This window comes from Microtus oregoni, unplaced genomic scaffold (genome assembly GCF_018167655.1).
Source record: "Microtus oregoni isolate MIOR12 unplaced genomic scaffold, Mior012 000037F_ref0000500, whole genome shotgun sequence".
Lineage (NCBI taxonomy): Eukaryota > Metazoa > Chordata > Mammalia > Rodentia > Cricetidae > Microtus > Microtus oregoni.
Window position 1 is genome coordinate 23,654,846 of NW_024543096.1, and position 144,179 is coordinate 23,799,024.

Consider the following 144,179-nt stretch of genomic DNA (forward strand, 5'->3'; position numbering starts at 1 on the left):
TCAGAACACTGAAGCTTAGTGTATGGGGGGGGGGGTGGTCAAATAACATGGAAGCTTAAAGTGAAACTAGAAAGACCTGACACGGTACTTTTAGAATAAAGCTATACTGAGTACATGCACATGCATACATACAGACACGTTTGCTCACGCATGCACCACACACACGTGCAACAGCAATGTAACTAAATCGTTAAACTATTAACATAAATGTACATTTCCACCAAAGCATATCTGGTAGCATAATAGTAATCAACAGTGTATTTAATAGGTCAAGACAAACATCGAAGCGGGACAATACAGTGATGTCTTGTTGAGATCCCACCGTTTTGGCTTCCTGTAATGAGGTATTTGCGCAAACATTTGTTCACATTTAAACTCAAGTTCTTTTGTAGGGAAACAGGGCACAGCCAGAAGGAAAAACAAGCACACGTCTCTCACCAACATACATGTCAGCATGGTAGCTTCTGTACTTACTTCCTCTCAACGTCCACATGTTTATTAAAGCTAATGTACTTACTGTTATTATTTTGGCTGGGGACATGAGCTAAGGACAGCACTCTACCAGTGAGCCACACCCCAACCTGCACAGCTACTTCCAAGGGTGAGAACCGCACATTTTACCTCCAGTCAGCGCTGACTCCAGAAGACAAAACAATCAATGCTTCAGGACACAGGAGCTGAAGCTGCCAGAGCAACATAGAAATTATTTAGCAACAAGCACCAGTTTCTTGTGAAAATGATACTGGTTCATGTGCCCCAAATACTGGTAGGCTATTTAAATCCACGTTTGGAAAAGCTTTAGAAGACATGGATAAATTGATTCATTTGATACACTCTTATTTTAATTTTTATCAACATTCGCTGTGTGTGTGTGTGCGCGCACGTGCGCACCTGTGAGGGAGCAGCAAACTATAGTGTTCTGTTGTGCATTCTCTCCTCCCAGCACTCAGGTCTTTAGGCTGGTGGTCCACCACCCACCTCAATACACACACTCTTGATTCTGAGATAACCCACTTCGACTCAACTCAAGAAAGCAATTTCATTTTATGGCTTCTTTTCCTCCTTTCTCCCTGGCCTGTGTTTGTGAGATGTGTCCTTGTCCTTTTCCAGAGCCAGGCTGGCCAAACTCATCATCCCCCTGCCTTAGCCTCTAAGAAGCTGACCCTTGCAGTTGTTCTCATTCATTCACAAATGTGGGGCAATCAGTGACCCATTGGCACAGCTTGGCCAAGTTCACCACTCCAAAATGTTAAACAAAGCTGGGCATTTTCACTCAGATCATGAATTTCCGTGTGGGCAGAGACTGTAAACAATCACTGAGTGCCAGCATGCGGTGACCACATCAATGTCCTCAGGGTTCTATCCTAATCTAAATAGGAGTTGGTGCTGCCCTGAAAGCTCTCCCGATGACCTGAGGAGCTCACAGGATTAGCCCTGAGGAAGGCTATTAGGCCTAACATTAACAGCTTGAAACACTTCACACTTGTCTGGAGTATGCTTAAGGAATTTAGCCATCTGCTTTTTAAGTAAAGATCTGTTAGGAACCTCCATCTAGAAAGCTCTTTGAATGTAATCTTCACAGTCTTTACATTTTAACTGTCACTGTTTATTACTGTTTGGCTACATTCTCTGTAATTCCAGCAGCATCGTAAACAGACAAAGTGTCTATGTACAATGAAAAAAAAAAACACAAACAAACAAAATGGCTTGCAACATCAGGTAAGAGCCACAGTTTAACTGTACATGTTAAGGGGTGTCTGGCAGGGAGAGCCTGTTTTCTGCACCATGGACAACTTACGGTAAGTCTCAGCATTATGACTGTGACAATAAAGAAAAAAGAATCCGTACAAGAATGAAATACAACATCCCCCAAAATATTGGTTTCTACCACACAAGGCAGTCAGAAAATGTTCACATTTTAACAAATCTGTACAAACCACAAGAAACATTCTATGGGACCATCATCCCACCTTGATGCTAAGAACTTTCTAGAATGTAGAATAACCATGAACAATTTATAAATCTAGTATCTATGTGCTCCACAGCCCTAGAACCTAAAAAACTGATGTAAAGAACTCAATGTGCCCAACATGGATCATTTTACATGCCTTGATTGTTAATGAATGCCTGCTTTTAATATCTCTCCATGATGTACAGTCAACTTGTGCCTTCAAGGAGGTCATTCAATTTTTTTTTAGCAAAAAAGCAATATCATTTAGCAGCAATTAAAGCGCCTTCAAGAAGACTTAAAAAAAATACAATATCCAATTAGAAAAGCCGTATTTTTAAACATTTGTACAAGAATAAGCTGCTGAAACTCAGTAATTGTAATAGGACATCTGTACAGTAATTTACAATAGAGCCAGAAGGGAATTTATCATTATCCTGCATAGAACTGGCCTGCTTTTGGTTACACACTGTCTCTTGTTTTAATGAACGAGGCCTGGAAACAAAAGAAAAATGCCTGTTAGTTCTAAAACACTGAAAGCCCTGGGAATGCTATCATTTAGTGACTGCAACTGACTGAAAATAGGCAGCTCTTTGTGTCAAAGGTGTGAAGTGTCCAGAAACGACAGCTCCCTTGTAACACAAGCGGTGGGGGAACGGACATGTGATTTGAGGTACAACTTGGTAAAAGTCAGAATAGGCAAACGACAAAGTCTACGACTGTCCAAAGACCCTAACTCTCACATTCTACTATAAAACACCACGGCCGCTGTCGCTCAGTTCTTGCTTTGGTTTCTGCAGATCAGCTGCCGAGTGCTGATGCTGTACCAGGCACTGTAGCTCCCATGTTAGAAATGTCTCATAATTTTCCATGTGTTCTTAAATAATGAAAAACTACCCTTCATATTAGAACTCTCTGGTAACAATCAAATATATTTAGGTATTATAAACGTTATTTACAGTGTCCCCTCTTCTTCCGCTGTAACATGGTATTCCTGTTTCGTGCTGCTCCGGGGCAGAGGGAGGAGTGTGACTGAGTCACTGTCCATGATCCACCCTCGCACGGACTCCAGGGAGAGCTTTAGCTCACAGAAACTCTTACCCATGTTCTGTGTAAAAAAACCACAACACTCAAATTCAAGTATGCATCTGGAAGCCAATCAGAGATCATGCCAATCTTGAAGGAGGGTCAGTACGTGATTACACTTGAAGAAGGAGGTGCAGGAGTTGCTGTCAGCCCAGACATGTGCAGGTTTCCTGAAGAATTGGATCTTCTCATGTGTGGGAGAAGGTAGGGATCATTTGCCAGCTGGTGCACATCAAATCGATCTTCTTTTCGGTAAGCCAAACAGCGTCTTATAAAGGCCTTCAAAAAGAAAGATGGCAATACAAATGATGTTCTACCTTTCAGATCCCAACCCACTAGATCCTCTGGAAGGGTGGACACATTAAAAACTATAAACAGAACACACTTTATAGGTAGTTCAAAACCTTAAGAACTTTTGGGAGTCCAGTGACATTTTTACTCTAATCTGAAACTTCCACTGTGCCCTGGGTGCTACATGGAGCCTTGATTATTGCTTTCTTAGGATGCGTTGTTGGAAAGCTCCATTTCTGCTTACAAAGTGCTTTTTACATTACTTTTATTTCATGTGCATTGATGTTTAGCCTGCATTTATGTCTGTATGCGGGTGTCAGATCCCCTGGGACTGGAGTTACAAGTGGTGGTCAAGTGTGTAGATGCTGGAAATTGATTCTGGTTCCTCTGGAAAAGCAAGCAGCCAGTGCCCTTAACTACTGAGCCACCTCTTCCGCCCCTCTTTTTATACACTTAAGTATCTCAGCATTAGAATGGGCAGACAGAATAAGACCAAAAAGTAATGAAGGGTCCAGATCTTGTGGTTTCTCTTCCAATTTCAAAGAAAAGCAAGTTGCTGTGCACATAGAATGAGGAAGCATATTTAATGCTTAATGATGAAGACAGCATATCCCAAGGCCCAAGCGGTCTCTGCTTCCAGAGCAAGTCAGCACCCTTTGCAGCAGCAGCTATTCTAGTCACTGTGGCTACTGAGGCACTAACCACACCAGAGCCACAACTCAGACACTTGATAAACGTATATGAGGTCAATACCTTGGCTTCACTGCTTACAACTGGTTTTACAGGGAACTGGACTTCTGTGGCTTTTAGTATTGTGTTTTCCTGGAGAATGTCTTGTTGAGATTGATTGTGACCAAATGGCTTAAAAAAAAAAAAAGAATAAAATATTGAAACAAAACATTTAAAACAAAGAATCACCACAAAAATGATTTGTATCTTAACATCTTGTCCTTAGTTACCTAAAACTTGGGATGTGGTCTCACTGGAACAAGATTATAGCTAAGAACAGTCTGGAAACGTCCATTCAATCAGAACCCAGCAGATAAACCCCATGTGATGGAGAAGCAAATCAGGCTGTCTGTCATTCAAGTAATTAGGAGGAAACAGCCCTAGACTGGGAGCCAGGAAACCCAGGTTTGGTCTCTATGCTAGTCAGTTTTTAATAATTTAACATTAGCTAGAGTTGACTGGGAACTTCAACTGAGTGCTGCCTCACTAAACTGGCCTATGGGCATGTCTATGGGGTATTTTACTGCTTGGTAACTAAACTGATGTGGGAGGGCCATCCCAGAAAGGTGGTCCTTGAGTGAACAGAAAGCAAGCTGCGCAGGCTGAGCCAAGCCAGCAGGAAGTGCTCATCTGTGAGGTCCTGCTTCGTTCCTGCCTCCAGTTACTGCCTTTGCTTCCCTAACCTATAACCCAACCTGCAATTTTCTTCCCTGCATAGTTGCTTTTGGTCATGATGTTAATATTAAGGGCTTCATATACTGCACACTTTTAGACAGGTTCCTCCACCTCTTCTTGTAGTGGTGGAGACTGGATAGGAAGCAAACTAGACATTATCCATGGCAACTTGCATTTCTGATTTTACTATTAACAGGTTCGGGGAAAACTAAGTTTGATGGCATTTCTCTGAGGAATTACTGGAGGAACTGGAATCCAGACCAAATGTCTGCAGGGGCAGTGGGAGTTAAGAGAAAGTGTAAGGAACAAAGGACATTGCAAAGTGCATAACTCCAGAGTTCCCAACAGAATATGTTTGGGCAAGGAAGAAGGAGAGACCAACCAAATCAACTGTTAAAATAACTGTGTCTTCTGATACAAAGATACAATCAAGAAGTGTGCCATTCCTTGGAAGGATCTAAACTGATTCTAAGTTACTGAAATTTTGCACATAAAAGACAAAACAAACATGAATTTATTTCTACAGGGATGAACTGATGTGCACAACTTACTTTTCTACCATAGAGACACTGAAAGAAGATGACTCCAACCGACCACACATCAACCTTGTTGGAAATCTTGGGTGGCTCTTTTCCAACTACAAAGCACTCAGGAGGTAAATACCTTTAAGTAATGGGAGAGGGGAAAGAGATGTAATGTTTAGCTCAAAATTTTTAAATCTTAGAATGCTTACTTTATTTACACATAATCGCAGTTTTCAGCAATGAAAACCAAAGTTTTAATTCATTTGACTTCAGAACCAAAATATAACTTTGTGAGAAAGTATATTTAAGTCCAAAGAAAGCATCGTCATTACTGTGATAGTATAATCTGAGTAAATTTCTAATAACAGAAGAAACACTCTCCTACCCTACTCAAACAGTTTAAGCTGCAGCCAGTTCTTCCTACAATAAACAGACCACAGACTATCTACTCTAAGCCACCCAAAGTCTTCATTTATTCCAACGAGACAGGATCTCATATTCCTTATTGTAACATAAGACCTATCCTAATTGACAATATAAATTTCAAAATCTGCAATCATATTATCCCCTTTCTCCCTCCAAACTGGCAAGTCAAGGCCAATTCACTCACCTCTGGACATGAGCTTTCTCTGTTGCCTTCCACAGGCATGTAACATGGCTTCCTTGCCCATGTTTGGAAAGAATGACGTGGTACATCTACAAAAGCATTCAGCTTTCCTTGCACTAGACTTCAAGAAGTGCAAGGAGCTTTGATTTTGCATGCAGCTTCAAGAACTACCAGTGTGTGAAATATACCAAGTATTAAACACTAACTTAAAATTTAAAACTGCTATTCATAAATTCATATTTTGATATATGAAAGGTAGAAATAAATTCATTATCTTGTTATAAGTAAAAGAATCCACCAGGTATGGTGGTGCACGACTTTAGTCCTAACACTTGGGAGGTGGAGGCAGGTGGATCTCTTTGAGTTTGAGGCCAGCCTGGTCTATGGAGTAAGTTCCAGGAGAGCTAAGGTTACACAGAGAAACCCTGTCTCAAAACAGCCCCCCAAAGTAAAACAACCCATCAGAGATGCAAGCATCATACAACTCAAAACTCTGATAAATTAAAAAAAAGTAAAGACGAGTAATGTAGTTAAACCACGGTCCACCTAAAAATCATTTGATGCTAGACTGAAGGTGTTTAAGTGTGGCTGAGAGGAGCACAGCTCTTGAACATGCAGGCGTCTCGCCACACACAGGATATGTAAGCAAAAGAGCAACAATAGCAACAATTTTGTAGGTGACAAATTTGACTGTTCTGGACAACAGTTCGGTTAAGAAACAAAACTGAATTTTCCTTAGTGATATTGACAACAATTTTAAATTTCTGTAGATGAGAAGTTTTATAAAAGCAATATGTATGTTCCAAAAGGGTCACCCCAGTCCCCAAATACACATCTAAATAACTCAACATTGAAAACCAATCATTTGTTTGGACTACCATTTCTATGGGAAATATATTCTTTTTGTTGTCGATTCTGAAACAGGGTCTCACTATGTAGCCTTGGTTGGCCTAGACCTCACTCTGTAGACCATGCAGGCTGTCAACTTACAGAGATCCTTCTGGCTCTGTCTCCAAGTGCTGGGATTATCAGTGGACACTAACACACCAAGCCTGGAAATAAGTCCTATGTCTCTACATAAGAACATCATGACTATTGTCCTGCAAGTCCCTAACCCAAGATTTCCTGACTGAGGTCCACCTCTAAGAGGGGAATTTCCTCCCACTGTTCAACATTAGTGAAGTTAAGGTGACAGAGAAATCAATGTTGAGAGTTCTAAAGAGAAGAAACGTTTTTTTTTGTTTGTTTGTTTTTTGGTTTTTCGAGACAGGGTTTCTCTGTGGTTTTGGAGCCTGTCCTGGAACTAGCTCTTGTAGACCAGGCTGCTCTCGAACTCACAGAGATCCGCCTGCCTCTGCCTCCCAAGTGCTGGGATTAAAGGCGTGCGCCACCACCACCCGGCGAGAAGAAACGTTTTTTTACTTACTATATAGGTCTCTAGGGTTTTGCTGTAAAACAGCCTGTTCAAAAATGGCTAAAAGACTTCTAGTTAAGACTATTAACTTTATTCATTTCATTATTTGCAGATGATATGTAAGTATATATAAGTGACGCCAAAAACTCTACCAGAGAACTCCTACAGCTGATAAATACCTTTAGTGATATGGCAGGATACAATATCAATTCAAAAAAAAAAATCAGTAGCCCTCCTATACAAAAGTGATAAAGAAGCTGATAGGGAAATCAGAGAAACATTACCTTCCACAATAGCCACAAATAAATAAAATATCTTGGTGTAACACTAACCAAAGAAATGAAAGACCTATTTGACAAGAACTTTAAGTCTTTGAAGAAAGAAATCGAAGATACCAGAAAATGGAAAGATCTCCCATGTTCTTGGATAGGTAGGATCAACATAGTAAATATGGCAATCCTACGAAAAACAATCTATAGATTCAATGCAATCTCCATCAAAATCCCGACACAATTCTTAACAGATCTTGAAAGAACAATAACTTCATATAGTAAAACAAAAAACTCAGGATAGCCAAAACAATCCTGTACAATAAAGGAACTTCCAGAGGCATCACCATCCCTGACATCAAGCTCTATTATAGAGCTACAATAATGAAAACAGCTTGGTATTGGCATAAAAACAGAGAGACTGACCAATGGAATCAAATCGAAGACCCGGATATTAACCCACATACATATGAACACCTTATTTTTTTTACAAAGAAGCTAAAATTATACAATGGAAAAAAGAAAGTATCTTCAACAAATGGTGCTGGCATAACTGGATGTCACATATAGAAGAATGAAAATAAATCCATATCTATCGCCATGTACAAAACTCAAGTCCAAACGGATTAAAGACTTCAACATAAACCACACTGAACCTGAGAGAAGAGAAAGTGGGAAATAAGTCTTCAATGCATGTGAACAGGAGACCACTTCCTAAATATAACCGTAGTAGCACAGACACTGAGAGCAACAATAAATAAATGGGACTCCTGAAACTGAGAAGTATCTATCTGCAAAGCAAAGAACACAGTCACTAAGACAAAAAAGGCAGCCTACTGAATGGGAAAAGCTCTTTGCCAACCCCACATCAGAAAAAGGACTGATCTCCAAAATATATAAAGAACATTAAAATTCTAAATAACCCAATTAAAAAAATGGAGTACTGAACTAAACAGAGAATTCTCAACAGAATAATCTCAAATGGCCAAAAGATACTTAAGGAAATGCTCAATATTCTTAGTCATCAAGGAAATGCAAATCAAAACAACTCTGAGATACCATCTTACACCTGTCAGAATGGCTAAGATCAAAAATACCAATGACATAGCTTATGCTGGAGAGGATGTAGAGTAAGGGGAACACTCCTCCATTGCTGGTGGGAATACAAACTTGTACAACCACTTTGGAAACCAGTATGGCAGTTTCTCAGAAAATTGGGAGTCAATCTACCTCAGGATGCAGCAATACCACTCTTGGGCATATACCCAAAAAATGCTCAATCATACTACAAAAGCATGTGTTCAATTATGTTCATAGCAGCATTATTTGTAATAGTCAGAAATTGGAAACAACCTAGATGCCCCTCAACCAAAAAATGGATAAAGAAAATGTGGTACTACTCAGCAGTAAAAAAAAAAAAAAAACAATGACATCTTGAATTTTGCATGCAAATGGATGGAATTAGAAAACACTATGCTGAGTGAGATAATCCAGACCCAAAAAGATAAATATGGTATGTACTCACTCATAAGTGGATACCAGTTATAAACAAAGGACATTGAGCCTATACTTCATGATCCTAGAGAAGCTAAATAATAAGGTGAACCCAAAGAAAAACATATATAGATCCACCTGGAAATTGAAAACAAGCAAGATTGCCTGATAAAACTGGAAGCATGGGGGTGGAAAGAGAAGGGACAGTAGAAGGGGAAGAAGAAGGGAGAAGGGGAGGGGTGAGGAGAACTTGAGGAAATGGGATAGTCGAGAAGAAGGAAGGACAGAGATGAGAACAAAAAAAAGACAATCTTGATTGAGGGAACCATTATAGTGTTAGCAGAAACCTGGCTCTAGAGAAATTCTCAGGAATCCACAATGATCATCCCAGCTAAGATCCTAAGCAATAGAGGAGAGGGGGCCCAATCTTGACTTGCTCTGTACTCAGACTGATGAATATCTTAAATACCACCATAGAACTTTCATCCAGCAACTGATGAAAACAGAGACAGAGACATGCATCCGAGTACTGGACTGAGCTCCCGAAGTCCAGAGGAAGAGTGGAAGAAATGAGAATATGAGCAAAGAGGTCAACATCATGATGAGTACACCCAGTGAAACAGTTTACCTGAGCTAATGGGAGTTCACCAACTCCAACCAGACTGGGAAGGAACAAGCATAGGACCAAATTAGTCCCTCTGAATGTGGTTGACAGCTGAGTTGCTGAGGCAGACTGAGGGGCCACTGGCAGTGGCACCAGGATTTATATCTATTGCATGTACTGGCTTTTTAGGATCCTATTCTCTCTGGATGAATACCTTGCTCAGCCTAGACATAGTATGGAGGGCCTTGGACCTTCCACAAAGCACAGTGTGCCTTACCCTCTCTGAGGAATGGATGGGGGTGGGGTGGGAGGGTGTGTGGAGGGAATGGGAGAAGGGGAGGGAGTGGGAACTTAGATTGGTATGTTTAAAAAAATCTAATAAATTAAAAAAAAAACTATTAACTTTCAGGTGATTATAAGTTTGAGTGACAGTTTTCTTCAACAGGAAAGCAGTAGCTTCACTTCTATGAGTATCACATTTTTAGGCAGTACCACAGACAGATGATGATTTCCACGTGGTATAAAGTTGACCACACACATGACTAATTCCCCTTGAGGAAAGTAAACTCAGCATGAATCTGAGTAATGCAGGGAAATGGGCAGTATGGGCCCAGCAAACTGTAAAGGTCCTCAACAGCCACTGTGCAGCTTTTATTCAGCTCTCTTTCCAGTAAAATCCAACTAACTTCTTGCTACTCTCATTTAGTCTGAGAATTAGGATACTCTGTATTTTCTACTTTGGTGACCTTGGCAGTAAATGTGAGAAGCACCCAGGGTCCTGGCTAGTGGCACATAACTCGGCAAAAACTAGAGTCATCAGAGAGGGAGTCCCTGTCCTGTCTTCAAAGATGGACAAAGACGAGGAAGTGTAAGCCAAACAAACCATTTCCTCCCAACTTGCTTTTGGCACCGGTGTTTCACAGAGGAAACAGTAACGGTACCTAAGTCAGCTATGTACTGATAACATTCAGGATGACTTCTACAGTCAGGAATTGATTCCAGCTAGATTTGTATCTACAGAAAGAGATTTTGAGAGTCAAATCTAATGACTAAAGTATGAGTTTATCTACAGTCTACAATTAATAAACCCTGTTATCTACTAAAACAAAACAAAACAACTAAAAATCACAAAACTTCTGTAGAGAAGGCCTAAGGTTCACAGCTCTGACCAATGCAAGCTGGGACACTACATCCGTAAAAATACTTATTCAGATCATAATATCACTCAACATCATAGAAAAAAAAACTCACGAATTCTGACTGACCCTAGAAGTTTCTGGCTGCTATCTACTAAAGTTATGTGTATGCTGAACCATTCTTTTTGCACCTTTCAGCCTCTGCAGTTTAGAATGCAGAGAAGAAAACACTAGCATAGGACTCTCCTCAATTCAGAGGCTCAGAATCAATGCCTTCAGCACAGTAACCTCAAAGAATATTTGAAAATAAAACTAAATTTTCATAAAGCACTGAACTAATTAAGTAGTCTTGATGTATTTACTAAATCATTTACCAGTAAGTGCCTGCCCCCTGGGAAGTCAGATCCATTCCGTCCACACCATAGCTATCATCATCCATAATCTTAGACAGACCAAAATCAGTGATTTTGATTTCTCCACATGCCGTTCCATCTACCAGAAGGATATTTCCTAAAAACCAAAATAGAATATTTTTAGTTGCACACACACATACACACCCATCTATATGAACAAAAGGATAATTTTTACAATTAAGAGCAATGTTTGGTAAATAAACATGTATCTGGGGTCTCATTATGTTGGTGCACACCTTCAATCCCAGCACTTAGGAAGCATCAGAAGGTGGATCTCTATGAGTTAGTCCAGCTCAGGCTACATAGGGAAACCCTGTTACAAAATGCAAGCAAAAAAGCAGACATAACCCCCAACTCCACCCCTGGAAAAAACAAAAACAAAAACCTAACCCTGTAAGACAGGTTTCCTGAAATACCTGGCTTAAGGTCATAATGTATAATAGGAGGCTTGATCTCATTGAGATATCGTAGGGCATTCACTATCTGCATCACAATAGACCGAGCTTCTTTCTCAGACATCAATTTGTGCTGCTTCAGGTAGAAGTCCAAGTCATTGCCTTCACAGTACTCCAGCACGGTACAAAACCTACACCAGAAAGGGAACAATCAGCAGAAATCTAGCCCCATACAAAATCCACACTGGGAAAGTGAAGAATCATTATCCAGTAACTGAGAACCCTAACAGAGAGATGAGAATATCTGCACTGCAGGGTCGGAAACAAAACCAGTATTCTAACAAGTTGAATCTTTGTTTACTTACGTATCTGTATCCAAGGAGAAGTAATCATAGAGTTTAACTATTCTGGGGTGATCCAGTTCCTTGTGTATTCGATACTCTCTGCAGGCATGTTTGTGGTAGTTTTCTTTTTTTTCGTCTCTCCAGCTTTTATTAAGCTGGTGGATTTTCACAGCAGCGTATCTTTGCTCATACAAGTCAAAAGCCTACAATTCAAGGTAGAACACAACCACACCGCACATCAATCTGCTGTAAAGATTTGTCAGTTGTATTGCTTTAATAAAATGTAGATTGGCCAGTAGCCAGGCAGGAAGTGGAGGCAGGACGAGGACAGAAGAGTTCTAGGAAGAGGAAAGGCTCAGTTGTCAGTTGTCACCCAGACACAGAGGAAGCAAGATGAGAATGCCTGGCTTATAAGAGGCACCAAGCCACATGACTGAAACAGACAAGAATTATGTAGGATGTAAGAGTTAGTCAGAAGCCTGAGCTAATAGGCCTACCAATTTATGATTTAAGCCTCTATGTGGTTTTTTTGGGGACCGGGCAGGAAAGAAACCTCTGCCAACATCAATCAAACAACTCAGCAAAATTTAGTTTTGGTAATATTTTTGCAACAACTACCAATCACCTAAGATGATATACAGTTCAGTGATATACTTAAATAAGACAGAAATGCTATGGTGATAAAGCAAAACAGTAAAAATAATGTCAATTTTCACATTCAAGTTCTTTAAATGTGAATATTTTGAATCATGATAAAACAAGCCAGTTTTCTTTTAAATGCAGGCCTGCTCCATTACATGGGAAAGCTTATAGAGAGCAACCAGCAACATAAACACCTATGACACTTTCCTGTGTGTTGTAGGGAAGAAAGTATTTTTAGCTGTCTTTCTTAGCAACTAAACTAATAAATTCTTTTCAACTTTAAAGTTATTTTTATTTTATTGTATGGGTGTTATGCTATCTGCGCAGCTCTGCATGTAGTGCCTGAAGAGGCCAAAAGATGGCACTGAGTCCTCTGAAATAAGAGTTACAGATGTGAACTGCCCATGTGGATGTTGGGAATCTGAGACAAGTCCTCTGGAAGATCCCTCAGTGCTCCTGACTACTGATCCATTTCTACAGCCCCAGTTAATAGGTTCTTTTTCTGTAAAAAAAAAAAAAAAAGATATATTTATTTATGTATGTATGTATGTATGTATGTATTCAGTCAGTCTGTCAGTCTGTCAGTCAGTCAGTCAGTCAGTCAGTCAGTCAGTATCCTGCCTGTAGGCCAGAAGAGGGCACCAGATCTCATTATAGGTGGTTGTGAGCCACCATGTGGTTGCTGGGAATTGAACTCTCTTCCAGAGAAGAGCAGTCAGTGCTCTTAACCGCTGAGCCATCTCTCCAGCCCTAATAGGTTCTTAATAATTCCAGAGGCATTAGACCACCCTGAGTTGGAGTTACAGGCAGATGTGCGCCTTCTAACAAGGGTGCCTGAAACTGAACTCGGGTCCTTTGGGAGAGCAGTGTGTGCCCTTACTGTAGAGCATTCTCTCCAGCCCTATATGTTTCACACTCTAAATGCTGTTGAAAGAAAGCTTAACAGTTTAAGCTTCATTGTGACTTATATGCAAAGATGCCTCTTTAAAAAGCACTTAGTAACTTCCATGTTTGTTAAAAGGTCTCCAGGAATCCCTACTTTACTAGCTTAAGCAGAGGGAAACACTTCCTAGTTAGCTTCAGTTGTTAATTCCATACAGCCCAAAGTTATCTGAAGGACTCTGCACTGGGAGATTGACTTGATTAAACTGACCGTGGGCAGTGCCACTCCGGAGTGTGTGGTCCTGGACTGTGTACAAAAGGGCAAGCACAAGCCGGAGTAACCAAGCCTGTGAGCAGCACCCTCCGTGACTCTTGCTTCCAGCTCTGGTCTTGAGTTCATGTTTGGCTTTCCTCAGTGTATGACTGTAACCTATAAGATGAAGTAACTGTTCCCTCCCCAACTTGTCCTGGTCATAGTATTTGTCACAGTAAGAGAGGGGCAATGAGAACAAGAGTAAAGTGACTTGATGACAGAATTATAAACCTGTGAGATCACAGCAGAGGAACAGGGCCCTGGGAACATTGAGACAGAGTGCTAGTAAGTACCAGCACCCTACAGAGGCTCGGGCTTATTTAGAGTTAAAATGGCTGAGAGGATAAAAGAGGACTATACAGGTAAGAACAGATCTTAGACCCAGGAGAAAAGACAACAAACCCCACCATAAGCCCTTTTGTTGTAATGAGACTGAGGATAAAAGTCAGTCTAAAACCAGTATACAGAAGCCATATGTTTTTTAATCTCACCCCTCCATTAGCATAAAGAAGAGTGACCATTACCTTATACACCTCACTGAAACCACCTCTTCCAAGAAGATGAAGCAATAAATATCTTTCATTTAACGTTGGATGATCTTTGAACCTTAAAAAGGCAGGGAGGAAAAACAGCTATTTAGGCACATTAAAAGAATACAAGAAGTTCTGTGTGCATTAAAGACCATTCCTGACTCTACTCCCAGCTGTCTGCTTCAGTCACTTTGTTGTTAATTTTGCACACTGGACAACTGGGCAGCAGTGTGCTCTTCTCTCTCCATCTTTCTACATAGTATCACCTGTGATAGCATCAGCACTTACAAAGTGTAACTGTAACAGCTAGCCACTAACAGCACCCTCTTAAAGACCATCAACTGTGCCCTATAGAAAAGCCCTTTCTTGAAAAAATATACTTTTATATTGAGTAATGAGTGACCAAGATTTTATACTACTGACTTACATTTAAAAATAATTTATCAACTGATTTTTGTTCATGGTTTTATTTTAGTGTCTTTGAACTGTTCATCAATTTTAAAAGTAAGAAATTTTTAAAAACTTGTTAAAAAAAAACACAAGTAACACTTACCTAACATTACTAGTTTAGTGTAACTGCTATATATTAAGTAATACATACTATCATTAATAGCTAACGTTTATCATACTGCTATCTATTAAGCAACTTACATAAGTCCATTTGTTCATTTCTCAACCAATTCTGAGACAAAGCCTGCTGTGTCTGTTTGCAGACGAGGGTCAGACAGGGTAGCTGTCTGTACAAGGTAAGCAGTAATACTCAAAGTGCTTGGCAGAAACACGGTCTCCAAAATTTACACTCTGACAGCAACAGCTTTAAAAAGCCAAGTGTAAAGACATTGCATTTGTACAATTTACTAAAAATTAGCTGAATATAAGTAAGTTTTCCTGAAAACTGTAGAATAGAGATTTCTGCTGGGACTGAGGCACATTATAAAACTAACAATTTACTTTATCTTAAATTCCCAAACCACAGCCACAAATACTGAATTTGATTTTCAAAGTCAGTTAATTTTAAATTATTTTATCCCATTTGTTTTAAGAATTTAATGTGATAGAATGCAGGGTATTTTCTATTATGCTAAATTAGCAACCTGTGTTCATGGACTGCACATCCACACATGATCACAAGGCCCCTCTCTAAGCAAAGCATTCTCACTTCCCAAGGGAATACATACATATATATACATGCATACATATGAAGTCACGCAGCTTTAAATGACATCGCTAGACTTCTAGATCAAGTGACAACACACAAAGTTTTCACCTACATGCTAATAAACGAAGATCCAGTAAACCCAGGTTATTTTAATGTGCCACAAAAGACACTCATTCTAATAACTGGATTTAAGCCAGAGACTACAACTTGCAGTTCTTTCCCATGTCTTCCTACATTGTATGATACGTAACTTTTATAATAATTCCTCCTTCATTCCTGTAAAATTAATTTTGACATTCAGTCAAGATATAACTATAAGGTGACTACTATGTCCCAGGTACTCTCTTAGGTTTGATGATACAAAGAGATCAAAACAATAATCTTTTTTTTTTTTTTTTTTTTTTATTTTCGAGACAGAGTTTCTCCGTAGCTTTTTTGGTGCCTGTCCTGGAACGAGCTCTTGTAGACCAGGCTGGCCTCGAACTCACAGAGATCCGCCTGCCTCTGCTTCCCGAGTGCTGGGATTAAAGGCGTGCGCCACCACTGCCCGACTAACAATAATCTTGTTAAAGAAGTTTACAGGTTAAGGGGAGGAAACATAATAAATCAACAACAACAACAAACAGACAGTGGCAATCACCACGAAAAATTAAGAAAAGGATATGAAAGAAATGAGGCGGAGCTGAGACAGGTATTCTGTCTAGGGTGCACTTGATGGGAAATAAAAAGCAAGTCACCCATATATTCAGAAGGGGAGTAAGAGTGATGGCATGAGGAGGTAGCTGGGGAGCAGATCACACAGACATCCAAGTTAGCAACCCTTTGGAATTTTTCCATGTGTACAGAGATGGCTGACTGAGAAAGCGTTTATGTTTTCCATGGGAGAGGAAAGGGGGCTGCTGTCACGTACAACATGGCACTTACTGTGAATTATCCTCATTGTTTATTCTCTTGAGCTCTCGTATGTGAAGATTCCTGACTCTTTCCAAGCGCTCCAGTTCTGCCTGGATTTCAGCTTCTTCCTGAAGATGAAGAGAGGAAACTGTAACAACCTCCGTTTATTTGTGATATAAAAGGACATTTTACCCATGCATCCATTTTCACGGTGAGCGAGAATACTGGAGTCTAAAGTTCCACTGAGTTAGAAGACCAGAGTGTTCTTAGAAGAGCATGGCCGATTGCAGGGCTCATCCTTTACCTAGAAGCTGTACCTAGTGAAAGCCCACATTTATCCTGTACTCTGAAGAATCTATTTTGATAACAAACTAATAAAATAAGAGAATCTAGTCAACCACTATGTTTCCCTGGACATTATGGCACACACCTTTAGTCTCAGCAGAAACAGGCAGACCTCTGAGTTCAAGACCAGCCTGAACTACAGAGCAAGCTCCTGGCCAGCTAATGCTGCACAGTAAGACCCTATCTCAAAAATAAAGTTCTAATTCTGGATTTAACCACTAGCTAGCCAGATATTGAAAGCAGAGAGATTCTCTGTAGGCAGTTACAGAATAGAAGGAACATCAGTAAGAACAGACTACATTAAAGAGCAGTGGGCTTGGTGATCAAACACAAAATAAAAGAATATAGTTCTTCTCTATTCGAACCAAAAAAAAAAAGCAACTGGTAATTTAATAATACACACTGTAATGGTTGACAACATCTTAAAACAATGCTTATGTTCTGATATGCATCACAAAAATCAAGTCATAGAAACAACAGATCTCAAATATTGGCTCATTAGATGACCTGCAAAAATACTACTTTCCAATATATATTGGTTTCTTGAGACAGGGTTTCTCTGTGCAGCCCTGTTTGTCCTGGAACTTGCTCTGTAGACCAGGCTATCCTCAAACTATGAGATCCACCTGTCTCTGCCTCCCGAGTGCTGGGATTAAAGGTGTGTGTCACTACCATCTGGCACTTTCCAATATTTTTAATGAAAAATAAGACCCATGACCACTTCAACAGAACAATTTGTCTCTTAACAAACCTTAAGCACAAAAATGTATCTTATTCATAATTAGTCTCTTTCGGCAACACAATATTCCTTGGTTTATGAGTTACACCATGCCCACTCCACTCTCTTGCCCTCCAACTCGTGTCTCCTATTTCCTCTTGAATTCATGACCTCTTCTTTAATTACGAGAGAGCGCTATTAATTTATTTCAAATTTATCCTTATTTTGTAGATATAGGAAATACAAACCAATAGAAATATGAACCAACAGCAAAACAAGTATTGCCAACACAGAACAGGTCTGACTTTATCTCACCTGTCACACCTGAGTATGACTGTGTAGATGGGAGGGGAGGAAGAAGATACAAAAGCTCTGGAATTCATAGCTACAATCTTTTCTGGCTATACACAACATCGTTCTAGTTTCATTTCCAATCAGGACACCTGCCATCACTGACGGGAACAGTCCGTCTTTTCTGAATATATTTAGCTAGCTCAGATACCTCCCGTCCAACCTGTTGTTAATGTCTACTGATACCTTCCTCTTCCTGACTTCATTTCTTCATCCCTCTTAAGAGAGAAGGGTGTGTGGTAAGTGTTTGGTTTACTCTCTCTTCAAATGCACAAATATATAGACTGAAACTTTTAACTGGGCACGAATGCTAAACAAGACAGGTTTGTTCCTCTGCAAGCCTCTCTCTATTTTATATAAACAAAGCAAAACCCTTTCTAAGCAGCTGCAAATAAATGCATGAATCCCAATGACTGGCAAATATAGTATTTAGTATTATTATTCTATACTGTTGTATTATAGGGAAGAATCCCTTAAATATTAACCAGGGTGCTGACATTGTCTAGCAGGCAGTGTACAGAACATGGTACGGTACAGTGCAGTGCTTTCTTCTAATTTTCCGTTTTCTAGGAGCCCTTTTCAGGATACTAGTGTGTAGGGTTAAGCCAGCCCCTTTAGGGGGCAAGTTTGCCTCGGGTGAATGCATACTGATAAATCGGGCACGAGGGAGGCGGCTAGGCCTTTTTCCTGCCTCCTGTGCTACGCAGGAACCTCGATTCTGTGAGTTTATTTAATCATTAAAGTTGTATATATTCTTTAAAAAAAAAGGGGGGGGTTAACTGGTTTGATGGGATGATTGGTATTTGTGACTTACTGTTTTTAAAAAATTATACTGGTACTGTTTCTTGTATATTGATATATTAAATATTAAATGTGAGTGTTCCTACCTCTATTTTTGTATAAGAGTATGCTTATATTGTATGGATACATCTATCATATCACAATGTACATTTCTACCTCTGATACTATTTATGTAATAACATTGTTTACATTTGATATGTAATGACATTGTTTACAGGTGAAGATCATTGTCTTCATATATTGCACAATTGTTTATTCTCTTAGTTTTCAAATTAGATAGGTATTGAGAATTATATGTTTGTCATATTTATTTTTAGGTTAATCAGGTCTTTTAGATACATAGAGATTATATTTAGTATAGATAGTATAATCTTCAGCCTCTTTAAAGAACTGTAGAAAATGGTCTTTAATCTAACCTAGAATTCTATGCCAACGAGACACAATTACTCCTGGCAACACCACTCTACTCCTGAGAGAACGTTGAGCACCAAAGACACTCCACTGGGAGCTTGTCTTCTTGGCAGAACTGGCCTTTGGGTTAAGAAAAGCCCATACCTCAACTACTGAGTAAGATATGAAACAGGATTGTCTTATCTTGCCAAGACAGGGTAGGATAATTCTAAGAAAGTTCCTTACATTTGATAATGGTATGTCAGTTATGTTAGGCCTTAGCCAAAGTTGGTTGACTCAACATTGCAAACGAGATTTTGGTGATTGCCCAGGTAGTCAGTTGTCTCTGTCATTTGTTGCACATTTTGGATATCTCTCATTTGTTAAGTAATATTTATTCCCTTCTCAGATCGTTGATGGAGTTAAAGATTATTTAATTGTAGTTACTCTCTACATTATTTAGACTCCTTGAGATAAAATGTCTAGCAAAACTTTTGTTCTCAATATTGTTTGTTATATTTATCATTTGTTATTATTGTTTATAGTTATATTTGGTTTAATTCTGTCTTATTTAGACAAAAGGGGGAGATGTAGGGTTAAGCCAGCCCCTTTAGGGAGCGGGTTTGCCTCAGGCGAATGCATACTGATAAATCGGGCACGAGGGAGGCGGCTAGGCCTTTATCCTGCCTCCTGTGCTATGCTGGAACCTCGGTTCTATAAGTTTATTTAATCATTAAAGTTGTATATATTCTTTAATATCTGCCTACATTTATTCACGCCGCTACACTAGTGAATACCCCCACACACACCCTGGCTTTTAAACAGCATGAAAAGAGTTAACTTTCTACTCAACAATAGGAAGGTCAGTCCTAACACACTCGGTGTGTGCACAGACTTATAGTTCTGACTGGAAATGGCTAGTGGTCAAGAAAGTGCTTTCCACCATGAAACAGTGATTTCTAGCTTAAACAATTCTGCTCTAAGTGAGGGAAACTCGATTTGCAATATTAAAACAGCAGCAACAACAAAAAATAATGTGTGTGCATGCATGTTTGTGTATGTAACATGGCCTAAGCTGGCTTGAAAAATCACTGTGTGGTCAAGGATGATCTTGAGCTCCTGATTCTCCTTGGAGTAGTTAGGATGTACTGCTCTACCACCTGCAGATGCTAGGGTTATACCCTGGATTCATGTATGCCAGGCCAACACTCTACCAAGTGAGTACATCCCCAGTTCCACAAAAATGTTTAAATCCTACTGCTTAAACTAGCTAATTAATACAAACACCAAAGGAAGAAAACTTTACCTCTAAATTTCCCTTTTGGTAAGTGGCTATCATCTACTGCCAAGTCAAGGGTCTGATTACAAGAACCAGACTGTTCAAAGTTTCTGGTGTGGAGGAGGTGGACTATAAACAAAGGAGAGCTTCCATCTACAGCTAGTTCCATGCTCGCAGCCAGAACTTCAAAATCTACTCATTTCTAAGTAGAAAGAAATAGTAAGGACAAAATGTCAACGAAGAACCCCAGAGTGCTTCTCAGCACCTCTCTTGCCCATACACAGCCAGAAGCCTCCTAACAGTCTTTCTGGGTTTCACTGTGATCTTCTCAAACAGTGCATTTTCCACCAAAGGTCCCCTGAAAACTACTGCTCTTGCAAGAGCAGAACCCTGTATTACAGCGTACAGACACATAATGTGCCTGTGGTTGGCCTTAAGTGAGAGAATCTTTAGATTTCTTTTGGTAATGGCTACAAATAGAAGTGAACACAGAGATCTAAAGATAAAGCTGTCCAATATTATACTGCTCATTATTTTCACTCAACACTAAAATGACAAGAAATGTCACATATGGAACTTTTTTGATAACTTGGATGACATGAATATTCTAAAAAGGCCGAGAGAGACAGCAAAGCTGGTTAGGAGTGTGTGGAGACAATTCACCTAAAACCAGCGCCCTGCATTCTCCACTGCGCAAAAGGCTCGCAGGCAATCCAGTCTTGTCCGTTTCAACTGGCTGCATGTTCCACTGTCAGGAGTGAGAAAAGAGCTGTGAGCTTGTTCTCAGCCTGTAAAGAGTTCACCATGGAGGTTAGTACTGATGCTGCTGCTGCCTGTCACTGCTTGTTTCTCTTTGCAGGTGCCAATATCCTCAGAGAACAGGATGTCAGTGGCAGAGTTGTTGCTACACTGTTATCTCTTCAGAACGAGGCACAAGGAGAGATGAATGCCACATCGCAAGGAGCAGAGGAGAAAGAGAGAAAGAAATGGTGTCAGGTGGCATGTTGGATGTGATTCTGTTTCAGTAGAGACTGAGGTGACTGTCAATTGCTTAGCTGATTGCTTCAGGCTGATATCCTGCGTCTGCTAATAATTCCTGCCTAGCACTATTTCAGTTACGAACTGGTTATGTCTCCCCAATAAAACTTCTGACACTTAAACCAGGTCAATCTCAATCTCTCTCTCTCTCTTTCCCCAATCATTCCTTTACTATTTACTATCTGATACCAAGACATCAAACTTCCTAGCATTGTCTTCAAATAATCACATATTTAAAACATATATCTGAAAAGAGAACAGTACACATCTTTAGTCCCAGCACCTGGGAGGCAGAGGCAGGCAATTTTCCAAGAGTTTCAGGCCAGTCAAGGTATATAGTGAGATCCTGCTCAAAACACCCAGCAACAGAACAAAGAGCAACTATATCCACAAATGTTCACACTATAACTTATGGGATTAGCCACTGAGAAGGAGGCAGTGAGAACCTAACTGGCTTGTTGCCCATGGACTGTGTTACTCCATGTAAAGCACGTGCTATTCAGAAAGCTAAAGCTGATGTTCACTTGAAAGAGTTATTATAAGCCGGGCAACTCCCAGCACATGGGAGGCAGAGGTGGGCAGATCTGAGTTCGAGGTCAGCCCAGTCTACAAAGCAAGTTCAGGATAGCAAGGACAATAAAGAGGTATCCTGCCTACATGAACGATCATATTGTGTAGTTCTGTTGACATGGGACCGAGAATCATGCCTTCACAGACAGGGTAAAAAGATGAACACTTACAAATGTATGAGCAATGGCCGTGTAAACTCCTACACCTTACAAACAGAAAAGCACTTTCTGTGCAGAGTACTGAGGCTGGAACCCAGGCCTCATAAAGAGCCGGAGTCTTCTGTATTTGGGGATTTTTTGATGTGTTTTTTTTGGAGGGGGTACAGTGGGGAGGCATAGGTTTCACTGTGTAGAGGGTGTTTGGTGAGTGCCCCCACCCCTTCAGCTACATATGTTCTGGGAATACAGGAGTCTGCCACCATACCTGGCTTAAGAATTCTTGATATTCTGAGAGACACTACAGTGACTTCTCCAAGCCCAGAAGACAAACCAAATACTAAGCACTTACAGAAACTACATTTTTGGAGGCAAATTTGATTTAGTTTAAGGTTTAATTAAGGTTCCTACTTGACTTTTATCACACTTTAAAACTTTATTTTCTAATACTACAGAGTAGCATAGATACAAATAAACATTATGATTCATTCAACAGTAAATAAGCTTCTCTATACTGTTTACCTCTCCAATTAACATCAGAATATAAAATGCATATGAATAGATCATGAACTACATAACAACACAAATTATCCATTTTAATCAGCAAATGGATCTTCTACCCTAAATTCTCATGGTGTCAGATTTCTTAACAAGGAATATACTTTTAATTTAGGGCTAATGAACCTAATATAATCCTACTTTATGTTAAGAGGAAGGCGGAGTCATGTACACCATGTAGCTGCCAGAGGGGGAAAGATGCCAGTGGAACCTTGCCGGTAGGCCACAAACCTCATGGTAAAAAATAAAATAATGAAAATGGGTTAATTCTATATGTAAGAGCTAGCTAGTAATATGCTTAAGCTATTAGCCAAACAGTATTACAAATAATACAGTTTCTGTGTGATTATTTCGGGAGTCTAGGCGGCCAGAAATGAACAAGTGGCCTTCCTACAACAACGGGGGGGGGGGGGGGGGGGGGAGCAGAGAGAGAAGCCCTTATCTGACCTGTTATTTACTCAGCAGGTTCCACAAACATCAAGTGCTCACAGATCAGAATAGACCCAGCCTATGGGAGATGCTATGCACTCACAGCTAAGGTGCGCTCTGCCAGCTAGCAAACCCAGGAGCTTAGTTACCAATAACAAAGAATTTTCTCATGAACCAAGCCTAGTATTTGTGTGTTAACTCTCTCTCATTCTCTCTCTCTTCCCCTCCCCCTTCCCTCTTTTCAACATAACAGAATGACCTACTTTCTAGCTGTGCTTTAGAAACATTTTTTTTTTTGGTTTTTCGAGTTACTGCTTATTACTTTCTAACTGAACAACTAAAACATAAATACCCAGTTGTAAGCAGCAGCTCCTATTTAGTCAGTCTCTAAGGTGACATTACTTGCTCAGTTTTATTATCTCTATGCACTGCCAGCAACTGCCTTTATAAACACATTCATTCTTCTCATCCAAACCCGTCTCCGAGAAGACAACTGTAAGCACGTAAGACTGTCTGCACTGCGAACTGATACTTTTCCCAGGATATTTCATGGTGGATGGATAGATAGATAGATAGATAGATAGATGATAGATAGATAGACAGATAAACAAACAAACAAATAAATAAATAAAGGAGAGTCAGGGATAGAAGATGTTAGAAACCATAGACTCATAACAAATTTTATATATAAATGGGGAAAAAGCAAAGAAAATGATTATAAAGAGGACAGTTATTAGAAAAGAATAAGTAAATACGAAAAATGTAGTATCTCAAACATAGGGAAAGAGGGCAAAGGGGGTGTCAAATGCTGAGGTAGTCTGAAACAGTGTACAAATACTATCATGGAAGGAGACATGGAAGTAGATGTTACTGGAAAAAAACTAAAGCATTGTTCAGAGACCAAATATTTTCAAAGAACATAAACTCAATCATCAACAATAATCTAAAAAAAAAAAACCAAAACAAAAGAATAAACCCTTCTTTGAATGCTTTCAAAGTTGTATTTTCTTAAAAAAAAAAACAAAAAACAAAACTACTGAAGAATACTGACTTTAACTGCTATAAAGTTTGATTTTATCTAACAATAAAGAATATCATTATTAGAAAGAGTGAGCTCTAAGTACACCTTTACTAGCACAGCGACTAAGAATTCACTCAGCAGTGGTGTAGTAAGTAGCAGGCAGCCTCAGTAGCACCGTAATTAAGGATTTCCTCAGCCACAGCATAAGCAATCAAACACACAGTATCCCTTTATTATCAAAGACTGGCCAGATAACACAAACGTTTCCGTATTTAAACTAAAGCACTAAAATTACTTGTATGTTCATATGTGCACACACCACACATAACCCAGCACAAGTGTAGAGGGCAAAGGACAGCAGCCAGAACCATTGTGTTTCTTCTATCATGTAGATCCTGGGTTGTCAGGTGGCGGCAAGCACCTTTACCAGCTGAGCCATTTCACTAGCCCTTGGTGAATTTTTATATGGGGCATCGATCAATCTCCTTTCAACAAAACATCTTATTGTGGACACACAAATACTTGTGACTCTCCTGCACTACAGATGTCATTAGGAGGTGCACTACGGCGACACCTCTATCTACAATTCCATCTGCTATGGACAACAGACTGTAGCTGCACAGGCATCTTGGAGACCATGGGAAAACTCAACAATATAACAGAACAGAAGGATGTGAGGGACACAAGAGAGGGTCACAATAAATCTTTTTGATGTTCACGTAATTTAGGGTGATGGTTTCTGCGCAGTGGCATGGTGACAGTCACTAGAGTTTTCTAAAGCTCTAACCAAGTGGCATATGGGAAACATCTCAAACAGGGCTTAGTATACAGTTCAACAGCAGCTGTGTCTACCATATGGGGTCCTTGGTCCTACCCTACTCCTCAGAGATGACTTCACAGACACTGTCTTCCCTTATATGTCAATTCTGTATTTTTTTAAAAAATTAAATAACTGAAACGCAGGAAGCAGGATAAAACACTGGCAAGAAGTAAATTTTGGGTCTGTTCATAACTTCATTTTGAAAGGAAAACAATCTGTACTAGTGTTTGGAAATGAGTTTCACCAAACTCAGACCTTTGGAAACAAAGGACTGACTACAGTTTCAAAGTTTATACGCAAGTACGAAGTGACACAGTAACAAAAACTGAACAACACACAGCAAACCCATTTTCAATTGTATCAATTCATATGAGATCATTTAGGTTATAAAAATACCCCGCTCATGAATTGATAAAAAACATTTAAACAATACTGACTAAATTAAGAATTAAGCTGAATAAATTAAAAGTTCTCCACACGCTGGACAACAAACTGTAGAGACCCAGCATGGGTTGCACATACCTTTTTGAGATGTCCTAGTCTAAGCTTGAAAATTTCCTCTTGTTCATGATATTCTGCCAGAGTCAGCCTGCCAAAAGTGAGATTTTAATTCTACAATGAGATTAATGCTTAATACTTTCTTAAAATTAAAAACTAACAAAACATGGTAAAAAATATTCAACCAAATACAAATGTTAAAATACTGATAACTTGAAGCCTAAAACACGGAAATCCTTGCGCTAAAAGCTAGACTCTGTCACAAACCAAACAGCAGAAGGAACTGCTGCAATGCACATGTGGATGGAGCAAGGAAAATAATAGCAAACAGCTTCTGGATGTGCCGATATGCCATAGGTACAAGTTTACCTACTAACATGGTTTCCTAGTCTTAAAAAGTATGGCTTTAGGGCTGGCTGGAGATGGCTCAGAGGTTAAGAGCACTGGCTGCTCTTCCAGAGGTCCTGAGTTCAATTTCCAGCAACCACAGGGTGGCTCACAACCATCTATAATGAAGTCTGGCATCCTCTTCTGGCCTATAGGTACACATGCAGGCAGAACACTGTATACATAATAAATAAATGCATCTTTTAAAAAAATATGGCTTTATCACAAAATGACTCAGAATTTTGTTAACTATATAAAATTTTAAAAGCTAGTTATATAAAGGAACACACTGATTTCTTAAAAACCTGAACAGTTAAAACTTGGTATTTTGAAACCAAAGTTAAAGCATGGTTTTTGAAGCAAGATCTATCATGAAAAATTCCAAAACTCCAACGCATACAGACTGCCAGTTTTTTCAATCCATCTTTTCAAGGGATGGATATTACTATCTTAAGTTTGCAGGCTTCTAACTTCCTTAACATTTATGATTACAGCTGTTAAAAATAACAAAAGTTGTTTAAATATTCTCTTCAAGGCATTTTGCATATACACAGTTTAGGGTGTTCACAGATGCCAATTTCAGAGGACCTGAGTTCAATTTCCAACATGGTAGGCAGCTAACAACCCCTGTAGTTCCAGCACCAGGGTATTCTGATATTCTGACCTCTGCCACATGGGGTATATTCTCTCTCTCTCTCTCTCTCTCTCTCTCTCTCTCACACACACACACACACACACACACACACAATGTATCTAAAAGGAGAAGGAAATAAATGTAGATAGATCAAATAGTCTCATTCATAGTAACAGCAAGCAGACAATGTTAAAATCAACAGCTTTAAGTCACCATATTTTTTATTATGTACCTTAATATGATTTAAAAATTTACCCTCTTAAGCAAGTCAATTTGTCATGTTACTTACCAAATCTTTTACGCATACATAAATGGAAACATATAGTTCATTTCTTCCCATACAAATTGTACCCATCATTAAATTATTAACTATAGATAATAGGTAGGCAGCTTCTATTACTTATTATAGATAAACACAAGCTTATCTATTTAGGAGCTTTAAAATGCTCCTAAATAAAGCTACCAGTAGGTTTATGCTCATTTTTTTACTTTGAAAGTAAACAATTTAAACCTGGCAATAACTTTCCATAGTGAGTGAGTGAGAATCTTTGTTTTGTTTTGGCCCAGGTCTCACCATGCAGCTCTGAGAAGCTAGGCTGGCGTTAGATTCAGAGGCCCACTTGCCTCTGCCTCCTAAGTGCTGGGATTAAAAAGTATGTAACGATAACTTACCAGTATTAGAGTTAGGTAACAAAAATAACAGAAACCAGCAACTATTCATTTTAAAAGAAACTTATCATTCCATGTTTTAAGGATATTGTTCAAGCAGGAAAACCAACCAGAAGCCTCAAAGTTACACAACACAAACTACGGGGTTAGTCAGCCTGCTAAGAGGTGTGCGCACAACTCCTCTGATCATTACAATCCAGAAAAGGTTTACTGGATATTTCATCAGGCAGGAGCCATGCACTGATTAAAAAAAAAAAAAAAAAAAAAAGAGCTAGCATTTTTAAGATGACAGCATGGAAGATGGAGGAAATGAGACATAGTCTGTCTCAGAAATTCAAGTAGGAATACAGAAAACATTTTTAACACGAAAGAAACAGTTCTCCCTAAGATCAGGGACAGGACAGGAAGTCCACTTTCACTACTATACTGGAAGAATAGTCAGAACTATACTGGAAGTAAATAAGAAACAAATATATCCTAACTGTACAGAAAGAACTAAAGGTATCATCACAGATGACACAACTCTACATGGTTAAAAAAAAAAAAAAGCAAAAAACTAAAGACAAGCAAAAGAATAAAAAACCCGATTAAAAATAATATAAAATAAAAAATAAATTCTGCAATGCTCTAAGATGTGGAAGAACACATAGAAATCATCGCTTCTACATACTAGAAACAGCCATAAATGATAAACAAACAATTCCCATTTCAACAATGCATTCAACAGTATTCAAATTAAATTTAAATCAGTTAAAGAATTTTTTTTTTTTTTTCGAGACAGGGTTTCTCTGTAGCTTTGGAGCCGGTCCTGGAACTAGCTCTTATAGACCAGGCTGGCCTTGAACTCATAGAGATCCTAGTTAAAGACTTTTTTTTTTAATATTTATTTATTTATTATGCATACAATATTCTGTCTGTGTATATGTCTGCAGGCCAGAAGAGGGCACCAGACCTCATTACAGATGGTTGTGAGCCACCATGTGGTTGCCGGGAATTGAACTCAGGACCTCTGGAAGAGCAGACAATGCTCTTAACCACTGAGCCATCTCTCCAGCCCTAGTTAAAGACTTTTATATGAAGAATTATAAAATACTGCTGCAGAGTTAAAGGACCAGGAGTTTACAGAGCAGAGTTAAAAGCCAAAACTTTAAGATAGCTCCTCTGCTGCTAAATATGACTCCAAGCTGTTTTTTTAAAAATAACAGTCACTGGACTAATTACAGCTGAAAATTAGAAATGACTTGAAGAAATGCTTTTAAGATGGATTTTGAAGAAGCCGGGCACGGGTGGTCTGTACATGCAGTATCAAATTTTTGGAAACCAGGGGGAGGAGTACAGCTTGAGCCCTGAAATGCAAGACTAGCCTGGCAACAAAGGGAGATAAAGATGAAAGCAAAGGATTCAACAACAACAAAAACCAGCAGAGGTAAGAAAAAAAGAAGACAAAGATTAATGAATGAAGAACATGCAAGAAGATGGGGTAAATAGTGCAGAAGACACAAAGCAGGTCCATTTTATGTGTGGAGAGACTGGAATTACCATGTGCTTGTAATGTAATGAGGGCTTTGTCCTGCTTACTGCTTTTAGAAGTCATGGCATGGCAGGGTGAGGGTCAGGATATTATCTTTCAACAGAGGAGAACGTAGCTCTGCAAAACATCTTCACCCACACAAATTTTTGTACAACATTCTAAATTTTCTATAATATGCAACTTTTTAAAGTGTTATTATCCTTTGAATTACAAAAAGTAATCAACACAAAAAATTTAAAAAGCCAAACAGAATAGACACAACTATCTGCAACTACCTGTGAACTGAGCTCATGGGTCTGGAAAATAATTGCAAAGCACTTCAACGCTCATCAATTTTAACACTAGATTGGTACCGTCAACTGACTCAGATATGCAAAAGGAGTGGATCCCACTCTCCACTTAAAAAATTCAAACTTTCGCCGGGTAGTGGTGGTGTACGCCTTTAATCCCAGCACTCGGGAGGCAGAGGCAGGCGGATCTCTGTGAGTTCTAGGCCAGCCTGGTCTACAAGAGCTAGTGCCAGGACAGGCTCCAAAGCTACAGAGAAACCCTGTCTCGAAAAACTAAAAAAAAAAAAAATTCAAACTTGGAGCTAAAGGTCAGAGATAACTTTTCAATTAACATCTTTTCTGACTATAATTATTTTTGTTTGTACAGTATTAATTATGAATAACTGCTGTTAACAATGTTAAGAGAGAAATTTAAAACAGAGGCTTACAGTTGTGGTAAATTTGGCCTAACAAAGGGATCATTTTCTGCTCCATTGACTGCCTTGTTTTTTCTCTGTTTTGGTTCAGAATTGGTAGCAGGTGCCTGAGAATTATTAGCTGTGGGAGGTTTGCGTTTGGCGAGAAGTTTCCTTTGCCGTTCAATATCTTCCCTTTGTTGATTTACCCATTCTTGTTGTCTGTGTGAAAACAAACAGAGTCATATTAATCTCCCATTACTTTCCACAATTAAAAATTGGAAAAATACATCATAAGAAACAATCACATAATTTAAATCTGTATTCTTTTGGTTCCATTCCTTTTTAAATTTTTAAACATTTACTTAATTTATGTGTATGAGTGGTTTGCTCATTTGAATTTTAGACAGGACCTCATCGTGTAGCCTTGGCTGGCCTGGAACTTGGATGGCCTTGAACTTACCTCCCAAGTGTTGGGATTAAAGGCAAGCACCAACACAACCGAGAGTGCTCTCTGTATGTATACATGTGTGTATTACAGGTGTGCCTGGTTTGTGTCAGGTCAGATGAGGAGAACAGTTCCCCTGGAACTGGAGTTACAGAAGGTTGTGAGTCATCGCCTGCATGCAAGGAACCACACTCCAGGTCCTAGGTCCTCTGGAAGAGCAGTGCCATCTCTGCTCAACACACTCAGTGAATCAAAATAAACTACGGGTCTCACTTCACACAGTCTTCAAATGAAGTGGTGTTCCCTAAATCTTTAGACAAGTGTGTGGCCACACAGGATTTCACAGCATCTTGTCTTACTAACAAACACCATTCCCCATTCCCACAGACACTTCCTTGGAGTGAGTTTGGTTAGTTTGGTCTGTTGTATCCTTATTATAAAGCATGGTGATCAAACCATACTAGTATATACAGTAAGATTCTGTTAGATAAATGAGCTAAAAACAAAACAAAACCCAAGCCTCATCCAATGACAGTCTGGGGTAGATTTTAAACATGATTTTATCACTCAGCATTAATATTTCTAGAAAACCTTATAAAAAAGCAAGTGAAATTTTAATATGAAGTGTTACTTTCTTAAAAGAAATTATAGCAATGCAGTTGACATTCTGAAATAAAATAAAACTTGACCTTAATGGATAGGGGAACTGAAAATATAAAGAAAAACAGCAGGAAAATTACAAAATTGAAAACTTTATTTATGAAATTAATACAAATTTATTAGCACTTCCTACTAAAGAATCTAAAACAATTTTCCAGGGAGTTTAGATTCTAAAAACTGACAGATATTATGTCTAATACAGAATTATAGGCTGGCCATAGATCTGTAATCTCAGCATGTGCATAAATTATTGGGGCGAAAGGTTGTAAATTCAAAAGCAATTTAAGTCACAGAGCAAAATTTGCACCAAAAAGTTGGAAGAACACGAGTGGAGGTCAGAAGCACATATGTAGAAGTTGAGAGTCTGTTCTATTTCCACTGTGTAGGTCCCAAGGACAGAACTCAGGTCATCAGGCTTGGTGCAAGTGCCTTTACCTGATGAGTCATCTCAACAGCCAAAAGAGGAACAACTTGCTCATCCTATAACACATTAAGTTTATTCTGGCAGTAAGAGTAACTATGTTCCTTTCAGGTCTCCCACCATGTCAAGACAGAAAATGTTACAGCTCCACATGGTCATGCTACTGAGGTTTAGAGCAAGCCCAATGTTTTGCCCCATCGCACACCCTCCAGAGCTCTGACTTCGTGACTGAGCGTTGGTTTGCACACATTACTTTTCCCTTAGTGGGGAGGAGAGCTAAGACACGAGAAAAAGAATCAAGAACCAAGATAGAAATTCTGCAAGAATGATATGTGAGTTCTGTTTCCATTCAGATGTAGGAGCAATCGAACGTGGTCTTACTTAATGGAAAGTAAACTTGAAGAGGAGCAGGGAGGGATGTAGAATGGCACTTGTCCCCTATGTGGGGGCCTTTCAGTCAGATACCCAGAATCCCAAACAAAAACAATCAAAAAGTAAATCTTAAGTGTATTTCAGAACAGGTTCTAAGTATAAATAAACAGTCTAGTGGTAAGTTAAAAAAATTAATGGGACAGATACAGTGGATACCTGGTTATTCAGGATCATGTCTGGCTCAGAGATTTCTCTCTTCATTTTCTAACCACTTTGGGTTATTAATAATTAATGTGAACATCCTGTAGCAATACTCTGTAATCTGCAATCAGTGTTCATCAGTAATATGCAAAGTAATCAGCATATATGAAGAATTTTATTCTGAGAAACAACTACTGGCTGTAATAATAATATTTTGTTTCTTAAATTACTTTTCTCTTATGAGTATGGGTGTTTAGTCCACATGTATGTATGTGTGTATGTATATGTATATCACATGCATTCCTGGTGTCTGCAGACACCAAAAGATAACACAGGATGCCCTGGGACTGGAATTACAAATGATTGTAAACTGCTATGTAAGTGCCGGGAATTGGGTCCTCTGGAACAGTATCCAGTGCTCTTCCACTGAGCCATATCTTCAGTCCCTAATATGTGCATTACTGTAAGACAGTCAGGACGGAGTTCAGTAGCAGAGAGTCTAGCTCACAGAATATTAAAAAATTAAGGTTTTTCATCTCAAATCCATTTCCTGCTCTCTAGTTTTGCATTCAGTATGGTAGCTCAAGTGTCAACAATACCTGTGCATCTAGACTATCTGTCCATCTTAACTGTCAAAATTTTATCTTCCTCCCAATATTATTTCTGTATTATCATCAAGTGACTCAGTACCTCAATTCTGGTCACATATATTACATATTAACAACCTTTAACTAGCCACAGAATTAGACCCCACATAGATTAGGTTTGTAGAGATTCTTTCATTGTGATAAGCTAATACCTAGAACAGCTGTCTCCAACAAAAGTTCAATACACCATTGAGAGTCAGGGGGCAGGACAACGCTACTTGGTGAATATATGTTTGAAACAGCAATACTAATACTAATCTGACACGATGTGAAACAGGCTGCGTCCTTGAAAAGTCGGTGGAGACACTGACACCACTACACTCCAGGATTTTACATCAAAGCAAAAAACAAAAGACAGAATCATGGTCCTAGCTCCCAGACACACAAATAGCCAATGCACCCTTACCGATCAACATGTGAACTTTAAAAAAAAAAGTGGCAACAATTTCTTTGTTTTACAGTTTAGCACTGAAATGCTAGTCATGTTTGGTTCAACTAACGTGTGAGGTGCCTGTAGCTGAGGCAAGAGAAAAACTCTTCTCCTAAGGCACAGACATCAGGGAGATCTTTACCACTTAAGGAATGGGGGAATGAGACAAAAGTAAAAAGGTGGGCACAATGGTACCTATAGTTCCAGAACTCAGAAGGCTGAGGAAGGAAGGTCAGTTAAGTCTAGGAATTCAAGAGCAACTTGAGCAACACAAGGGCCATTAAAAAATAAATTCCAGGAGACAGAGCCACACATTTTTCAGTCAGCATAAAACTTCTAACCACTTTTTTCTTTTAGTAATAGTAACACACACACACACACCATCACCAATAAAGCTAGGGGGTTGTTTTTACTCTGGAAAATCAAGTTTAGAGAAAAAGAGGGCCGAACAAGATGACTCCGTGGTGAAGGGCTTGCTGGGTATAAACACTGAGTCTCAGTAAGAGACCCTATCTCAAAAGACAAGATGGAAAGACCTCTGGCCCCCACACAAAATGTTCAAAAAGTTATTTTATTTAAAAGGAAAACACATTGTACTCTTTAGATGAAAGCTAATAATGTAAGAATTCTGTTACTTACTGAGCTGAGTTATCTGTTATTCTTTTCATATGTGCTAAGTTTTATACAATCAAATAGTAAGGAGATGCTGGACAGAATTCCAAATTTGTAATTCTTTAAAGTAGTAAAAATCCAAACTACTAATTTGTAAAAATGCAACAATGGGGGCTAAAGAGGTGGCTGAAGGCTTAAGAACACATATTACTCTTTCAAAGGACAAGAGTTCAATCCCAGCATCCACATCTGGTGCTTCAAAGCTGTCTGTTACTTCAGCTCTGATGCCTCTGTCCTCCACAGGCCTCTGCACACACACGCGAGCGCACACACACACACAAATTAAAAAATGTAACCATCACTAACTTCACAAGATTTTGAAAAGCAAAACCATCTGTCCACTGCTCAGTAAAGGAAGCGCCGTGTCTGACTGTTGTAAAGTGCCCAAGGCGAAGCCGATCTTGCATACTCTTCTCTCTGCTTGACAATTTTTCTTGTGTACTCTGAAAATGAGGGAAAAACAATTACATTACAATTTTAAAATCACTTGGATTTTAAAAGCATACAAGGCAAAGGAAGGTACTGAGGGAAATGAAAATTTAGTGCTAACTCACCTTCTCAATAAGAAGTTTCTTACTCATTGATATGCACTTATTTAATCGTTCTTTGTATTTTTCAAGTAGTTTTTGTTGATCATCTATTTGCCGCCTGAGATCACAGTTGGCCTACAACATGAGCACATATAGCAACAGTGTATATGAAAATCTTAGTAATGGTTTTAGTGTTTTGAATAAATTATATAGATAAGATAAACACCAAAAGTCTATTTACTATTAAACATTAATTCAACTGCATAGTAGAAAATACAGAAAATTTATATACACTTTCTAGACATTTACATGCATATTCCAAGGTATATAATTTTGGTTACACAATGTGAATCTAAGTTCAGTCTCTCTCCCTGTCTGTCTCTGTCTCTCTCTCTCTCTTTTTTCATGACAGGGATCTCTGTAGCCCTGACTATCTTGAAGCCTATTCTGTAGACCAGGCTGGCCTCAAACTCAGAGATCTACCTGCATCTGCCTCTGAGTGCTGGGACTAAAGGTGTGTGCCACCAACACCTACCCAGTTCCCTTATTTCTAAATGGAAGTAGTATAAAGCAGCTAAAAATAAAATGTGGTAGATCATGTGCATCACACATTTAAGAGAGGATGTGACTTTCTTCTCTCATACGACCTGGTCTCTCACAACACTTTCTCTACTAAACCGGGACAAGAGTGTAATTTGTTGATCAATTAACTACTTCCAGCCTGCTGTGAATAGGATACTAATTCTGTTCGCTCTGCAGGCAGCTATAGGCTCAAAGAGGAGAGGCCTCTCTCTAATTCCAGGGAGTCTAACTAGTTTGCCATGACAGTAAGAGAATTACTCTTGTGGTCTGCCCAGATAACCCACCCCACAAATTTTCTGAAACACAAGTTCTAGAGGAGAGCCTGGGAATTTCACTTTCTCCAGCAATGCTGCCTCTGCTACTGCTAGGTACTAACTAAGATCCACAATTCTAGGCTATTCACACAAAAACCAAAAGGCTATTACTTTTGTTCTTTCCAAAAGTACATTTCTATTTCATGTAATTTATATATATTATATATAATATATACATATATAATATATATGTATATATAATGTATACAATATTCTGTCTGCATGTATGCCTGCTGGCCAGAAGAGGGCACCAGATCTCATTACAGATGGTTGTGAGCCACCATGTAGTTGCTGGGAATTGAACTCAGGACCTTTGGAAGAGCAGGCAGTGCTCTTAACGGCTGAGCCATCTCTCCAGCCCCTTCATGTAATTTATATTGTGTTACCAACAAAGACTACTACTATGCATTAAAATAGTGTCTGAGTATTGATTTAGGAATACCCAAAACAGAATAAAGGGACGGGGACAGGAGGAGGAGCACTGCATATGGAAATAAGATTTAATGGTGGAGCCTGTAGTCTAAGAATGAATTTTTAATTCAACTGGATAGCTGGTTATCAATATAGAAAGAAATTAAAATGAAACCCTATTTTCACACTATACCAATATACAAACCAATTCCAGTTCAATCAAAAAAATTGTACTGAAAGATCAATTTTTTTTTACTTTTAAAAAATTTTTGAGATTATAATTACATTCTCCCTTTCCTTCTTCCCCGTTCCTGGCTCTCTTTCACTTTCACGACCTCACTGTACACTGAAGAACAACCTTAGACTCTTAAAATTGCTTCTTTTGGTATCTTTGATAATAATTTAATACACACAAAGTATAAACTATAAACCTAAGATATTTAGTAATGTAAAAACATATATAATCATCAATGATGTACAAAAAACAACACAAAGTAATAAAAAGACGTCTCACAAAGTGGAAGAAGCCAACATACCAAAAACAAAAACACACCTCTAAAAACTACAAACTAGGAAAGGTCCTGGGTTTGATCTCTAACACCCGCACGCAGGTGCACAGGTTCGACGCACCCCTCCCCCCAAAATTGGGTGTGATGGCATTCATCTCAAATCCTAGCACTTGGGATATAAAGGCAAAGGGGATCAGTAATTCAAGGTCAGTCTCAGCTAAGCTATGAGACACTGTATCTCTATTTATTTCACAGAAAACTAGACAAATAACTGATTATTTTAAAAAGATGCTGAACACTCATCAGGTAACAGGAACGTGTAACAAAAGCACAAGACCAGGTTACAGCTGGTCATCAACGCTGTCAGGAAGAACGAATGGTGTTTTCAATCTTGCCACACCAGGACATGGCACAGACGAGCCATAGTTCTGCTACAGTAACACAATCACTTGGGGGGAAATTTTGGTATTATAATGTACAAAATGTGTATGTTCTGTGTTCTCAATTGTCTTGTTTCCTATACTTACAATAGAGGAAAATCTTGCATTTGCCCTAGGAGACATGTATTGATAATTTCTTAGCAGAATTCTTTGTATTAGAAAAATCAGAAACAAAACACCAGCCAAAATTGGGAGAATCATGCAAATTATGGTATACTCCTTAGAGTCTTAGTGTAGAAACTGGAAGGAACAAAGCAAAGCTTTAGGGTTTGAGTCTATAAAATCAGCCCCCAAAGGCTTGTGTTTTAAAGGGATGGCTGACAGCTAATGATGGATGACAGCCTTGAGGTGACTGGATCACGAGAGCTTTTACTTCATCAGAGGATTAACCAATAAACTGACTTTAATAGTGAGTCCTGTAGAAGAATTATATCCCTGGGAGAAGGGCTGAATTTAGACTTTGTCTTGTGTGTGACCCACTTGTTTCTCTGCTTCCTGGCAGCTATGAAGTAAGCAGCAATGCTCTATTACAGGTACCCCTTGCTATGTCTACGTCCTCCCACCACGATGCTCCTGTAGATGGGCCCAGGAAAACAAAGCCAAGAAACCTGACTAAAATGAGTGAAAACTGTGAACCAACATAAATCTTCCTTTAAGTTGATCTGTTCATGTATTTTGCCACAGCAATGAAAATTAACAGATTGAGTTACTTTTATGTTACTTATCAACATGGGTGCAAATGAAGACAATGCTCGAGCAAAGAACCCACACAGGATAATTTCAACAAGCAACCAAGTGTTAAAAAGAATGTATGCACAGTGGTTCAAAGATGACTCAGTCAACAAAGTGCTTGCAAGTCCAAGGAACAGAATTTGATCCCCAGAACTCAGGGTACAGGCTTGTAATTCCAGTACAGGGTAGGAGAGACAGGAGGATTCGAGGGACTCAAAGGCCAGCTACTCTAGTCTAATTGTGAGTTTCAGGTCAATTAGAGACCCTGTCTCAAAGGAGATGGATGGAGACACCACAATAATAAAGAAACACAAAGGAAGGTTGAACACAGGTATCACTGATGCCAGAAGAGTGGTTACCAGTAAGAAATGTGACACCCAAGCTACATCACATCAATTTAATCAGAACTCCACAAGGTGGAGTTGAAAATTAGTACTTTTGCCTGGTGATCCTAATGAGCAGCAAGGGATAAGAAATCCTGCTTTATGCCTTACTCACATTCTAAGTATACTTTTAGGTTATTTTTAAATTTTATTGTATGTGTGAATGATGTATGTGTGTCTGAGGTGTGAATGAACATGCCACAGTGTTTGTGTACAATTCACAACTTTGTGAAGTCAGTTCTCTCCTTCCACCTTTATGTAGATTCTGGGGATCCAACTTACATGTTGTTGGATTTAAGTTACTTACCTAACAGCTTAGATTTATTTATTTACATACCTGTAGTTTCATTTTATGTTTATGAGTGTCTTGCCTGCATGTATATCTGTGTACCACATGCATGAAGTGCCTGAGGAAGCCATAAAAGCACTTCAAATGCCCTGGAACTGAAGTTACAGAGGGTTGTGAGCCACCATGTGGGTTCTGGGAACCCAACCAAGGACTTTGTGCAAGAGTAAAAAGTGCTCTTATCCACCAGTTCCTGAATTTATTTTTGAAATTAAAGTTTCCATTGAAAATCTCACAGGACTATGGCAGTAATTCCATCCTCATTGGTATTAGATGGCAGGCAGAGAGCAATAAACCATTTAACAGTAAATGAGCATCTGACTGGTGGGTAAATAATCAAATAAAGAATGTATAAAGCTAGTTTTCCCCCTACCCGATAGGGTTTCTCTGTGTAACCCAAGCTGTCCTAGAACTCACTCTGTAGACCAGCATGGCCTGGAACTCACAGAGATCCATCTGCCTCTGCCCTCCCAAGTGCTAAAATTAAAGACACGTGCTGCCCCCCATCAAAAGTGTGCATTTTCAATTAGAAATGTGTCTCTGTATACAAGTGTGTGGGTGCTTACAGAAACTAACAATACAAATAGTACTAGAAGAAGCTTACTGTTTTAAAATACAGAACATTTTGCCACATTTAATATTTTCTCAATAGTTTCACTGTTGCCAAAATAAGTCACATAATTTCCCCTCCATGACATATTACTTACCCTGAGTAAATCATCTATTCGACCCTCCTTCTTTTCCAGGTCCTGGTTTTTATTACTTTCTAATGCTGCCAATTTCAGCATTGTAAGATCAGTCTAAATGAAAGAAAGCCACTTTATTATCTCTATCATATACACTACTACACATAAATGTGAAGGCAGATTTTACCAACTTCAAACAGCAGAGAAAAGCAGTATGTGGTATGTAAACAGATACCTTAGTATAAAGTATAAATGTGAAAACCTTGTGTATAACTGATCAAAGTTCTTATACAAATGCTTTGCACTACACAAAGATCTAGAGAATCTTTTACTCTGCTAAATCAGTTTAGACTGTTTACAACAGACAAGCAAAAACTGCTCATATTTATACGGTAGACATGTTTTGATCTGGTTGGCCTTGAACTCATAGAGATCAGTATCCCTCTGCCTTGGGAGTGTTGGGATTAAAGGCCTGAAACACTCACTATACCCAGCTCAAAGAACGGTTCAAATGTGCAAAATAATTTGTATGCGGCCCAGGAAGTTTCATGGAAATACACTGCTCAACTCACAGACCCACTCTTCAATTCCAAGTCTGAAAATGCATTAGCCAGAAACTGATATATGTGAAAAATAAATATATAAACAAATGAACAAAGAGACAGACAAGACAGTATGGGCTAGGCATTCAGCTTAGTGGTAAAGCATCTGCTTTTCACTTGCACAGGACCCCAGCACCACAAATCAAAGCAAAACAAAAAACAACCCCTACAAAAAGTGTGATCTGCGTTCAAAATTAATGAAACTGAACGTTAATAGTAGTAATGAGGGCTGGAGAGATGGCTCAGCGGTTAAGAGCATTGTCTGTTCTTCCCAAGGTCCTGAGTTCAATTCCCAGCAACCACATAGTTTGTTCGAGACCAGCCTGGTCTACAGAGCTAGTTCCAGGACAGGCTCCAAAGCCACAGAGAAACCCTGTCTCGAAAAACCAAAAAAAAAAAAAAAAAAAAAAAAAATAGTAGTAATGACACTAATATAATCCAAGGGCTTTTCTTCTAAGTGGTGTAATCATACAGACACTGAAATGGACTCTCCCATGAGCATCACACGACGGCATCATGAAGATAACTTGGATAGTAAGTGGGAAACCATTCAGTAAGCAAAAGCTGACAGGGGGCGACTGTTCTGGCTGCTTTATTGCCCGAGACATTTGCTTAAGTGCATATGAGCATTTGAACCCTTAGAACAAAGGGTTCTAAGATGATACTTCACTTCCTCTGCCCTGAAAACATTTGAGTTCAGTAAGTTAGCTCTTATGCTGAATTTTACTTTACAATTATATTCAGAACAAACTATAAACATTTTAAAAAATAAACATGGCCAAAATCTCCTAAGTGACAGTGACTTACCTGAGTGATCTTAAAGGATAACTGCTTTGGTTGTATAACAGGGTGGTCCCCAAAAGCTAATGCAGTAGGAGAAGGGCTATTAGGTCGAACCTAGAAAATACGGTTAAAATTTCTACCTTAGGTTAAAAAAATAAAAGTTTCTACTAAGCAATAACATTTCTGAAGATTTTTATCTTATAATACGTTTTAAAAACTTTTTATTATCATCTATTTAACCAGTGAGCATTCTTGAGTTACTCCTACATGAGGCCCAATGTGAAAAATGATACATTCCTAAACCAAAGGGGAGCTTACATTCAAGATCCATAAAACCTTAATGCTTTATAAACAAGGTATAGCCAAATCATTCTGAGACAAAAATATTAAACAGATTATCCTCACTAAAAAAAGAAAGCACTGAGCATGGTAGCTCATATCTTTAATCCCAGTACTTGGGAGGCAAAAGCGGGTAGCTCTCTGTGAGTCCCAGGCGAGAAATGGCTACAGTGAGGTCCTGTCTTACACAAACAGGGAGGGAGGGAGGGAGGGAGGGAGGGAGGGAGGGAGGGAGGGAGGGAGGCAGGGTAGAAAGCAAGCGAAAGAGGGGGTGGTGAAAAGAAAAGAGAGAAAGAAATCAAGCATAAAAGGTCTGAACAGACTTCTTAGTGCTAGACTAATAATGCGTGGTCATAGACCTCTGAAATCATATCTATTAATGAGTTTTACAGTTTACGTAGTCATAAGTTTAAAAAAGAAAGCAGTGGATGGCAACACTGTATCAATACTATCTCAGCTTTCAAAGCTGAATCTTCAGCCTTCCTTTGAAAATGGCAACATACAGGATCCCAGTGAACAAAATGTGTGAGCATACGAAATATGTTTACAGACAAGGAGTAGAAGAGGATATAGAAAATAACAAAAGGGTGCTTGAGTAATAAATTCTACTTTTTATAATTTATGAATTTATAACTCATTTTCAAAATACTAAAAGTCAACTTTATTTTTCTGGTTAAATAATCAACTTCCAAGTAAATGAAAAATAAAATCTAAGATGCAAAACAATGCACATAAAACTTCTGTCTTAAAATGTTAGAAACAAATTTTTAAAGTTACAAGCTAATTTTAACATCTTTCTCCTATGCTAAACGAACTTTTTATTAAGAATTCCCCTAAATGATTCATGATTGCTTTTATGTTAAGAAATTTAATCAATAACAAAGTTAAAAATCAGAAATTAACAACTGAATACAGAGAGAAATGCTACAGCACTTACTTTAGCTCCCACAAGCTCTACAGAACTTTTTTTCTTAATAGAATAACACTACTGGATACATTTAGTCAATTCAGGATAGCTTCAGTCTAAGAAACTCATTTTTTTAAAATCCAGAGACAGGGTCTCAAGTAGCCCACAACAGCCTCCAAGTCTCTCTATAGCTGATGAGGCCTAGTTCTTGTTTTTTAAAATATAATTATTTACTTATTTATTTTATGTGCATGGGTGTTTTGCCTGTATGTATGTCTGTGCACAACATTAGTGCCTGGTACTTGTGGAGATCAGATTCCCTGGAACTAGAGTTATAGATGTTTATAGGCCATCATGTGAATGTTAGGAATTGAACCTGGGTCTTGTGGAGTAACAGCCAGACTGCTCTTAAACACTGAGCCACCTCTCCAGCCCCATCTTAAACTCCTAATCCAACTTGCTTTCATCTCTTTTAAGTGCGGGCATTACAGGCATGCAACACAATGTCTGACTAAAAAAAAAAAATCACTTTCAACAATAAAAGTTCCAGAAGAATCATACCACTAAAGATAATTCAACTCATGAAGTGATTTCTCTTTTAAAACACAAATACGACTATATAAAAGTTAACAACAAAAACAACACATTATAAATTATTAACAATAAATAACCTCTAAGACAAAGACAATGCCTAGTAAAAACTTTTTTTTTTTTTTTTTTGCCTAGTAAAAACTTACAGATGAGGAAGGAGTGGAATGTGAGTGCGAGTTCTGCGGAGAACGGATTGCAGGAGGGATGCCTCTTACTGGACTTGAGCCATTTCCACCCTGGTACTGAGAAAGAGAATTGGGAAAGCATAATTGCTATTTTAGACTTCTGAGGAATTAATTTATATATACCTTATTTTATTTGTGGTACAGGGGAGTGAACCCAGGGTCTTACACAGATGGCCTGCATCCCCAGACCTAACTATATACTTTGCTTCAGATAAAATTGAAGTCATTTAAATGTGTCCAGCTATACAAAGCCTAAGACTGCATCATATAACAATGCCTACTACTTTATCTTCTGACTCTGATTTGTTATTGTGGTCCACTCAAAGACAAATCACCCCCGAAATGAACATATTTCTTTGTTTTTCCTCCAAAGCTTAGTAGTTTTCCTATAAATTTTTCTTTTAAAGAAAACCAGTAAGTCTCTAACCCCAAGAATTTAAAAAATATATATTTTTCACATGATTTTAGTGAACACAACTACCTTAGGTCATTATTCACAAGATATGTTAAGTGCTCCAAATACTCACTGCAGTACATAATATAATTGTATAGGACAAGTCCTTTCCCTCTAACAACAAAATCTTTACAAATCCCTTTCTTTCTTATGGAGTTCACACCTTTGTTGCACACAGAAGTCAACAATCTTCTCCACAGCACTTTCCTCCTAGTTCATGCCTCTGTGCCAAGACCACTGATGCTTGGTTGCTCTTAGTAGTTTATTGTCTACTTCATCTTTTATTAATATCGTTACTATTATCATTATTATTATTATTACTATTATTGTTTTGGTTTTTTGAGACAAAGTTTCTCTGTGCAATCCTGGCTTGTCCTGAAACTGACTCTGTAAACCAGGCTGACCTCAAACTCACAGAGACCATCCTGCTTCTGCCTCCTGAGTGCTGGTATTAAAGGTGTGAACCACCACTGTCCAGCCATCTTTTATTAAGTTTTAACTTAAGTTTGTTATGAATGGCAGAAATGAGAACTAGCTAGTGTGTTTACTAAACAACTTCCTACAACCCAAGAACTTTTCTTCACTCACTTCATCTAATGCTGGGGTCCAGCCTCCAATAGGATTCAGGTCCTTAGACAGGGAAGGAGTGTCGGCACAAGGAAAAAATCTGACTACCAGGTGGACTGTACTCAAGTGGCCCCAAATAGCTTGAGTCGTCTTTATATTTAAATAGAATTTTTCTTACCAGGGTTACATGAACAGCCTGATTTTTGGCTCCTATTTTTGACTTTTATACATCATAGTTTAAGAACTACATTATAAGCATTATAAAAAGTCCCATTGTTCCCCTTTATGGTTCCCCAAATACACTTTCCCAGCTCCTGAATAACCTTATTCTAGACATAGAGTTCAGCATTTTTTGCAGGCTTAACTAAATATCCAGCCAGACACATCCTGCTCTTGCAGCACTGATGTCAGCTGGCAGCTACTTGTGGTTACAAAGCTTAAAAAAAAAAAAAAAAAAACAGGCACAATGCTTTAAGGACAAGAAATTCAAATTCAAAACAATTCTTTTATGTTTGCAAGATATGCTTTTATAAATTCCCTTTCCTCCAGAGGGTCCCACGTCTCAGTCTCTCTGTAAAAGGCAGACTTGATACGGTGCTCTTTTCCCATCCCACTATTATCATACTTCTAACAATATGAGCTCCCATGTATGGTAAAGATGATCTTTCCATCCGATATTTTACACTATATTTTTCCCATTGGATCATACTAGATCCTATCATTGACTCTATACGCTTGCTGTCCAGGGAACCTACTCTCTGCAGTTGGCACCAGGCACATTCCTGAGGCTTTTCCCTATTCTGTCTGCATGCCTTACTCCCCCTTTCAGACGGTGAGACAGGGTTAATGCTCTGAGTGCTGTTTTCTCAAAATTGTCTCCACTGAGCCAGAAAAGTTCCCAGGATTGTGAGTTGTAGTTAGAAGTTCCAGATAAGAGATTTGAAAAGCATTAACCCCTTGCTGAAACTTTGGGGAAAATATTTGAGAAAGAGCAGAACTTCCAGGGAAAATTACAGCTATTACATGTATGACTGACAAAGTAAAACTAAAAACCACCCAAAGAATCACCAATAAAATGAGAAAGAAAAGAGCCTGCAAGTTGCATGAGTTTTGCGAAGTCCTATGCTGTCCCATGGAGTACTAGTCTGTTTCCATGGATGCCTTGCCCTGTAGCATGCTGATGGAGACGAGGCTACACGGCTCCCGACAATCTAGTGCTTAGCTTATCATCCAGTACATAGTAGGCACTCCAGAGACTATGATTATTTGATTATTTATCCCTACCCTCAAGCACAAGTTCTTAATGATATTCACTGTGAATGGCTCAAGCCAACTAAAGGGCAGCAGATAATTTCAGGTTAGAAACGTTTACAGTGGATTCTGTAACTCCCCCCCCCCCCAAAAAAAACCACAACCACTTTGGGGGATTTTTATTTTAATGCTGTCTGAACTTAGCTGTTGTCCTGATCAGCCAATTCTGCTCTCACTCTCAAGTGAAGAAAGACATCTTTTTCTACTGAAGAAGTAACATTTGTTGTTTTAACAAGCAAATCAATCTTTTCAAATAGAAACTGGAACCCAAAAGTGTGCAGAAGCAAGGAAATAGTCTAGATTAAGAAAAGCATAGCTATCTTTTTCAGCACATCTTCAGAGCCACATCCCTACCAATTATTTAATCTCCATCCACAGAGCTCACTGTAGCCAAGAGAGGAGAAAGCCCATGCTGATAGAAGCAGTAAACAGCGGGTCTACTCTGTCTGCAGTTACCACAGTTCAGTCTGGGGTTCCCCGGCTGAAAACAAAAAACTAGCAGCTACCTTTACCTACAAGTATGTGAAGAAGCACTCTGAAACTTTATTGTTCCTAAAAAAAGAAAAATTATACAATACCAACATTATTCTCAAAAGCTGACTTTGTGCTTCAAAGAAATGATTTTCAGCTTGTAGAAGAGCTATACTGAATTAGGAACCGGAAATAATTCCCAACAAACTTACTTCAAAATAGTCGCTAATCTTGTGGCCACGTCCCCCAATATTTTTTCCTAAAAACAAAACAAAAGGTATAGATTTAAAAGCCAGTCGTGATTATCTCCCATCAAAGAAAGAAAAATGACAAGTTAAAACACACTTATTTAATTTAAAAGTATGTGGCATTTTAGTAAGGTAATGATAAGTAATAAAAACAATAATAATCTTTACAAATTTATAAAATTTAATAAAATTACATTTTAAGATATATGCAAATTTATGAAAGTACCAATTACTGAAAGACAGATAAATAACATTAAGGGTTTCCTACTTCCTTCTCACCCAACCTTTCTCCTTTCCCTAGCTCGGCCCAGGGCTTCTGATATGTTAAGCATGTGCTACCACAGAGCCCCATGGCCACCTCCCCAACAAAGGGAACTTGGTATTTAAAACATTATTAATATTGTTTAGTATCTATTAATCTCAGAAAAGATAATCAATAAACTGAAAAGGATAGTGGCAACTTTATCTGACAAACTTAACACTTTGATGATAATGATAAAAATAATAAAATAATAATAATAATAAAAAAACTCAGCTTCAGTTGATACAAACCCAAATCTAACATTTTGGGCAAACAACAACATATTTATTGTCAATGTTATTTTGTAAAATGTTTTGATTTTTCTTTACTTCAGCTTTTCTTTTTTGATTTAGGGTCTCACTATGTTTTCCAAAATGTATTTGCTGCAGCTTATATGTTTCAAAGTCTGTATTTAAATAACTGTTCTTATGACCATATTGATAAGTACAGTCATCACAGGTCATACTGTTCCTTACATGTTCTGACCTAAAATGCATTCTCCATTAGTTTCAAAAATTTTATTATTAAGAAAGGTTGTATTTCCTTTTGTTTTAGGAAGGAGGGGTTCATTCTTGAATTTTAATTGTGGAGAATACATGACTTCTTCGAGGAGTAAACAGAAAATCTAGTAACATCAGTCAACCTTTGCATTACATAAATAGACATCAATTCAATTCTGACTTATTATTATGTGCTCATTTAGTTTCTTTAACTCTTGGTTTTATGTTATTTTTTTAATTTGTGTTTGTGCACAATATGTGTGCACACCTGCACGGTTGCCACTTGATAGCTAAAGGACAACTTGTGGGAATCAGTGTTCTCCTTCTACCATGTGAGTGCTAGGAATAAAACTCAGACATGTTTGGAGGCAAATGCCACAACGCACTGAGATCTGTCTTACTAGCGTAACAAATACATCTTAGGTGCCAGGCATTGTGAACAAACTCTATACTTAAGGTCCAACAGTCTTAAACAAAATTGAGATTTTTTTAAAATTAAATAAGGGCTTGGGAAACAGTTGCTATCCAGAAATTTTTGTAAAGATTAATTTATTTATTATGTATACAGTGTTCTGCCTGAGTGTATGCCTGCAGGCCAGAAGAGGGCACCAGATCTCACTACGGATGGTTGTGAGCCACCATGTGGTTGCTGGGAATTGAACTCAGGACTTCTGGAAGAGCAGCTAGTGTTCTAACTGCCGAGCCATTTCTCCAGTCTGCTCTCCAGAAATTTTAATAAAAGTTTCATACAATGTTGTTTTGTTGTTTTTGTTTTGTTTTGTTTTTTAGCAGTCAGCTGGATTGCAGAGACTTCATCCCATGGAATGTTCTTTCTGTCCCTGGTAACATCCCTGAAGACTCTGAGTCTTAATGAAGAAGGGATGTTTTGGGTTGCCTACCTAAAAGCTATTTCCCTAATTCTTTTCTACTAAATGAACCCATATTTTTATGTTATACCCTTTCCCATATATATGATATTGAATTTCCAGAGGAACCTGCTCCTATATAGACCCCCCTCCATGTTTTCTTTCCCTCGTTTAAGTCTAATTTTAATCAGGAACCATTCTTCCAAAGTACATTATGATTAAGGAGAAAATTACCCCACTACCAGTTTCAGAGACAGGTCTGATTTCTTAAAAGCACTAAGTATTTCTACTAATAGAACTGGCTATGGAATGGAAACATGACTTAACATAGTCAAAAGGTTTACTTCTGGGCTTGAAGGTCACTTTAAGGAGAGTTGGGAAGGAAAAACAATAAGCCAGTGTCATTCTAAAACATACGTTCAGTGAGGAAAAGATACTGAGATCTAATTAGGCAACGATCTTCACCCAGAAGACCAGGCATTTCTGTGGACTGCAGACCAGACAGAAAAAGGCCTGGATTCTTTTTTATTAAATGTATTTAGTGTTTGGGAGTGCGTGGAGTGGGAGGTGGCAAACACGGTACACATGTGGCAACATAGAAGTCCCAAGGGTGGAACTCAAGCTGTCAGGCTTAGTGGAGTGCCTTTAACCATGGCCCCTAAAACACAAACCATTAACAAGTTAACTAAACCAGTCTGGAAGCCTCATCCTATTTAGGGATTTACTTTTAAGATTTTGTCAGTCTGTTGCTGAAATAAGTTAATGTACCTTTAAAATGAAGAAGTTCCATGCCCACTAACCACAGGTTGGATGGCTACTACAAGAAAAAAGGGAGCAACTACAAAGTAAGGCTGAACACACTTTACACCTTAAAAAGGCCGTAGACGAAGCCCTTCCATTTCCCAGACAACTGCTGTAATACACCCTTTGATTTCAGTGCAACATGTAAATGGTAAAGCAGCTCATAAGCCTAGATCTTACAGCTAAAAACTAGCTCCAAAACATGCAACTCTACGTATAAAATCACGTTATACTGTACATCTTTTCAGGCCCCAAAATAGTAGTATCAGTATGCTATCTATTAGAAGAAATCGTATCGTCTGGACTGGAGTGCTGGCTCAGTGGCTAAAGTTCTTATTGTTATAATGTGAATTAATGTTCAGGCCCCAGAACTGGTGAATCCCAGCACCCACGTAACAAGGCAGACACCTTACATACACCTGTAACCTCACTCCAAGCAGGGTGAGAACATGAAGATTACTGGGGCTTGCTGGTTTCCAGCCCAAGCAAGAAAAATGAGCCCTAGGTTCAAGGAAGAGACCCTACCTCAAAGAACTAGGCAGAGAAAGAGGAACCCTGGCACTCAACACTCTCTTTTGTACACATGCACAAGCACACTCACTTGCAAATACCCACTCACATACACTACACTCACAAAGAAAAGTTTTAGAAGAGATCATGTTTAGCCTAATAAAAATAACTTAAGTTTATAACACAAAAAGCAGATATAAAAGGATGAAATGGGCATAACAAAAAACAGGTAGTGTAATTATTCTTGCAACTATTTTCTTAATAAAGAAGAGAATAGGTTGCTTGTTTTAAAGTGAGATATAAAACTTGTACTTAAAAACAAAAAGCTATTAATATTGTAATTCATAAGAAAGAGGAAAAGTAAAGAAAATAAAGAAATGCTTACCAGATTCTAGGCCCAAATGGATGACAAGGAAATGTTAAAAGTCCCTTCACAGTAACCATGAGCTAACTACCTACAGTACAAAGGCCTGCAGGTTCATGCTTTTATTATTTCTATGTGAAGTACAGTCCTTAGCTATTGAAAATGCAGAGAATATATAATAGATATAAAATTTGCAAACCACAAAGCACTTATGCAACAGTTACAGTCCTGATTAGTTAAAAATTAGAGTAACAAATTGTAAGTGTGCACAGTCTCTGAAGGAAGATGGCGTCTGCTTACCCTGACTACTTTCATTCTGACTTTCTGCTTTTCTCTTTCTTCCCCTGGATGACTCAGATTGTTTCTTCTCTGGTGTCTAAGGAAAATAAGTTAACAAAATTTTAAATTATGGTCTTAATATGCAGAATTATTACTGTCAATGTAAAAATCATCTTTACTTTTGAGGCCAAATAAAGCATTCAACAGTGCTCACAGGATGCAAATGAAATCACTGACATGCAATCTATTTAGAAGTTATGACTAGAGTTCACATTTACAGAATTTGGCTTAAGGGAAAACGAGAAATCTGAGAATTAGCCCTTAATATTCTTAAGTGAAGAAGAGGAAAATTAACTGTTTCCTGCTTTTTTACTACTAATAAATATTTTGTCTATAAAAAGTAAATTTCAATGAGGAAATAGGGACAGAACACAAACTGACATACTCAACCCAAACTAAGAGACCATTCACTTGGATGCTTGGCAATTATTATTCAAGAACAATTATAGTAAGCACATAGATTATGCTCTAAACCAAGGGTGAGCAAAGAATGGCCAATAAATCAACTCTGATCACATGTTTTTGTATAATCCGTAATCTGAGTATGGTTTATACTGTTTTTTGAGACAGATATCCACTTGCCTCTATCTCTTCAGTGCTGAGATTAAAGACTTGAACCAAAACTTCTAGCTGCAACTTTGATTTTTTTTTTTACAGATAAATATTTTATCTTCTCCCACCTCCCCTCTCACTACAGGGTCTAGCATGTAGTTATTACTAGACAGATACATGAATGACTACTTAATAACTTACTCAAGGTTTGCACTACTAGTGCTATATATCAGGAATTCAAATCACATTTAGTTTTGTGCAAGTCTAAAGTCCAAATTCTCTCCTTGACATGCTACATGCCCTGAATCAAAAACTAAATGAATTAATGGCAAGGTATTTCAAAACATAACTACACACCTACCCATCACACATTATCTCTTCAGTTTTTTACTTTACAATCCATAGATTTTTAAGGAAACCCTGTAAATCTACTTTTAGAGTACTACAACAAACAAATTTTTTGTTAACATCTTTATGAAGAATCCTAACCCTGTATTAAAATGAAAGCAAGTGTTCCAATAATAATTTATTAATATTTCGTCTAAAAATCTATGACAACAAATATATATGTGGGGAGAGGGGTCCACTATGTAACTTTGGTTGGTCTGGAACTTGCTACATAGACCAGACTGGCCTTGAACTTACAGTGATTCTCTGCCTCTGCCTCTTGAGTGCTGAGATTAAAGGTGTGGATCACCTCACCCAGCCTATAACAAATGTATCTAACACCTAAGAAAATAAGATTTTTCAGAGTAAGTTAACGTCACACTGGATGTAAAGCACATCAAGAGACTACTGAATTCTATCTTTAGATTTTTGGCTAAACAAACCAAAAAAACATTAAAATTTAATTCTGAAAGTAATAATAGAATCAGTATTTTCTGGTTTACCCCAAGGAACACTGGTTTACACAGGCTAAGACCGCTACATTTCTGAGGAGAAAGGGTAATGTATTCACAAGAGGCAAACAGATTTGTTTAGTGCAAACCATTAAAATGCTAACACTTCAGTTATCACAAGAGAGCTGGGATGGTGGTATATTATATACAAATTCTCACACATATTTGGGAAAAAATTCATTACACAGTACATTCAATAAGAATATTTAAGATAATTTTTGAAAGGCATATAAAGTAGTACTTATAAAGGCTTTCCCCCCTCTGAACGCAATTTCTCAGTAGGAGGAAATGAAATATACCTTTGAGGAAAGGGTAACTTCACTTAAAGGAGGTGGAGTAGTGAATTCACGATTACAGTAAAGAAGAAAAGCCACAAGGTTCATCTCAAATGAGATGGGAGTTTGAGGAATGACAAGGGAAGAAAAAAAGAGACAAGTCTAAAATCTTTAAACTATAATGTACAAAGGAGTGGAAACAAGCGGAAAAATTCAGCACTGTCTAAAGTGAGTGAGAGACAGAGACTGTGAGGTCATGGCACGCTTAGCTTGTAAAGTGAACATCGCTACTGAGTGCAGACCTTCTCTCCTTCTGGGATCCCCTAAAGTTTCTCCCGTGTGCAAATCTTTCACTTTGTGGATATACTTGGAGTTGTACAGAATATAATATGTTAATAGTCCAGGTACCATAAGTCCTGAATAGACTAATAAACCCTTCATCTATTATGTACATCAGAAATCTATTTCTTATCAATCTAAAATACAATACCATCAGCATCACAGGAATGTGGGGACTGGTTAAGGAATACACTTAGAACCCAGCACCTGCTGTATAACTTAGCACACAATGATTTTTTATGTCAACAATATAATTATTCATCCTATATGTCCATGCGTTTTATGTTTCAAAACTTCAATTATGTGTCATAATGCCCTAGTAAGCTTGCAAGTAATTTGTAGAGTGTGCAAAACATTTTCTATTTATGAACACATTTGTGTGTGTGTGCATGCATGTGTGTGTCACAGAACATAGTTTTAGGCCCCCAGCAACCCTAACACAAATGTGTGTGGACTAGTTTGTTGGGTTTAGAGCTAAATAATGTAAGCAATACTGATATTAAACAAAACAAAAATATACAATGAAGTCTACCACTATCAATTCTCTAAGTAATTCATTCATACACAGGCCTGTTTGAGGACTTACAATTTATGAGGAAAATGTGCAGAAACTCAGAGGCACTACAGAGGCACATCACTGACAAAGTTTAGAATCTAACTGCCATTTTCAAACTGTTAAACTTATGCCTGCAGAGAGAATAGGTTGTAGTCCAGAAATTACTAAAGGAAACATAGAAAGCTGAGCTAAGGCATTAACCTACAGAGAGACAACCTATGCTGCTGCTACCCACAACTGCAGACACAGCACCTTATTTTAATAAGATTCTCCTGTGAAGAAGCAATGGTTCCCTTAAAGCAATCTAAAGCCATCAGTGACACTACCTGTGTATTTTCATGAGGTGTAAAATTGCATACATCAAATACTCCCTATAGAACTTTTCAAACTTTTTACTGTTCTTGCTTAATACAGTCATTTTTCTTTCCTTTTCTACCTTTTCCAACTTACTAGCTGACCTCAGTAAGGATGAACAGAGAAGTCAAAGTTGGATTTGTTTTAGAGTGAGGAGAAAATAATGCATGATCATAAAAGGCCCGAGAATTCCAACACACAGTAGAAGAGTGGTCAGGAGAAAAATGAAGGCAAGGCTAGCACTCATAAAACAGTTTAGCTTTACGAACGCCAGGTTTGAAACATACTACTCTGGCATTTAATGTTCCAAGACATTTGAACTCATATGGCAGAAATTTACAAAGTGTTTCCTAGCAGTTGAAAATTTGCTCAAAAAACAAAGGCAAATTTTAAGGTACTCTAGAGGTGATATAATTAAAGTTCTACTTTCATTTAAAACTTAGGTGTTTATTTAAATAAAACTTTTATAGTTAATCATGTAGCTTCTTGGTTTATGCTAAAATGTGAAACTATCTTTCTTCAATGCAAATAAAGTTGAGACAAGGACACAGAATCCTAGTGCTGTGGCAAAACAAGGGGCATAAATCATTATGGATTATCTCTACAAGTCTCAGGTGAGATCACTAAGTTTTCCCCACAAAGGGTAACAGCACATCAACGAAAAGGGAGTAGGTACTGCCCTTCGCTCTCTTTCTATTTAGAGTTCACGAAGCCTAACAAAACATGCAACACACATCAGATAATATATTAACAAAATTACTAATAGCTAACAGGGCTATATTTAATTTCTTTCCAACTAAACCTTTAAGAAATTACAAAACTTTAAACACAAAGAAAAGTTATACTAAGTATCGTTAGTGAAATATTCATTAAGCCAATGACTGATTCCTAAAGTACAATTCATTGTCTGTCTGAATGGTTTATATCCACACACCGAATTCTAGGATGGTCACTGTAACCCAACTTTTACCTACAGCTGCTAAGAATAGTGTTCAATCTTTATTTTTTGAATTTTAGTTTATGTGTATGGGTGTTTTGCCTGTATGCATGTATGTGCACCATGTGCATGACTGGTACCTGTGGAGGTCACAAGACTGAATCAGACTCCCTGGAACTGGAATAAAAGATCATTGTATTGTAAACCTCCATACAGAGACTGGGAACTGAACTTGGGTCCTCCACCAGAACAACATGGGCTCTTAACCACTAAGCCATCCTGCACTCAGTGCTCAATTGTTAACCACATTTTTTGGCAGAATTTGTTAAACTAGATTGAGAAATGATAATGATGGAGAAATTTTTGTTACTTAATAGTACATATCAAAACCTCAATCTTTACAAAAACAGTCAATGCAAATTAATACTCCCTCCCCAAGAATGTGAAATGTGTAAAATATTCTGTTTTTGGGATTGGAAAAATTGCTCAGTTGTTAAGAGCACTGATTGCTCTTTCAGAGGACCAAGACTCAACTCCCAGCACCCACATGAAGGCTCGCAGCTGCCTGTAACTCCAGTTCCAGGGGACCTCACATCCTCCACCTTTGCAAGCACAAGTTTGAATGTGGTGTTCAGGGATACGTGCACACAAAACACCCATACAAGTTAAATAATAATTTTTAAAAGAAATTCTGTTTTCTCTAAACTTAAAGAACCAGATCAGAATATAGCAAATTCTGCTGAGAAATTGTTCTTGCTTCCTTGATGTTTTATTTAGATTTTGTAAAATTTATTATGAAATATGGACATTCTAATTCAAGGATATTTTCAACTATAATGACCTGGAATTTGAGTAGTCCATCTCTGAAAAAGAAACAAAACTTAGTAATGAACTATTATCGGGAAATCTTTGCAAAAAACATTGACCCCTCAAAGGAAATCTGTTATCCTGCTAACTCTAAATCCTACCATAAAAGTTAATATATTCAATGCTTTGGAAACATCATCAAATAAAAGTTTTTCCATGTTACTCTAAGTAGATAAAAACATTAGCTACTTCGAGTGTACTCTAGTCTATGACATATTGCTCCTATTATGTGACAGTACCATAACATTAAAGTGCGAGAGCACCAGCAAGAAGGAAGGAAGTGGGTAACCACACTCCAGTACCAACAGTTACACTTTTTCAAGTCTGCACATTTCACTGTCTTATATGACATGTCCAGCATCTAAGACCTGAGTTCTAACAACCATGTTTCTTACTATCCTACCATTCTAACCTAGCTTTCACTTGGGAAACTTAAAACAGAAACACACTATGTCTTCAACATTAGTAGACAGTAATTTGGTGATTTAGAGTGCCACCTTCTCATTATGTAGCATAACTGTTTACTGACATTTTCTTTTCTCTGGCTTTCCCTTTAAGACTTCGCTAAGTAGAATGCACCGTAAAATAGAATCAAGTTGAACTTTCTCCCTTATCCAAATTATCTTGTCAGCAGCTTTCAAGCTACAAAAGCAGAATCAAACAGCCACAGAGAACACTTGTTAGGATGAGATCAGTGGGTTTGGGAAGCAATAACTTGAGATAATTCACCATGCAGTCTTAGCATTATGAGAGTAATTACAATATGCAACATTTAAAACAGTGGTTTCAATTTCTGTCCCATTGTAATAGACAAGAAGTGGTAACTGTCTTTCATACACTTACCACAGTCAATACCTTAAACACAAGTTTCTAGTTCTACACAACACGCGCACGCACACACACACCCCTCTGTGCTGTGTTATTTCTTTAAAAAGATTAATTTCTTCTAAAACTTTATTTACTTTCTGGTTGCTTTCCTGCACTTATCATGTGTGTGCTATGCACAGAGGCCAGAAAAGGGTACTGGATCCCCAGGAAATGGACTAACTGACAGCTGTGAGCTATAATATGGACGCTGGGAACTGAACCTGGGTCCTTTGCAAAAGTATCAAGTACTCTTAACCACTGAGTAACCTCTCCAGACCTGCTGTGATATTTTTAAGTGTGAATGCTGTGTCTGAGGATATGAACTGCTGGACTGGAGAGATGGCTCAGAAGTTAAGAGCACTTGCTGCTCTTCCCCAAGGTTCTGAGTTCAATTCCCAGCAACCACATAGAGGCTCAGATCAAATGTAGCACTTGCACAATTCAAAATTTAATCTCAATGGCGATTATCAATCTATACTTAACAATATTAATATATGAGGATATTTACCAATATTTCAAGAGCTATACACAAGGAATAGGAAGGATAGTATAGTGTACCACTCAGTAGCAGACCATCTGCCTGGGACACAAGAAGCTCTAAATTCAGTTCCCATTGACACAGACACAAACATACACTATTATTTTCCCGACAACAACATTTTTCTCGGGGGTTTGTGATTAGTCTTGATTTTAACTGTTCTTCCATTTATCTATTGGCAATGATTTTCAATTTATAAAGCCTTTATTTCTAAACAGAGTCTCTATTTCAAATCCAACTATTTCTACAAAGACACCTTAAAAGATCTAGAAGTGATTTTGATGTATCATGGGTCAAATAATATGTTCTGAAAAAAAGTCAAAAAACAAAACAAACAAACAAAAAATACTACTACTTTTATGTTAAAGAGAATGGTTCAACAACTAAAAGTGCTGGCTGCTCTTTGAATTAGAGGATCCAGGATCATTTCCCAGAACTCCAGTTTCAGAGCATCCAAAGCCCTCTTCTGACCTCCCATTACCAGGTATGCCCGTGTTACACAGACATACAAACAGGCAAAGCACCCACACACAAAAAATAATAGTACTACTAATAATAGTACTACTCCTTATAATTTCCTAGTGCAATTAAAGGCCAAAATTGTGCCATTATAGCAGAAAAGTAATTAGACCATAGCAAATTCACAGGGCAGAAAGATATTTCAGAAAATGAGAAATAAGGAACATTAATAAAATATTCACTGTATTTTGTTGTCATAAAAATGTATTTTCTAGTATTTTTAAAACTCTATTAAAGAATAAAATACTAAAAACAATATTCTCAGCAATGTCAGCTTGAGCTCAAAGCTCCACTCTAAGAGTCACGTGTGTGAAATGAACACTTGTGATGTGCTCTTATTCCAGACGCTACTTGGACTGGTGTATTGGACAGCTGTTCCAAACGATCTCTCAGACCTAAAGATTCTGTACTCTAAAAGATCATTTCTTTTCCGAAGACTAATTAGGGTTGATTATTTGGTAAGACAGGCTTTTGAATTAGAATTTCTACCATTAACTTGCCATGCGTGTAACTATGGGCAAGTGACACTCTGTGGGCTTGTCTGCATGTCTGGCGATTTAAATTTTAGATAGCTCTACTCACCTCCATGGTTAACATACTTTACTTCCTCCCCTCTGTTAAGGGTAATCTTTTATCAAAAGAAATTTCTTCTCCCACTATTAGACAGCTAGAAATACCTGAAGGCATTTCTGGCTACCAAAATGCATAAGGGCTGTAGAGATTCTGCTAAACATCCTCACCAATTATATAGGACAGTAGTCTCTGCTTTCCTGTAATTATCTGGAGTAAATGCAAAGCCTCATAAATCCTGCTCTGGTAAGTGTGTAAGAATTATTTGTAGCTAGCATACTGAAATTTAACAGGGAATATTTCAGAGACTGGGAAAACACAGGATATTATGGATAGTGTACTTACATATCTTGGTCCTACAAAAAAAATTTTTACTCCTAAAATGATAAATACTCATAGTTGTAAACTACATTTAAGAAGTTTTTTTTTGGGGGGGGGGGTTGAAAAGATGATTCAGCAGTTAAGAGCACTGATCGCTCTTCCTGAGGACCTGGGTTTAATTTCCAGCACTCACATGGCAGCTCACAACTGTCTGTAACTTCAAGATCTGACACCCTCACACAGACATATATGCAGGTAAAACACCAATGCACATAAACAAAATAAAAAATAAATTTAAAAACTTTAATAAAATTTTAAAAAAAGGCCTTTGGGATTCTCACTAACATGGAGGAGTGTAGAGTTCAATCTTGATGCCTAAAAGTCTGAAAGCTGCATCTGTGGATGAACTTACTAACAAGGTATTATCGTCTTCAACACTAGGTAATGCAAGCACCTAAGGGTGGCGTGGAGGATGAAGACCTTTTGTGAAGGAGGACGGTTAACAGTGATGTTAACTTACTCTTTCAAGAAACATGTACTGATCATCTACTAGAATATATCAAGCACTATACGAGACTGAGTTCCACTTAAAACAAATCTCACTTTTCTCTTCCAGGAAGTTTTATATTAGAAAGCTTGCAAGTTTTTCCGCTTGAGAAACCAACCATATTAAACACATTTTCATAAAGGGTAATATTTAACAATGTTTTGTTTGCTTGCTAAATAAATGCCTAGAAACTATCATTTCAAAGTTTTTAGAGTGTGAAGAAATCAACATTACCTAAAAAGAGTATATCAAAATTTCCAAGTGGGTAAACTGAGTGCTGAAACTGGGCAGCGGGGGGGGGGGGGGGGGGATGATTCATCTCAGGAGACTGATGGATACGCCCTTCCTACTTTATGGAAATGAGGTTTGATATCCACAGCCCCACATCTGACTTGTCCTTCATCCCCCCTCCTCTTTTAGGAAATTAATAATGTATATATTTGGGCAACACAAAACTAGTAACAATTTTCTATCAAATATAAATTCTTATTAAGAATGTACCCTTTATTGCATGGTACTCTGACCCCCACCACCACCCCCACCTCTCAGTTTTCCAATACAGGTTTTTCTGTGTAGCTCTGGCTGTCCTGGAACTCACTCTGTAGGCCAAACTGGCAGAGCTCAGAGGTTTGTCTGCCTCTGCCTCCCATGTGCTGGGATACTTTTGTTCTTTTTAATAAGTTACAAAAAAATCCAGGCATTTTGCAAGAATTTTAAGGCCAATAGTTCATTTTAATTGTGGTCTGAATAAGAAGATATGTACTGATCACTATCACCAAACACTTCTCTTGCACTGTGTCACCTCTGACCAGTCACTGTACGCACGCTCACTGTATATAGCGAAGCTGCTTCGCTTTATGTCTTAGAACAACCGACATGATAAGAGTTCAGGTTTTTGGAAGGAAGCAAAATAAGGAACTACTACTAGCAAAAGGATAAAAACAGAAGAAACCATCAAGAACAGCATAGCCTATCTGACTCTAACATTTCAGAAGACAATGGAGGCTACAGGGTACAAAGAGCATCTCTGAAAACTGCCGAGGGCATGAAGCTACATGTGTCCATTTTAAACTGAGCACATTTATTATTTATTTAGCTTCTTTAAAATACCTATGTTTGTTTGTTTCAGTTTTTCAAAGTACGAGTGTAGTCCTGGCTGTTCTGAAACTCACTCTGTAAGCCAGACTGGGATTAAAGATGTGTGTCAACATTGCCCACACACATTAAAGTGAGCATATTTAAATCAAAGCAAAAGCAATGGATTAGGGGAATGGGAATAAAAATTAAAAAAAAAATCCAACTATTTATAATGAAAGTCATTTTTAGGCTCCTTTTTCTACTGAGTACTCAGACTAGGGCATTAAAGGGGAATAGCAAGAGAGAAGCTCTCTGTGTCTGTTGGCAGAGAGAGGAGGAAAGAGCCGAGAGTGTGTGCTAAACAAAGTAAAACTAAGGAATGCGCCAGGTGCAACTAGCACCTCAGCTCCTATGTACCTTTAGCTTAATACTCGTAATGCTAAATAACACAGCACTCTTAAACTACAGCACCAGTTCAAGACCAGTGGACAAATACCAAGAAGATAAAAAGCAAACTAGTTCTAGCAATAAAACAAATTTATAAATGTTGCTATTCAATTCTAGTTTAGCTTATGCAGTATTACAAAAGGTGAGTATTAAAGATAAATTTGAGGCAAAGTGGAATAATATGGTTGTGTGTCTGCTTTATGTAAGCACACATAAGCACAGATACACTATGTTTCTCCTATGTTAATTATTGAAAATAATATAATTCAATGATATAAGCAAGGCAGAGAAAAACATCCTAAGACAACCAAAATTAGAATAGAGTAGGAATAATGTTGATATTAATAATCATAAACTCCTTGGTTTATCTTTGTTTACTGAGCTAAGAGAGGTGGAGACAGCAAGTACACAGAATTTAGAAAAAGCTCAAGAAGGGAAAAAAACATTCTATTTACACAAGGAAGACTCCTGCTACAGAACTGCAAACAGGTAGCTCGAAGCAGGCTCTACAACGTAAGAAAACCACAGGACTACTGGTAATTAGGAAATACAGTCTCCTTGACAAAGCTGAACATCAGGTAAAGTACATCCTTTAATTCTAACCTCTGCAGGTATCATGATGACTTCTTTTGTGAAATTTTAGCCACCCCTTAAGCCCAAAATCCATTCACACTTTACTTTTAAAATAGAAAAGCAGAGCTAGAGACATGGCTCCATAGGAGAGTGCTGACATGGCTCTAGTTTACTAACCAATATTGGGGGAGTGGTGCAGAAAGAACCTGATTCCACTGGGAGTTAGGGGGAAAGGTTATTGGATATCCTGGGCTATCAACCTCCCGGATACACAAGAAAAGGAAGGCTCTTAGCCCAGCCTATGACTAAAGCCCACCTACCATCTGGACTTCATTCATTCACACCCTCTTTTGGGGTGTGGTAGCTGGCTTTCTATCTTCTCTTCAGCACGTCCCTTGATTCCCTCCCAATGCTGCTAGGATTCTTTTCTTGTATTTACATCAATACTGTGACTCTAAATACAGTTTCCCTTCTGTCACAATCCATATTCTGACAAAACAGTCACTCTCATCACTGTCCCATCGTTCTTCTCCAGCTAAACTAGCACACGGATCCTCTTCATCTATCATCTATGGAACCTGAGCCTAGGTGTCCATCTTAGGGCTTTTTACAGTTCTCCCCACTGTCTACCTATCCCAACAGGTAGCTCATCTTTGTCACCATATTCATCTTCCCTGCTAACATTTCTCAGCAATAAGCACATTATTAAGGTGAACTCCTTCACAAAAACAGCTTTCAAATCTTTAGGTCTCAGGATCCCTCTCTAACTCTTTAATATTGTTGAGGACACAGCGATGGCTAATCCTGACTGTTATACTGGAATTTAGGACCACTTAAAAGAAAATTCTGTCAATAAAGATGGCACCAAGGGCTGAGGTCTCTGACTAAAGTGGCAGAAGCAAGTGAAACACCAGCACTCATCTCTCTCGGACCACGGACAGCATGCAACCAGTGGCCCTATGCATCTTCACTGTGCCTTCAACCATGAGGAAATAAGCTCAACGAGGGTGGAGGGAGCCCTCAGTGATTGTGTGTTGCTGACGTGAGCATATACGTGTGCCAAGGCCCCCAATGGCCCTGGTCCATGTGCAAATGTTGACACTGTGAACACTTAAACATGACTCTGCTTGAGACTGCTTCACTAAGACAACCCCTACCAAGATTAGCTAAACTTGCCTCTTTGTTCAGCTGTATACAATAACTCCATCTCCTCCTTCAGCCATATACAAGAAACCTGCCTCTTCCTTTCAGATGTATAAAATAAACATGCTGAGTTTCCTCTTCATTCCAACTGTACTCTGTGTGTCTGTCATTTTCTTCATTCCTCACAACCCCTGTCATGTAACACACTAAAATGCAGGTCAAGGCAAACTTCTTTTCTTAAGTTGTTCCTTTCAGGGAGAGGCTAGAGTAACCAAACTGCTTTCTTCTGGGTGCATTACAAATACAAATATTTACCTTTCAAGATTTTGCCACACTAGGACATACAAATACATAATGCATAAATCAACAGTGTGATGTCACCAAGTGCTACATAGTATGGAACTTCTCTATAAACGCTGGAAGGAAGGGAGGGAGGGAGGGAGGAAGGAAGGTGGGTGATATCACAGTTTCAAAACCTCCCTGGAGAAGTTTCAGGAATGCCAGGAGTCATCAGACGGCACTTTAAGATGTGGTTGTCTGTACCTAAGCCCTCATTACGACCCATGCCAGAGATTACTAGATTCTTTCCTCTAGCCTTCTGCTACCTGCAGTCCCACCTCACTTGTCTATCCCAGAAAGACACAACTCACTATTTCCATTCACTTTGCTTGCTCCTCTGTCTCAAAGGCAAAATACTTTAAATCATCTATCTAGGCTCCTTCCCTTTCCTTCTTTTCCTCAATATCATCAAAGTCTATTCATTCTTCTTTTTAAATCTAGTGGGATGCAAGAGCTTTAAAAAAAATTCTGCAGAACAACTGCCCTAAGCACCTAGGGAGTTACGCACACTAATGGTTGAAAAACAGGCCCTAATTGTTAACAGTCACAGCCAACTTCTCAGTGAATTCTAAGGATTGGGGTGGGGGCAGGTTCTAAAAGCCAACATTGAAAACAATGTACTTAGAGCCTCTCTCAGGGATTGGCCTTTTATAAAGAAGGTAGTACTGTCTCAGACTCATCTCTCTAACCCAAGTCTCATCTCCCTCAAATTCTATCCTCTACCCTGAGAACTATCAGGGGAGCCTCTGATACTTTTTCAGCTTGTTTCTCCCACTTCAAGTTTCTTCAATCACCAAATTCCTCACTATGAAATTCAAGGGCCTTTAAAATGTGACCCCCATCTCACATCATTCCATACCACACGAGTTTGTTGGGTGATGTAGTAAAATGTCTTTTGTGGTCTGAAGAGCCGTAGGCCTGAGAACTACTGCCATATCTCCATAACTAAACTGGCCCATGCTTCCTTCCACACAAAAGTGTGGAATCCCTTAGCCTGCTGCCTCCTCACACTCTGCCTTATCCTCTGGGATGCTAACGCACCTCCCTCATCTCTTCCTTCCTTCCCTTACAGGAACAGAGAGCTGAAGGTTTCCTACCCTTGGCTCTCAGAGGGCCTTCCACTACACTGTCAGAAAACAATGTTTAAATGTCTGCCTGTCTCCTCCCAAAAGGTGACCTCACTTGAAGGCAGAGATGCTATCCTATTTATTTTCATATTCTATGGTTAGGCTAGATGAACAGACAACTGATACACAATAATGCTCACATTAGATTTTTGAAGACTGAATAGACTCAGAATGATGAAAAAGAAAACAAACCAGAACATTTGTATCAAACAAATAGTTGCACTATCAAGAGGAAAGTATCTGCGTGGTAAATGTGTGGGTGCATGTGAATGGAGGTGTAAGTATGCAGAGGGGCCAGAGTCAGTGTCTGTTGTCTCCCTCATTCTCTACCTTATTTTTTGAGCCAGGGTCTCTTACTGAACCTGCAGCTCATTGACTGGCTAGTCAACAAATACCAGTGATCTGTCTGTCCCCTTGAGCACAAAGGTCAAAGGTATGCTGCCATGCCCAGTATTTTGTACGTGGGTGTTAAAAATTCACACTCAGGTCCCTGGTTTTGCACAGTGCACTTTACTTTCCAACCCCACAAAAGGTTTTCATTCTGTAATCCTACAGATAAAAATAAGTCATATGCACAGATTAAATAATACACAGATGAACCGAAATAAAAGTGTAAATTTAAGCAGATTCAATTACCCTAATACTGGCTGTGAGGTATTCTTCAATGCTAATAGTAAGAAGACAAATAAATATGATTCTGGGTGTGTGAGCAGAAGACAACTGAGGAAGGAGTTAGTTAAAAGTCCTAAGTACTAAAAGAGCAAACGGATAAATGTTCAGCTGGTAAACCAAACAGGATGTTTGCACATTTCTATTCAAGTTTGTGATTAAATCTCAGAAGGAAAAGCTAAAATAACTGAGGTGAGGTATGGTCAGGTGAAAGGACAGCTAATTAAAAAACATAAACCTTTTAGTACTACTCCCATGCAGAAACAAACACTATTATTTTAAAAATATATCAAGGCCTTGGTTCTGTCCCAAAAAATAACAATCAGGAAACAGATACCAAAAAAGAATAAGTGATGTCAAGAGACAAGGGACACTATCTAAATTATACTAGTCAGTGCATATAGAACAAAAACTACTTCTAACTCATGACCATTTACTTCCAATGCCTTAAAGCATGACCTATGAACATTCATATTTAGTATGAATGAAATTTCATCAAGGAAACTCATTAAGGTTCCTACCACAGAGATAAAGCCTGCAATTCATTTTCCTTAGATAAGTAACTTCTGACATGGAAATGTAGAACAATTAATAACAGTCAATTCTTTTGATATAAGGGAACATGTACAATCTGAGAAAATGTCAAAATACTCTGGTACTAAGCTTAACTATCAATTTGTAAAAATCCCATATGCACAACACAGGACAGCAAAAGTCAAATAATTTTTCAAGATTTTCTATTGCTGCCCCAAATGTCAAAATGTCTATACAAACAAATCTATGTACAAGTAATACAGCTATTTAAAATCCAACTAAAATATAGCCACTGAATTCTTTAAAGGGAAATTTTATTGTAGATTAATTCCTCTATAAGAATCCAAATATTTGATCTATATCTTGCATTGTGAATATTGGTTAACTAAGGAACCATTAAACACTTTATCCCCTATGAAGATATTTATATAGGGAACCTAACTTTTACTATGCTTTGCTACATATATATGCAAATATATATGGTTAACAGAAAGGAAAAACACCTAAAGTTATTTTATTGCTCTTCATAATACAAGATTATGAAAGAACATATGAAATTACTGTATATACTCATCTATGAAAAAAATCAAGAATATTCCAAAGTCCAAAAGAAAGAAGAAATATTCTTGATTTGTTATTTTTTTGTTTTTTAGCTCCACTTGGACTAGAACTAACCTATTTTAAAGGTCTTAGTACACATGTGCTAATCTGACAAACTAAACTGTGATAGCTGATGCTACAGGGTGACTAACGCTTACCTCAAGGGAACCTACTGCAGATAAAGTCCGTCACTTGCACAGTCCTTTCAGCTGCCTGCCAGTTGTCTCTGTGGAAGGGAAAGCCTGATGAGTGAGAACCCTATGCCACACTCCTGTGGAGTGCAGGGTGCCTGTACAACTGGCACAGAACTGCCTACCTACAGGTTCCTAGATGCTCTCAATAACAAACAGCTAAAAAGATGCCACCCTTGAGTTTCTCTCTCCATTGAATAAGGAAGCCAAATGCAGTAAGAATTCCTGAGTGTTAACAACCTACTGACAGAAAAAGGCTACAAGAATCAAGTATAAATGATTTACATTGATAGGAAAATCACAAACGTATACATGCCACATACATACACACATAAATTGGTTTAAATAGACAGAATTCTATTCCTGAGAGAAAGGCTACACCCACAAAAAGTCATTCTATCAAAACATGAATGCTAAACCCAACCACATTCGTGTCAACCATTTTTAGAAGACGCCATCAAGTGTATCATGCACAGAAAAGGCCATACCATGGACCTACGTGTTCACTTAGAGATACCACGTCAGTAAACAGATGCTAGAAAAGGGGATTTGTCACATTTCTTAAAAATATGCAAAATGAAACCCATCGGCTTGATTCCACAAGAATTCTATGTAGATTTATTTTTATAACTAGGAAAGCACACAAACCCTTATAAAGATCAACCTAAAATGAGAAATAGTAAAAATTTAAAAACTATGAACTGCAGCATATTTCAAAACCCACCTTCACCATATAAAACCACGAATGGCTGGTTTTCCATTGACAACATCTTTGTATTATTTATGAGCAAATTAAGCTACAGAACTGAAAAACTGTATTCTTTCTAATGCCAAATACAATCTTCAATCTAAACAGCTGTGCTTCATCAAGGTCACCCCCACTCCCTACCATCACCACCCCCCAAGGGGGCGGGAAACTACATGGAAAATTGTAAAAGAAACCTTCAAAATATTAACCTTCAATACCACAGTTGTTAACGGGGAAGGAGAGGCACACATTTAAAAAACGATTCCAGCTTTTACTTTCCCAGTGCCACATTTAAAATAAAATCACTTACCTCTGATTCTTTGTCACTTAAAGATCCTAAGCTTCCAAAGCTGTGATTAGAACTTTCATTATTTGTTGAGGCCTGTGAAAGATTTTTAAAGGTGAAAATTAGGAGTTACATTAAAGAAACATATTACAAGGTATAAAACCAATCTTTCTTTATATATATGAAAATTAAGTATGATTTCTTTAAGGAAGTCATGCAAGGTAAATACAACAAATACCATATTCTCAACGCTACAAATGTTTGGAATGATTTGCCAAGCTACCAAAACTCTGTTGTTTCAGGGGCTATCTTGTATTGGTGTTTTGTTTTTTTTTTTTTACAATATCAATTCAAAAGCAAGGAATTGGGCCATGGGTGGCAAAATTTCTGACCATCTGTAAAACCTCATGAAGACACACACAAAACTAAACAGTTATTAAAAATTTGCAGACACAAACAATAAAGCCAAGTGACAGGAAATTCCACAGATTCTCCCCAAAACAGCAGGTGCGGACAAAGCACAAACAACTACAAGGGCTGTATGGAAAACAGCAAAAGGAGAAAGGCTGTCTACAGAATGAAAACAGGGACCATCAAACACCAAAAACCCATTCTTTAAGTCAGCAGACAAATTAAGGACAGAAGCTGTAGCCTGGAGACTTTTGCCCTTTGAAATAGTCTTTAAGTACAAGGAGTCCATCCATAACTAAAAAAGGTTGAGACAGTCATCTTAAATGAATCCTGGAAAGACCTGTTCATAAAAGGGAAGAAAGTAAAAGGAGTGCATATTATTCTGTGAGGAATTAAAAGGAGCACAATAGGTATAATAACAATAGAGGAAAGAAATATCTAGATAAAAGGCCAGAAAAGGGTAGGGGAAAGATGTCTCAGTTGTTAAAAGTGCTTGTTGTGCAAGCATGAGGACCTGAGATCAATCCAGAAGCAGAAGCAGCATTCACCTGTGATCTCAACCCCACTGAGGCAGAAAAAGAACATCCCTGGGGCTTGTTAGCCAACCAATCTAGCCAAAGGGAGAAACTCCAAGTTCAGTGAGAGACGGGGGGTCTCAAAAATGTGGGGGACTGGAGAGACGACTCAGCTGATAAAGCACTGGGTGCTCATCCAGAAGACCAGGTTTAATTCCTGGGACCCATACAGCAGCTCACAACCATCAGTAACTCCAGTTCTGGAGGATATGACTCATTCTTCTGGTCTTTGCAGGGACCAGGCATGCAAGTGATGAGCAGACATACTTGCAGGCAAAACACCCAAACACATAATATTAAAAATAAGTTTCTAAAAAAGATTCATTTATTTTTATGTGCATTGGTGTTTTGTCTGCATGTATGTCTGTGTGAGGATGTCAGGTGCCCAGAACTAGAGTTACAGACAGTTGTGAGCTGCCATGTGGGTGCTGGGAATCAAACCCAGGTCATCTGCAAAAGCAGCCAATGCTCTAACCCCTGAGCAATCTCTCCAGCCAATAAATATGTTTTCCCCCTGAGACAGGGTTTCTCTGTAGTTTTGGAGCCTATCTTGGAACTAGCTTTTGTAGACCAGACTGGCCTCAAACGATGAGCCTCCTGAGTGCTGGGATTAAAGACATACACCACCATCACCCGGCAAAATAAATAAAAACAAAAATTTTATAAAGTGTGTAGTGATGGAAGAAGACACCAGCATTGATCTCTGGCCTCCAAAAACATATGCACCCCAATACACGTGTTAATACATACAAATTTCTGAAGGCACAGCCTAGAAATTTCAGAAAGAAAGGAAAATGCCTCAGTTTTGAAGTGAATCCAAAACCAACAGCAGAGGGAACTCTGTGGAAAAGTCATGCTGATTCTCAGAAAGCAAACAAGATGGGTCAATCTTATGAAGTTACTACAAGAAAAACAAAAGTGTAAAAGGAGCCCAAATTTACAAAAGTGCCAGAAATACCCACAAAATAGGTGAAAACTATAACTTACTATTTCAAAATGAGGCATGGCATTACAAAGAGCTTATAATAAGAAAGACCACTACAATCAGATTTTAAACATGAAAGGTAGCAGAACTCAGGAAAGCTTCAGAAATAGCGTCAGTAAGGAACAAGCAATAAACACAACAGAGAAGGCTTAAAGGTTACAAGGACATTTTGTAATCACAAGGACTACAATAAAAGACTTTTATTTATTAGATTTATTTGGCGCGTGTGCACGTGTGTGTGTGTGTGTGTGTGTGTGTGTGTGTGTGGGTGGGTGGACTGTGTGGAGGTCAAGGACAACTTGCAAGAGTCAATTCTCTCTGCCCTTCACGTGCATTCCAGGAAATGAACTCAGGCTGTTGGGTGTGGCAAAGAGCGCCTTTACCCACTGAAGCATCTCATGGGCTAAATACAAAGAATTCGAGAGAAGGCAATTAGGGAAGCTACAAAGAATTAACAGAGAGACGAAATTAAAGACTGCTAAAAGGAGAAAATAATAAAAATTATAATTTAAGGAATATTTCCTGCAAATATTTTAATTTATGACTGGGAAATAACACATGCCTATGAATATCAACTCGGAAGAATAAAGTGAAGTTTTCCAAAGGTCTATGCAAGAAATAAACATTTAAGGAAAGCAACTGTGGGCATAACATTTTAAATCAGTAAAAGGGATTTTTAAGACAGCAACTGCTATCTGAATACAATCAGGAACCACTGCTCAGACAACCACAATGAAGAGCTAAACCTCTGAGAACTGAAAGGAAGCAACAGAGTATTGTTTGCTTAATGACAAGGACCAAATAAACAATTTGGGGATATTCTAATTATACCATTTGCATTGTCCTTCAAGAGCCACAAATCTCAGTATACTAGACAGAGATTCAAATAAAAATAATATAATTCTGAATTTGAATTGGACACAAGAACTACACCAGAGCAACTACAAATTGGGTCAAAATCTTCAGTTTCACTGGTTAGGAAAAATGGTTTCTGGATAGCACAGCAGCCATGAAGAATGAAGAAATATGTAGAAAATAAAGAACCACAAAGAAAAATTTCTAACTTTTGCACAGCAATTCTGTGCTCGTCTCTAGCTGACCTGATCTGTGTTAAGATCAACTCTAAGCAATTCAGAGAAGTCTGCAAACCCTGAGAAGCAATGTGGTGATTGGGCACCCTGTGGCAACACAGTTATGCTGTCCTGATAAGTTAAGCAGCTGCTGTAAAAACGATTTCCAAAAAAGCCAACACTCTCGAGAACACACCACCCAGTCATTTTGTCAGAGATAATGGAATCAATAAGTAAAATACCTCAAAGTAGCTACAGACATGCTCAAATGACTCGTTACATACGCTTGTAAGAAATGAACAAGCCGGAATTTTCATCAGAAGAATAAAACTAGAGAAGAGACAGACTAGACTCCAGAACTCGAAAGTTCCACTCTTCATGAGCACCTCACTCACTGCATAGGCAAAACAGCAGAGTGCAGGGGCAGAGCTATCCAAACTAGGTAACAGGCAGGCATTAAAGTAGTGTCCTCTGGGCACCAGAAAGCAAACCAACTTACATGCAATTAGTCACAAGAGAGACAAAGGAGAAAGGGCAAAAAAAAAAAAAAAAGAGAGAGAGAATGGAAATTCCCAAACTTGGTGAAGACATAAACTTACAGGCTCACAAATTCTCCCACAAGATAAGAACAAGAAAAATCACACCTAGGTACATCAAAGTAAAATATCTGAGAGCTAGAGAGGTGACTCAGTTGGTAAAGGAGCTGGTCACTGAGCCTGACAACCTGACCTTGATCCTCTGACCCGCACCCCCCCCCCGACACAAAATTAAAATTTTTCAAAAATAAGCCAGCTGATGATGGCCTTTAATCCCAGCACGTGAGAGGTGGAGGTGAACTCAGTGAGTTCAAGTTCAGCCTGGTCTACAGAGCAAGGTCCAGAACAGTCAGAGCTGTTAACAGAAAAACCCAGTCTTGAAAAACAAACAAAAAAGAATTTTTTTCAAAAACAGAATCAGTAACAGTTCGAGGCCAGCCTGGTCTACAAGAGCTAGTTCCGGGACAGGCTCCAAAGCTACAGAGAAACCCTGCCTCGAAACACCCCCCCACCCCCGCGCAAAAAAAAAAAAAACTTACTCTCCATTTTTGGCATGTAAAATATTACTAATTTTGGAATGATTATATCCAGTGACTTGACCAAGTGTATCCTCATAATCTAAGAAATATCTTTATTCCCATATCAGAGGTGGTAACATAGTAGGCGGTGCGAGCAAATATAATGAAACATTCCCTACAGACGGGGAGCGCTACTATTGAGCTCTGCTATTTATTGTAAAGGCCCCATCACTACTATATGGATGATGATGGTATAATTATAGTTACAATCTTGCCTTGACCTCTTATCTTACGCTTGGATTACATATATAAGTCACATCATCTTGTTCTAGGTATTCCTATTTAAGGTCAATTATTTCAATGTTAACAGTCTTAGTACAGATTCCTTGGATAGTAAAACCAGCAATTTCTCAATAAATACCATTTATTCTTAACTTTACCTGCTGGGTCAGAATAAAGATGTACTTTCCCATAGTGTCCTGTGTCATGAAGTGATTTACTTAATACTTTTGTTCTTTGATTTTAAAACTTAGACTGAAGCTAGATCTTAAAAATATTTTATCAAATAACCATAAAACCTGCTATTAAATAGAAGTAATCTGCAAATTCTATATACAAAATAAACAAAATAGTATGCTAACTTAAGTAAATTATTGTTTTACAATTAATCTTATAAAAATATTTTTTGTTTAACTATGTTCATAGAAGCATTGTTTGTCATAGCCAGAACCTGGAAACAACCTAAATGTCCCTCAATCAAAGAATGGATAAAGAATATGTGATGATACATTTACACAATGGAGTACTATACAGTGGAAAAAATTTGACATCTTGAAATGTGTGGGCAAATGGTTGGATCTAGAAAACATCATATTAAGTGAGGTAACCCAGATCCAGAAAGACAAATATCATATGTACTCAATCAGAAGTCCTTTTAGACATAAAGCAAAGAAAAACCAGCCTAGAATCCCACAGAATCTGGACAACAATGAGGACCCTAAGAGAGACATACATGGATCTAATCTACATGGGAAGTAGAAAAAAAAACAAGATCTCCTGAGTAAATTGGGAGCATGGGAACCATGGGAGAGTTTAGAAGGGGAGGGAAGAGGAAAGGGAGAGTGAAGAAAAATATATAGCTCAATAAAAACAAAGAAAAAATTTTAAAAAAAAGAAAGTATATTTTTGTTAAGCTGTTATTAAAAAAAGTATTTTTCCTAATCCCAATGTAACTCACTTCTGTAAGAGACTATTTAATCACTTACTTATTTAATTTTTACTTAATGCAAACACATTTACAGGCAAAACGCAGTATTTCAATACATGAGAGTCAAATCAGGGTAACTGTTACTTCCAATTCTGATCACCTGCTGCAGCTCCCTTCTCACGGTTCCATACAAAGTAAGAAACAGATGGCACAAATCAGAGTCACTCTCGCAATTCTGTAAGCTATCAGAACCTGTTCAACCCGCTCTTCCCAGTTTCCCATTATCTACTCTTCCCTCTCCCCTTCCTTACTCTTGGTAATTCTATTTTGAGATCAATTCTTAATTCCACACAGCACAAAAGACATGCAATACTTGTTCCTCTGTAGCTGGCTTATTTCACCTACCAATGTCCTCTAGAGTCTTTCCAGTTTTGGCACAAATGGCAAATATTTATCCTTTAATATGTCTATTTATTGAGCAGGGCAGTGGTGGTGCAAACCTTTAATCCCAGCACTCGGGAGGCAGAGGCAGGCGGATCTCCTTGAGTTCGAGACCAGCCTGGTCTATAAGAGCTAGTTCCAGACAGGCTCCAAAGCAACAGAGAAAGCCTGTCTCGAAAAAAAAACAAGTCTATTTTTACTTTTGTGTATATGTTTGTGCCAGCTTGTAGTAAGTGCACAAAAGTATCCAGAAAAAAGCATCAGATTCTCTATAACTAGAAATACAGGCAGTTGTGACACCATGTGAGTGCTGGGAACCCGACCCAGGTCCTCTGGAAAGTAGCCAATACTCTTAACCACTGAGCCATTAACAGTTCTGATAAAACTTAATTTTTTTGAGATTTTATTTATTCTCATTTTATGTGGATGAATTGTTTCTGAACGTATATCTGTGTACCGTGCGTGTTGTTCCCATGGAGGCCGGAAGATGGTGTCAGATCTTCTAGAACTAGAGTTACACATGGTTATGAGCTGCCATGCAGATGCTTGGAATTGAACCTGGGTCCTCTAGAAGAGAAGCTAAGGTTCTTAAACACTGAGCCATCTTTCTTGCCCTGAAATTTCATTTTTATCACTGAAAAATATCCCCCCTCTCCCTCTGTATGTGAGAGATTTTCTTTATCAATGCATATCTTAATTCCTACAGCACTGATTAGTGTTATAATAAGCATCAGCATTCAGATATCTCTTTGATATACTAATTTCATTTCCTTTGAGTATATTCTAGAAGCAAGACAGCTAGTCCACCCTATACACTTATGGTTGTTTTTAAAGGTATCTTCTATCTCCGATGGTTCTCCACAATGGCCACCCTAATTTGCATTCCCACAGGCAGTGACTCAGAATTTCTTTCTGGTGAGGGTGAGATGAAGAAACCCCATCACAGTTCTGATAAGCACTTCCATGACAGCTAAAGCTTTCACTGGTAACCTTATCAAGACTTTAAAGAACAATACTTAAACTAGCAGATACATTTTTTAAAACTGAGACTACTAAATTTAAAAAATTAACTTCCTCATTTAAATGACTTCACATTTTAAGTCTTCATGTAATAGGTGTAGAGAGAGATCAGCTTCCAAAATTGTCCTCTGGCCTCGCCACACACATGCACTGCACACATTCACACTTAAGATTTAAAAAGTAGATATTTATTAAGTCCCTATGTATGTAGTAAGCATAAATTAGGCCATAGAAATATTAAGGATCATCACCCTAGCCGGATCATCAAACTATAATCAACCACCTATTTGAACAAAGTTTCACTGGAATATAATCAATCACAAACACTGGGTGGCATTTGGGTCTATGGCTCCTTGAGTGCCATAATGACAGAGCTAAAAAAAGCATTTCTGGCAGAACTCATATGACTACATATATTCACGACTTAACCCTGTAAAGAAAGTTATCAAAATGCTTCTACATAGGCCGTATGAAAATTCAAGGTTTGTGTGTTGGGGGGGGGGGGGGGTGAGAGAATTAAATGCAATGCTGTACTTCACCAATAGATGCCCCCATCTAACCATGCTTATCTAATATAAAAAGTCCTTGCTTCCCTAAAAAGCACTGTTTCAATTTTGAATTCAAAACTAAGTCTTACACAATTAACACTTCCTGCCTCAGGTACTCAACCTCCATTCTGATTTTAGGTTAGTCAAGTATCAAAGGTTCCTTTGTTTCATGCTGTCTTATATTTCTGGTGGGACTATAAATTAACCTGCCTACATACTACAGACATTCTAAAGGAGTTCCTGACCCATGCCTATGATTAAAAATAAGAGAGAAAACACAAAAGCAACATGAAACTCAGCAACTCTTTCCCCTAGAACAGCGGTTCTCATTCTTCCTAATGCTGCAAACCTTTAAAACAGTTCCTCGTGTTGTGATGACCCCCAACCATAATAAAATAATTTTCATTGCTACTGTTGTAAATCGTAAATGTTTGAGACAGGAGCAACCCACAGTTGAGAAGGACTGCTCTAGAGCTTGGGATCTCAGAGTGGCATAAGCACAGGGAAGAGGTAAAAGGTGTTACTCATGGGCTGGGGTCCCTGACAAACACCACAATCAGAAGGGAAACAGTTCCTGCGGTTAAGATGGCCTTCTGCTATCTCCTCAGCCCCTGAATCAGCCTGTTAGCTTCTTCCCATCCTTGAGATAACTAAAAATCTGGTTTCTTTTTCTGTAAATAAAAATCAATATTGGTATAAAATGTAAACCACTTCAAAATGGTTTAGCAAAAAAAATCTGGACTGGACAAAAGAAGAAAATGAAATCATCAATTCAAACAAGATGACTTGTCCAACTTAGCATTTAACCAGGTATTTTGACTAGCACTAGCTCTAAACAAGACTGTCAAGTGGACTAGGCTTTGGTTCCAATCCAATTTCAATCAGCATTGCCATTATTCTGTTCTTAGCTCTGCTAGCTGCCAAATATCCATCTATTATTGTGCTCCTAGCTCTGTTAGTTTTCCATTAATTCTAAACAATAAATTCAGGCACTTAGATTTCAGTCTGAATCTATGAATATAAGAAAAAAAACCAGTATATGTTCCCATTTCCTTAGACATCTTCAGTTCATTGACAGATTACTTCAAAATACCCATCAATTTCTGGGCTGTAGTAATGCACACCTTTAGTCCCAACACTTGGGAGGCAGAGGCAGGCCGACCTCTGTGAGTTCAAGGCCAGCCTGCTATACAAGACTAGTTCCAAGACAGACAGAGCTACACAGAAAAAGTTGGCCTCAATGCCCCCCCCACACACACAAAAAAGAAGAAAAGATATCCATTAGGCTAATAGATTCAGTTAAAACGTCTCATATTTTAAAAGAATGTTTTGAAATATAGGTTTAATTTACAAAACATTCTAACAAGCCTTTTAACTCCTATGAACTAGGTTCAATGATAACTGTGTAAACCAATACCTACATACATGTTAATAGCTACACCTATTCTGCTCTGGCTATTATTAAATGGCTATTAAAAGACAGCTGAGACAAAGATGGGCAGTGGGGTTAAAATTCCAGCACTTGGGAGGCAGAAACAGGCAGATCTCTGTGAGTTTGAGATAAGTCTGGTCTACAGAGCTAGTTCCAGGACAGGCTCAAAGCTACAGAGAAACCCTGTCTCGAAAAAACAACAAAAACAAAACAATACAAAAGATATCTGAGACAGGTATATATAATTCTGCCTGCAAACCAAGAACATTAAATAAAACCTGACACATAATGAGAACTTTAAAATATATGCTGATATGCTAGGCAGACAGCTTAAATGTAGAGAACTTGCCTAACACACACAAGACTCTGGCTTCCTTACCATGCAAACACATATGCAAATGTAGAAAACTTGCCTACCATGTACAAGACCCTGGTTTACCTACACACAAACACATATGAAACAGATGGCTTTTGTTTTTATTCTCACCTGATATCATCAGCTTAGAGGTAAAGAATATTATTAGTAAATCAAACAGTGGCTGTATTTTTGTTTCCAGAAATCTTGCTAGCTCTGGCTACCAGTAATACAAAAGCAAGTTTAGAAGGCTTCCCTAATACTTCTTAGAATAAATGCAAGTCTCTAAACAAATCTTCAGTTGGGCATACAGCTCAGTGGCATAGTACTTGTCTAGCATGTATAGGGCCCTAGCTTTAATATTTAGTACAAGTAAAAGTAAATAAAAACACAAAACAAAACTGCCAGGCAGTGGTAGAGCACGCCTTTAATCAACCAAAACTCAGGAGGCAGAGGCAGGAGGATCTCTGTGAGTTCGAGACCAGCCTGGTCTACAAGAGCTAGTTCCAAGCACAGGTTCCAAAGTTACAGAGAAATCCTGTCTCGGACCACCCACAACCTACATTAGAATCAGGCATACCATTTTAATTTCTATTTTTTTAAGTTAAGAAAAATTACTTCTATTGTTTTCTATGCAGGTATGTTCTGCCTGCATGTATATCTGTGCATCACTTGTATGCCTGCCCATAGAAGACAGAAGAGGACGTTAGAGTCCCTAGGATCGAAGTTATAGACTGTTATGAGCTGCAACATGGGTGCTGGGAATCAAACCCAGGTCCCCTGGAGAGCAGGCTCTACTTAACCACTGAGCCATCTCTGGCCCTGCTTCGAACTCTTTAAATTATTTCATCCCACAAATTTAGATATGCAAGTGTTTTGGTCCTTGGCATATTAGCAGTCTAGTAGAAAATAAAAAACCAGATGTGATCCAATCAGGTATTTTCAGGGACCTCTAGGCTTCAGGAAGGAAACAGAAGGCCCAACTAAGTTCCACTTGGATAATCAGACAGAAACAGTCTCAAGATTCTGCTTCATCTCAAATAGTGGTGATGGCAGAAGGGATCAAGGACATGAGAAATAAGGTCAGATACACAGTCAAAAGAAAAGATAGGAGACGGGCGGTGGAGGCGCACACCTTTAATCCCAGCACTTGGGAGGCAGAGGCAGGTGGATCTCTGTGAGTTCGAGACCAGCCTGGTCTACAAGAGCTAGTTCCAGGACAGGCTCCAAAAACCACAGAGAAACCCAGTCTCGAAAAAACCAAAAAAAAAAAGATAGGAAAAAATTGCTTGTTGGAAGAAATCAGTTTGTTAGACTACAGAAAGTACAAATATGAAAAAAAATGGAGAGGAGAAGAACAGAATTGGGCTAAAAGGCAGGAATCAAACAGATTAATAATACTAAATAAACTCGAAAACTATGTGAAACCATTTAAAAATTTCTAGCCATAAATAAAGGACATTGAGCCTATAATTAGAGATCCTAGAGAAGCTAAATAAGAAGGAGAATCCAAAGAAAAACATATAGGCATCCTCCTGAATATTAACCTTCATCAGGTGATGAAAGGAGACAGAGACAGAGACCTACATTGGAGCACCAGACCAAATCAGGAGCAGAAGGAGAGAGAGCACGAGCAAGGAACTCAGGACCGCGAGGGGTGCACCCACACACTGAGAGAATGGGGATGTTCTATCGGGAACTCACCAAGGCCAGCTGGCCTGGGTCTGAAAAAGCCTGGGATAAAACCGGACTCGCTGAACATAGCGGACAATGAGGACTACTGAGAACCCAAGAACAATGGCAATGGGTTTTTGATCCTACTGCATGTACTGGCTTTGTGGGAACCTAGGCAGTTTGGATGCTCACCTTACTAGACCTGGATTGAGGTGGGTGGTCCTTGGACTTCCCACAGGGCAGGGAACCCTGATTGCTCTTTGGGCTGACGAGGGAGGAGGACTTGATTGGGGGAGGGGAAAGGAAATGGGAGGCGGTGGCGGGAAGACACAGAAATCTTAAATAAATAAATAAAAATTTCTAAGAAATACAGTTGTGCCTTCCAGAAAAATTCACCAAACTAGGAAAATGACATTTTAAGTGCATACACAATCCAAACTCTCTTTCTTTCCCTTTGGGGACAATTCAACAGTAAAATAAAATAGCATCTGTGATGATATGGTATTCAGCACTTTCTCTTTTGGTGAAGGATGTCAATCCCAGGGTCTCTTCTGACAAGTGATGTGAGTTGCTCTTCTGCCTATCCTGTACATAGAAACACTGAGTAACTGCTTTTGGCAAAACTAGCAGAGCTAATAAGTTCAATCAGATTTCAGGACACAATATTCACACACAAAATTCAAATGTACTTTTTATTTGACAACAATGAACAACTGAAAATAAAAAGTGAAGAGGAAAATTCCACTAAAAGATAAAAAAAATGAAACTCAATACCTTTATAATACTTTGAAAAAGAAGGAAAAACTAGAGAAACCCTGTCTTGAAAAACCAAAAAAACAAACAAACAAATAAACAAAAAACCACAAGAAACAAAGGAGACATGAATAGGGTACAAACATTACCCCTTATACAGATAACATGTTCCCTACTCAAGAAGTTCTAAAGATTCCGGAAAACTCTGATTTGATAGACTTTGAACAAAATATTAGGATATGTGTTCAACATACAAAACCAGTTGCTTTTCTATATATCAAAAATACTGAAAAGGAAATCAAGAACACAGTGTCATTCATGATGGTATAGCATGGTACAAAATTTAAAAATTGTGTGTTTCTATATGTGTGCATATAGTAGACATACAGATACAGATCTCTAACAAAGAAGGTGAAAGAAACCTACAATGAAAACCTTAAAGACAAATTGGAGAAACTACAAGATAAATCTCTAGAACTAGCCTAATATTGTGACAATGCTATAGTACCAAACACAATCTACAGATTAAACACTAGCCTCCATCAAAAACTAAACACATTCTTCACAAAAACAGAAAAAGAAAAGAAAATCCTACAACTCACATAGAAATATTAATGACACCAAGCAGCCAAAGATACCCTAAGCAAAAAGAACAAGGCTAGGGGTATCACATTACCCGATTTCAAATTATATTACAAACCTGTAACAGACACAGCATGCTAATGAGACTAACCCACAGAGATGAACCAAAGAGAGGACACAGAGAAATCCACATGGGGACAGCCATGTAATTTTCAACAAAGGGGCTAAAAATGTATGTTGGAGAGAAAGACAATCTATTCAGATTTGGTGAGGAAAACTATATATCCACATGCAGGAGGAAATTGGATTCCTTTCTCTCGCTCTGTGCAAAATTAATGCAAAACAGAATGAAAAATTCATTTAAACCTCACACTTAGAAACTACTATGGGAAAAGCAGGGCAACACTCCCATACAGACAGGTGTAGACAAGACCTTTTGTTCAAGAAATTAATAGAAAGAATTGCCAAACACCATTGCATTAATATAGAAATATTCTGTACATCAAATAAAATCAGATTTCTAAATATTAACTTTTCTTCTACACATTATAAAAATCATAAAAAGTAACAGTCTGACTTATATATTTAAGACTTCTGCACAAAATATTCTTTGTAGTTTCAGTGTTTTATATTTGTGTGTGTGTAAGTCTCTGTGTGTGGTATATACACACACTATGGTGGCCAATGGACAATTTGTAAGTCCTGGTTCTCTCTTCCAACATGAGAGTCCTGGGGTTTAAACTCTGGTCATCAAACTGTCTCAACAGCCCCACCAAGTAGGTTCTAGACCACTTAATATAAAGAAATGAGTAAATGAGATTAAAATTTTACTCACTTTCGCTCCAACACTGCAACTCCCAGTGCTCCCAGTGCTCCCAGTCGCAACTCCAGTAAATCTCGCTTCCAATAACTCTTGCCTTCTTGGATCCAGACTGTGAAGCTCATCCATTGCACCTATTAAAAAACAACACATGCACATGTGTGTATGCATACATATATATACATTACATATAGTGAAAGTGCAATAAAATTTACAATGAATGCTATAAACAGAAAAAAAACTTCAAAACTCTCTGATTTAAAGGTACACCCCATTTAACAAAGCATCTTACAGCCGATATATACTTTTGACTATAGCCCACAGTACACCCAATTCAGCATGCACTCACTCATGCATGCAAGCATGCACACAAACATAAAGATTTCACAAAAACACTTGGCCTACTATAAGGATGTAAACAAGGTAGGTGTTGTGGTATATACCTACAAGGCAGAAAGATCATGAGTCCAAGGTCAGCCTAGGCTACACAGAGAACTCTAGGAGGCATGGATTATATAACTCATCTCAAAAACATGAAAAAAGAAGGAGTCTTATACATTGTCAATTCGGTTCTAATACATTAAGGGGTGAGAAGAATACAACATTAGTTGTGAGTCGTAAGTGTCATAAGTCAAAAGGAAAATTCCTCTGGATACTGAAGTTCAAATCTCAGCACCTTGAAATAAGGCGGAAATTTACATTAGATATACTTTACAATTAAAACATTCAACTTTGTAAGAACTAATGGATTGGACTTCATCAAAATTTTAAAGGTTTGTTAATGCAACACCTTTTCATTTCAGATGAAAGGAGAAGCAACACTAGGAGTCATGTTTCCAAAGCAGCTAAGTGATCCATACCTCTCCTTTGGCCTGACAACTGGTTGATACTGCACCAGCACTTAGAAAGACAAAGACAGTCTGGGCAGTAGTGGTGCACACCTTTAATTCCAGCACTCGGGAGGCAGAGGCAAGGTATCTCTGAATTTACGAGGTCAGCCTGGTCTACACTGTGAGACCAGGACAGGCTGCAAAGCTACAGAGAAACCCTGTCTCAAAAAAAAAAATCAAAAATTAAAAAAAATAATAATAATAAAAAAGATAAGGATAACAGGCCCTACTTTGTCCAGGACCAGCCAGCAATAACAAGGTATTTTATTTCCCACTGTTCTTGCAAATGTATAGTTTCTTCTTCTAAGACTGAACCCTTCCATGGGTGTTCCTTGAAGTATGCACCTGGAGAGGAGGCATTTAAGACAAAAATGTTTACCCAATGCTGTCACTTCAACAGTTTCTAACACTTTCAAAAAAGAAGGAATATATGAGAGTACCCTAGCACAGGTCCTGGCACCGAAGGGGTGTTTAGAGAATGCACTGGCAGGACCTGAAAATCTACCTAGAACACTGGAGAGTTATTAGCTAACACGTAACCATATCAGCTAAGATGCTTTCAATCAATACAGATTCTTGGGGCCTTTTGTAGCCCAGCGCTGTGAGCACTCTGTATTTGAGAAGCTCTGCTGTCAAACAAAGATTTGTCAACTTTTTATTTAAAGAGACCCTAAGTATTTTGATCTGTGTAGGCCAACAGGCAAAATCATGTACACATTTACCTAACAAGAGAAAAGGCTTCTACAAACGTCATGAACAAAACTCAAGTCATAGCCATTGTGAACACTATCCCACAATACAAGTCTGCTAGCAAGAACAGATTTTGGGGAAAAGAGAATACCTCATTACTAGGGTTTCCTATTCCCAAAATTTCTTGCAAATACTTACCCATAAATGCTAATCTGAAATGAGTCTCTGTATTTATCTTCAAAAAACGCTTTTAGTCTTTTAATATAAAAATCACTTTGTTGTAACAAACTCAAAAATAAAAGTATGATGCAGCTAAATTCATATAGCCAAACACTCACTCAGTCCCTAACTATACTAGCAATGAACTTCTATAGTTGGAATGGCTGTTTTGAAGCCCAGAAGTTTCACTCAGGGTTTTACATTTTCACTATCAATTACATTCTTAGATCTTACTTATTTTTATATGTGAATGTACCTAAGTGTATGTATGTGTACCACATGGATACAGGTACCCATAGAGATCAGAAACTGGAGTTACAGATGGATGTGAGTTGTCATGTGGGTGCTGGGAACTGAACCCAGGTCCTGGACAAGAGCAGCCAGTGCTCCTGATCCTGATGTTACTTTCATTGGCATGGGTACAGCCAGGGAATATTGATCCCAAACCCAGCATGTGATTTTTGTTGAAGACATTCATTACTTGGAAGACCAGTGTAGAACTGTATTGGGAGGCTCTTTTGGCATTTGCCCTGCAGTGTCACTACAGCACAGAACCAATTTAAGGTCAGCAGAAGCTGCTTCTGTACAGTTAAGAAGGAGATTCTGAAACGTGGGAGTTTCCTTTGTGCTTGCTACACCATCTGAAAATGCCCAAGACTACATATGGGGCTGAAACTACTCCCATGCACGCCTGTGTTCCGCCTTCTCTGATGGCATTTGTGTACAAGAGGGTGCAACATACTTCACTATGTGCACCTTGTTTAGTTTCTTGTTTTGGTTTTTCATTTTTTGAGACAGGGTTTCTGCGTGTAACAACCTTGGCTGTTGTGGAACTTACTCTGCAGACCAGGCTGGCCTTAACCTCACAAAGACCTACCTGACTCTGCCTCCCGAGTACTGGGATTAAAGGCATTCATCACCATGCCCAGCATGTGTATGATGTGGGATGTCCTTCTGTTTTAATTGGTTCATGAATAAAGCTGTTTTGGCCAATGGCTTAGCAGAGTAAAGTCAGACAGAAAATCCAAACAGGGATACAGAGAGGGTAGGCAGAATCAAGAGATGCCATATAGCCAAAGGAGTAACATGCCACACTGGTAAGCCACAGTTTCGTGGCAATACACAGATTAATAGAAATAGGTTAATTTATAATTAGAGCTAGCCAGTAAGAAGCCTAAGACTTTGTCCAAACAACTGTACCTGGTAAGAACTCTCAGAGTGGTTATTTCATAAGCAGCTTCGGGAACAGGCAGGTGGAGAGAAACCAGCCCAGGGGGACCAGCAAGACAGAGAACACGTCTAGCTACATCCTATTTTATCTTCTAATTTAATGTCATATTCATTTAAAAAACTGTAAATCTGAAGAAAAAACAATTTTTAAAAGTAATAGTATTTGATAATAGTACTTGGTAACGTATCATCCTCTTTGATCATAAAAATTTCAATCTCAGCCTTTAACCAACTGTCAAAACCAAACAAAACCCTACCAAGCCAGTCAGGACACTCAGTTTTTGTTGTTAACGAGTATCTGTGGAGGCCATGCCACTTTAATGCCATGAGAGTGAATGGCATTTGTCATTCACATATTTTCTGCAAATTATCTGCTGATGAATAACATATTAATAACCACAGGCTTTGAACATCTTACTTTTTTTACTAGCTTTGTGAATCTGTATAATTTTTATCTGTTCCACACATACTTATCACTATTCACTGTAGCACATCTTAGTGAATTCCACTTGTTTGTGTTTATGTGTTTCCTCAACTTTGAAAACACTTGTATGTAAGTACTCCACAAAGAATACTCGAAGGTTAATTTTTCTGCCACTCTAAACTTGACAGTGAGTTCTCTAGTAAATGACAATAGAGTAGCATCAATAACATCTGTCAGCTGCTCAAGCGCCAGGAGAACCACTATATACCCTGTGCCTTGCTTTTTAATTAACTATCAAAAAGCCACCCCAAATGTCCTTAAGTGTTAAAAACAATTACTCTTGCTAAAAAGCTACAAGCTTTAAACAAGCCTCTGGACATAATTTTTTGACTTCTATGATCCAACAATTTAATTAACTAAACACCAGTGAATGACTCTGCTTAACTAACAAATGAGTCCTTGTTTTGATGGTAACTTAATATTTTTTATTTCTACTTTAAGGAATAAATTATGCTATAATGAGATACTTCATTTCAAATTTTCCTACTATACTCCCAAAAGCTGGGAATGCTTGATTGTGCCAACATATACTCTATCCCAGTTGTACTGTTACTGAATAATAAGAACAATATTTTGCTTTTTTGATATTTAATTCAACAAAATAATCCAAATTCCATTCAGAGGTCAAGGATGTAGTTCTGTGGTAGACCGCAGTTAATACATACAGCACTTGCTTCAGCACATATGTGCACACAGGGATTTTTGTGTGCGCATAAGTCATTCAAAGTCTATTTTCTCTTGTTTTCATGGACATAAGCTAGTAATAAAACAAGTAACAGAGACCAACAACAGCTGACAGTCAAGCCAGCCAGGCAGTGTCTTCACACCAAGCACTCATCACCATCCATCTCTCCTGCTTTCACTCCCAAAATAACAGCTCCTTATTAAACAATGAAACACAGTAAGCCCCCAAACTCTGCTGAGGGTCAGGCGCACCTACACAATCATTTAAAAATATTTTTCTTTCAACTGTCATAATTTTCTGACAAGATTTATTTCATAATGCCAATTTGTTTGCCATCTGAACAAGAGTATGCATTTTTATTTTAAAAACAAGCAATTTCACTTCACTCTGTTTGGGCCCTTAATAAATAAAGAATACAAAACTGCTAGCAATAATGAAAAATGCACATTAATTAAAGTTAAACATATCCCACCTATAAGTCCTAGCACTGAAGTGAGCATTCTGGCTTATTTTTCTATCAGAGAATCTTTTTCCCTTTTTTCCAATGATGAAGACTGTGCATTACAATAGCTCCTGATATTTGTAACCACAAAGTGCCAAAAAAAAAAGTTCATGATATGATAAATTTTGTGAATGTTAACGTACTGCTAAATGAAAGAACATGCATTAAAATGCTATCCAATTCTGTCTGGGTTTGATTTCTGTTACTAGCCATCATACATTTAGAAACTCACCAAGTTGGCAAGATCCAATGCCCCACCACCGAAAAATAGCTCATCAGTTTTGAAAAATAAAACCTCACCTCAGCAATGCTTTAGATGAGAAAATAAGAATGGCAGTTCTCACCAAAACCCACGGCACAATATATGTTCATTTGTTATCTGGATGCTCTCAGTCATATGACAAAATCTGTCTCTGCTCTTGGTGCCGAAGACACAAGGCCATGTGTTCAAATTTTAGTCACTGTTTTGGACATGAATAATACTAGGGTCAGCCAAGGCTACATAGAGAGACTCTGTTTCAAACCAAACAGCCCTACAACAAAATCATGATAGGTATCACACCTACGTGATGGGGTTCATTAGGATTTATTGTCAAATTTACCATACCCAACATAAATATGAAATTTTACAAAACAAAAAGCTGAAAACGTTCTATATTTTCTGGTGAGACTTTCACAAACTTTAGAACTGAAAAAGCGGTCTGACAGCCAGCTAGTTTATTACAATATGTTCGATATGATGGAGCATTAGGTAACTGAAAATGGCCTTCACGAAAACATGTCAAAAGGTGGGAAACCTCAGCTATCGAAATGTATATGCCTAGTCTGAGTTCCTTCAGCAAATACCTAGCTATGGCCTTAGAGACACCTGCTTATGACAACAGCAAACCAGAAGAACATCTAGGAGACAAAACAAACAACTGTCAGACTAAATTTGAAAAGAATGTTGGTAGACAGGGTTTGGAGAACTCTTCAGGATTTCTTTGTGAGTAATTCACCACTTTGAGGTGAGGGAGATAGATGTCTCACTCAATCTAGATCTGGTTGCCAGGAATCCCCATAATCCTTATGTCTCCAGCTTCCCAGTCCTGGATTACACATTTACAGGCTGCACCTCGCCTTCTATGTGAGTGTGGGAATCCGGGAATCAGAACCAAAGACTTCATGCTTGTGAGTCAGACCTTTTCAATCTGATCCATCTCCACAGTCTGGGATTTCTCTCAGTTGAAGTGTGAAGGAGAAAGGACACTGGTGAGTTTCCCTGTCAGGACTTGTCTGCTTACCCAGCAGTAAGGACAGAAGTCTGCTCTGAAGCTGACAACTGAATCTAATGATTCAACTGTCATCAGGAAAGAGCATGAGATAACAAGGAGGAAAGGCACACACAGCACAGTGCAGCATACAGAACCGAGGAGTAAGACGGGAGACTGTCTCACTGCCGTCCACATACCAAATGTATTCCACACTTGGGATCCTTTAAATGACCAATGCTACTATACACAGACCAAAAGGACAAGACATTGCTGCAACTTGCAACATGAATGAAGATTTAAAAAAGTAAAAGAGAGAAGTTGAAATGACTTTGGCTGGATGCATCATATATAACCAATATTATGAAGCATATGAGGTAAAATACTATGCAGCATTAAACACTGTAAACTTATCACTTACCTACCTTATTTGATCATATTACACAGGCAAGGACTGAATAATTCTCCATCACACAGGAAAAAATTAATTCCGGATCTATTAAAATGTACAATAGGGTGAAGATTTAGCATAATCGTATATGCATACCAAGACTACATGAGGCCCTTGGTTCATTCTCCAAGACAGCTTATACATGCATGTGTGTGCACGCGCGCGCACACACACACACACACACACACACACAAAGCTGAGAGCTGATAAAAAAAATATGGGGCCCTGGGTTCCATCTCAAAACCAGCAAACACACAAAGGAAAAACTAATAAACACTTTTATGAAAACTTTGTATTATTTTCACATCTTCTTGGATGATGAAAAAGACTCACAAGACTAGGAATGAAGACTGTAATATATCACATTCATTTTCTTTTCTTTTTTTTTAAAGATTTATTTATTTATTTATTATGTATACAATATTCTGCCTGCATGTATCCCTGTAGGCCAGAAGAGGGCACCAGATCTCATTATAGATGGTTGTGAGCCACCATGTGGTTGCTGGGAATTGAACTCAGGACCTCTGGAAGAACAGTCGGTGCTCTTAACCTCTGAGCCATCTCTCCAGCGCCCCACATTCATTTTCAAAACAATCAAGAACCCTAATGCAATGACCCAATCTATGACTAGTACAAGGTGACATGATGTGTTATATGTCCTCAATCTTACATTCGTTGCAATCAGCTTCATTATAACTAATTCATGAAAAAAGAGCTGTTCACAAATTAACACAAATTGTCTTCAAGATATTAAAGGAAAAAGTATCTCCGCCTCAAATTCAGTCTACAACTCCAGAGAGCTAAGTACTGACGAGCTGACTCTAATCAAAGTCTGCACATAACTAAAGGCAATCTAAACAAAGAAAATGGTAAGAAAAAGTTATTCAAAATTTGAAAACCAATTTGTGTATTTAAAATAAAAATAGGTAGCAGCTTCCGGCCTTTAGTGGCTAATAAACTAGACCAATCTTCTCGGCGGAAGTCAGCTTCCAGATCAGGCACTGAAGAATCATTTTATAAGTAAGGTTGTGTGTGTGTGTGTGTGTGTGTGTGTGTGTGTTTTCATATAATAAAGTTCAATTGGACTCACACTATGCAGAGGATAATGCTCCTCCCAGAAAACCACGGGTTACTAAATAAAATGCCCAGGGTAAAGTGTGAGACACCATTTCTCAAGTGTTCAGGGGACTCCCGGAGACCCCCAAAACAATACCAATTTCTGACTGGATTTAAAGCCCATTCCAGAGGAAGAAACACATCCCTGGTACTGTAAATCTGGCTAAGAATCCGTGGTTGGGGAGCTCAGAGGCCCCAGGAGTGACCCTACTATCTTACTCTGCTAAACGGACATTTTATCAAGTTGGCTTCTAAACTTTTATCTCTACACTCATTGATCAGTGCAGCTCTCAGACCTCATCAGAGAAGTTTCCTTGTGTAGTGGATGGTGGGAAATGCAGAGACTCACAACTCTGCCAAGTGCAGTGTCAGTGTAGTGCTCAGCCACCGATGGGACAATTAATACCATACATTCATACACACACAGGCACACACACAGGCGCGCGCGCGCACACACACACACACACACACACACACACACACACACACATCTGTCCCCCATGAGAGAGGAGGGACTAAGTAAGATTCTAAAAGTTGGAGGTTTCAGAGAGGCTAAGCACAACAGTATCTTCTGGACATGACAGGACCACTGCACCCATGAACTCACAGTGGCTGTGCTTGCCTGCATACGACCTGCACAAGTAGAAGTCAGTCAACATCTAGCATGGAGGGGAGAGGAGTTCACATGCCTGAGTAGCTATGGACATTTACTGGCTTTTGGAGAAGGAGTCAGTTTTTTAAAAGGGCGTGGACCCTAACAGAGGATAGATGGCCCCATACCATTATGGGCAGCACAAATTGGAACTGATGAGTTAAGAACAACCAACAAAAGATGACACAAAAAGTGGGAAAGAACTGAGGTGAGTTTGGGGATTGTCTTAGGTTTCTACTGCTAAGAATAGACACCATGACCACAACTCTTCTTAGGAAAACATTTAACTGAGGTGTTCCAGAGGTTCAATCCATCATCACCATGGTGGGAAGCACGGCAGTAAGCAGGCATGGCGCTGGCTGCATGTTGATCAGAAGGCAACAGAAGTGGACTGTGACACTGAGCAAAACTTGAGCAAAAGAAACCTCAACGCCTGCCCCACAGTGACTAATTTCCTTCAACAGGCCACACCTACTTCAACACAGTCACAACCTTAAAAGTACAAGAATTATAAGGCTGCTAGCTATCAAGTCAACATAAAAAATTATCTGTTTCTAAGTTATCAGCAATAAACCAAAATTAATGTCTAAGAAGTTATAATTTATAATTACATTAGAAAGGCATAAGACACCTAAAAGCACAATTATTTATGTGAGCATTATGGAGAAATATAAAATTACCAGAAATGGGATACTGTGTGCATATACATACATACATATATATATATGATTTGAAATAATTTTTTAATTGGTATATAAGTTTAATTTATAATTTCAAACAGGTTGATAATTATTTGTTTTTGTGATATGGGATGTCCTTCTATATGCTCTGAATGTTTTATTACCATTGGTTAATAAAAAAGTTGATCTGGCCAATAGCAAGGCAGAACAGAGCCAGGCAGGAAAGCCAAGCAAAGATAAAGGGGAAAAGAAAAGAAGGCGGAGAGAGGGAGGGAGATGCCAAAAGCTGCTGGAGGAATAAGATGCCAGAGCATTACCAGTAAGTCACAGGGCATGTGGCAATATACAGATTATTAGAATAGGTTAGTTTTATTATCGACAGTAAGAAGCCTGAGCCATTGGCCAAAGAGACTGTAATTAATATTAAGCCTCTGAGTGGTTATTTGGGAAATGGCAGGTGAAAGAGAAACATCCAGTTACAAATGGCGCCCACCATCTGGCATGGATCCACATGAGATTCTAAGCGCAAAGAAACGGAGTCACACTGGAGTTCCTAGTCTCTCATACAGATCACAGTGCAGAGACACTGCAGCATTCAGGCTTGAAAACAGCATGGAGGATTCCTGTCTTGGTACACAGAGGTATCTACAAACAGCAGAGTGCTGCATGGTGGATTTGGCTTCTACTCATACAGACAAGAAGGGCTTATGGGCAGTGTGCTACAAGCTGCTTGGTGGCAGCATGGACCCGCTGCTTCCCATAGGAGGGGCAGTGAACATGGCTCCCAGAGCTGGTAGGGAACATACCTCAGCCATGGTAGAAAGCCAAAGCTGCTGCATTGGTCCTAGCCATGCCCACTTAGCATTTTAAAAACTCTCTTGGTCAAAAATTGATTACAGATATGCAATAAAGACAGATTCAGACCAAAAAAAAACTTTAAATGGGTCACACCATGTTTTAAAAATGTACATAGGTTTGGGAGAGAAAAAAGATATAGGCAGTTATAAAAATAGTTTAAAAAATGATAATAAAATCTTCAAAGACAGTAAAAATAATAAGCCACACAAATATAAAAAGAGTCTAAATTATGTATACTATTGTGCCTTCTTTGAATTTCTTGACAATTAATGAGCTAACTGCAAAGAGATTATTTTGATTGTGAGGGCTGCTAAGCTAAACCAACATAAAAGATCTTGACTTCAAAATTGGGTCTAAGGATATGTTGCTTTGGAAAAGAAGTTCTGCTTTTGTTTTGAATATAAGAAGCTGTGGATTCTTTCCAGGGTAATATGGTTTGATCAAAGAAGACCTCTTGAGAGGTCTCCATGAGAGCAATGGTCCAGGTGATCCCATATCCAGAACAGTTTCAAGGCAACTGGCTGAGACGATGCAGCCTCACAGACTACCACAGTCAGGATTTAACCATAATTCTAAATTTTCTCAGGATCCCCAATCAGCAGGAAGTAGTATAGAAAACTATGCCCAAAATATTGTTTATAAATGCTTTTTTTAATTTAAGGGGGGTTGGTTATAAATGGTTAATGGTCATAGTCAATCCCTTTTCTTTTTTAAAAAGAAAGAGGATATAATATAGAAATTATAAAAAGGTAGATTACTAAATATACTTTGATCCAAATCCCAACCATTAACTACTAATATAATTTATAGTCAATTTAGTTATACTATATGTATATTTCTACTCTTGTTTAAGGTATTGTTTATACAGCTCATTTAAAAATGTTAAAAATACAAATTAATAGTCATCTATAATAGCCAAACTTATAGTCATGTTAGGTTTTCTAGATATCCAGAGATATATTTCAGATGAATAGGTAATCTTCAAACACTTCGAAGACCTATAGAATATGGCATTTAAAATGAACTTAAAGACTTTTCTCAAAAGTGAGAATTGAAGCACTGATTACTTCAAGAGGATAATGGGCAAAGAAACTCCTTATGGAATTTGCTTTCAAAGTGGCAAGGCTAGGCATCTGGCCAAGGAACTGCTCGCTTGCCTGGACTGTTTGACTATATGTTGCATGCAGAACCCACAGGAAAATGACTACTAAACTTTGTCAAAACAAGGTGCAATGGTTCTTCAGGGTTCCTGCTTCACAGAAGAAATTGCCAGACATTCTGCAGGACATAGAAGAAAATAACTGACAAACTGCCAATTTAGGTAGGACAGTCTTTCAAATTTCCTGCTTCACAGAAAAGTCTGCTGGACACTATGGACTGAAAGTGAATGCCCCAATGTTACAGAAGAACTTTGGGTGACTGTCCAGGCAGCCAGATGTTTCTGTCATTTCAAGAGTTTTGGAAGTTGGTTTACGATGCATTTCCTGTTTGCTTAGGTAATATCCTTTTGGGGTCTTTGTTTTTTTTTGTTTTTTTTTTTATATATTCATTTACTTATTATGCATACAATGTTCTGTCTGTGTGTATGCCTGCAGGCCAGAAGAGGGCACCAGACCTCATTACAGATGGTTGTGAGCCACCATGTGGTTGCTGGGAATTGAACTCAGGACCTTTGGAAGAGCAGGCAATGCTCTTAACCGCTGAGCCATCTCTCCAGCCCCCTTTTGGGGTCTTTGATAGAGTTGAACACTAGACAGTTATAGTTTTCCTTAGTTATGATAAAAGATAAATTAGATATAAAACTTTAGACTCACAAAGATAGGGTAAATGATAGGATATTTTCTTTAATTTTGTCAAATACAAATAGACTAAACATTGTAACTGTAATTCTTGCTTAATACCTGTTTTATGTAGTTTTACTATGTTAAAGTTAAAACCTTCCATTTAATTAGACAGAAAAGGGGAGATGATGTGTGGTGCCCCTCTGTATGCTGTGAATATAATATTACCACTGGTTAACAAAGAAGCTGCTTTGGTCTATGGCATAACAGACTATAGCTATGTGAGAAATCCAAATAAAGATACAGGGAAAATGAAGGCAGAGTCTGGGAGATGCCAGCAGCCAATGGAGTAGCAAGATGTGAGGTAACAAGCCATGAGCCTTGTGGTAAAATAGAGAATAATAGAAATGGGTTAGTTTAAGTTGTAAAAGCTAAGTAGTAATAAGCCTAAACTAATAGGCCTAACAGTTTATAAATAATATTAAGCCTCAAAGTGGTTACTCAGGAACTGGCTGGCAGGAGAGAAACTGGCCAATTACGAAAGCAATAGCAACTAGGCTATAGCCCTGTCAAGCTGCCACAAGAGACGTTACAGGGTGAATTTGAAATGTCCCCTAACACTCATATGCTCAGACTCCAGTGAAAAACTATGGAATCTTTAAGCCGACCTGGTAGGAGCAGCAGCTGCCACTCTACTACCAGCACATGCACAGACACTCTGCCATGACAGGCTACAGTCTTCTGAAGCCACCATGCACAGGTATTCTGATTACAACAGTACAAAAAGTCATGAATATAGAGGAACATTTGCTTCCACGATCATTCAGACTTTTGGCAGAATTCAGTTCACAGGACCAAGGTTTCCTTTTCCACATATTAACAGAGGGTTGGGCTCAACTTCTGTGGGTCATCTGTATTTCTAGTTCATTCAGCTAAATATTCAAGAGCCAGTTTGAGACCAGCCTCAACTATAAAGAAGGACCCCTTTTTAAAACATGGGCAAAGGAGAAAAGACTTTCTCAGGCTTCTACTGTTGCGTCTCAACTCTGCTTCCCTCTTCAGCTTCATCATGCCACTTTTTAAAAGTCTATTAATCAGTAACAACCACAAAATCCCTCTGCAGCACATCTAGATTCATATTTAACTAAATAATCAGAGAATAAAACTGGGCACAGTTTTAGAATTCTGCCTACCAAAAAGCAGGAAAGATTGTTTTAGGAGCCATCAAGTTACTGCAAGGCTACAATAAGACATAAGCTACTCACACGAGGACAAATGACACAGTCCAGGGCAATATCTGGGTACAGGCATTTCATGCATAAAGCAGGGAGCACTATGAAAAGCTGCAGAGGAAAAATGGAACTGGTACAACAGTACAGCTCCATGGAAATAAAACCTTATCACAACACACACAAACCAACCGGAACAACACAGCTGAAGACACAAGGACGTGACTTCAGAAACTCAGTAAATCATCATTCTAGAAGGTCACAGAACTGTGACAAAACCCTGTTTGATTAAGGTGAGATGAAAAAGTACCTACGACATACTTGCTACAAGCTACCTCTATTCCTACCCTCTTAACTGAGTGAAGTCCTATACGAGGAAGGTCCCCAGCTCCAGTCTAGTGACATAATTTCCCTATAGAAGGGGAAGGCTGCTAGCATTTCTTACCACCTTGTTCCTCCTGTCCAACTTCACACTGCAAAGTCCAGACAAACAAAGAATGGGGCTCCTTTCTGGAACCAACCCCTACTTGAAAGGCAGAAATTCTATTTCAGAGACAGCAGATAACAGAGCAACAATCCTAGACTCCAAACACTCACTGGCAGGGCAGAGGTTTTTTTGTTTTATTTTTCTAAACAAGGGTTACCATACCCATTAGTGCCCTGATCCTAAAGGAATGGTGGCATTTTCACTGCTTCCATTCCTGGCTTCACTAAAAGTAGGCACAGGTTTGAGGTGGTGATGCGTAAAACCAGAAGACACTGCAGTGCCACATATGGACACCCTCTATTTAAAACAAACTGAGGAAGTTCATCCCTAAGCGAACTATTAAAAACAATCTTTGGAGAGGTAAAAGAAAACTGGCAGTTCAATGACAATAACAGAAAATGCAAAACTCAAGAGCAGCTGTCAGTTTAACAAGAGAACTGTAGTAGGTCTGCAAAGAGTGGTAGGAAAAGAGTCCTCTTGGGATAAACCCAGCTATAATATAAAAGCCTGGCAGTGCTTGGCTTCTGCCAAAAGGCCTGACTTTAATTGGGTCAGACTGTGGAGCAATTTAAGCCCTAAGATGTTGATGAAAACAGAGTAATTAGTAGAAGCTGACAGCCGAGCAAGCCAGCAACAAAAGTAACCTAGCTAAAAACTAAATGAAGAGATCAAGAGGCGATCAAGCAGAGCAGGGCCAGCACAGCAACCACCTCAGTTACAAAGACTACAACATATCCAGAAGAGCATCCTCTAAGAAGCAACTTCACAGGCTGTACTGCACAGAAAACCACTCCAGCCATGCACCCCAACAGATGAGCAGGTAAACAGCAACAGTTCCAGGGCTGAGACATCAATATACAGTTTCCAAAACACAATGCTCAATAAAATCACTGTGAGGCATTCAAAAAAAAAAAAAAAGGAAAGTATAAGCTCTACTCAGTGGTAAGATGGCCTGAGTATTGCGTTAAGGTTAAACAAAGAGCTCAAAGCAGCCATGCTATTCAAAGAAAGGAAACCATGTTTAAAGACTTAAAGGAAGGTTTTATATAACTTCCTCACATGAAAAACAGCAACAAAAAGACAGAATTATTTAAAACTAGAAATCTACAGTTTAGGCACAAAATAACTGGAATTTAAAATTTCCTAGATACAATGAGCAGTCTACTGGAGCTCGCAGAGGGATGAGTCTGTTCTGGATACACAGAGGGTAACTCAAACCACCATGGAAAAGCATGAGAGTCAGGAAAGGTTAATTACACAGACCACAGTAGAAATGTATATAACTTCAGAATCATCTGGGTTAAATAGCAAATGTACACACACACAATTTTGTTAGATCCTTGACATACAAAAGTGCTAATAAGCCATGCATGGTGGCACATGCCTGTAATCCTATCACCTGGGAGATACAGAGCAGGAAAATCAGTTCAAAGTTACCTTAGCCATACCATGAGCTCAAACTAGTCTGAATCACAAAAGACTGCCTCAGAAACACTAAAACAAACAAAAGTAATATAAGGACAAACTTCACTGAAGTATGGAAACACTATGGAATAATAAATTGAATATACTCAATAAAATAATCGTAAGTAAAAAAGTTAAGTAGCAATAAACCCAGTACAATAAACTATAAATATGTGTATTCTTTTCTTGATTTCTTTAAAAAGCACTAAAACAATAGATACAAGCAAGAGACAGAGACTATCTGACAAAAAAGAACAAGACCCAACTAAAAGACTCTACAGAAGACACTTTCAACTCAGAGACACAAACAGGGTGGAAAAGGCAATGAGTTTGCAAACACTCACAAACATAGTTATCAGCTCATACAGCTCTTCATAGGATTTACATGTTAGGAGGCGAGGAATGCCTTATAGCAATTAAGGAGTCATTCTATCTGGAAGATGTAACAATGTGCATTCACCTTATACTGAAGCCCTACAACAGAAAAAAACTCACAGAATTAAAAGGAGGAATGAAAACTCCAACAGCAACAACTGCAAGACTCAATACTGGACCTTCAATAATTAACAAACAAATGTGCAGAAAAACCAGCAAAGAGGTATGAGTTAGTTATTTTCCTCCTAACTGTCAAATACTTACACCAAGCTGTTACTTAGGGACCAATGAAGCTGGGCATAGTGGTGCACGCCTTTAATCCCAGCACTAGGGAGGCAGAGGCAGGCAGATCTCTGTGAGTTCAAGGCCAGCATGGTCTACACAGTGAGTTGTGGGACAACCAGAGCTACTGAGACCCTGGGGCGTGGAGGTGAGGGGCACAGCAATGCTTTATTAGCAATGCTGTACTGTGACTAACGGTTTGAGGGCAGTCCATCATGACAGACAAGACATGGTGGAGTACACAGAGGTGGTAGTTTGTGACTGGGACTCCTCACAACCTTTCTTATACACCCCAGGACGACCTGCCAAGGAACAACAGTGCCCACAGTGAGCTGGGCCTTTCTACAGCAATCAAGACAATACTCTTGTCTTGTCTATAGGCAATCTTAAGGAGGCATTTTCTCAACTCAAGTTTCCTTTTCTCAAATGACCCTAGCTCTTATCAAGCTGACAACACAACCAGGACAAACACTCTCAAAAGACCATATATTCTATAAACAAACACCAACAAGCTGCAAGTATACAAAAAATGTTCCACAACCACAGTAGAATTAAATTAGAAATCAGTTACAAAAAGCACTCTGGGGAATTCACAGTCCGCTGGAAATTAACATACTCTTAAACAACCAATGAGGCAAAAGAAATCAGAGAAAACAGATGAATAAAAACAAAGAGACATATCAGAATGTGTTACATGAATCAAATCACTGAAGAATTTTACAGCTACAAATGGCTATATTAAAATGATAGGAAACGTTTTTATAAATTTAGAAAAAATGTCTTCTTGGGCAGGCCTGTGACGGCGAACTCCACAGGAGCAGAAGCGGATCCAGAAGGTGGACATTTGTGGAAGCAGGCCTGGGCCAGCAACCTGGGCCAGAGCAGACCTGAGACAAGAGCAAGGTACAGGGGAGCAACCACTAAGTGGGTGGGCCAGAGGCAGAGACCACGGAGGGTCCAGCCGTGAATTTGGGATCTTCAAGGGAGTAGACCTGAGCCAGGACCCCTGTGGGTCTGGGCATGAGTCTGGGACTTCTGAGGGAGTAGGCCTGAGCCAGGTCCTCTAAGGGTACAGGCATCAGTCTGGGATCACCAAGGTAGTAGGCAGGAACCAGAAACCTCTGCGGGTCCGGGCACACCCGAGCCTGGGACCTCTGCGGGAATAGATTGGAGCCAGAGACCTTTGCAGGACCAACCCCAAGCCAGGGACCTCCGCAGGAGTGGATCCAGACCAGGGACATTTACAGAAACAGGACTGAGCTGGAAACCTAGGTCAGAGCAGGCCTGAGGCAGTAGGCCTGAAGCGGAAAAGCATCTGTAAAGCAAAGGACAGGGTCAATAAGACAAAAATGGCAGCCTACAGAATGGAAAAAGATCTTCACCAACCCCCCATTGGCCAAGATCAAAAGCACTGATGACAACTTATGCTGGAGAGGCTGTAGGGTAAAAGGAACACTCCTGCATTGCTGGTGGGAGTGCAAGCTGGTTTAGCCCCTTTGGATCAGTGTGGCAATTTCTCAGAAAATTAGGAAGCAACCTTCCTTAAAGCCCAGCAATACCACTTTTGGGTATATATCCAAAGGATGTTCAATTGTGCCACAAAGACATGTGCTCATCTATGTTCATAGCAGCTTTGTTTGTCATAGCTAGAACCTGGAAACAACCTAAATGCCCCTTGACTGAAAAATGGAAAAGGAAAATGTGGTACATTTACACAATGGAGTACTACACAGCAGAAAAAAAAATAACGTCTTGAAATTTGCAGACAAATGGATGGAGCTAGAAAATATCATTTTGAGTAAGGTAACCCAGACCCAGAAAGACAATTATCACATGTACTCACTCATAAGTGGTTTTTAAACATAAAGCAAAGAAAACCAGCCTACAATTCACAATCCCAAAGAACCTATACAACAATGAGGACCCTAAGAGAGATATACATGAATCTAATCTACATGGGAAGCACCCCTTTAAGGCAGGTGGATCTCTGTGAGTTCGAGGCCAGCCTAGTCTACAAGAGCTAGTTCCAGGACAGCTAAGATTGTTACACAAAGAAACCCTATCTTGAAATATCAAAAAACAAACAAGTCAAAAACAAAGCAAAGGCACAAATTGGGGGGAAAAATATTTCATGGTTCAGCAGGTTAAGGTGCTTTGCCACCAAGCCTGATAACCTGAATTTAACCATGGGAACCCACATGAGTAGAAGTAGAGAACCTGTCTATTCCTACAAGCTATCCTTTGACGTTCACAGGTATGCTGGTTCGAGCGTGCACCCACATAAATATTTAAATATATAAAATAAATTTTAAAAAGCAAAAATTTAAATGACTTTTTAGATGGAGAGAAAAAGAATAAGAGAGGATTGGGAGGATATACTCCAAATACAAAACTATCAAATATGAAACTGTCAAAGAATAAATATTTTAGAATTCTCCAAAATATAAGAATTCCCACACACATGTGCATGCACGTAAACACACACATATTTACATATGTACACTCAAAATCAAATCCAAGGCCTCCAAAATACTGGATGAGTGACCTAGCACGGAAGCTGCATCCTCTGTTCCACACAAATATCTTCTGAAAGGAACACCACCAATAGTTAAGGTGCTGAAGGAGATCAGCATGCAAACATGAGGACTGTGGGAGGTGGTCACCATGCAAGCATGAGGACTGGAATCAGATCCTCAGTGGCTAACCTGTAATTGCACTCTTGGAAGACTTCTAGAGACAGGGGATTCCCAGAGCAAGCTGGCTATTATTATCAGCTATGTAGGTTTGTTTGAGAGATTTCTAATACGTAAGGTGGAAGAGAATGATTCCCATCAACTTCGGCCTCCCCATGTACTCCCACATACATGCAAGAATACATATACATTCATACACACAACACACAATGAAAATGGAAAAAGAAACCAGAACAAAAAAATGACAATTAGTCTTTAATCCCAACACTCAGGAGGCAGAGGGAGGTGGATCTCTCTGAGTTGAGACCAGTATGATCTACAGAGTGAGTTCTATAATAGCCAGGGCTACACAGAGAAATCTGTTATGGAAAATTATTTTAAGGTGTGTTACTTTTGTTTATGCTGCATTTGATTAACATTTGTGAAGCTGTGATTCTTTGCCTGTCTAAAACTCCTGAAGGTCCTAATAAAGGACAGAATGGCCAGTAGTGAGGCAGGAGCAAGGATAGGGCTGGCAGGCAGAGAGAATAAACAACAAACTAACTAACTAAAAACAAAACAAAGGCACAGATTGGGAACAAAATGTTTAAAAGGGAAAAAAACGAGGAAGACAAGGAGCAACAAGAGAACAAGGGGAGAGGACAGCAGGGACCAGCCACCCAGTCACCCAGCATTAAGAGTGAAAGTAAGATACATAGGAGTAAGGAAAGGGAAAAGCCCAGAGGCAAAAGGTAATCAGACTAATTTAAGAAAAGCTGGTAAGAAACAAGCCAAGATAAGGCCAAGTATTAATAAGTAAGAATAGAGTCTCCATGTATTGTTTATTTAGGAGCTGGGTGGTAGGCCCCTCAAAAAGTCAAAAACGGCCAAAAGAGTAAAAGAGCAAAAACAACCAACAACAGAAACCTTGTCTTGAAAAACCAAAACAAAACAAACAAAAAGTTTGATACCTAAGAAGTCAAGCCAATAAGGTTCATAAAAATGTAGCACCCTTCCACAAAGGAAATTAAATGTACTCTGAGCAGTAATTATGAGGCAGTGTAGGTTTCAATAATAGCAAAAAGAGCATATTGCTCTGATGTGGGTTTGGATAATTGGAGTATATGTAGTGGGGGAATTGGAATATATGTAGTGGGGGAATCAGGAGTATGGAAAATCTTGTACCTATGCTCAATTTTCTTGTGAATCTCAAATTGTTCTAAAAATGAAGTCTGATTAACAACAAAAATATTTTTAAAAGAAAATTAAAAGCACAAAGAAATAGCACCGCACATCCATCAGAATAGTTACAGTGAGTCAAACTGACAATCCCAGGTGTTGGTGGGATGCTGAACAGTGGGGGAGCTCATAGAGAATTCTTGACAAGGTCAAACAGTGCAGCCACTTTAGAAACCTAGCAGGATCTTCTACAGGCAAACACATAACCTGTAATCTGCAGTTTATACTGAATGGGACAGTATAAACATGTTCTTAAGGACACTATTAGAAGCCAGGCTGTGAAGGGACACCTTTAATCCTAGCACTGGGAGGCAGAGGCAGACAGATCTCTGAGTTCAAGGCCAATCTGGTAGTGAGACCCTGTCTCAAAAAACACAAAAATGAAAACAAGAGAGCACTCTTAGGGGAGCTGCAGATGCAGTTCAGCAGTAGCCTGCTTTGTTTAGCATGTACATCTGCCCAGCAGTACCACAAACACATATTCTTCTAAAAGAAGGAACACTACAAGTAACAAGAAGTATACAGAGTACTAAAAAAAAACCCCAGCATTTTCATGAAAATACTTGCTAAATAAATACGAATTAGTATCAGGAATTTACACCGATAAATCTTATAAATGCTGGTGGGAACAAGCTAGACTTGAATTGTACACTATGTGAGTGTATTTGTGTGACGCTCAAACCCTGGCTTAACTAACTATATCATAACAATGCAGAGAAGGCTGCACCTTGTGGGAGGAGGGCTTTTACTTCTTCTTGAGTAGCAGTTAGGCAAGTCAGAGTTTATAATGACTCACTGAGCCTTACTTTGTGAGCATTTCTGTAGGTTAGGCTTTATCTGAAAGGTATCACACTATGCAACTTTAGAAACAAAATGAACTGAATTACAGTAAGAGTATCTGAACTTTAGAGACCAATAACTTTTAAGGGCTTAGCACTTAAAAATGTCAAAGAAAAATTCAATAAGGGTATAAAGCTTTTTACAATAGAAAACATACAAGTATCCCAAAGGAAAAACATACATTGTTTCCACCTGATATATCAAAGTGTGACAACACTACCATTTATTCTAATGTCTGCGATAAAAAACATTTTTAAAAAAACTGACAATGGGATTTTGATAAAAATGTCATTTAAATCCAATCTCACTAGTGGTCAAGATCTACTGAAACAAGATAACATTTTTGTTTTTGTCATTGTTTTAAGTTTTTCAAGATAGGGTTTCCCTGCTAACAGCCCTAGCTGTCCTGGAACTTGCTTTGTAGACCAGGCTGGTGGCCTCAAACTCACAAGATCTGCCTGGCTCGGCCTCCCGAGTCAGGGCTTAAAAATGTGGGCCACCACACTAGCAGTTAAATTTCCCTTCTCTAGAGGGCACTTGATGCAGACCTCTGTGGCAGAAATTCAATTACCTTCCTCCCCACTCTGCTTTACAGCACTTAACCTGCCTCACTCTAATGTAAAGGGGCCGTGCTTCCTCAGTCCCCAGCTTCCAGCAGTCTCCAGCAGTGCTAACTATTCTAAGTAATACCCAGGCCAATATCCTACTCATCTCTTTTGCTTCAGTTTACTTCAAACAACCAAATGACAAATTTAACAGCTTGCTATAATATACACCACAATTACTAATTCATGTTTACAACATAAGTCAAATTTGTTAACTCAGATTATTCAGCCCACCTTCAAAGGATCTTGCAAGTCAGTCTTCCTCACAAGGTGCACACAAGTTCCACAAGGACAGGACTGACTCGGCAGCATCTTTGTCTCAGAACTAGGCTCCTGTCTGAAAACCAATTGCAGATAAAGGTGCGTATTACAAGCCTAACAATCTATGTTCAAACCCTGGGACTCACAGAAGTCAGATGCGTATCTGTAATGTCAGCACTTCAGAACAAAATGGAATCAGTGACAGAAGTGCCCAGAACCTGAGGGGTCAACTAGCCTAGAGTTCACTGAGCACTTGCACAGAAGCAAGAAGGACCATCCCTCCACAAGATGGGAAACAACAACAACAAAAAAAAAACTCCCAAAAGTCGTCCTCCAGAATGCACACACTCCTCCCTCTAAATCTCTTCTAGAACACACCTCTCCAGGATTTCCTGATGTCCAGAGGCAGAACTCATTGCAAATCTCAAAGCAGAAAAGCAAGAGAGATCCAAGGTCATGATGAGGTCCCTCAGAACAGGCTCTGCAGTATAAAGTCTGCAGGATCCACAAAGAGCAGCCTGGTCACAGAGGCCAGATGAGAGGAGGGAAGCCAAGTGAATCGAAATTAATGAAAGCTGTCTGATAAAAAAGAGAATCAAAAAATGTACACGGATACTGTAGGAGAAGGGAGGCCACTTGATGGCTCCCGGCCGCCCGGCTAGCTTAGAATACTGGGTTCAAATTTCTTCATGTGTCTAAAGCTTAAAAGTACCAATTCTCGCCAGGCGGTGGTGGTGCACACCTTTAATCCCAACACTCAGAGGCAAGCAGATCTCTGTGAGTTAAAGGCCAGCCTGGTCTACAGAGAGAGTTCCAGGACAGCCAGAGCTGCTACACAGACAAATCCTGTCTTGAAAAACCTAGAAAGAGAAACAGACAGAATGCAAGCACTGTGTTTAAGGATTATTGCTCTACAGTTTGGTAATAAATGACATAACCATGTTTCAAATATAATCAATTCTCGTCCATTAAAACAAAAAACTAAGCCGGGCGGTGGTGGCGCACGCCTTTAATCCCAGCACTTGGGAGGCAGAGGCAGGCGGATCTCTGTGAGTTCGAGACCAGCCTGGTCTACAAGAGCTAGTTCCAGGACAGGCTCCAAAACCACAGAGAAACCCTGTCTCGAAAAACCAAAAAAAAAAAAAAAAAAACTAGCTGGGCATTGGTGGCACACCACCTTTAATCCCAGCACTCAGGAGAACAAGCACTCCCAGCACTCTATGAGTTCAAGGACAGCCTGGTCTACAGAGGAGTTCCAGGATAGGCTCCAAAGCTCCACAGAAAAACCCTGTCTCGAAAAACCAAACAAACAAACAGACTACAGGAACTGCTAGATTGGTCCATACATACCTGTATCCTAATACTTGAGAGGCTGAGGCATGAGGACCATGAATTGGAGGCCAGACTGGACTACTAAAGACCCTGCCTAAAGGAAAGGGGAGCAGAGGAAATCTATAAATTAGCTAAATTAAGAAATTACAGTGGGACTGGCAATAGCTCAGTTGTTAAGAGCACTGGTGCTATTACAAAGGACCTGGGTTTGAGTCACAGCACCCACATGGCAGCTCACAACTGTCTGTGACTCTAGTTCCAGGGGATCTGACACCTTCATATAGATACACATGCAAGCAAAACACCAATGCACATAAAGAATCATTTAAAAACGAAAAAAAAAAAAAGAAACGATATGTGCTAAAACCTTAACTGGTACCCAAATTCAACACAAGTATATGTTTAAAATCATTATATTAACTTTCTACATGAAAATACTTTTTACACAGTGTCAATGTTCAAAAGGTATATATAATCATATAACACTTAATATAAGGCATATACTAAGACATATACACCTTGTGCCACCACAGCGGCTACACAGAGGACGAGAGGACGAGGCAACGCAATCTAAAGGGGTTGTATACACTTGTGGCCTGTCCTTGATCATGTGGCGCATGACTACGACGCTACGACGCTATCAAGCAGAAATACTGGGAAGAGCAGAAGGGGCTGGGAGTTTGCAGTATGTTGGCATTTATTAGCCTTTAAAATTATAAAATGGAGTCTAAAACAGAGTAAGAAATGCCTGGAGCAACTCTAGCAGAGCATCGATAAGCTAAACTATATACTTGGACAATCTTAAGTGCAAGGCACTTTTAAGATGTTTTAATTTACTTAGAGATTACCAGTTAATAAAACGTAAACTTGGTATTCTACGATGTATGAAGCCCTACCCTAGCTTATAAACACAGGTCCATCTCATGCAGTGCTGGCACAGAAGCTAAAAGACAATGAAGAATTGGCAATTTTCCAAAATCCCACTAGTGATTTAAATTCAGTCTCCTAAAAAAAAAAAAAATTAAATTTACCCTGTCATATCACTGCCTTTAATAGCCACAAATAACAATTAAGATTTTTAAAAAGATATAACCAAATAAACCCCTATATTAGTTGTTTTATAATTATCTCTTTCTCAGGAATTGTACCTCACTGTACTCATGTGCTCTCAAGAGAAAGACGGTGACAGCTTTCCTAACCTCACTGGTCTCCAAGGTCCTAAGAGGGTTAAGGAATAGGCAATTCAAACAGATACGCTTTAACCAAAATGTGGCATGTGGACATTACAAAGGAAAAGCTGTCTTTCATTTGTGGTTGCTAAGCTACAGGTAAATGCCTGGGATTCCAGAAGCAAGAAGCTAGAAAAATCCAGAAATGGTAACAGAGAGCCCACAGATAATATCTGAGCTCTTGAATCTAGTTGCTTCTAGAATCATTCTACACTCCTCCACACAATTCCCAGCCCCACGAATAAAGCTATTACATTGTGAAAACAAGTAACAAAAAACAAAAAGGACGAAGCTAGGATTGTGGCATATGCTTATGATCTTAGCACTTAAATACTAAATCACAAAGGATTCAAAGTCAAAGCCAGCTTCCAAAATAAAACATAACTAAGAGGCACACATCTTTAATCCCAGGACTCTGGAAGTAGAGGCAGGCAGACCTCTCTGAGTTCAAGGCCAGACTCATCTACAGAACAGCTTCCAGGCCAGGCAGCAATTACAAGATGAGACCATGTCTTAAACAAAACAAACCTCTAAAAGCACAATGACTGACACACTAGCTTGGAAAGAACAGTTGTCTAGTCTAGTATATCTGCTGAAAGAAGTAGCACTGCCAGACATGTGACCATTAAGACCATGTACTTCATTCAATGTAGTCCAGTTTGAGATTCAGCTCTGCTGAGCCTCTCTGTAACTAGGACAGAGTGAGAGGTCTGCTCTTCACCGCTCAAAATCTCTGAAAAGACCTCCTCATCTGTAAACAGGGATGTTAACAGTACACTTCCTGTGACTGTCCCAAGTAAATGAGTGATGGTTTACCAAGATCCAGAACCCTGAAAAGCACTAGTATCTCTAAGTAAATTAAAACATCTTAAAAAGGGCTGGAGAAATGGCTCAGTGGTTAAGAGCACTGACTGCTCTTCCAGAGGACCCGGGTTCAATTCCCAGCACCCACATGGCCGCTCAAAACTGTCTGAAGATCCAGTTGCAGGGGATCTGACACCTTCACACCAATGCACATAAAATAAAGTTAAATAAACCATAAAAAAATATTTAAAAAAAACATCTTAAAAGTACAAACTTGACCAATTACAGTGACGTTTACCAAAACACTTTTTTTACAGAAGGAAAAAAGTATTTTAAGGGATAAGCACTGTTCATGAGAAAACAAAAAACGCACATGCCTTTGGTCTCCTAAGACAGGATGGTTATTATTAGCTTCACACAAACCTCTCTGACCTTCTCCAGTGGCACTGCATTTATCATCAAAAGGAAAGCACACACACTGTAGGAAACCATGAAATTGCACTTAATACCAGCACTTCTCAGACAAGGCTTCAGAATGTAAAGATAAAGGAAGCTTGGTGTTTTCTTCAGCTAATTATAGGAAAGGTACAGATTTAGAAATCTGTATAAAACCATGTAAGATGATAAGAAACAAACGTTATAAGTCATTTAAGAAAATGCTTTGTTCAAATGTTTATCTGCTATAGCCCTAGTGGGTTTATAAAGCAAAAAAAAAAAAAATTAAGATAAATTGAACTCCAAATTAGATTACTAAACACAAAGAGATTTTCCATAATTGTCTTTGTAATGAATCTGAAGACTGTAACATTTATTTAAGTACAAGAATAATTAGCCTTCTTGAAAGTCAAATATTAGACCTAATGATGAAGCTACATTGGGAAGACTGAATTCAAAATTAACCTACCACTTGGATTTGTTCAATAGATACTTCTACCCCAGGCTTTCAATTTCTATCAACCTACTCAACCTCTCTGTCTCTTATTAGATTTGCCAAAGAATTTTGGCAATAATTTGCCAAGCAATATTAGAATTAAAGCTATGAGGTTGTTTAAATACTGCATAGATGGCACAGACTGAATGTCAAGCCTTTCTCTGCCCATACTGAATATTAATAAAAGTCAAAGATCTGCCACGAAGCATTACAGCTTTGTTCAGAACCTCAGCCACCAGCTTACACAGCCTTCACAAGGGGACTGCTCCTCTTTCCAAGGAAAATGCTTTGTTCAAATGTTTATCTGCTATAGCCCTAGTGGGTTTATAAAGCAAAAAAAAAAAAAAATTAAGATAAATTGAACTCCAAATTAGATTACTAAACACAAAGAGATTTTCCATTAATGTATTTCTAAAATTTTCCACGAAGGCTCTAAATTTACTTTTAAAAAATGGCATGTAAGATCATGCATGTATAAAAGTCATGCCAAAAAATTAATGAAGGTTTATCTGTAAACTGAACGAATCACAAAAAGATGGCCTTGTAATTAAAATACGGGAGGGGAGGAACCAACGGAATTACTCAAAACCAAATTTCCACTTTTCAGCCACTATGCCTAGTGGTTATAACCCAAAGCCTCACTTCAAATCCCAGTCTGCCACTGTTACCCAGGTGATGATGGAGGAATGTCATCCTCATAGGTTAAAACGTAGGTGGGTGGAGTAAACAGAACGGAATGCTGGGAGGAAGAGGAAGTGAGCTCAGACTCAATAGCTCTCCGCTCTGGGGCAGACACGATGAAGCTCCCACCCAGGATGGACATAGGCTAGAATCTTCCCGGTAAGCGCACCTTGGGGTGCTACACACATTATTAGAAATGGGCTAGTCCAGGTGTGAGAATTAGCCAGTCAGAAGCTAGAGCTAATGGGCCAAGCAGTGTTTAAAAGAATACAGTTTGTGTGTTGTTATTTTGGGGCATAAGCTAGCCAGGCGACCAAGAGCTGGGGCTGCAGGAACGCAGCCCGCAGCTCCAACAACAAGGTGAGGCTGGGCACATGTCATTACTTTTCCGCTTCAATGCTGTCACCTGTAAAACTAGAGTAATTTAACAGACCTATGTTATGAGGCAGACTCAAACTTTAATTGTTTTATTATTACTCATGCCACCCTCTGACCTGGAGACAGACCCAGGGTACAGCTGAGATGTACTCCAGTGCAACCAACTCACTGTCTTCCTTACATATTTACTCACATAACTTTTAGCATATTCTCAAGTGTTTTTAACATAGACCATTTTTAAGAACAAGATTACATCGCATACTACTTGAAGTGCTAGCAGTCTTAAATAGTAAGGATCCATTAACAACAATGCCCCACCACACCATGCTAAGGAGCTAAGGAACTCACTGCTGCGCGGCTCAGCCTAGCCTTGAACTCTCAGCCCACACCTTAATCTTTGGAGGTTTTTGCTTTTACTTAAGACGGGGTCCCACTAGTGAGACTGCATGTGTATTTTTTGAATTTTTTGAGAAGACATATCAGTGCCTCTAATCCCCACAACCAAGTACTGCACTACTACAGACTGCACTACCCCAGTTTTATATTTAAAAAGCTGTTGCAAAATCTAAGAAAGAAACCACAAACCTAAAAGAAATCTGAATTTTGGTCTCAACTCTCTTACAGTGAAAGCCTAGACAAATGATCTGCATTCCACAACTGAAAAATGAAAGATATGTACTAGATGGCGTCCCCAGTACCCTGCAGCACTGTGATCCGTATTTAATGAAACTGAAGCACCAAGATAAGCAACTTGTCCAAAGCCACAGTTAATTATCAGCAGCTACTAGACTGTATGTCAGTCACCTCATCTATACCACACTGCTTCTCCCACTTACAACACTATCAATTCAGCCAGAAATGGCAGCACGCCATTCCTGTTCAAAGCCCATCCTGGGCTACACAGCTACTTTTGGGGCCAGTTTGGGCTACATGAGACCCTGTCTCAAAACAAACCAAAAGTCACAAACAAACAAAAAATACACCACTACTAAATTTTCATGTTATAAATCTAAAGTATTTGGAAGTCTCAAGCTAGAGGAGGCATTCCATTTACTGCACTGCCCCTCAGCAAGGTGAGGAGGAAACCTGAGGAGATGGCAACAGGCCAACAGCACTGGCTATGACTTGGGACCAAAGTTTAGCTCCCAGAATCCAAATAACAAGCTAGGTAGGTATCCTGAAAAGGCCAAAGCTCTAACTGACAAACTGGACACCCTGGCTCTGTACACATAGGTGTGTGTATGCCTGCCCCCACCTTTTCAATTAGCAAACATTTACACAGACAGCTACAAACAAGAATTAATGCCTAACTTACCGACACCTAAAAATTCAAGATACAGAAGAGATTATGTTCCATATAAGGTTGAAAAATGAATTGCTGTAAGCAATAATATTACAAGTACAACCCTCAGAATATAAAACTAAAATTCTTGATTTTATTTTATATCCAGGTTATATTTAATGTGCATTGTTTAAATTCAAGACAGATCAATTTAAACATTTTCCTCATTTCTGGCTATACATTCAAAAACATTAAAAAGCTGAAGCATTTTACTTCTAAAATCATATAAGCAATTACAAACAAAAGACTAGACTATATTGATAATTTCTCTTTCAAAATTGGAAACGGGCCCCCCAAAGTACTCTAAAATCCTGCGCTCAGTGTATTACACTCAAGCAAGCTGTACCATTAACAGTACTCAGCTCTCTAAATGTCGTCAGAACTCATTATATTTACAGGGAACTTAGCAACATTTCAACAAGGCTGATCCTGTCAACTCCAGAAAAGCCCTCAGAGGAAAATCAGAGCAAAATGTAGAAGAATAAAAACCAACAACAGTTTAATATTACTGACTTGAGAACATCCAAAACATTCATAGATATAAGTACAACTTAACTATATTTAGGGATTCTTAAAGAAAGGGAACGTCAGAATGTTCCTATTTTTAAACTAGATGGAATCCTAAGTTGTTAAATCCAAGAGCACCCAATCTAAGAATCTACTGAATTTATCTCGCATCTCCCTCACCGCCCTCCCCTGCACACACAAAATGTCTCTGCAGTCAGCATTAAATTCCTCAGAGTTAAATACTTCTTCCCACTGTTAGACAAGCTTGGCAGCAGAGCAGCTACACGGTCTAAGGTTCTTCTCCAAAATTTACACTAAACTCATTCACCTGCTGAATTAGCTCTGCTCTCTAAACCAGGAGAATGAATCTATTTCCCATTAATGTTTTTGAAATACCCACTCTAGGCTTCGCGAGCCTGAATATATGGTCCACTGACTTTCTGTGGATCCTCACGGATACTTTCAGAGTACAGAGCACGTCCACCGTGCCAGCAGTCTATCCCTTGCAGATTTTGGTGTAGCATCAGAGAATGGTCGGTCACTCTGGAAAGACAAAGACTTCATACACCTCAATCAGAATCCATCTGTTCTTCCAGGGAGCCAAAAAATCCTATGAAAACATAAAATAATACCACTAGCTATACTAATTTTTTCATTTTATAACTATCTTTTCACAAAAATTTCACTTAACATGTAACTGGCTAATTACATTTAAAATTAATGAATAGTTTCAAAATTATCAGTTTTAATACAGCAAACATTAATTAACATAAAAAGAATCTTTGGGATCCTTAGTAATGTTTAACAGAATAAAGAGGTGCTGAGACCAAAGTCTGTAAAAGTGTAGCATCTCTCAGCTTTCCAGCCCTCTATCCTGGGTTGTCTTTTCTCTCGCTCTGCTAATGTGTAAAAATGGCACATATACTGACTCCTGAGCTGAACCCTAAAACATCAACAAACCTGTCCTCTAGCTAGTGATCTCAAGGAGTTCCAAGTCCACACCGAATCTTTAACATCTCCCTACAGGCACTCAAGCACCTGAAGTTAAACACTGTATTCATCTTTGGACTGCAGTCTTTTTTTTTTTTTTTTTTTTTTGATTTTTCGAGACAGGGTTTCTCCGTAGCTTTTGGTTCCTGTCCTGGAACTAGCTCTTGTAGACCAGGCTGGCCTCGAACTCCCAGAGATCCGCCTGCCTCTGCCTCCCGAGTGCTGGGATTAAAGGCGTACGCCACCACCGCCCGGCTGGACTGCAGTCTTTAAACACGGAAGCTTGTGAAAGCAGCAACCTAGCTTCTCTCTGATGCTGCCTATCACTAATACTCCCACTATTAACAAAAAGATAAAGTTACTCATAACTAGCGAGATGGATGAGGAAAGAAAAGCTACTCTGAATAATCAATCTTTGATTCTCAGCAATAATGAATTCAAAAAGTTAGCATATGTTAACATGCAAAAGGAATAAAATTAAAATCTGCTTATTTAGCTGGTAAGACACTAGATTTCAACACACTGACCTTTACTTGAAGTCCCCTTCTTTTTTCCCCTTTTCATTTGTTGTTAGCTCTTCTAGAACCCACTGTGTAGACTCCAAGATCTCTTGCCTCTGCTGCCATGGTGTGTGCCACCATGCCCAAGTGAAATCTTTCTTACCTCTTCACCCCTTGGTATCAGTATTATAAAAACAGTATGGGTTGGAGAGCACAAGTTCAAAAGATACAACAGGAACCCTGCTAAGAACCTATGAGCAACCTTCCACATTACTAAAGAAAAAATTCTGGGACTCAGAGCAAAGAAAACAGCCTATCCCAAATCTATCACAAAACTCCTCAAGAGCTAACAGAGTCCTAAACTTATCCATATTGCCTTTAAATCAAATAATACTATATAAATATAACCATGGGAATTACAGCAATAAAAGTAGAAAGGAAGCCAACTATATAACATTAAAGATAATCAGATTACCTTCTTTAGACTTTTGGAGTCTAATCTGTCAAAACTTCAAAATAACTTTTACAGACACGTGTGACATATCTTTAACCACTTTCAAAGTTTAATTTGCTGAAAAGAAGCTCACCAGGGGCTCAAGATGCAGCTTGGCGGCTAAGGGCACTTGCGCTCTTGTAGAGCCGCGCCACAGGGCAGCGTGCAACCATCGGTCACCCAGTTCCAGGGGACCCCACACCCTCTGCTGACCTCCTCTGGCACTAGGCATGCATAGTTTATACACAACACAGACATAAGTCATACGCACGAAATAGAAATTTAAAAATTAAATCACTGACAAAAAGTTCACAAACATACAGTACCTAACATCTTTTGAACTTCACACTTTTCCATGACTGAAGGTTAATTTGGTTCAGATTTTCAAGAAACAAAGTTTGTGCTATTTAATACATTCGCTCAATATTTTGAATCAAGATCCATCACCATTTCTTACTAGTCCTCACTTGGGAGTCAAAAGTTCTCAAACTTAATCAGTTTATGCAGAATGTTAATATATACCTGCAAAAAGGGACCAACGCTTCATAACAAAACAGGGGACATCACAACAACGGTCTCCATCTTGATTCCTGGGGCATCCTAGAGACAATTCCTGCTGAAGTTGGTAAAAATCTAAGAATATGGTGCCAAGTCTTGAAATGGATGGGGGGGATTAACACAGTTTTAATTTACATGTTGGTTAGTTAAAAAAAAAAAATCCCACAATGACCTTCTAGTTTTGAGGGCTGGGGTGCAACCCTGTGGCAGCGCACTCACCCACTTTATGAAGGTCCCACAGAAAGGGAAGGAGAGAAGGAAGGAAAATGTGGTGTTTTCACAAAACCATAGCCTATGATTTCAAGTATTGGCGGATCCTCCCTCCTAAATTAAACTGCTGTGCTGGGGTGGGGGCGCTGGTTATTTGGAAGTTTGAGCTCCTTAAGTCCAACCACAGGAGTGGTGCAGAAAAGCACACACGGATGGATGAGAAGTCTGGCTAGATCTGACCTTCCTCTGAAACCCCATCTGAATTTGGTGGCTGCCAAATTCCTAGTACTGATAACAGATGTCAACTGTTAAACCAACACCATGCCCTCAGAAGCTTAACCAATACAGGTCCTGGCTCACAGTAATGACTCAATAAACACGTGGGAAATGAATATTACAGTGATGTAGTAGTACTTTAGAAACCAAGACGGTCTTTCAAAGCTCCTGCTATCATTAGACATTTTAATGAAACCACAGAGTGGAGGTATGGTACAAGCACTACGTGCCCTGTTTCCAAATGCCACTTAAAACCATCTACTTACAAATATTCAACTTATACATGTACATAAACATCGTACAAATTTTCAAGCGCAGAAAGAAAAACTCATGTATTAAATTTTAGTCATTCAATAAATAAGCTTTTATCTTCTATTAATGAAAAATCAGTGTCGGGGTGAGACGAAAGGGGAAAATGTCTGTCAATGTAGTCGGCGTGTTTAATGGATGCCATAAATCAAACCTTCCCATGAATTTTCCGGAGCATATTCATGTCAATCTTTGAGCCTATTGTCACTTTCACACATGCTCATGGGAACAAAATGACAAAGAATGCTATGCCTGAACCACTGGAATCGGGCATGAAACACTTGATTAGCAATTATCTAGGCACTAGATACAAAATATAGATATATTTTCAAAATACACGAATCCTGTCGACTCCTCCATAAATCGAAGCTCTGAATTTCTTTACGAAATTCCCTAGGCTGCTGGACTTCCAAACGTTTTCTTCTTTCTTGTTTAAAGGTGCCGATAACCTCCTTGTGTAAGACAACTGGAAGCGAACAACCCATTTACCGATAGCTAACGCATACGGCTACGCATTTTCCAGACAAAAGCGCATGAAAATAGATCCGATGCACATTTATTCTTCCCTGGTAAATGAGTGTTCTCCCAAATCCCATTTCGTGTAGTAGACTTAAGAGTTAAATGCAGCCAAGTTCACATTTTAGTCAAAAGCTCTAGGTGCCTTACTAGCTGTGTGACTGCTACATCTGGTGGCAGAACACTTGCATGCAAGAAGCCAGAAAACTTAGAAAACAATTGTAACCGATCTCCGTGCGTGTTTTGCAGAAACCTTCACGCAGGAATTTCCCCCAAAACAAACCCACAACCCCTGGCAGAGAAGACCGCGAGCCTTCTTGCACCCGCGAGCCATAACGCACAAACGCGCAGGAGCCGATGGCGAAGGAAGGAAAGTTGCCACCATCTGGAGAGGTGGCTCGGGCAGCCTTGTCCACGAGTCGCCCTGCCGTTGGGGATCGCTCTAGGGGCCGCGCTGGGGATCCGAGTCAGCCCCAGAGCGTTCCGGCGGCGGGCAAGGGGCATCCTGCCGGTCCCGGGGCAGCCCGGCTCGCCGCGCGGGGGACCGCCTCTATGGGAGGAGTGCGGGCTAGGGGAGGGGGCTCGAGCGCCAAGGCTGCACCGCGAGGGCAAGCCCACCCGAACCCCGAGGCCGGGAGGCTCCGGGAGCGAGGGCAGGCCTCCCGCCCGCCAACCGCCACCCCCCACCCCAGGCCGGGGTCGGCGCGGGCCGAGGGAGCCCGCGGGAGGGCGCGGCGGCGCTTACCTTCCCTGGGCCTCCCGGATGGCGGCGTGTGATTCAGCAGGGACCTGGCCGCCGCCGCCGAGCCCGGGGTTGGAGACGTGGAGAGCCGGGACCAAGATGGCGGCCCCTCCAAACTTCCACTGCTACTTTGGACACTCATCAAGCTACTTTCTGGGAGCCCGACTCCCCCCTGCGACGGCGGCGGCACCGGCACCCGCCTCCGTCATGGCGGGGGCCGCGCTGAGGGCGAGCGCGGGCGCGAGGGCTGGGAGGGGAGCGCCGCGCCGCCGGGGGAGCGCGCCGGGCGGAGGGCAGGCGGGGAGGGCAGCGCTGAGGGGAGGCGCGGGGCCGGGGCCGCGGGGCCGGAGCCGGAGCGCGGGCGGAGCGCGGACCGCGCCGGTCGAGGCCACTTCCGCGGGCGGAACCTGCCGGCACCTCTGCAGTGCGTCGGGCCCCGGCGTCGCCCGGGCAGCAGCGGGCGGTGGGTGGCGGCTCAGGCGACGGGGTAACCTCTGCATCAGTTACGGGCGGCGGCGGCGGCGGCGGCGTCACGCGCCGCCAATGCAAACACTATCGCGAGGCTCCAGCGCCTCCGGTCGCGGTGGCGGCGGCGGCGGCCGCGGGGCCGGCAGGGGGGAGGGGAGAGGGCTCTGCCCGGGCGGGGCGAGGGCGGGGAGGGAGGGCGCGAGCGCGCGGAGGGAGGCGCGGGGACCCGCGGCGCGGGGTGGCGAGTCGCGTGCGCGGGGCCGGCCGGAGGAAGGCGCGCCCCCGCTGCCACCTGCCTCCCCCTCGCCGCGGCGCGCCTGCTCCGACGCGCGCCCCACACCCAGCCTGCCCGAGACGCCTCTGCTCTCTCTCCTCTCTCTCGCCCGGCTAGGGAGTCTCAAAATGGAACTGAAAAGTTGAGAGTTGCCTCTTGCCCCTCAGGAGAGAAAAAGAAAAGAAAAGAAAAAAAAAAAAGTGTGAGCTTACCCGTCCGCAGAACGGGTCGTTACCGAATAAAAGACCTCAGAAAATAAAACTTTCCTTAAAAACAAGCTACCAAAGGAATTGAGAAATTCTCCCGGTGGGGGTAGCCCATGTGAGTGGTGGAAGCCGTTCTTTGTTTTCACAATAGAAAATCTAAATAGGAAATTTTGACTACTGAATTCACATTAAGGAGGTGGGGAGACTATGGTGTTCATCTTGAAGAAGGTATGGTTTCTAGAAATTTCCAGTTTCTACTGCTGCCGTTGAGTATTGACGACAAATTCACAGAACAAATTAGAGCATTTGCTAAAATTTATAATAGAGCGTAGCTTTCTACACACCCACGTACACACACCAGCGATTGGCCATCTTGTTCATAAAAGAACAGTCTAGTAGTACAGGAAAAATACAGCAAGGTATTGCTCTCTTTAAACAACCAGACTGAATAGAGCACTAAAAAGATTGCGCTCTAGAGCAACTGTGCGGGCATAAGGAAATGACATGATTACCAGGGGACAAAAATGTCATTTCTATTTTTTATTTTTATGACTTTGCATTTCTCATGGTAATGTTCTCTTCTGATAAACTATCATCCTAGAATAGAGCCGGGCTTGTCAGTTATCTCCAGAAGTCATTGGACTGTTCTGGGCTTCAGATTCTGCCATTTTTCGTCGCATTCTGCTTTTGAAACCTAAGAGCTGCACAACTTTATTGAAGTAGAACGGACTCACTGCAAACGGCACGTCTCTGGCTCACACTGTAGCGTGCACACAGCTCCAAAGCCCCCTGTATATTCAGTAGAATGGACTCACTACGTCTTTGGCTCACACTGTAGCGTGCATACAGCTCTGAAGCCCCCTGCAGAATCAGTAGAATAAACTCACTATGTCTCTGGCTCACACCGTAGTGTGCATACAGCTCTGAAGCCCCCTGTATATTCAGTAGAATGGACTCACTGCAAATGGCACGTCTCTGGCTCACACTGTGGCGTGCATACAGCTCTGAAGCCTCCTGCACAATCGATGGTGAATATCTATCTATTGCCCTCCCAGCTCTCATCTACCTGTCCATTGGAGGTTCCTCCCTGACCCCTTGGAACCATGGATCTACTTTCTGTCCTCTGAAGTAATTTGAATTTTCTTGAATTTTAGATGCAGTGTTTTCCTGTCTGGTTTCTCTCAACACAATTATTTCAATAGCCACAGGGTTGCATTTTCTTGTATGAATCTATCCCACTCTATCCCTTTAACTGTTGATGGGCATTTGCATTTCCCATTTTTGCTTTAATACTTCCATGAACATTCATGTACGAATCTTTGTGTGGACCTACGCCATCCACATTCTTGATTACATGCCTATGGCCTTCTATGACGTGTAAATAAATGTACCCTCTTTCTGGTTGTTTGGTCTTTGGTATGGGGATCAAGCCTAGTGCTTCAGACATGCTAGGCAAGCACTCTGCTTCAGCCCCTCTTTCTGTGTTAAGACCAAGCTTAGTCTGCAGATTGTATCATATAGATAGGACAGGAAGGAAGTTAAGAGACTTGACATTAATGTCAGCAAGTTAAAAGAAATACTTATTTCAACTTTCCCATCTATAACGAGGTTAGACTCACTGGGCAACTCCTACCAATTCCAGGACTATAGTTCAGAGTTCAGTTCCTCATAAAATGAAAAAAATAAATAAATAAAAGCCACAGACAGGCAAGGTGGCTCACATCTTGAATCCCAGGACTTGAAAGTTTGAGACAGGAGGATTGCTTTAAGTACCAACTGAACTGAGTCTTAGGCAGTGTGCATGTTTTTTCATGGTGACTAGCGGAACACAGCAGACACATAAGCATGTTACAACAGTGATATTTTGCTTGTGACTGTTGCCTGAGAAGGACAATTACATATTCCGTTCTTGCCTTATTGTAGCTTGTGATGAAGGTAACATTCACCAGCTTCTAAAGAAGCCTCTTCCAGTAATAAGGAACTAATCAGGAAAACGAGCTTCGTTTAAAAATGGAATGCTAAGCATCATCTACATTCATGCCTTCAAAAGCTACCAAAGGATAATGACAGAATTGCCATACTATGTTATAGTAAATAAAAGGTGGATAGGATATTTTGTTTGTAATCTAACATAAAGCTTGCCTGGAGAATAGAGTGCAGAGGTGGGCAGTGCATGCCTTTAATCCCAGCACTGAGGAGGCAGGCAGATCTCTGTGAGTTCGAGGCCAGCCTGGTCTACAAGAGCTAGTTCCAGGAATGCTCCAAATCCTGTCTCGAAGAACCAAAAAAGATCAGAGTACAGAGCTAAGTCACTAGTTAGCCATAGAGGCCAGACAGTGGTGGCACACACCTTTAATCCAGCACTGGGGAGACAGAGGCAGACAAACCTCTGTAAGTTCAAGGCCACGTTGGGCTACATGAGATTACTGAATTGGTGTAAAAAAAGAAACAGAACTCAAACAAAGGTGATCCCAGCACTTGGGAAGTGGAGACAGGATTCAGTCTGAGATGCAGTCTGAGGTTTCATAGAGACAGCATTCAATCTGAGGATTCATAGAAAGGATTGCCCTTTGGTCTGAGCATTGGTAGAGGTAAGAACTCTTCTAGTTGTCGGGGTCCGATGCTAGCCCAGACCCTCAATTATTGACCAGACCCCAACATAAACTCTCCCTGGACCGGCATGGAGGCGCAGGAATAAAGACACAACTCACATGTCTTTATTGGGAGGGAGATTCCCAGAGATCCCTCATGAAATCCTGAGTTCACATCCTGAAGAATTTCTCTCGTTTATTCTCCAAACAGTCTTTATACCAAAACTTAATTTAGGGGAAATACATTAGCATTCTGTCTCCTAGGTAACCAGGTGAATGGCTTTCAGTCCCATCCACAACTACCTGTCTGCTGTGTATGCTAGCTGTCACATAGGTTTGAATTAACATCTCTATCAGGCATCCTCCAAATTACAAAGGAGCAACAACATCCTGACCTTTTGTTAGGTTGCAACTGCTTGTCTGGTAGGCTCAGGTGGGGCCTATGGCTTCAGAACCTGGGCTGCCACACCATATAGGAATATGGGCCTACATCTAGTGGCTGCTGCCCTGCTTCTCTGATCCGTCAGCTTTCACCCCCCCCCCCCCGCCAATATTAGACTCTGAGTTTTATTTATTAAGACCAATTAGAATTCGTGCTACAATGATCTCTATTTTTAAGTTTAGGAAAAAAAATGACTAAAAGGATACTCAAAATTTTAATATCAAAAATTTAATAACTAGTATATGTTGTGAGATTATATAATTGCTGTTTCTACCACTGTTCTACTACTGTCCTTCCCCAAACTGTGTACGACGAGCTGTGTGTGTGTGTGTGTATATATATGTATATATATATATATATATATATATATATAATTTCTTTCATGTGCATTGGTATTTTGTCTGTGTGAGGTTACCTGATCCCCTGAAACTGTGGTTACAGTCGGGTTGTGAGCCACCATGTAGTTGCTGGGGATTGAACCAGAGTCCTCTGCCATGCTCTTAAATGCAGAGCCACCTCTCCAGTCCCCAAATTATATATTTTTATATTCAGGAAAAGTTCCTTAAATGACTTAAGTAATTTATACGGTAGTTTTGTAAACTGTATACAGCATATACAATTATATCTCCAACTCCTGGGTCAACTGAAGCAGGAAGTTCAAAGCCTGCTGGGTCATATATTCAAGAATCTATCTTGAGGTGGCTAGAGAGATAACTCAGCAGTTAAGAGCACTGGCTATTCTTCCAGTGATCCAGAGTTCAATTCCCAGCGACCATATTTGTGGCTCACAACCATCTATAGTGGGATCTGATGCCTTCTGGCAAAGTCATACATGCAGACAGAGCGCTCATATACATAAAATAAAGAAACCTTTAAAAAAAGAGGATCTGGGGACTGGTGAGAAGGCTCAGTGTTAGGAGCACTGACTGCTCTTCCAGAGGACCTGGTTCAGGTCCCAGCACCCACCTGGCAGCTCGCTGCTGTCTGTAACTCCAGTTCCAGAGACTCTGACATCGTTATACCAATGTACAAGAAATAAAGTTAAATAAAGTTTAAAAAAGAGGATCTGTCTTGAAATGTATGTGTATATCTATGATAATTTAAAATAATTCTTTAAAATAATATGCCAAATAGGTAAGTTCGCCATATATGTACCTTACACAGTGAGTGGTACGCACGTGTTGAATATGTAGGAATTCAAAAAAAAGTCTGACGGATGGCTACATCAATAAATAAATAAATGGATGGATAATTACGGTAATAAGCAAATAAATAAAATGGATGGCTACAGAAAGAAAGAAGAGAAAGAAAGAAAGAAAGAAAGAAAGAAAGAAAGAAAAGGAAAGGAAAAAAGGCAGGCCAGGCAAACCCAAATGCGAACTGAAGGGGACATCTGTCACTGGCGGCGGAAAGAGACTGAAGTATCCCTAGAGAGGAAGCAGGCTTGTGAGCATGGGCTGCGGCAGAGCAAGGGAGAGGGACGTGGACCCTTCCAGAGCAGAAGGGGGAAGAGAGAAAAGAAGGCCCTGTGCGCTGGGCGCTTCATTGGCTAAGTCCTGAAGCCTCTAGAGCAGCATCTAGACCAGGCCAAGGGTTCTGTCAATTTTGTGGAATGATGAGTGATGAGGCTCAATAAGGGGGTGAAGGAGCAAAACAGGAGAGGTCTCCCAGGGTCTCCTGAGGGAATGCCAGACATAGCAAGTGGAGACCTGAGCCCTCAACTATAGAGTGACTCTAATTTACAGTTATGTCCATTACAGTCGTTTCTAGTTGTATTTAGAAATGAAGTTGTATTTCATTCCGTGAGATAGAGAAGCCAGTTCCCGTCTCCCTGAGCACTGATTGTTCGCTTCCATCCGCGTTGCAGTCAGAGCCGCAGCTTTAAATCAGCTGTGGCGGGGCTATTCCCACCTGCAAAGTAAACAAAAGCCACAAACCCACTTCCTCTCCCCGTCAGAGCTGGTTACTAAGCATCAGCCTGGCAGACCACTGAGGGCTTAGCAAATTCATCAAGGTCGTCCGTCTTCATGCCTTCACAAGGACCGGGGCTGCCATGTGTACAGTTACATTTCCAGAATCTGACACCAGCCTGGCAAACAGTGAGTGGTACGCACGTGTTGAGCCAATGCGTTACACGCAAAACGGGTTATAGCAAGCCCTTGAACCCCCTGGGCTAACCTTATAATCATCTGGGTTGTCCATCAAGCAGAGGAAGGAAGAGAAGTGTTTTACCGCCCCTCCCCCTCATACTCTTCACTGACTACTGTTTGTGGTTCGATAAAGTTCACTGACCTCGTCAGGGTTGCAAAGCACTCAGGAGGCAGAGGCATGCAGCTCTCTGGGAGTTCCAGTCAGCCTGGTCTACAGTGAGTTCCAGGACAGCCAGAACTATGGAGAGAGACGTTGTCCAAAAAAAAAAAAAAAAAAAGAAAGAAAGAAAGAAAGAAAGAAACCAGTAATGAAAAAAGCTAGTTTTATTTTATTTATTAAATAAAAATCTTGCATGAACCATGCTTACATTAAGAATTATGGCCAGGGGCTGGAGAGATGACTCAGAGGTTAAGAGCATTGCCTGCTCTTCCAAAAAGTCCTGAGTTCAATTCCCAGCAACCACATGGTGGCTCACAACCATCTGTAATGGGGTCTGGTGCCCTCTTCTGGCCTGCAGGCATACACACAAACAGAATATTGTATACATAATAAATAAATAAATTAAAAAAAAAGAATTATGGCCAGGTGGTGGTGGCTCACGCCTCTTAATCCCAGCACTTGGGAGGCAAAGGCAGGCAGGCCTCTGTTGTGTTCAAGGCAGCCTGGTCTACAGAGTAAGTTCTAGGACAGGCTCCAAAGCTACGCAAAGAAACCCTGTCTTGAGGGGGAAAACAAAAAGAAAAGCAAAACAAATGATGATTCTCTAATATTTGAATTTAATTGAGCATCCTGGGCTTTAATTGATTCAATCTGGCGATACTGGCCCTTTTGAGTCCATAGATTAGTACCCAGTAAAATTGAAGATCGGATGACTTGGGATGACTTGGCAATTCGGTTCCAAATAGATACCACAGGAATCCTTCCTCCTGTTCACCAGGAGATAAGGATGTGCTCTGCATAGTTGTTTGCAGTAGCCCAAACTGAAAACCACACAGATGTCATCAAAAAAAAAGAATGGAACTGGCCATAGTAGTCCCAGGTCATTAATTCTAGACCCACGCCATTCAGGTCTACAAAGAGTTCCAGGACAAGCAAGGTTACCCGTCTCAAAACCAAGCCAAACACAAACAACAAAGACAAATCCAAGAGTCTAGATAGAGTACTGAATAGTCACAGAGAGACACTACACAAAGATCAGAATGCTCACAAACAGGATGCTGGTTAAAAAGAACATGTGAGAGGTAACAGCGAATTAGGAAGCGGATAAAGGAAGGTCTCTTGAGATCAAGACTGTGCAGTCAGCCTGGGCAACACAGAGCCAGCTCAAGCAAGGAAGAGAGGGGGGCTACGGAGATGGCTCAGTGGTCAAGAGAACGCAAGGCCATTCTAGAGGACGCAAGTTCAGTTCTCAGTACCCAAACTGGGTAGCTTGCAGTTGCCTGGAAATCCAGCTCCAGAATGTCCGATGCCCGACTGATAAAGCCCTGCCCCAAACATACAAAGAAATTTAAATTAAAAAAAAAAGTCTTTTAAAAAAGAAAAGAGCCCAGGGTGGTGGCGCACACCTTTAATCCCAGCACTAGGAAGGCAGAGAGAGGCAGATGGATCTCTGTGAGTTCAAGACCAGCCTGGTCTACAGGGGGAGTTTCAGGATAGTCAGAGGTACATAGTGAAACCCTATCACAAAAACACAAAAATCAATAAATCAATAAAATAAAAAAATTAAAATTAAAAAATCAAAAGAAAAAGAAACCAGTTATAGAAAAATAAAGTCAGCTTGACTTCATTTATAAAATATCAAAATCTTAAGTACCAAATATTATATTGTTCGTAGATAAATATATGATTGTTGCCGTTAACCTTGACTGTCAACTTGATTGATCTGGCACTGACCATAAGGATATTTCTGGGAAGGATTAATTGAAGTTGGTGGACCCTTTCCAAGAGTAAGTTGTAACTGTTCACTCGATTCGGGAAATAACCAAGCCAGCTTAAAGATAATCCATTATATTTTTAACTGTTATAAGGGGAAAACTCACACCACAAGAATGGGAAGTCTGAATTCCGCTGTGTCGTGCAGGAATCACTCAGAGAGAGTGAGCACCTGGTCCGTCCCAGTTTTTCTTCCTAGGCTCCAGGTAGCCACGCCTTAACTAGGTTCCACGTTTGTTTTTTTTTTTTCAAGGCAGGGTTTCTCTGTGTTGCTTTGGAGCCTGTCCAGGCACTAGCTCTTGTAGACCAGGCTGGCCTAGAACTCACAGAGATCTGCCTGCCTCTGCCTCCCGAGTGCTGGGATTAAAGGCGTGCACCACCACCGCCTGGCTAGGTTCCACTTTTTTTTATATTTATTTATTTATTTATTATGTATACAATATTCTGTCTGTGTGTATGCGTACAGGCCAGAAGAGGACAGCAGACCTCTTTACAGATGGTTGTGAACCACCATGTGGTTGCTGGGAATTGAACTCAGGACCTTTGGAAGAGCAGGCAATGCTCTTAACCACTGAGCCATCTCTCCAGCCCCATAGGTTCCACTTCTTAAAGGTGACTGGTTAACAGAGCTTCCCCAATGTATAAAAAGGGCAAAGGAGTGATGTTTTTCCTTGCCCACTTCCCTCCTTGCTGGTGAGAGCTTCTACCTTCTCGCTGCCACTGCTGCTTCCATCTTTCACCGAAATCAGAACCCAGCTGTGCATCGTCCAATGCAGGTCTAAGGACTCTGCAGCAATCCCCCAGGCCTTCAGGATAAACTTGGATCACTGAAGCATCTGGCCTTGCGGAATGAACAGCTAGATGTTGGGCTCTCGGCGTCTCCAGGATGCGCACAGCTGCTGCTCTACCTACCGAGCCCGAATGGCGGACGGCAATCTAATAGATAGTGTTATAGTGAATAGCCATTCTAACTATTCTGGGCCTCTAAATAACGCTGCCTGGTACAGTGCTGAAGCTAAAATGGGGAAAATCAAAATGGGAGTGAGGAGATGACCTCATCTACCACAGGGAAGGACAGAGATGCTCGCGGGCAGCCACTGGGGCTTCAGATGCCTCGAGGAAGCCACATTTTCTTTAGATCAAAATATAGGGGTACGCTTAATTCCCCCCCCCCAAATTGGCATACATCTATTATGAAGCATAACAAATACCAAGAAAATGAGATGTACTGAGTCTTCTTCCTTCTTACCAAAGGTAAGTTCAATGTTAGCCCAGTTTCTTCCACACAGACTTAGCCTACCTTTTGGCCCTTTTCTTTGTCCAGCCATATACACAGACTGGAGTTCTCGGGACGCCTGCTCTCCCGTCTCAACATGCTGCCTCAATTGGACAGAAGACTCTTAGCACGTTGAATTCTGAAGAGCACCCATTTCAAGTATGAGCAGGTTTGTTCTACCCGCCCTGTGCAACTCACAAAGACCTGCTTGAAGATTCAGGCTTCCACATCCTTTATAAAGATTGTTCTAGAAGGGGAGGGAGAGCTGACTCCATGGTTAAAGAGTACTGGCTGCTCTTCAAGAGGACTTGGGTAGCCGGGCGATGGTGGCGTACGCCTTTAATCCCAGCACTCGGGAGGCAGAGGCAGGCGGATCTCTGTGAGTTTGAGACCAGCCTGGTCTACAGAGCTAGTTCCAGGACAGGCTCCAAAGCCACAGAGAAACCCTGTCTCGACAAAGCAAAAAAAAAAAAAAAAAAAAGAGGACTTGGGTTTGATTCACAATACAAACAATCAATCACTTCAACCCCAGGGGACCTGACATCCTCGTGACCTCCACAGGCACCAGGCACACTTGTACATGGACAGACATGCAGGCAAAACAGCCATACATAGAAAATAATAATAATATGATAATAAATACATAATAATAAAATATATGAATTTTTTCAACAAAATATTATTCCATAGTTTGTGCATAATAGGTTTGGTTAGTGGCTTGGATGAGGTTCGGGAGTAGAGCCGTGCCTAGCAGACCCCAGGTCCTGGACTGATACTGAGGTACACCTTCTCTGACCTCTCCAGCAATAGAAATGCCCCCCCCCCGCCCAGTCTGTCAGTTCACCAGTTCAGCGAAGTCGAAAGACTCTCAGTTCATACACAACAAAGAACTAGAACTACAAGATTCTCATAATGAATCAATTTTATCTGATATTAAAAGATCATAACCAACTTCAGAACAGCGTGTTCCCCTCCCATAAAGTGCACTGCGAGCTGCCCTCCAAGGACACCAGGATTATACAATGTTTGCCGATACAAAGTGCAACAAACCGACACCGCATGGCTTAACAAAGCACGCTAAAAATTAAAGGAGAAAGTATATCAAACCAGCTTCCAGTCCGGGGGTTGTCAGCTACTCCAACTCATCCTAAAGTTTGTTGATCAAGCTAAATACAAATGCGTCACACTGGGGGAGGGGAGGGGAATCCCCCAAATCTTATACTCACTCTTCATTGTTCAGGGTCCTGAGTTCAATCTCCAGGAAAAAGTGTGTTGTTTGTTTGTTTCTTTGCTTTATAGATGGTATTTTTCCCCAGCCGGCCTTGAACTCTTGGACTGAATTCTCCTGACTCAGACTGAAAGAGCTAAGGCTACAAGTATATACTGCAGTACCCGCTTCAATAAATTTGTCTTAATCCACAGCAAAAATGACAAGAAACATATTATCATAGCTAGTTTTTGCCAACTAGACACAGACCTAGACATGTGTGAGAGAAGAGAGAATCCCAGTTGAAGAATTGCCTCCAGCTTGACCTGTGGGCATGTCTGTGGGGGTCATTTTCTTCATTGCTGGGGGATGTGGGAGGGTCCAGCCCTCTACTGACAGTCCTGTCCATGGGCTGGGGGTCTGTATAAGAAAGGTAGTTAAACAACCTAGGAAAACAAGCCTGTAAGCAGAATTCCTCCATGGTCTCTGCTTCAGTCCTTGCCTCCAGGTTTCTGCCTTGAGTTCCTCCCTCGATGAGGGACTCTGACCTCTAAGAGGTAATACATGTTTTTCCTCCCCAAGTTGCCCTTGGTCCTGGTGTTTATCACAGCGACAGAAACCAAAGTAGGACACATATGCAACCTTAGATATATTTAGAAACTCTGGATTAATGTAAGAATGTCAAATATTATTGGGAACCCCCCATCCTCCTCTTTCTCTCAGCAAAGCATTCCAAATGAACTAAGGAAGAGGGATCTGTGCTGCAGGGACGTCTTCTCCTTGGATGGGCTACAGGCTAGAAGTGTGGGTTCGGTTTTGAAAATTCATCTAATGGTGGACTTGAAAGAAAAAAACAACAACAAAAAGAATTAGAAAAGATAACCTAACACACCATGGTTCTAAGTTTTTTCCTCCACACCCAGGAAACAAACCTGTTGTTACAATTAATAAGAAAATGTAGAGAAGTGTTAAAACAACCCTCTTATTATAATAAGAGGAAATGGATTGTGCTTTCTGTGGGGAGGAGAGGAAAACCCAACGTTTTAAAAATAATAAACACACAGTGAATTTTTTAAAATTGCCACTGTGTCAGAGTCCTCGAGCTAATATTTGTTTACTGAGCTGGTGTCCACGTTGGGCACGGGGTGGATGCAGTTGTTGGCAATGAGTTGCACACTGTCTATCCAATCTTGCAGTCATAGACTAATAAACACTTGTAGGAAACATTTGTTGAGCCCCTGCTGAGGGCAAAGTATTTTGCCCAGTGCCATGGGAAAGCCGACGATGCCAGATGTGAGATGCAGACAGGTGAACTGGGGAATTCAGGGGCTCATATTTGAAGCTTCCTAAACTACAAAGAATTTCAGATGGGGGTGCCGGGCAGTGGTGGCGCACGCCTTTAATCCCAGCACTCGGGAGGCAGAGGCAGGTGGATCTCTGTGAGTTCGAAGCCAATCTGGTCTACAGAACAAGTTCCAGGACAGGCTCCAAAGCTACACAGGGAAACCCTGTCTTGAAAAAAGCAAAACAAACAAACAAACAAAAAGAATTTCAGATGGGCTTGAAATCTACCAGTTCAGTGAGAACGTGGTGGCACACACCTTTAATCCCAGCACTCAGGAGGCAGAGACAGGCGGATCTCTGTGAGTTCCAGGATAGGCTCCAAAGCTGCAGGAAAACCCTGTCTCAAAAAACAGCAACAAAAACAAAAAACAAAGAAAGAAAGATATCAGTGCAATCTAGATCATTTCTTTTTAAAAAAATCCAACACTTCTCACTTATCCACTGACGTCTGGGTCTATCCATTACTGACAGAGGTTCTATTTTTTCATCATTTTTTAGTTTTATGTGGTCCTGAAATCTTCAATCTTTGTAGTTTTCTTTTCTTACTTTTCTAAAACTTTGTTCAGGGACCTTGCCACACTTTCATGTCTCCTCTAGACATGCATCTTTAAAATCTATTGCCTTCTCCTCCATCTATGCAATAAAAATGGGATAGATTGGGAGAGGACAATGACACGCATGGTAAGATGTGGAGTTCCTCCATGACACTAAGTCACTTAACTACTCAAAATACAGAAAAGAAACCTTCTAATTAAGTTAAATAAAGCATTAGTTTTACTGGTGATCAGAAAAGCATATCAGGAACATTCTCCCATGGGCTTGACATAATTTGATGAATCATAACATCATGACTCACTGAATCATAAAAAGAACTCATGATTTGGAAGATTGGAGTTGGAAAGAGTTGATGGGGATGTCTAAGGCATTAGCTGGAGAGCGAGTTAATAAAAGCACTAATAACAAGAGGCAATTTGTAGTATGAATAAAAACCCAGAGGCAGATACCGGGGTTCAACCTGAAGATTAGAAAAGCAAAGCAGCTGGCTCTTATCTCTACCTCAGACCGAAAGTGGGCAATCCTGCCTCCACTAATCCTCAGATTGGGACTGAATGTGAAACCTGTCTCTTCCAGTTTTATATTCCCCTCTAGTCCTGGGATTAAAGGTGTGCACCACCACCACCTAGTCTTATGGCTGATTAGTGTGACTGCTGGGATTTAAGGTGTGGTGCAGCCACTTCCTAACCTGTATGGCTGACTGGTGTGGCTGCTTTGTACTCTGATCTTCAGGCAGGCTTTATTTATTGAAACACAAATACCACTATAGTGATTTGATGGTTTTAAATCTAAAATGTTAATGAGATCATACTTTAGTATTTATATAATATGCAATATGCTAGATATAAATACTAAATATAGTTACATTGGGGTTATATTTATTTTTTATTTTAATTTGTGTTTGTTTGTTTTGCCTGCGTGTATGTCTGTGCTCCAGTGTGCGCCTGGTACCTTCAAAGGCCAGAAGAGGGTGTCAGATCCCCTGAACTAGAGTTCCAGGTGGTTGTGAGTCACTATGTGGGTGCTGAGAATCGATCCCAACCTCAATGAGTCATTTTCTTCAGATCCCTAGATTAAATTTATAATAGTAGGGTTTCTTTCTTTCTTTTTTTTCTAGAGACAGGTTTCTCTGTGTTATAGCCCTAACTGTCCTGGAACTCACGCTGTAGACCAGGTTGGCCTCAAACTCACAGAAATCCACCTGCCTCTGCCTCCCAATGAAGGCGGAAATGATCGGACACTTAACAGAAAAGGAATCTCACACTAGCTCAGAACTAAGAAAACAGATAGGTGTTTATTAAGGGGTAGACTTACAAGGTCAGGATATTCTGCTTGAACGATGGATGAAGATCAGAACCAAAAGCAAGCCAAACAGCCAAAAAAAAAAAAAAAAAAAAAAAAAAAAAAAAAAAAAACGGGCCCCAGGGGCAAGCAGAGAAAGGAAGGGGGACCAGACACGCTTCCGCATCCAGGCAAATAGTTCATGAGTCCACGCCCCAGTAGACGGGTAGGTATTAGCTGTAATTTTCCTGCAGCAACCCAAGTGCTGGGATTCCAAAGGCATGTATGTGCCACCACCTGGCAATAAAGGTAAGATTTCTTTTGGGAGCAGAGTTCTAGGGTAGCCAGAGCCACATAGGGAAACCCTGTCTAAAAAAAAAACTTTTTTTTAATTTTTCTTTTTTTTAAATTTTTTTTATTTATTTATTTATTTTTTATTTTTTGAGACAGGGTTTCTCCGTAGCTTTTGGTACCTGTCCTGGAACTAGCTCTTGTAGACCAGACTGGCCTCGAACACACAGAGATCCGCCTGCCTCTTCCTCCCGAGTGCTGGGATTAAAGGCGTGCGCCACCACCGCCCGGCTTAATTTTTCTTTTTTTGAAAGTTACTTGATCCCAGGAGTTTGAAAACTAGACTGGGCAACACAGCAAATAAGATTCCGTATGTATTGGAGGATTATGTACCATGTACATATTTATCTGCCTAACACAGTCTTTCAAAATGTTTTCAAATTGTTTATTTTATATGTCTGACTGCTTCGCTGCACGTCTATGCATCCTCCATATGCGTGCCTGGTGCCCAAGGAAGTCATAAGAAGGCAGTGTCCCCTGAAATTGACATTGTTGGCCGTTGTAAACCACCATGCAAGTTCCGGGGTCCCGTGAAAGAGGAGCAAGTGTTCTTAATCTTTGAGCCACCTCTCGACCCTCAATCACGGTCCTCATCAGCAGGTACATAATAAAGAGACCGAAAGGAAATAGAACAACAGAGTTGTTTTCACAGCCTAACACAATGATGGTAGGTTTTTGTTGCTGACTTCTGTGTTTTTGTTTGGTTGCTTGCTTGGTTTTTCAAGACAGGGTGTCTCTGTAACTTTGGAGCCTGTCCGGAACTTGCTTCATAGACCAGGTTGGCCTCAAGACTCACAGAGATCCGCCTGCCTCTGCCTCATGAGTGCTGGGATTAAAGACATGCGCCACACCACCTGGTTGTTGCTGACTTTTGCATTTTTCAGTATTTTACAAATGTTTTTTACCAGAGCAGCAATTACTTTATGTAGGGGAGAAAAAGTGCTGTGGCTCTTTTTTTGAATGTTTGTTTGGATTTGTTACCCAGATTAATTAATAAAGAACAGCAGAAAGAAGGATTAAAAGAAGGTAATGTGGAGAAAAAAACAAAACAAAGCAAGGTGCTTCCTTTGCTACAAAGGGGCAGAAATCATTTGGCTTTTTATTGATATGATTAAATGAAGTAAAAAAGAATGTATGAAAAGCTCTCAGGAACTTGCTAGCCGAATCAGAGGAAAGCCCACCATCTAAAATCACAGTAGAAGATAAGAGCAAAGGGAACCAAAGTCTGTAGAACGAGCCGCAAACGTGAAAAGAAACAGCCGGCGCACCCGAAATCAGTTGCAAACCCGGCAGCAGTGAGACCAAGCATGATAAATTTAGTTATTAAATTTAGATTCCCTATTAATAGAAAAAGCCTCTCAGATTGTGTGAAAAATTAAATCCAATACTGTGCTGCTTATAAAAAAAATGCATCCAAATAAAACAACACAGAAACCCTGCGAGGGGGGCGATAGGTAAAAATGTAGTAAGCCGGCAACAAGTTAAAGATAGCACCATTGCATTAAAAGAGACTCTAAAGCAAGAAATCTTGAAAAGGGATCTTCGTTTATAAAGATCAGACATGCACACACACACACACAAAGACGAATGGCAACTGACACAGTTCACAAAATGGAAAATACGATCGCTGGTGTGGTAGAACCAGTGCGTTTGTGCATCTAGCTTCCCGCATGGGCAAACGGTGCTTCCCCTCAGTTTTCCCAGAGCAAAGAGCAGCCTGCTGCTAGGTAGAGACGGCTGAGTGTGAGAACGCTGCTGTGCTCCTCACGCCGAGGACCATCATCATCTTCCAGCAGGAGAGCTCACACACTGATAGGTCAGAAGATGACAGTGGCCTCATCCCCGCACAGCACTTCCTGTTACTGCACAGCACACTTGCACTAACTTTGCAGATGTATCAATAAACCTATTACATTTGGCCTCTGGCATTTTTGTCCCTCCTTTGCCCCTGTGGTCTAGCCTATTCTACCTTGATTCATATTGCTTGAAGGACCAAGAAAAAGCAAAAAAAGGCAAAAACAACAACAACAACAAAAAAAAACTACTCTGTTCTATTTGACGAATTGGAAAAACTTAAAATATTCATATGTGGCACAGTGTATGGATGGGAGAGAGAACAAGGAAGCTGTGTGAGCTGGACCACATGGAGACATGGAATCCATACGGATTTGGGCATTTCTAGATATTAAAACACGAGTTCAAGGCCTGCCTGAACTCATTGCAAGTTCCAGGACAGTCAGCGCTGCAGAGAGATTCCAGGTTTAAAAAAATAATAACAAGGCCGGGCGGTGGTGGCGCACGCCTTTAATCCCAGCACTCGGGAGGCAGAGGCAGGCGGATCTCTGTGAGTTCGAGGCCAGCCTGGTCTACAAAGGGAGTTCCAGGACAGGCTCCAAAGCTACAGAGAAACCCTGTCTCGAAAAACCAAAATAATAATAATAATAATAATAACAAATAAAAAGTTTTTTAAAAGAAAATACAGTAGAAATATTTTCATAACCATGACTAAGTTAGGCAAGGATTTCTTTTATGTGTTTTTATTTTTATTTTAGACAGGCTATTAAATTATACAGTCCCAACTAGCCTAGAACATACTTAGGAGAGCAGGCTGATATTGAACTTCGGGCAATCTTCCTGCCTCAGTCTCTCAGGTGCTGGGTTACAAGTGTGAGTCAGCATACCTGGTTTAGGCAAAGGTTTAGTAAACTAAGCACTGACCAGACAAACAGAGGGACCAACGTGACCGAATTACATAAAACAAAGAATCACTGATCAGCAAAAGAGTCACTTTAAGCCGGTGAAAACAAAGAGTAGAAAAAAGATATATGCAAAACATATAGTAGGCAAAGGACTTTAATTTAGGATATGAAAAAAAACCCAAGTCTATAAATCAAAAAAGAAAAATTAAACAATTTAAGTAGAAAAATGGACAAAAAATTTGGTTACTTCATTAAAGAGAATAATCAAATAGTCAAAAAGTATAAAGATGTTACCAGCTTTAGGTAACAGGACAAATGTAAATTAAGGCCAAATCTGATTACAACCCACCAGAAAGCATAAAATGAAAAAGGTGAACTGTCTGTTGTGTTTGGAACATGGGCAGCTCTCATACACTGGTGGGAGTGGAGGGGGGCACTCTGAAAAAGAGGTGACAGCCACGGCCAAAGCCAAACATAAACATTTCTGTGGCCCATTAATCTTATTTCTAGGTAGACACTGAACAGAAACACATATGTTATCCAAAGGAGGTATGCAAAAACCGTCATAAGCAGCACTGTTCTATGTACCCCCTACCCTGCCAGCAGATGCACTGTGGAACATTCATACAAAAGAATACCACACAGAAAAGAAAAAGCTGATAGTTGTTCAGTCCCTGAGGCTGGATATCTCTGTGGTCCCCAAACGGTGCTGGAGTCCTAGAGGGCCTTGGTCTACACTGGAATCCTGGAGAGGTATGATTTAGTAGTGGCCACAGCAACAGGAGAGAAGAAGCTGCTGGTGGGACTGAGGGCCAGCAGGCTAGAAAGCTTCCGTTTTCTGGGTCTTTTCAGAAGGCTGCCAGCAGGTGTGTCCTGGACGTAGAGTGTTGTCTAAAACCAGCTTTGAGTAAACTCATGTCTCCAGGGTAGGAGTGTGCAGATTAGACAAAAGGAACAGAGATGTAGGAGAAATCAGAGACAGAAGCACAGGACAGTAACCCGAAGGACATTCAGTGGATACCGAATCCACCCCAGTTACTCTTCCACACACTTTTATACTTCACTCCAAAAGGGGTGCTAGGGAAGCAACGGAATTCATTAGCATGACACAAGGAATGAGTTCTCCGACCCCTTGGTTCAAGTGGAGCAGATCCTGTTTAACACTCAAAATACTAATTAACCACACCCTAGGCCAGAATCTCTTGTTTGTAGCCACACCAGTAGTAGCGCGAAAATAAACCAACTCTGACCTTCAGACAAGGTAGACCAGCTCTAATCTACCATGTGCCCCGACGAGGTGTATCCTCCTGCTTCAAAAATCAGATTATGAGAATCCCTCAGAAGTACAGAATTCCAGGCCAGTCTGGGCTACATAAACCCTATTTCAAAAGAAAGGGGAAGAGAGAGAGAGAGAGAGAGAGAGAGAGAGAGAGAGAGAGAGAGAGAGAGAGAGAGAGAGACCTCTTATGGGGTGCCCAAAGCAGTTTGGGTTTTAGGTGATTCCAGGTCTAGCCAGTATTAGCCTTCACGTGGGGCCAGAAGTGGAAATGAAGATAAGGACGCAGTGACCCAAGCCCGAGATCTGAAAGTCCGCCAGAGCAGTTCCTCTCACTCGTTCCCCACGCCTCAGTGCTTTGCCGGTCTGTCCCTTCACACTGTCATTTAAGAGCCGTTTGAATTTAGCCCCTCCCACCCATCCACTGGACGTCGCTTCGGTCCAATCGCCATCCTAGATTGTCGCCACAGCCTTCCAGCCAGTCTTCCTGACTTTACTCAGCCCTTTCAGTATAGCAGCCACGGTTAGCCTCATCCCAGTTTGCTATGCCACGTTAAAATGCTTTCGTGGCTGCTCCCAAATGACCGGCTGAAGTTCGAACTCTTCAGCGCTGTGTGATTTCCCCTTATCTTATCCTCACTTGCTTGTCTTTCCAGTTTTACCTTTGGCTCCTGGAAATCCCACACTCCAACCACACCAGAGTTAACATAGCTGCCAAACAGGTTAGATGTGATTTCGCTTCCTGGCCTGTCTTCTGTCTCCCGCCTCCCTTCCTTGGCTGATCCATTACCCAAAATGCATTCCAAGTCTTCTTTGCCTTGGAAATATTTGGGGAAATTTCAATTATTTGTTTTTGTTTGTTTGCTTGCTTTGAGATAGGGTCTCACTAGGTTGCCCCCGCAGTCCTGGGATTTACTCTGTAGACCAGTCTGGACCACCCCTGACACCCCAGGACTGGGATTAAAGTCATCTGCTACTATGCCTAGCTGGAAATTTGCATAGTATAAGCCACTAATTTCCCCTCTTGTTTTTATCCCTCCCATTAAGGCATGAACAATTTTCCTGTTTGTCAAGGTGCATCTCACGTTATCACTGGCCATGCATTATTAAATCTGTTTCCTCAAGCAGCACAGAATGTAGTCTATAATTCTTACTATACACTTATCACTTTGTTTTATAACTTTTTTTTTGTTTATTATGTATACAATACTCTGTCTGCATGTATGCCTGCGGGACAGAAGAAGGCACCAGACTTCATTTCAGATGGTTGTGAGCCACCATGTGGTTGCTGGGAATTGAACTCAGGACCTTTGGAAGAACAGGCAATGCCCTTAACCTCTGAGCCATCTCTCCAGCCCCTAACTTTTTTTTTTTTTTTTTTAAATATGTTCACCTCCCCTATTTGGCCCTGAGTCCCTTGAGAACAGAGACTTAGGTTGCGTTTATTTCCATATCCTCATTACGGAGTGAACAACAGAGCAGAAATTCACTAAAGAAAAGCGAATGAATAACAGTGGTTGTGTTAGTGCAACAAAATTATGGTCATTTTTTCTTGTTTTTAATTGCTTACATATCCTGTACTTATGGCTTATTCTTTAGATTTTTGTTCTCTGTCTCTCTATGTGGCCCTGGCTGGCCTAGAGCTCACTATGTAGACTAGACTGGCCTCAAACTCATCGAAATCAGTTGCCTCTGCCTCCCAAATCCCGAGATTAGAGGTGTATACCACCATAAGCAGCTTCAATGGTTTTTATTAGTTTGTTTGTTTTTGTTGTTGTTGTTTTTTCTTTTTATTTTAAATACAGCTTTTGGTAATATTATATCACCCTTATTAGTTTAGATAATTTTGATTTGTAAAATATCATGACTCACAATTTTGTGGAAAGAACAGACACACAGTGAAGAAAGCCCTCCGAGGGCTTTTCCTAACACGCGTTGTCACACTTAGTTAAAAATTAACTCAGTCCTTGCCTAACAAATGCTCCTATTGTAGTGCCTGCTCCCTAGTTTTTAAAATCGCTGCCTATCTTTGGCCTCTGAGACGCCGTGTTCTATGGTTCTCACCAATGATCAATTGTTCTTGGTCGGACACTGTTAATCCCACTGATTAAGAACACCACCACAGTTTAAAGCCAAATGTGAAGCAAGTTTTAAATAAATACTGGCCAGGTGGATGGATGGGCTCTGGCAGGTCTGTACCCAGGTTTCTGGGAAAGACCCAGAATCGAGTATGGCAAGGGCGTAAAAAGGGAAACTCAAAATTCATTGCATTTCCCATGAGGTCCAATCAGGGGCACGCATATATCCTGACATACTTCCTGTCTATGAACCTCCCGTCCACATGTGATCAAGCACATCCAGTACAGGTGGGCCAAACAAACTTGTTTAGGGGAGTGAAAACATGTGGCTGGTTACCTCCCATAAACAATAGTCTCCAACAGCTTGCAGATCAGAGGCATTTTTGTTTCATGGATCTCTAAGGCATATAATGTAACATCGACTCTCACATTCCCCATTGAGTTGTATCCTGAGTCAAATCCTTGACTCTGTGAAGGGTACCTATTTGTATATTGGGATCTAATTACTATCAGCTTAATGGTACCTATACAGGAATTATCATTTAGTTAAGACATCGATGATACAAGAGCCAACAACAATCAGCAGAAGCAGAAGGGCCAAAGGCCCTATGGCAGAAATGAGAATGGGTACCAGCTATTTGCTTCCTCTCAGCCCCCTGTTTGGAATGATTTTTTGAGTACAGCCAGATTTCTAATGATTTCTGATTAGTTTGTATAGAAACAACAATTTTCTCTTAAAACTATACAATAGCCTCTGTTCTACATAGAGAAAGTTGAGTGCCCTACAGAACTATTTTAGCTAATGAATCTATCTGTTGGTAGATCTGGGTCTATTTGGCCTCCTTGTAATGCCAGTAGACACAATAGGCAGCTATTTTGCCCCCTATGCCAGAGAGTTTCCTTTTGATTTAATGTTCCAGCCTGTCGGGGGACAGAGGGTGATGTACTCTCTTCTGTAACTACTTTCTGCTGAAACTTAGATGATGTTCTCAGGACCCCAGAGGGCTGAAATGCTAGTCAAAGGCTGGGAGGGGTGTCAGGCAATAGGGTATTCATCAAAAGCATCTGATTCACTGACTCAGTTAAAGAAACAGGGAGCATTCACATCAGCTGGATTGGTCCAGATCAGTTTCTAGCAAGTCCAGGACTTGGGGTCCTTTGGTGTAGGTTGTAGTCAGCAGCTGATGCTTGGGAGTGTCTTTTAGCCATGTGGAAATCTGCTGAGACAGATATAAACTAGAGACAGAAGCTAAAATGTATGAACTTAAAGAAAAATCTTATATTTAGAACTTTCAGGCCCATAAGTCCTGGTAATTTGGGGAGGGGAGGAGCCCCAAGACCAGGAGAGAAAGAGAAAAAGATTCCATCCCCAGAAATAAATAGGTGGGGAAACTTATTTGGAGTCCTTTTGGCCTGTGAAAGGTGGATCCAAGTCTTATCATTACCTCGATTCTCTGAAGCTTAATGAATGTTTTAGTTTACAAAAAGACATATTAGAATTACCAGTCTGTACTGAATCCACAAGTAGAAACAGCAGGTAACAAGTGCATGTAAAAATAACTGGAGACGACTCACTTTCGAATCCTAGGAATAGATGGGATCGGGGTTAAAAAGCATAAACTGTCCAGGGGGCTTGATATAGATCGGCCTGAGATGTCTCTAGTCTGAAGAGAAGCACATTTAAATCTTTATTCAGAGGAAATTTAAAATCTTGAGCTTGTGACTAAACAGTAAGTAGTCACTGCCCTACCAGCTTATCAGAACTCTATTACATTGTGAACTTCTGAAATCCTAATATGATAATACCATAAAAGGGGAAGAAGTAGGAAACATTTTCCATACCTTAAATCATTTACTTACACCTTTGCAACTTGTGTTTACATCTTAAATCACATTCTGAGACCCTTAAAATTTACATAAGTTTTGCCATCCTCAGACCTTTATATATCTTAGACCCTCAGGGCTTGCATAGACTCTCCTACCCTCAGACCTTTATATACTTTAAAACATTTTCTTAGACTCTCAAAACTTGCATAAACCTTAACACTTTTTCTTTCCATTCAATCATTTACCAGAGACGCAAGCAGTTATTACTGAGAGCAGTGACTTCAAATCATGTTCCTTTAGTGTTAAGTTATATCTAAAACCTGTTTATCTTTTAATATGAAGCCTGTTAATAAGGCAAATTTGCCTACCTTTTTATCAACAGGATGCCTACTAGCTCTAGAAAAAGCAAGGCTTGCTTTTCCCTTATGAAATGAGCTAACAAGGTGGCTGCATCCTTGGGGAAGACCCTCGTTGCTTGCTGCTGCAACGCTGACAATACCTAGCTGTCGATACCATCAGAGCAAAACTACAGAGAAGGGTAAATTATAGCATGAAGTATAATCCAAATCAAATGGCCTATGTATCGATTAAAATGACAGAGACTAGTCCGTTATGTAAATGGTCATCCCAGGCTCCTGTAGTCTCCATGGTATTGAGGACAGAGGTACCAGGACAGCATCAGTCTTTGGCTGCCAGGCCCAGAAGGTGAGATGCTTTCCTGTGGAGGAGGAACATGGGAAATCAACTCTTCAATGTCCTGTTTGCCCACAGTTTGGGCCAGGTCCTGCCAGCTGGTGTGGCATTGGGGCAGTCTTTTCCAGTGGTTAGCGTTACCACAATCTAGGTGGAGACATCACAGTGCTCTGTCACCTTCTTTAGATACTCAAGGTCACTACCAGGATCTGCAAGTCTCTGTCTGTCACAGCAAGCTTTTTCCATCAAACATTTTAAATGCCATATTTAGATCTCTGACAAGTTTGAGAACCATTATCTATCTGAGCTAAACAAACCTAGGCTTAACCTTAAAACAGACCTAACATGACTACAAGTTTGATTATTATGACTACTAACCTGTATTTCTTAATTATATATTATATGTTAGAATGAGCTACATAGGCACAATACCTTAAACAAGAGTAGAAACACATATACAAGCCGGGCAGTGGTGGCGCACACCTTTAATCCCAGCACTCGGGAGGCAGAGGCAGGCGGATCTCTGTGAGTTCGAGGCCAGCCTGGTCTACAAGAGCTAGTTCCGGGACCGGCACAAAAGCTACAGAGAAACCCTGTCTCGAAAAACCAAAAAAAAAAAAAAAAAAAAAAAAAAGAAAAAAAGAAACACATACACAGTTTAACAAAAATAACCTCAAATTTTTATCAATATGTAAAAATCCATAATATGTAAAATATTTGAGCCTAGTAGTTGTTTTAGTTTAAAAGTAGATTCAACAATCTATCTTTTACTCTATCATTTTTATTTTAAAAGTAGGTTGAATAATTTACCCTTTCCTATACCACCCCCTCGTTTGAAAAGTTTCCTTTATCTAACCTGACTATATCCAATAGCAATTTGCAACCATCCTCCCTAAACAATGACAAACATCCACTGAATGATCAGAAACCACACACCCCATTTTTTGAGAATGTGGACACTGCATTTTCTAGACTGCTTCCTGTTATCTGGGGGTAACAGCTTCTCTAGGGTACCCTTATAAAATTGGCATAATGGTCAAGTCCTGGGTGAGCTAACTGTATTTTTTTTTTTTTTTTGGTTTTTCGAGACAGGGTTTCTCTGTGGTTTTTTGGAGCCTGTCCTGGAATTAGTTCTTGTAGACCAGGCTGGTCTCGAACTCACAGAGATCCGCCTGCCTCTGCCTCCCGAGTGCTGGGATTAAAGGCATGCGCCACCACCGCCCGGCCGCTAACTGTATTTTTTGTTTGTTTATTGGAGTGACGGGAAAGTGCAAGGCTTATCCTAGTCTTAGCTAGAGAAGTCTGTGAGGCTGGACCATCTCAACTGGCAGCTTCCAAGTTGTTCTGGATGCAGATTTTTGAGGAAACTGTAACTGAGGCATTGGAGGAGGCTGGATCACCTGGGCTACATGGCTTTATTTGTGCCTGGTCATTTTGTTCTGGAAACATACAAACTTTTAAAGGTAACATACACACCTTCATTAACACACGTATGGAATGTGTGGTGTACGCAAATCAGCTAAAGATGATCTATTTTATGGTTGAGCAGGTAAAAAATGTCTGTCAACTTTCTACTTTCTACGTCCATTGGACTGTACAACCAAGCCCCAGCCAACAAGATACATCAAGTCTTGCTTGCCGGGTGGTGTGGCACACGCCTTTAATCCCAGCACTCGGGAGGCAGAGGCGGGCGGATCTCCAGGAGTTCAAGGCCAGCCTGGTCTACAAAAGCTAGTTCCAGGGCAAGCACCAAAATTACAGAGAAACCCTGTCTCGAAAATAAAAAAAAAAAAAAAAAAAGATATATCAAGTCTCACCCAGTCTTCAAGAGGGAGAAAGCAGGGCATAACCCCAATCATGCTCCAATAGTGCAAAGAATCCAAAGCTCAATATCTGGGATTCATTCATTCATTCATAATCCTTTGGGTTTTCTCGAGAGGCTTGGATCACCTCTGGCTTCAACCTAGGCAGCATATCCATAGCCTGCCTTCTAAATCTTCGTCTGCTCCATTTCATTGCGGCTGGTGCTTCTGGTGACTAGCTCATGGCAGTGGCATTTCCAAAACTACTAAGGTCCACCATTGCAACTGGGCTCTCGTTGGGAACTCTAGCCCGGCGACACATTTGTAAATCTCAGCTGCTCCCCATGATCCTTTCATGTCTTTAAAGCCATTGTCACCTGGGCAACTCTTTACTTACAAAGTTTAGCTGCCAGAGCAAAGTACATTCTTATATATAAAAGCATGGAAGCGCAGCTTTAATAATACCTTATTAAATAAGCATTATTTTTAAATCTTATCTTTCATAAATCTTGCTTTCAGGACAGAACAGAATTATCAAAAATTCATCCTAATCCAAAATATCTTGGAGACCTGTTGTTGCCTCCTCTGTAGGCCCACTTGACGTGGTCACCTTTGATTGTGAAGGCGGTGAATTCACGTGACATCTGCCCCCCCCCCCCAACCTTAGCAAAGATGGCGGCTGACAGCCACGTGGTTATCTAAAGATGGTGGCAATCCAAATCGGAATCATGCCACAGGGTGCTTTGTAAAATTATCCATGCAAAGATTTTTAATTATCAACTCCCAGTGTTACTAGTGTTAACTTTTTTATTTTTCAGATTTTACAGATATCCAACAAAATAAACTTATAAATCTCAGGGTACAGAATGTTCACATAAACCAATTTTTTGGCTGTTCTGCTATTTCTTTTCTTTTCCCCGTCACCGTGTCAGGTGGCTCAGACTGACACAGGGCACAGAGGAAATGTAAAGATGCGGGGATCTAGCGAAGGGAAAGCCATAATCCAGCTCCAGAGCCAGCTTTCCAGTGAAGAATACCATAAAACAACTTTAATGTTATCCACACCCGAAAGAGACCTGAACTTCTACTAACCGGGATCCAGTGACCAGAGAGCTCAGGGATAAATTCTGAGACCCAGCCATAAACGCAGCCATGGCAGCGGTGTGACTAGTGGCTGTCAGCATCAGCGACAGCAAAAATCTGACCCATTTCTAGTTCAGCCCCACGCTAGCCACAAAAGTTACAGACACACCAGAAGACACAGATAAAACTTTCCAACAAAACAGGGAGACACAACTTTCAGGAGAAACAGACAGACAAAACTTTCCAATAAGACCAACAAAACTTTCCGAGAGAAACAAACAGAACTGCCTAACCAAAGGCAGAACCAGATGGGCGGGCAACATCTTACCATATGGGCGAATATTGGAGTCCTGCCGAACCCCCTCCACATCCCGGATAAGGATCCCACAGAGCAGAACCAGACTAAGACTCACCAGGAGGCCTCCGAAGATGCTTGCTGCATGTCTCGGCAGGGAATTCTCTTCAATACTCCACAAACTGAAGGCAGCCTTGGAGCCCTGGACTGTCTCAAGACACGGGCCTCCTGAAACAACCCCTCAGCCCTGGAGTTCTGGAGTGAAGGACCAACTTTAAAATTTGGGTGGGTGGTCTGAATCTCCCTGGGGGGCCTCCAGAAAATGTTAATTCCACCATCAAGAATAAGAACGCTACCACAATTTAAAGCCAAATTTGAAGCAAGCCAGGGCCATACCCAGTTTCCTGGGAAATTAAGTCCAGAATCAAACCTGGCAAGGACTTAAGAAGGAAAACCCATAATTCATTGCATTTCCCATGAGGTCCAATCAGGAGCAAGCATATATCCTGAACTATTTCCTGCCTCTGTACCTCCCGCCTGCTGGTGCTCAGGAAGAGCTGGTGCAGCTTGTCAAGCAAACTTGTAGAAAGGAATGAGAACACTTGGGTTATTGTCTCCCAGAAATGAAGCCTCCAGCATTTCAGGAACTGTCCGCCCTTGGGCAAGGGGCTTGCAGGTGGGAAGCTTTTTGTTTCCTGGGTCTCTAAAGCAGAGCAATTAAAATTTAAACAATGTAAACTGGGTGGTGGCCCACGCCTTTAATCCCAGCACTAGGGAAGCAGAGGTAGGCAGATCTCTGTGAGTTTGAGACCAACCTAGTCTGTCTGTAGAGTGAGTTCCAGGACAGGCTCCAAAGCTACACAGAGAAGCCCTGTCTTGAAAAACAATAAGGGGAGAGAGAGAGACAGACAGACAGACACACACACACACACACACACAGAGAGAGAGAGAGAGAGAGAGAGAGAGAGAACAAAACGAAAAGCAAAAACAAAAAGAAACAAAAAACAATGTAACATTGGCTCTTACAACACCCCTCCTCTCCCCAATCTCTAAATAGTGACACTATTTCACTCCCTTGCATCTTGTTTTTCAACCTGCGCTGCACATTCGACTCTCCTAAGAGTTCTGAAAATGGCCTACCAAAGTTGGGTCTAGTGACCCTGGGATGGGAACCCCACTCCTCCAGAGGTCAGGGCCTAAGTTCAAGGCCTGCCTGGGCTGCGAAATGAATTCAAAGCCAGGTTGGCAACTTACTGAGACCTTGTAAAGTCTAAATCAAAGTAAAAAGAGGGCTCAGGATACAGTTCAGTGGAACAACACTGACCTGGTGTGTGTGATGCTCTGGATTTAATCCTTAGTGTCCACACACACACACACACACACACACACCAAACAACCAAACAAGTGGGACAGACACTGAGAACTACTTAAGTTTGAACATACCTCTATAGCAATTAGTTTAAAATGTCGGTCTCTAGCCCAGACCTCTCGATACAGACTCCAACCTCAACTATCCACCTGCTCCTCATTCAGCTTCTCTTGATCCCTCTGACGACAGCGATAGCTGACACCCAACACTGTGTTTCATCCCCCATCTCTGTACGTGGGCCCCCTATTTAGTCTCTGCTTGTATCAGAATCTTAGGAACTGTTTTTGATTCTGAACAATCCTTTGCTTTCCATAGCTACAAAGTTACATCTTTGTCTGTTCTTCTGTTGTGTTTTTGAAACAGTCTGCCTACATAGAGTCCTTAAAGGCTTCAACGTAGATCAGGCTAATCGCAGGGCAATCCTCTTATCACAACCTCCTAAATGGTGGGGAAAGTAAATCTTGTACCATACATAATAGGACATCCTTTTAGTCTCAACTGCTTTGGAGACAGAGGCAGAGGGATCTCTTGAACCTACCTACCAGTTTTGAGACCAGCATGGGCAAAGTAGTGAGAGCCTACCACAAAACCAAACATAACAAAAAGTAGGATTTTGCTAGCTTGTATAGCTCAGGGACAGGAGCCTGTGAGAGGCTTGGTGGATAAAGAAAGCCTTAAGGATGAGAGTTGAGATCCCCAGAACACACGTAAAGCTGGACGTGGCAGCGTAAGCTTGCTATCCCAGCTCACCTACTTTGGGATGGAGGACTAAGTCAGGAGCTAATGTGCCGACCAGCTTGATGCCAATACAACCTTATTAGGTTCAAGGTTATTACTGAATAATAATAAAGGAATGTGGAAGCATTTGCTACTAAAGCTACATTGTGTTTTTTAAACAAACATTTTCATATTGATAGCATTAACAATTTATTGTTAGCTAACTTTCTGAGCGCTCCCTGTCTGTGGAGTGTTTGCATATATTATCGGATGTGGCACCATTAGATCTAGAAGATGGTACCACTGTGTTCTTCACTTACTACTGAAGAGAACCAGAGCTAAGCAGGGTTAGTGAACCTGTCCAAAGTCCGCTGGAAGTGAAACCCAAATCCGCTAAAGGTCAAAGTTCACGCTCTCCGCTGCTCTGCACCTGCCTCTTCCTTTCCATTTCTGCAGGTATGCCTTTCCGCGTCTGGATGGATGCCATGGCCTCTCAGTGATGACAGGGCAGGACCTGACAGTGTCATGTTAGCTCCTCCTGTTCAGCCTGGCTCTCTTTCCTCTCATTGCCTCAGCAGGAAGTGAAAGCCTTGGCGGAGGGTGTGTCTATAGCATTAGGAGCGACTCGGGCTCAACAGGAGGCAGAAACAGTGGAGGAATAGTGAGGAAGAGGCCAAGGGAGTCTTGAGCTCTTGTTTGCCTAAATGCAGCCAAACAAAGCTGCTGGAACACACTGCTTTCTGCATCGTGCTAAACATTTATAGACTTATTAAACAGAAGAGTCCTAAGTGTGAGCTTAGGCTTTGTGTCACTTTCCTGGCTTGGGTTATCAATTTAATTCAGCCTCATCCACACAATGTTACTTTTTAAGTATTATGGCCTTTTATACTGATGACTATTAAATTTTACATCTGCTTCTTTATTACTTTGGGTAAGTTAATGCCTTTTCAGGAGAGTCGCTTTGAATGGATCTTTTCAGGGTTTTGAGATGGACCACACCTACTATAGTTATTGTTTTTTATAGCCCTCCCCTCAGACAGATTTGAAGACTATTCTAATATTTTTAAAAATAATTTATTCATTTTTATTTTATGTACATTGGTGTTTTGCCTGCATGTATGTCTGTGTAAGGGTGTTGAATCCCCTGGAATTGGAGCTACAGACAGTTGTGAGCTGTCATGTAGGTGCTGGGACTTGAACCCAGGTCCCCCGGAAGAGCAGCCAGTGCTCTTAACCACTAAGCCATCTCTCCAGCCCTTCTAGTATTTATTGTTACATGTGAAAGGATCCACATAAAAAGATTTGGACCAGCAGTTACCAACTGGGTAGGGAAACTGTGATGGGCAGATTAGACAGAGTGGTGTGACCAACTCGTTCCTTAATAACCTTGCTTGTTACAACAGAGCACCCCTTTCTCCAGTTCTAAATTAGGAGGCACCATTTTATTCCCAAACAAAATGAGTGTGTACGAAGATACTTTTCTTCTCTTTCTTACTTCAAAGAGCTAATTTCTCATAATCTAGTAGTTGAGAGAATCAGACAGGCGTGAGTTGGAATCTTGGCTGAGAGGTAATGAGGATGGGGAAGCTATGGATTCACGCTGCTGCCAGACCCCCCACCTGTGTAAGCCTTTGAAGCAGACAGGATCTTCAGTCTGCGGGTCTAACGTGTAAGCATAACACCTTTACATCATTTGATAAAGGAAGGAAGACGAGAAAGAGGAACAGACAAACAAGCTGACGCTATTTGCTCTCGACACCAGTTCTGTTATTCACCAGCAAGGGATACTCAGGGGAGCCACTACAGAGGAAGAGAACACATTTTCCCTCTGGGTGCCAGGGTCAGAAGAGGTAGTTTTTGTCCTAGAAACTCGGGTCCTGAGATGATGAGAGGTCAACCCCTCTGTCCATGCAACATTTCTTCTTGGATATGGGGTGCCATCTAAACAATCATGTGGCAAATGCTTAATAACCCCAGCACTGGGGAAGTGTAGACATCTGGAGCCCTGCGCAGGGGGTGGGGATGGGGGTTGGGTCCTGTGCTAAGCCAGCCTAACCAAGTGGGAGGGCCCTTGGCTGATGAAGACCTTGCCTCAAAACAAAGCAAACAAAAAACAGAAAAAAATAAATAAATAAATAAAAGATAAATAAATAAATAAGAGGAAAAATCAAACTGGCTGATTCCTGGAATGGTACCTGAGGCTGTCCTCTGGCCTCTACGTACTTGTGCACACATGTACACACACACACACACTCACACACACACACATGCACATGAGCCTACAGACACAGAAAAAGAAAAAGGAAGGGACCACTGTTTGGATAAAGGTTTGAAACTAAATTTTGAGTAAATTCTGCAGATGAGTCACCTGCCATGTTAGAGGGAGTATGTGGGCATGGAAACACTGGTGGGAGGAAGCAATTTTGGCTTTACCATGAAGTTCAAAGTTGGAGAAGATAAATTCATGAGACAGAAAGTGTAAGCCTAATGAAAATGTCTACAAGTTCAGGGTTCGGGCCTCACAATCACAATTACCTCTGATAGCGATGCCTGAGGAGTCAAAGTCAGGGTAAGCTCCATCTGTACGAAACCTCACGCATAAGGACCTTCCTGTTTGGGCTTGCCACTGGCTCTGTTGTTTTCACAGAAACTGGAAGAATTAACGTCTGCAGCAAAATATAGTACTGCTTTCATAATCTTGAAACAAAACTTCAAAGCTTGCAATGTAAAACCTTGCCACCAAGATCCAGAAATGATCAGAATCGAAAGTGAAGGTAGCATTGATTTGTGTCTTGACTTTGATTGGTGTGAATCCACTTGAACACTTAATCAAGCAATGCAGAGAAAATGTCCCTTAAGCTTTGGGTGGCATCTGTGAACCCTAAAATGAAGAAAACCCGAGCGAGGCCTTGGATGCTGTTGTGTGGTAGTGTCCTTGATCCGATCATGGTGGCGTCATCAATGTTCTGGGTTATCCCCTCCAGGCCCTTCATGTCCATCACCTGGCTCTCCTCCCTTCCTCATACAGATCAATTCAGGCTCCCTCCCTGCCCCTCTTATCAAGTCAGTTCACCTCCTTAAAACTTTGAAAGCTCAACCTCTGAGTGCAATGAGGCTTGTCCCTGGCTTCTCACATGAGCTGAGCTCCCTTTAGTCTCAACAGACTGTGAGACTATGAGACCATGGTGGGGAAGGCAAGGCAGAGGGAGCTGGAAGCAGCTAGTGGCATTACCTCCACAGTCAATCACAGAGATCAACAAATCACGCAGAATTCACTTTTACCATTGTTATACAGCCCAGGATCCCCTGTGCAGGAATGGTGCTGCCCACAGTGGGCAGGTCTTCCCGACTTTATACTATAATCAAGATAAGCCACCACACACAGACACGCCCACAGTCCAACCCGATGTAGACAGCTCTCACTGTGTCTCTCTTTGCAGGTGACTCTAGATTATGTCACCTTGACAAACTAACTATAACATATATTAATGCCATTTCAAATTAATACGGACATCTCCGAGTTTATTGCTCCATTTGAGAAACAAAGTATTTATCAATAATATTAATGCTTCCAATTAAAGTTCCTCTCTACCTCATGCCCAAAGGAACTATTATTCTGAATATATTTCATGAGCCTCTTGTTTTTATTTAAAGACCTACTGTATCTGTATGAATTCTTAATTATATTCCATGAGAACTGAAATTTAATTCCCCTTCTGCTTATTGATTACACTTATCTCTTCTCTAAATCATTTCTTTTATATTTTGCCCATTTTTCTAACTAGATGTTTTTTTTTGTCTTATTGATTTATGGATTCTTTTATATGCTAAGGATACTTTATTAAGGGTATTATCATACAAAGGTTTTTAGTATTTCTCTTGTCTTGGTAGTTTTGTTAACATCTATGTTAAGAAACTTGAATCATCATCAATTTATTCTTTATAATGCGAGAATGGGCTCTGAATTGATGTTTGTTTATTTTAACCTATTCATGAGCAGTTCCACTAAGATGCCTGCCTGTGCCTCAGACCCCAGGTGTATGGATTCGCTACTTTGCTTGACATGAGGAATTTTTCAAGGTGCGGTTAAAGCTATATTTAGGTTGAGGAGATTGTTCAGAATTGCCTGGGGAGGGGCAATCTAATTAAGAGTCCATAGAAGTGGAGCTCCTTAGCTGGCCTTGGTCACAGAGAAATGTGACAACAGAAAGATTGGCCCAAAGCAGAGCTATCGGTGCTGAAGCTGGAAGAGGGGCCAAGGCCCAAGGGATGACGGTAGCTTTTAGAAACCAGAAAAGTCATGGAAACAGATGCTTATCTGGAAGATCCAGTACGGAATGAACTGCTGACTCCCTGATTAGAGACTCGGGTCAGATTTCTGACCTGTAGGACTACAAGTATACTTAAATAACCCAGCTCACAAGATTGTTGGTATTTGTTAGATAGAAAAAAACACATGCGTCTAAATGGCTCTTTTTAGCAAACATTCCAGCACTTTCTGCTAAAGTGAAATATGATCTTTACATGTGTAGAATGTGTGCATTGATGCTTGTTCTACAATTCTCTCTGCTGGTGCTGAGGAGAGTGGATTTATTTTCCTGATTCATAGCTATGCTTTAGTTGTTATAATTTTTTAGTCTCCAATCATTCACTTAATCTCTACTCCTACCTTTTAGAACCTCGCCATTGCCCCATCTTTCCTGGCTTCTCAATTGTGGTCTTTGCTCTCATCTTCCTCTCTGTCACTTAGCATTCAGATTCTAGAATTATTGAAAAATGCAAGCATCATGTCTGTTCTTTAAATTCATCATTCCCATTCATCTTCCATCTCCAGGTTCACAAGAAAGTGCTGTGACGAGTGACGTCACCTGCTTGCCAGTGTCATTGCCTGCTTCCCCCAATAGATACTGTCTGCTCCAGACATCAAACAACCTAAAACTTAGATAGTCTATCACGTTCACAAGCCTTTCTATCTCTGCGTTTGTCTCTGCTTCTGCCTAAAATGTTGTCCATTCCTTCCCAAAGTTCATCAAAACTGTATATTCAAAACTTGGATTAACATCAGCTTCCAAGAGCAAGCTTCCCTGGTTCCCCGTTAGACTGGGCTGGTGTCCTTCCTTCATGTACCTACAACAGAACAATATTATTCTTTTAGCTTGCACTTAAAGGTTTTGCTACAGTAGTTGGTTTCCTTGTCTGTCTCCCTCAACAGATAATAGACTGCTTAAAGGCAGGAACTATGTTTTATTTCTAGATCCATGCTGCCTAACAAAATACTAACAACTTTAGGATAGTAAGAATATGAAAAATAATTAACTAATAAAACCTTAGCCAAGCGCTTTCCACGGTCTCAAAACTGCTAGGTGTCAGTCCCCAAGTTTGTGTTCTGTAAAAGTGCTTTGAGCTAAAAATAGTATCCAGCTCGTTCCCTCATCTCATGCACGAGGCGTGGCTACAAGTGACTGGGGGATTGTCCAGAAGGAAGAACGTTCCCACCATTGAACAAATTCAAAAGAGCACGACTCAGTTCTTTTTTTTTTTTTTTTTTTTTTGGTTTTTCGAGACAGGGTTTCTCTGTGGTTTTGGAGCCTGTCCTGGAACTAGCTCTTGTAGTCCAGGCTGGTCTCGAACTCACAGAGATCCGCCTGCCTCTGCCTCCCGAGTGTTGGGATTAAAGGCATGCGCCACCACCGCCCGGCCTCACGACTCAGTTCTTAAAAGTAAACTCAGAGGAGAAGTTTTCAGATGTTTTCAGCAGGAATGACATTGTTGGGATATTTCTATCTGAAACTCTCACTAATACCTGCGGGAGCCATCAGATTCAAGGAGGGACCCTCTATGCTCACAGAGCCCTGGGAACAAATGCCCTGCCTGGCACATCATGTCACACAGAAAGGAGGTGGAAGACATTTGTCCCTCCCATTACCCATGATTTTAGACAATGGGAGGGTTTGGTCCTCTTTCCTGGAAAGAGTGTTTCAGGAAAGTTCAGGTTGTCATGATGATGCAGGAGAATCCCTGTTAGTGTGCAGGAACCAGAGATGTTGCAAGCATCCTAGGTGTGTAGGATAGCCCTGCACAGCACAAGACTGTCCTGACCAAAATGCCTACAGTGACCTCATTAGGAATCAGACTTTATATTTGATTTCCCATGGGCTAAGAGAAGCCCAGCACGAAAAGAAAAGTCACTTTGAAGAAACTGCAAAGAAATGTGCGCAGGAATAACCTGCCATGGTGAAGTTACGGGACTTAAAGGATCAATTACTTTATCATCACCTTTCATTGAAACTGCCACTCTATTGAACAATCTATGAAATATGACTAATGAAAGGATGGAGTTGTTAAATCGAAGCATCCCTGTGTTGAGTTGGTCCAGGGAAGGTTAATTCTGATAGAAATAGCAAACAAGCTTGTCGCCTGTGACCTCTCTTGGTCCACCCATTGCTAGTGTCACCTCTGTTCTCTCACACCACACCCCTCGACTGCCTTCATCTGTGCCACCGTAGGGATGGACGTCCTTGCTCACACATCTAATGTGCCACTCCTTAGCTGTCAGATCTGATAACCCA

General features: G+C 40.1%; 1 protein-coding gene across 1 annotated transcript; it reads right to left on the minus strand.

Moving 5' to 3' along the window:
• Positions 1-230: 230 nt before the first annotated feature.
• Positions 231-109,842, minus strand: Tlk1 (tousled like kinase 1). The gene is made up of 20 exons (XM_041631407.1): positions 109,697-109,842; positions 76,969-77,087; positions 64,051-64,122; positions 48,113-48,188; positions 44,435-44,481; positions 41,381-41,476; positions 39,422-39,511; positions 38,034-38,126; positions 33,634-33,744; positions 33,386-33,522; positions 29,262-29,450; positions 25,347-25,413; positions 16,380-16,477; positions 14,291-14,372; positions 11,951-12,132; positions 11,607-11,776; positions 11,152-11,287; positions 5,281-5,392; positions 4,079-4,186; positions 231-3,313 (listed from the first exon to the last, which is right to left on the minus strand). The coding sequence occupies exons 1-20, from the start codon at positions 109,833-109,835 to the stop codon at positions 3,137-3,139; spliced, it is 2,301 nt and encodes a 766-aa protein (XP_041487341.1). The 5' UTR covers positions 109,836-109,842; the 3' UTR covers positions 231-3,136.
• Positions 109,843-144,179: the final 34,337 nt, after the last annotated feature.

Bases quoted from the DNA above. Each gene is read 5' to 3' on its own strand.
- Tlk1 (XM_041631407.1), bottom strand. From the start codon at position 109,835: ATGAGTGTCCAAAGTAGCAGTGGAAGTTTGGAGGGGCCGCCATCTTGG. The intron at 64,123-76,968 runs GTGAGTAAAATT...AATCTTTCACAG, and splicing joins GTTGCAGTGTTGGAGCGAAA to GCCTCAACAAATAATGAAAG. The intron at 44,482-48,112 runs GTAAGCAGACGC...TTTTGTTTTTAG, and splicing joins TCAGAATGAAAGTAGTCAGG to GAAAAAATATTGGGGGACGT.